Below are 143,435 nucleotides of genomic sequence, written 5' to 3' on the forward strand. Positions count from 1 at the left end.
TGAGGCAGACACAGATGGATCTCTGTGAGTTTGAAGCCAGCCTGATCTATGTAGTGAATTCCAACCCAGTCAGGGTTACATAATGTAGAAGGAGAGCCGCTCGATGGTTGCTGGTCGCTCAGCCCCGAAATAATCACACAGAAACTGTATTAATTAAAGTCACTGCTTGGCCCATTAACTATAACTTCTTATTGGTTAACTCTTACATCTTAATTTAACCCATCTCCATTAATCTGCACAGTGCCTGTGGCTGTGGCTTACCAGGTAAAGTTCCCAGCATCTGTCTCCAGCTGGGGGTGGGGTGGGCTATATGACTTCTCTCTGACTCCACCCTTCTTTCTCCCAGCATTCAGTTTAGTTTTCCCCGCCTAGCTAAGTTCTGCCCTGCTATAGGTCCAAAGCAGTTTCTTTATTCATTAATGGTAATCACAGCATACAGAGGGAAATCCCACATCACCATAGTGAGAACCCTGGCTTGATTAACAGACTAATTAAAAGAAAGAAAGAAAGAAAGAAAGAAAGAAAGAAAGAAAGAAAGAAAGAAAGAAAGAAAGAAAAGGTTTTAGGAGACATAACTAAGGCACAGAAGTGCCCTAAAGCTTCCAGGGTTCTTCTCAGACTCAGGAGCAAACTGCTCCCTGGCCAAAACTGGGAAGGGGAGACTCCAGGGCCCAGCATACTCTCCAGACCCAATCCCAGGCCAGATGTGATCTCATCAGAAACTTGGAGAAAAGTGCAGCCCATGTTTCCTAGATGGAGAAGGGTAACACTGGCCAGTGCCCACCCTAAAGCAAACAAAAGTCACAGAAACACAGAGACCCATGGGACAGGCCCGCAGACTGTTAACAAATGGCTCTGCAAGTGTGTGAGGACTGAGATGAAGACCCAAATCGGAACCAGAGAATACTCAAGGTGCTTAACGCGTGTAGGACGGCAAGTAGCCTGTGGGCCTGCCGGTGGCCATGGAGCGCTTTTAGAAAACAAATGAGGGACAGGATTGTAGCATAATAGGACACCTTGTCTAGCATGTAAGGGGCCGTGGTGCCATCCCCAGTACCACAGAAAAAGGAAAGACATGTAAATCAGTGTGATTTGTGAGGGTGGGGAGAGTTCTCAAGTGGAACTGATGTATTTTGGGGGGGAGTATGTGTGCCATGGTTCACAGGTGGAACTTGTGAGGAGGACAACTTGTGGGAGTTAGTTCTCTCCTTCTCTTATGAGAATCCGGGGTACCCCACTCTGGTTGCCAGTCAGCCTTAGTGGAAAGTGTCCTTACCTGCTGAACCATCCCACTGGCCAGTGGCTGTGGATTCTTTTCCCTGTCGATATAGCTCAAGCGAAAGGACCCTAACCCCTAGTGCTGGTGTGAGGACAGAACAGGAGGCAGCACAGGACTCCGGGGCATTGAGACCTTTCCTCCTGAGGCTCTTGTGAGTCCAGCAACAGAGCTGAGCAGACGTGGGCTGTTGGGGTTCCGTGAGCAATGGTGCTATGCTGTGTGAACTGTGAAGGATGGCAGTGTGGCTTCACAAAGGTCATGCAAGGGTGGCCGTGACCCAAGCTCTGCCTCCATCCGTAGCATCACCTACTCTGCACACGCAGGACAGAGTCAAGTCCATCGGAAAGCAGGGGCTACCCTCTTTATGCCAGGAGAATAACACATAGTATGCAGCCTGGTTCTGACCAGAACTTTTTCATCTCTAGGACGTCCCCTGAGTGCTGAGTCCCCACCTGGCCCACATAGACCTACAGAACGAAACTACATTTCAACAAGCAACGGTAGAGAACACAACCTGGGGAGACTGAGGCACAGAGAGGCAGAAGCTCATAAAGAGCTGGCCCCACGCAGGTACTCTAGTGTTCAGTTAGCATGTCTCTGCTGCACGGAGTCATTTCCCACCAAGAAAGGGGGATGCTTGGTAAGCAAAGCTTAGCAGACAAAAGGGGCAGAAGAAAGGCCTCACAGGGGAAGAAGGGAAGGGGTTCTTGACCTTAGCCAAGCAGGGCAGGTGGAGGAAAGTAACACCCCTCTGTTAGGTGGAGGCTCAACTAGTGATGTACCACTGTTGGTGGGAACACTAGTGACCTCAGATGACAGTCAGGAAAGCACAAGCCTTCCTCTGCAGCCTAGAGCCTTGCTCACATTGAGAGTAAACTGAAGGACTAGAAACTGGGTGACCCCACCACCTGGGGTGTAGAGGTGACCAACTGTGTGCTCGGTATGCATTGACACACCTAGTCCTCCCAGCAGCAATGAGGGGATTCCTTTCTATCTCTTCCGCTCTTGAAATACATGTGTGCTGATACGAGCTGAGAGCATCTCTTCAATGGTCGGCCACGCATGTGGCTCTGACTGGTGGGAGTTCGTAGACTCTTGGCTTGTGTTGCCATCATGAGAACATTCTGATACATTTCTCAGAATCTATTCCATCATTAATCAATGTATATTTTATTTGTTTTTTGAGACAGGGTCCCTCTGTGTAGTCCTGGCTGTCCTAGAACTCACTCTGTAGATCAGACTGGTCTTGAACTCACAGACATTCATCTGCCTCTGCCTCCTGGGTGCTGGGATTAAAGGTATGCACTGCCACCGCCCAGCCCACAACGCATGTTTTAGTAAGATACAATGGCATAAAAATTTACCATTCTGACCATGTTTTACACTTATGTATGTATGTATGTATGTTATGTATGTATGTATGTATGTATGTGTAAGTATATGTATATATAAATGTGGAGACACAAGCCATGGCACACACGTGTGCACATGTGTGCATGCATGTGATCGTGTGCATGTGTGTAAGTCAGAGGACAACCTCATGTGTCAGTTCTTACCTTCCACCTTGTTTGAGGCAGGGTCTCTTGTTTATTGTTCAGTACACCCGGCAAGCTGGCCTATGAGCTTCTGAGAATTCTGCTTTTAACTCCCATCTTGGCATAGAAGCAGTGGAAGTAAGATGTGTGTTACCATGTCCAGCTTGACATAGCTTCCGGAGAACCAAATTCTCCAAGTCCTCGGGCTTACCCCACAAGTGCCTTGCTAACTGAGCCATCTCCACAGCCTCCATTTTAACCACTTTTAGGTTTGCTGCATCATGCAGCCACACATCCGTGCAGCCCCTGCCACCATCCATCCAGAGAACGCTCATCTTCCCATACAGACCCAACCCTACTAGCCAACCGAGACTGTGATGCCAACTTCCTGCCACCTGTCTCTATGGATCAGAGGACTCTGGAGACGTCATTTTGGTGAAGTCCCATAGAACATGTCCTTCCATGACTGCTTCACTTCCCAGCATTTTCGGGGTCTGTCCCTGTGGTGGCAGGTGGCAGACTTCCTGACTAGTCAGCCCTCGACATCGGTGGACAATGGGCCTTTCTTTGCTGTTGGAATGATGCCTTGAGTTCATGCTACAACAGCTCTTCAGGCCCACACCCTTGCTGCTCCTTGGGGACTCCGACTCACCAAAGCTCCTTCTTCCTAGGTTATCTGACTGAAGCCCAGCAAGAACTCCAGCCTCCTCCAGCATGGAGGCATTGGGAGGTCATAAGGAGTCAAGCTATCTGACTCAGATCTGCCAATTCCAAGAAAGGGCCTGCTGAGTGCCTTAATGCGCTGCTAGGTGTCCCAGACTCAACTAGTGATGTACTGGCTCTCATCACCGTCTACTCCCATGTCCTCTCCATCCCTAAGAACAGGGCACATAGCTTACTCTTTCCCTCCTCAGTGAAAGATTGGAGAAGTTCCCTTGTTAGGGTGCGTGTGGCCTGTCCATGATTGACTGAGTGGCAAGGGGAGGCATGGGTGGCTCAACAGAGGTGTGCTCTAGAGAAAGATGCCAACTCCAGAGCAGAAGCCCCAGTTCCCAAGCCAACTACATAGAAAGGCCTATATGGAGTCTGAATCCCCTAGCACCTCCTAGTCCCACATCAGACTCCCAGGCTCTGGAGTTCCTTTGTGGAAGTCACAGAGGAAGCCTTGGCCTGTAAGGAGATGACTGACCATCAGAAACAGGAACCCTACCTTCCAAGAGCTGCAGAGTGCTAGCCGCCACCCAGGTGGCCGAAGTTAAGCTCTCAGTGGAAGTCCCTGTGACTGCCCTTAGGGTCCTAATGCCCTCTATTTACATCCCATGGTGAGGCCAGGCTGCTGCCGCCTCCTCAGTGAGTATAAACCAGAAGCCAGGATGGCCTGTGTGTTTGCCAAGGGCTACCAGGGCTTCTGCCAAGAGGGACAGATCCTGCCCCATCAAAAGGAGACAAGATAGTCAAAGTGCTAAGGGAAAAAAAATAGTTGATTGCCCTAAATAGGACATTTATATCATCATCCCTAAATAGGACATCTATATCATCCCCCAACCCCCTACCCTGCAAGGCCCAGGGAACCGAAATGTTGAGTAAGGGGTGGAGAATTGTGGAATGCTGTCGTCTGGGCATGGCATGGCTGTGGTACCCTCTGCTAACTCACAGCAACTGTGTGGATGGAGGGAAGGCCCAAAATCCCTGAAGAGTGTTCTCCCACACACACCCTTGTGTGTGTGCAAGTGTGCACATGTAATGTGCTGTACACAAACATGGACATAAGGCCTGTCAACAGTCTGCCATAGAGAGCAATACACTTTCTGTACCTTGATAGTAGGCTTCTCCGCTGGTAGTTAGCCAGATCAAGCCACATTGAAAGAGTAAAAGAACAGGTTTGGGATGAGAGATGGCTCAGAGGTTAAGAGCACTGGCTGTTCTTCCAGAGGTCCTGAGTTCAACTCCCAGCAACCACGTGGTGGCTCACAACCATCTGTAATGAGATCTGGTGCTTTCTTCTGGTGTGCAAGCATAGATGTAGGCAGAACATTATATACATAATAAATAAATCTAAAAGAGGTTAAAAAAAGAACAAGTTTGCTTTGAGCAAAGCAACTCCAGGTGAGTTCTCCAGCTCCAGGGATTAAGGTAGAAAAGGCAGAGGAAGTCACACATGAGAAGTAAAGCAGGGAGCCTAAACACCCTGTAGGTAAGGGGTGATGACGTGTCTTCCAGAAGGTGGTGTGTGCCCAACTATGGTGGCCTTCAGGCCAGAACTTGGGCTGCTGGCAACTTGAGGGGAGGAGCTGCTGCAGCTGCCAAGAATGCGAACTGGGCTCTTTGGCGTCTCTTTCTTTTTTGGAGATTTCCAGAGAGGGTGGGGTTTGGATAGAGAGGAATGGGACTTTCTGGATCCAGCAGAAGTGAGCTGGAGATTCCAGCCAGAGAGAAGGTTTCACAAGGCCCCACCTCTCCCTGAGGAGCTCCAGGTAGTTAATGGATGCTAGGGGAAAGAGACATTATCTTCAGTGGTGGAGCCACCATTAAGTTACCTATGCTCTTGTAAATAGCCCTTCACCCATGTCTCCATTGTTTTATCTTCTAACCTTTCTTTCTATTTTGCAGGTATGCATGTATGTCTGTGTACCACATGTATGCAGTGCATGCAGCGGCCAGAAGAGGGCAATGGATCCTCTGGAAACTGAATAGATGTGAGCTGCCAGGAATCAAACCCAGGTCCTCTGGCAAAGCAGCCAGTCCTCTTTTTTTTTTTTTTAATTTATTTTTATTATGTATACAATATTCTGTCTGCATGTATGCCTGAAGGCCAGAAGAGGGCACCAGACCTCATTACAGATGGTTGTGAGCCACCATGTGGTTGCTGGGAATTGAACTCAGGACCTTTGGAAGAGCAGGCAGTGCTCTTAACTCCTGAGCCATCTCTCCAGCCCCGCAGCCAGTCCTCTTAACCATTTCTCCTGCCTGCTCACTTACACCTCTGTAAGCAACCATAATGAAACTCAGCAGGTCTCACACACACACACACACACACACACACACACACACACACACGAGACATAGAGTGGAAGGGGACTAGATGGAAAAAGGAAGGGCATCTGTGGGAGTATGAAGAGAAGAGAAGGTGATGGGTGAATCAGAATACATCGTGTGCATGTAGGAAAAATATCATGGAACTCATTATTATATGTAATTCATACAATCTAATAAAAAAGACCAGAGGGCCATAGCTGGCTGCTTTCGGGGGTGACATTGTATTCTTGGGGTGACATATTTTTTAATTACATTTCTTTTTTTCTTTTTGTAAAGATTTATTTATTTATTATGTATACAGTGTTCTGTCTGTATGTATGCTTGCTGGCCAGAAGAGGGCACCAGATCTCATTACAGATGGTTGTGAGCCACCATGTGGTTGCTGGGAATTGAACTCAGGACCTCTGGAAGAGCAGTCAATGCTCTTAACCTCTGAGTCATCTCTCCAGCCCCTTAATTACATTTCTTGAAAGAGAGAGAGGGAATAGCATAGAGGGGGGGGAGGGCGGTCAGAGGATAACCCGCAGGAGTCAGCTGTGTGGAGTCCAGGGATTGAATTTAGAGCATCGGACTTGGCACCAGCACCTTTACCTCTGGAGATGATTTCTGTTCCTGAGGCATCCCAGGATAGAACCACACACCCACTAGAGTAACCCCACATAGAAATCCCATCTCCTGTTCCTCACCCTGTTCTGTCCCAACACTGCCCAGACAACTGCCCTGGTCCCTGGGGAGGCAGTCTGCTTTGCTAGAATTCTGTCTTCATTGTCTGTCTATCACTAAGGATCCAGGAAGACTGGTACCAGCTTCTTGACTCAGGGATGCTGGAGTTTAAGGGTGGGAAGGGGGTCTGCCTCAGTGACCCTGCTGGCTCTGACTGAACCCCCCCCAACCTCCAAGTCACCCAGTCACCGAACCCCTCCAACCCAGCAAGGGGCCTGCTGTAGATCCTTCTGGGTCTGGTCTCTTTGGTCACTTCCTAGCTCTACCCGACTCCCCAAGGGCAATGTGGTAGTATTACACTTCTGTAGGGGCAGAGACAGCTTCTTCAGGCTTCCCTGCTGCCAGCTCTAGGTCCCTAGATCCACCCCTCAGCCCTTCTACAGAAGCCTGCGGGGATCCAGGAGATCTTTGGGGTTGGAAGCTGTATCCTTAGAGCAGAGAGGACAAGGCAGGCCTGCCCCTCCTACTGCTGTAGAGCTCCGCCCTGGCTCTGAAGCTCCCATGTCCTAACTGCATAAAAGGGGGTCCTGGCTTTAAGCTGCTGTGCCGTCCTTGCTGCCTTCCTCACCTTTGTGTGGGTCCCTTAATAAGTGGCCCATGGTCTTCCACAGGCAGAGTGGTGATAGCCAAAACAGAAAACTCCCACTTTGGTGGGGCCAGCTCTGTACAAAGTCACATTCAGGCCCCTCTTAGACTGGCAAAGGGAGGGGGCTGGTCCACCTATGAGCAATGCAGGAGGAGTATGTGGCTTGAACAAGTCTATCATGTACCCCCATGCACACCCTCTGCAGGGCCAGCAGCAGTTTCCCACTAGATCATAAAAGCTGGACAAAGCCAGGGGCCTGCTGATGCAGCATCTTCCTCCTTACCACAGGACAAAGGGATGAAGGGGCTGTGCTCAAACGCAAGATGCTGACACAAATTTTCTGAGCATAGCTAGATTTTGTCAGAGGCTCCAAGACCACAGGGTCATGGCAAGGGCAGGCTGGAGGATGTATCACTGGTGGCGACTTCACAGCTTTCTCTGAAAACCAGGATGACTCTGGCACTTGGCATGTGCTGAGTGGCCAAATCCAGAGTTCCTGATAAGACAGAACCTGTCTTACACCAATACTCCCTGACACCCATGAGGTCATCTGGCACTATTTATCCTGGTTGCTGGGGGCCTTGGCATCACTTCTGGGTGAGGGTCTTGGGTCCTTCTGGGTATGCAGCCACAGTGCATGGCTAAGAATCCACCAGCCCAAGTGGATGGTTAGGTGGTGGTAGTAACAGTAAGGGTGGGGATTTTAGAGTCGGAGGGGAAAGTGTCTCTAACGGCCCCCTCCTAGAAGCAGGCATGCACCCACTGACTCCAGTCCAAGCTGGGCCTGGTGGTGGGATGTGAAAGGGATTCTGGCTCAGTGCTCACTTCTCACACCTGTGACCTTGTCCCTTGGGCATTTTGATGGGGATAGGGTGTGATGCTGTGGCTCCTACAGAGAAGATGGCTCTGGATGACCCTCCCTCAGACCCTCTGGACTACTGTCCATCTTTTTTATGGGGGGGGCGCTTGAGACAGGGTTTCTCTGTGTACTAGAACTGGCTGTTCTGGAACTCATTTGTAGAACAGGCTGACCTTGAACAGAGAGATCTGCCTGCTTCTGCCTCCCAAACTGAGATTAAAGGCATGGGCCACTACACCTGGCTCTAACGTCCATCCTTTCTAAGAAGAGGGTGATCGTACTGTGTTGGACAGGGGTCTAGGACCTTCTTCTTTTGGGGACATACACATGGGGACATACTCATCAGCTCCTGATGAGACAAAAAACAGGTGCACTAGAGAATCTACCCCAAACTCCACAAAGCAGGTGGTATTGAAGCATATAAAGAGGGAGCCAGATACTGGGATGGGCTCCTGTCAGGTGACCAGAAGTGGTCCTGGGGAAACATGAACAGGCTGCAAAAGCATGAAGCCTGCCATGCAGGCCTGGGTTTTGCCATGTAGGCCAGGGATGCACGTAGCCAGGGTTCAAGGTAAGACCTCAGATGCTGCTTCCAGGATCCTCTTCAGAGGTCATATTAAAGCCGGATAGATGCCTCCACACCCCCCTCAGAGCCCGAAAAGATAAGGCAGTGAGGAACAGAACAGCTGCCAGACCCAAACCCCAGAACCCCCGGCTCAACATGTAGTTGCCCCTCTGCCCACTTGAGGGCAGGCCTGGCCAAGGGGAGGGGACAGAGGGAGCCACACATCCAGAAGAGGACAGGTGGGCCAGGTGAAGAGGAAGAGCCACTTTGTTGACAATAAATTAAATATAACCGTGACTCAGGCTGGGCAGTGGCCCACTCCTGTAATCTCTCAAATGGGGACTTTTAGGCCAGGTAACCCATGTTCTTCCACAGCCAAACCTCTTCCCAAATTCTCCCCAGTACCCTCACAAGCCCACTGGATAAACAATGTCCCAGAAAGCTGGATTTGAATTGACTTTATTATTCTGTAAATGTGAATTTTACAAAGCGCTTTACAATTAATGATGACATCCTTTTGTTTGTCATGAACTTCCACCTCTGAAACAGCTCTGAGCACAGGCTCAGAGCCCTCGGCTTTCCCTGGTCAGCTTGCCCACAATTGCCGTGGTTTTAGTTATTGATACAATGTTGTCAGCCATGGCTACAAAGTAACAGTCTTGTCGCTACAGGGTCACAGCACAGAAAGAGAGAGAGGAGGATGCTGGAAGGACAAAATAAAGGCCTCCTCCTCCCCCGAACAAAAGAAAGCCAAGATGTGGCATCTGCTCTAGCTCCGTGGTTCTGTGAAGCCCTCCTAAGAGGTAGGGGAGCAACTGATTTTATTAACTTATTTTCTAACAGTCATGAGTTATGATTCTACTTCAACCCCTAGACAGTGCCTTCAAAACAACCCTCTCTCTTGGGCCCTTTTCTCCAAACATCCCACCGAAGGGACGAATGTTTTCCTTGCACCCAGAACGTTCAAGTAAAAAATATTTATACATTTTATACTTTCTCTTTTTGTCTGCTAAAAATAGTATTGCAAGTTTTGGCTTCTTTTGACATAAAAATCACAATTGTGTGCAAAACGCTTGCAATGAGGTGACTGATGGGACGCAAGCAGAGGCTACTCAATCAGAATGCTTTCGATCCTGCATCTTTTTCCTTTTCTGGGACAACAAAAACAAAAGCAAACACCTTTGCCATTTCTGAAACACTGTATCAAGCCCTTCTTCCAGCAGCACAGGCCGGGCCGGCTGACATTATGCAGAACCACACAGCAGCACCATTCGAAGCAGTGGTTAAAGCTGAGATGTCACATGCTCACCATTCCAATTCGGGATCCACAGCAAGCAGATCCTAACAGGCTCTCTCGAATTTTCAGCTGGTTGGTGAGCCATCTGCCCTTCCCACTTCACCTTTGGGGAACCCAAGCAGGGCACAATGGGGCGAGGCGGGGCAGCACTGGGCTTAGGAGGTTCCTGCTGTTGAACCAGGCACCCCAGAGTCCCCAAGGGGACAGGCCCTGCCAGCTTGCCAGTCCCTTACAGGCCCTTCCTTCCACCTTCCTCTTGGTTCTAAATAAATGCCACACAGCTAGTTTTCCTGGAGGCCCAGACCTGCAGCCACACCATGCAGGACCCTCGGGGGCTCCTCTCGATTGCCTTTCACACACCGCTGCATCCACATTCAAGGGCAAAGTAAGACACCAAATCAGACGCTAGCTGAAGCAACTGGTATAAAAAACAAGACAGAATTCAAGTACTGAGTTGGCCAGGCAGGCAGGTAGCCCCTCCAAGCTCACAGTATCAGCCCTGTCTCTGGTCCCTTGCCCTGGACCCGCTATAGTCGCGTCCCGGCTGCCTCAGGGATGGTAGTTTGCTCTGGGAGGGCAGAGGAGTGGTGGCTGGATTCAGCCCCACCCCAGCAGCTCCAACACAATCCAGTCCCAACTGTCCTCATGGCAAAGATGCTGATGTAGCAACAGTTTCTACAATAGACTCTACATAGTATATGCATATTGCTAGTGGTCAAGCTGGGGACAGAGGTGCAGACATCTGACGAATACTGAGAGGATCTCATCTATAGGGTCTGGACAAGTCAGGGACACGTGGCAGGACAAGGCAGGCCCGATTCTGGAATTAGTCATCTTGTAAACAAAGGAGGGGGGGAAATCTGGTTTTTTAAAATTGGTTTTCCTTGGAAAAAAAAAATAAAAGATGCTAAGGCACTCTGGAAGGCCCCTCGGAGCCCAGGCCTGCCACCCGCCTGCCTTGCAGTACATTCAGGATGCAGAGGGAGTGCCCCCCCAGCAGGTACAGTCATTGGCCATGCATGTCTGCAAACGCTCCCCACCACGTCCACGACGGGACACATTAGTGCAAAACACTCTGCCTGGCCCACCCGGGGCACAGGGAGAGCTCAGAATCCATTCACATTTAATTAATATTATTGAAGTTTTACCTATAGTTCTTGCCTTCCTTACCCAGAACAAAACAGATGGCAATTATAAACATTAAAGGACAGAGATTGAGGACATTGTGCTAGCCCGAGCAGCGGTCAGGCATTCTGTGCGGCCACCGTCTCCTCCAATAGCCAGCGGCACCCTCCCCATGCTGGCCCAGGGAGGGGACCATGCCCATATTGGAGTGGAGGGATGAGAGAGAGCCCTTCTGCCACCAGCCAAAACAGGTGGGTCTATCTCCCAAAGGTCCCCAGGGATGGTCAAATTAAAGTGCAAATTTGGGTGGGGAAAGCAGATAAAGGAATATTACAGAGGTGAAGGGCACAGCCCCCCACCCCCAATCCTGCCATACCCTCCACAGTTCTATGGTCTTCTCCCAGCACCAGGAGGGTTTGGTCCAAGTCACTAAACGGCTGGCTGGGGCTGCAAGCTACCTAGGACTAAGATGGGAATGGGAGAGGTGAGATCCACCTCCGGGTGGCTAGTTCCAGAGCTGGATACTAGCTAGCCCCCATACTCACCCCAGGAATGCAGGTCTCTCTCAAGGAGCAGGGAGAGGGGCTCAGGTCAGTTCCCACAGTGCCTTCCCTGATGCCCCTTTCCCAAACCACAGATCTTTCAGAAGATGGGGAAGACATGTACTTATAGTCAGCACAGTGCGTGGGCTACCACTTGGGAGGCCACTCCAAGGCAGGGAAGCGCCAGCAAAAATAATAAAGAGGACACAGAAGGACTAAACTGCACCTCAGGCTCTCCTAACCACGACCCTCCAGATGAGGAGAGGCTACCCAGTCTGTGGGCATCCGGGGGGAGGGGGTGTCATAGTGCAGCAAATTCAAGATGTATAGAGGGATGGGAACACTAGACCTTTCTTTCAGGTTTGGAATCGTGGGTGTCCTTAGGCACTTCAGGGGCTGCTAGCCTTTGTGGGTGAGCAGGCAGTCCCTGGACACAAGTCCAAAAAGAGATACTTGGGTAAGCAGCCTCAGGAGCATACCCTACACTTAGAAAGGAGTAGACACTAGCTACTCCTCAAAGCCCCTCCCTCAGGCACCACCCTCAGGATTTTCTAACTTTCTGGTCCCCAATGAGATCCACACCTGCCTACTACCCCAGCCCAGGCCTATACCTGCCACCAACAACACAGGCACCCACAGTGAGCCATAAGCCCACACCGGACAGCAGAATCCTGCTAGGTAGGCCCACAGATGCTGAGCCTGACTTATACACGGCTAGCTGTTCTTTCCTGGGCTCCCTCTGCCTCCACTGGGAGGCCAAGATGGAGGTCCATGGGTATGTATTCACCCAAATCTGTGGTAGGCTGGGGATAGACAGACATTAGTCCCTCAGTTTTTTTTTTTTTTTTTTTTTTTGCTCTGTTGGGTCTGAAAGTTTCCAAACCACAAACAAAATAGATCTGAACTCAACAAAAACAGCAAACAAGCAAAATCCCAGAGTGGCTAGGGAGGCAGAGGGTGGTGAGGGCAGCCATGACCAGGGGCATGGAGACCCTGGGGGGTCAGCAGGCCAGCCGCTGGGGGTCTAGATGGAGCTCAGTGAGGACATGGGTAGGGGAAAGAACACCATCCTTCCCCCACTCCCAGGTGACCAGCCACAGCCACTGCTGCAGGGTGCAGGGCCATCACTGGTTTCTGTGCACAGGCGTGCATACACACACACACACACACACACACTTTCTCTCTCACACACACATATACACAAAACACACACAAACTCACTCACACACACACACAGGTGGCTTCTTGGGAGGAAGGAAAACAAGAGAAATCTAGCCTCGGGAGGCCCAGCACTGCCCCACTGGGGGTCCTTATGGGCAGGAAATGGAGTGTCATGTCTGCCCCTCCACCCACAGGCCACTGCTACCCCAGTTTCCGCTTTCAGAGCAGGAGGAATAGGAAGGGTAGATGAGGCAGGGTCAGGGCCGGACATCAGGGAGCTGGTGGCCTCTTCTACCTCCCCAAGAAAGGGGAAGGGAGCACTACCATGGGAGACTGAGCTGAGGAATATCAAAAAGTTGCCCTGGGACCTTCCTCCCAGAGCGCGGCCAGTGGCCTAAATGTTTACAGTATAATGAGTGTGTTTGTTTCCTTCATCCATTTTAAATACAGGCAGAATAAAAATCACATTTTTGTCAGGCAGCAGTAGCAGTTCAGTAGGTAAGTGGCTTGATCACATTTGTTTGTATTAGTAACGCATGCAAGCAGCTTTAGTACTCGGTCCCTTGTGAGTCGGCCTTGCCGGCCCCTTACAAGGTCCCTGCATAGGTGCCCTCTGGCCTTCTCGTTGCTGTGGCCACCGGTGTCTGAGGCCTGCTGGAGCTGGTGTTGCCCTGCTCAAAGGCCTGTGGGGGGCTCTGGCCATCAGCAGGCAGTGGCTCAGGGGCAGCCACCTCCTGGATAACCGAGCCTGCCCCATCCGCCTCCTCACTAGCCTCGAAGGCAGGGGGGGGCTGAGGCGCTCAGATCCACATTCACAGCATCAGTTCTCAGAGCCACGATGGCGGCGGCGTCACTTCGACGCTCGGCATAGATGCGCTGCTCGAACACCTGCGAAGCAGCCGGCGGGAACTCTGGGTCCAGGGGCAGGCTGGCGGCTGAGGCGCCCATGACGGTGCGGTACATTTCCACACCCTCGGGCAGCATGGACTTGATCTTCGGCAGCCAGCGCTTGCGCACACGGCGAGCATTGGTACACATGTCTGCCGCAATCACGTTCATCTCGCTCTCCTTGAAGCTGGGGGCGAAGTTCTGACAGTACACTGCAGGGAGAGGCGGAAGGACGTGTGAGAGTGGCCTCTCCCCTCACTGCTCGGCCCACTGCTGCCCAAGTGTCCACAGAAGTGAGGTGCCCAGGGCTGGCCTGTCTGCACTCTAGGTTCCCACTGAGACCCCTCGATTTGAGCTTTGGAATGATGTCTATGACTAAGGTTAGTCAGCTTGGGTGCCCATCAGGTTTGGAGCTGTGTCTAACTTCTCTGGTCTTCCTACTTTCACCTGCAAACCGGGACAAGTAGAAAGACGGTCCTCCCTACATGAGGAGCTGGTTTGCCAACGCCCTGGTTTCAGACACAGCAAACAAAAAGGAAGGTGGGTGTCATCTTCAATTAAACAAAACAAAAGCCCTCCTCTGTTTCCTACCAGGAGCTGGAGATCAAGGTCAGGCCCAGGTCCCCACAGAGCAGGAACAGGTCCCTAAGAGCCCAGCATCTTTGGGTCCTATTGTCACCTCCATTCCTCAAGACTGCAATTACCCACTGCTAAGACCCTTTTTCTAGAAAACAGAATTAGTATCACAAAGGGATTTTTTAAGCAAGACAATAAGACGTTTCTTCCACAGGCGGCTGTGCTCTGGGCCAGTCTGTGTGTGTGTGTTGGGTAGCACGGCTTCTTCTGAGGGTACGGGGCTGGGCGGTGGCTTGCCACAGAGATGGACTGGGCTCCGCCCCACCACGCAGGAGCGGGAGGCAGAAGCCGGCCGAACAGATGGCAAAGGCTCAAAATAACCTCAACATGTAAATAAGGGGTTTTGTTCAAAAAGGAAAATTAGATCTATTTCACATATTAAAATAGTTTCGCAGCTGAATTCATCACACTTGGAAACCTACCAAGGACGTTAACACCTCGAGACGAGTTTTGCTTGCTGCTCTTTTCTCCCTCCTGGTCCCAGTCCCAGTGCTACAGGCCAAAGCAAGCATTCGAGACAGGAGCCCATGGCCCAGAATAACCCTGGGGCCCAACTTGGCCTGCCTCGGGTGGGGTCTCAATCCTAGATGGGATCCTGCAGGTTCCCAGACCTCACAGTGACCTGGCCCCATCCACTCACATTTCACAGCGTTCAGGACTCGGCTGTCCAGCGGCTTTCGGCTCGGGTCACTGGTGGACGAGCGTATACCAGTGCCACAGCTATTGGCCAGTGTGTTCCTGGAGGAGGGACAAGAAAAGGAGGCAGGGTTGGTCCAGAAGTGACCATGTGAAAAAGCCAAAATCACCACACCGCCCCTGTGTCTCCCTTGAACAAGTATGCGTATCTTCTGAGTCAAGGCCAATGTGGGGAGAAGGCCCAGCCTTTCTGTAAGGGAGAGTGGGCAACCTAAGCGACTAGCTCTGGCACTGGCCATGGGGCACCCAGCGCCTCCTGAGAGCGCTGCTTTTCCTTGGGGAAGGGACTCTGTGGCCTCACGCACACGGTAGTACACATGAGGCTTCTCACTTTCTTTGGGGAGGGGGACACAGCCGGTCTTTCTCTAGGCTGAGCCCCGGCATAAGAGGATGTGCTGTCTTTCTGGAGCTTTTTCCAGGGCATTTCCAGGCCAAATGTCCACATTAGTGTTAGGAATGAATGTAACGTTGTGAAAGCTCAAAGCTTTGATGACCAGAAGCTCACAGCTAGGGGAACCTCTAGAATCTTCTGCTGCCCCCTACATACCTACCTGTCAAAGAAGGTGGCCAGGAGCCTCCTCAGCAGGACCTTGTGCTTCACCCCTGCACACAGGTGGCAGTTCATGAGCTGACCACGTGTGATGTAGACCCCGGAGCCTAAACCAGCAAACATCAATGTATGAGGTCTTTAGCATTATAAACGAAACATGGCCTCAAGCCCTCTAAGGGGATGCTAGGGTCACAAAATACTGCAGGGGAGCCTAAGGAGGGGCAAAAGGTGAAAAGGAGCCTCCAGAAAGAAATGTCAGTTCTGCCCTGCTGGAGGACACTAGGGTTGGAGGATGCTAAGGCCAAGCTCTTCCCAACTTATATCATCAACTGAAATCTAGCAGGTTGGGAACGCTGTGACAAAGCCCATAGCTTCAATGTCTCCTAAACTCCCACCTTCTCTTTTTCTCATTTGTTTTTTTGCCTTTTGTTCTTGTTTTTTATTTTCTCAAAACAGGGTTTCTCTTGTAACAGCTCTGGAGACCAGGCTGGCCTCAAACTCACAGAGATCTGCCTGTCTCTGCCTCCCAGTGCTGGGATTAAAGGCGTGTGCCACCATGCCTGGCTCATCTTTCTTTTTTGCTTTGCTCCCTTTCTGAGACAGGGTTTCTCTGTGCTGGCTGCTCTGGAACTCACTTGGTAGACCAGGCTGATCTCAAACTCAAGAGATCTACCTGCCTCTGCCTCCAGCATGCTGGGACAAAAGGCGTGCACCACCACGTCTGGCTGCTCATCTTATTTCTGATGAAGCATGCATGAGCTAAACCTTTTTGTTTCAAGTGAAACTCTTACTGTATAGTTTAGGCTTGCCTCCAATTCTCAATTCCCCTGCTTCAGCCTCCCAAGTACTTGGGTTACAGGCGTGCATACCGCACCTAGTTCCCAGATCTTCCCATTGGCTCTGTCTATTAGGTCTTGGCAGAAAGAAGAGCCTAGGTCGCTGGGCGGTGGTGGTGCAGGTCTTTAATCACAGCACTCGGGAGGCAGAGGCAGGTGGATCTCTGTGAGTTCGAGGCCAGCCTGGTCTACAAGAGCTAGTTCCAGAACAGGCTCCAAAGCTACAGAGAAACCCTGTCTGGGGTGGGGGGGGGGGGGGGGGAGAGAGAGAATAGCCTAGGTGAGGAAAGAAACCTGCTGTCACATAAGAAACAATTCTACCCTCTTAAATGACTTCACAGCAGTCTGAGAGACTGTCTCTAGCTCCCAGAGAATTTATCGTATTCCAGGACTTGGTTGGAGCAGTCCCACATTGCCTACCGGAGAACTGGTAATAAAGTCTCTAAGGCAGTGGTTTCCAGGAGAGGGGACAACTGGACGGAATCTGGAGTTCCTGTACTACTGAAAGTGGACCTCAAGATGCTGCCCAGGATGTGGCAGTATGGGGTGGCAGGCAGAAACAGGAGAGGGTGGCTCAGGCAGCGCTGAGGAATCTGTCCAACTTGCTAGGGGCTTCCCAAGCAATCAAAAAGAGCAATTAAAGACCAGATATGGTGGCTCACACCTTTAATCCCATCACTCAGGAGACAGAAGCAAGAGGATCTCTTATGAGTCGAAGCCAGCCTCAAGGCAATTACAGCAAACAGCGTGAGGACAACGGGGTGCCACCCACTTGGATCTTGTTGGATACTGCCTTACAACATGTGAGGACCCCAACACTAAAAGGGTGATGTTTCTGAAAAGGTGCTTTCCTTGAGGGCTTCTGGATTCCACTCTGGACTGTGAGATACCATTCAGACAGACTGGAAAGTGGGGTAGGAAGGACACTGGTAAACATGACATCATGTATATAGCCCCTGCCAATCAGGAGCCTGGCCAGCTCAGGGGACTCAATTAAAATGCTAAATTAATTCAATTGAATAACTCCTCTTAATGACACATTCTTCTAAAAAGAAATTAGAAGAAATTTAAGATGTTCTTTTTTTCTTTCTTTTTGACTGATTGGTAATGAGTGCATCGTTCATAGCTCTGAAAAATAATGGATAGGACATTTGCATACAGTGACGATGACGGGCGGGGCCGCCTCACCTGCTACAAGCTCCAGTTTCTCTCCAGGGTCACCCTCCGAGTAGAGCTTTGGGTGGCAGCGGTACCCAATCTGGCTGATGAGGCTGGCGGGCAGCGCCACCAGGTCGCGACGGATGAGGACACAGGAACGACTTTCCAGGGGCACGGGCTCTGGTTTCTCTTGTACTAAGGCAAAGAACTAATCCAATTAGGTGGGAGTCTACAGGTGAACCTGGGTTGCTCTGCACCTGCCTACCACACTCCCCAAGGCCCAGGTTAGAAACATTCCGCATCAGTCTGGGGCTAACCTAAACCCAGGGTGGCCAACCCTCCACACTAAACACGCAGTGTGTCCACCTGCAATCCAGCCCTGGCCCGCAACGATGCCTGACAGCATGAATGGGAAGACAGCCTGCCTAGGCCTGGCAACAGGCTGCAGAGGGTGAGAGGTGGTTCCCAGAGTTGGCTACTGGTTAGGTGGGAAGGAGGGCTGGTACATGCATAGGGCATGTTCTGGAAGCAGGATACAGACAACCTGACCAGAAGAGACCTTGAAGCTGCAGGCGGAGTTTGAACTCAGCAGCCTGCACCCTTCAGAGAGTAAGTCTGCCAGCTCCGCTGCCAGGAAAACCCATGGAAGACACAGGCAGGGAGGGAAACAGAACAGGGCCCCAGGCTCTCTTCAGAGTGACTTCATGCAAGAGGTAAACAGACACGACTAGTTCTACTTGGCAGGTGAGGGGATGAGTATCTTATCGCATTCGGAGACGCGGCCTCTTGGACTATTTTGGCCTGGCACAAGGAAGTGCTCCTAAACAGTTGTCAAAAGCAAAGACAGCAGTCCGGCATCCCTGTTGTCTGGGAATGTTCTGGCAAACCATGTCTGGGACAGGCAGCTGGGCCCAAGAGCTCCTCTGAACCTGCAGCTGAGGCTGCACCCATGAGGCAGGTCCACAGGTGAGTGCAGGACACCGGTTAGCCAGCATCAGCACCCAACAGGCAGGAAGAACAGTCTCTTACAAGTCACAGAGGGCTTGGGCAAGGACTACTTACTGAGCACGCTATGTGCTACAAGACATAGGAGGCCCTACGGTCTAACCCCTATCCTGCAGTCTTGTCTCAGTTCCTCCATTTCCCCACTGCCTGTCCAGCCCCCTTTCCCAGGAGGCCCTGCACTTCGGCTAGCCTTTTGGCTAATCCTTGGACCATGTTCATATAGGCCACAGAGACTAGCAGTAACACATACTCCACCTTGCTCAGAGAGAGGCCACAGCACACAGGTTAGGTCCTTAGAGGGCCACCTGTTCCCGGCCAGCTGTTCTCTGTGTGCGTTTCTATATTTGTTTGTGTATGTGTGCGTCTGTGTGCATTTATGCATGTGTGCTTGTGTGATTGAGTGTCTGTATCTATGAATGTATAAGTCTGTATGTGTTCATGTCTGTTATCTGTGTCTGTGTGGTGCAGACAGGACTTGGCCCTAAGATAGCTAGAGTCTGTTGGCCCCACAGGCTCAGAGCCTGGCAGGCTCAATGAAGATGGCTCAGACTTAGACCTTGCCCCAAGACAGCTCCAAGATCAGACACAGGTACACCTGGTTGCTCCAGATGGGCTAGCTTCCTGTCCCTCCTCACAATGACCACACAGTAGGGACACTCAGCACTTCTCAGCAGGGGGCCACTGTGCAGGGGCCCCATGAGGGCAGATGACAGGGGAGGGTCCTGCACAGGAAGGATGTGCAAGGATTCTGACACACTGTTCCTGAGGGAGATGTTGGGACATCAATCCCTAAGGGCCAACATCTGAGTTCTGAAATGACCACCCACACCCTAAGGAACTGTCAATCACTATGCAGGAGGGGCTTGAGAACAGAAGACAGGGTGGGAAGCCTATGTGAGGCTCAACCCTGTCCCCAGAATCTGGAGCTGCAGAGCAGAGTCTCCAGGATGCCTCAGGCCCACTGCTGCAGCTCCGGATAGCATCTCCACCTGTGTCTGAGGAAGTCTCAGAGCCGACAGACAGTCAGTGAGGACAAAAGCCAGAAAACTGGAAGTTGCTGAGAGGCAGACCCCTGCCTGGTACCAACTGCTGGTCAGGCTGGCCAGGTGGCATTTCCCAACCAGCGGAGAATCGTTACAGCCCGGAATTACCCGGAGACTGAGGGAACACATCAAACAATCCGGATGGTATTTTAAAACATAATTATCCGCCCCCCGCCCCCCGCGCCCCGCCTGCTGTGATTACACATGCAAACGAGCAGCGCCAACGCTGTGCGCGGTGCGTGGCATTTACATAAAGAGTGTTCACCAACAGAAATAATTCTCCGTCCTCAGCCAGCGCTCTCTCGAGATGTTTTTCTCAACAGCAGAAGTTGTTTGCGCTCCACATGCACGCCCTCCCCAGCCTGGCTCCCCAAGAGCCAGAGACTGTCAGCCCAGAGCCCCAAAAAACCTCTTCTATTTCTGCCCTGCCAAGTGCTGGATGCTGTCGTCTCTAAAAATACACTAAACCAAGCCTTAGCTCATTGCGAAGGTACTCTGAACTCCTTCGGGTGCCTCCGCCCCGCCCCAGGTCCCCACGGGGTGGCTTTGGTCACTACTCAGGCTATAGCGTTAAGAGGCAGCTAGGTGTTAAGGGAAACTCCAGAGACTCACTCCCAGAGGAGACTGGACCTTCATTCCCAGGAGACCTCAATGGGCACTGAGTCCAGGCTGGTACTTGTTCTAGGTGTGCTGGGAGTCCGACATCCCTGTTCGCCCCACTCCCTACCCTCACATGACACACCAAGGATTGTGAGCTGAGGAAAGAGCCTGTGATTACATGAAGTTCCCTGCATCCTGGTCTCAGGTACCGGGAGACTGAAGTCTCTTATCATGCGGGACTGGTCCCAGTGGTATCAATGTCACTTTCCCATTCCCCAGACCAGGTGACAAGGCTCTGGTTTCTAGGGCTGAGCATCCTAGGGAGAGCATGCTGAGAAGAGCTGACTAAACACCGAAGGGTAGCCTTCCTGGTCACAGCAGGGAGACCTGTTAGGGGGTGCCTCCTTTCCCTAGGACCATTAACCCACCCCCTTTAGGTCACACCACGGAAGCAAACTGGATACTAGTGGTCACATGATATGTGGGCTACATTTCGGGGCTCTTAACATGGTCACCCAGGAGGCCGGCTAAGTCTCTGAGGCCCAGAGGCACCAAATCTGGGTGATAAGACACGCAGGGTCCTAATTGTCCAAGAAGGGCTCAGTTCTGAGTAAGATGAGCTGAGCACAGAAGGTCAAACATGTAGGATTTCACTTTTGTGAGGTTCCCAGGTGTCAAGCCATATGGAACCAAGAGGCAAAATATTTTGAGTGGGGAATCCACGTTAGTTAGGAAGATGTCAGGAAGTTCTATGGACAGAACTTTAGTGATGGCTGAACAATGTGCATGTTAATGTCACTGAACAGCACACTGAAAATGACTGAAAAATACTACTTTATATTATAGGAATAAGCACATTTAAAAGAGGAAAGAGGCTGGGCATTGTGGCTCAGGCCTAGAATCCTAGCACTTGGCAGACAGGAAGATCAGAGTTCAAGGTCATCCTCAGCTACATAGCAAATTTAAGGTCAGCCTCATAAGACCCTGTCTTAGAAATAAAACAAAACAACAACAAAAACAAAGAAAATAAGCACTTTGGGTGTAGCTTAGTATCGACCATGTTTAGCTGGGGTGAGGCCCTGTGAAGGGAGAGAGCAGGAGAGGGGGAGCGCAGATCCCACGGTCTGTTTCCCTCCCAGGGATCTGCCCCAAGGAGACTGCCCAGCAGTAGCTCCCCTACTCTGTTCAGATACCCTTGGGGTGAAGCATGCCAACAACCCCATTTCTGAGAACCCCATCGAGAAGTCCCAAGCCCACTGCAGTCAGAGCTGCAGAGGCCTGGGGATTCCCACCTACTTCACAGACTAGCTGTACACACCACCCTCTCAAAATACAGAATCAGAAAACAAACCCTAGTTCTTAATTGTGAGTAAAAAAAATAATCCCATGATGAGAGAAAAATGCCAAATCACACTGGAAGACTCCTGGTAATGCTGCAGTCATCGAGACCGCATGGTACAGACAGACAGACAGACAGACACACACACAGGCACGCTCATCCCAGAGCTGCCACAGATGATCTGCACAAGCGCACTCTGCTGGCTTACACTGGTGTGAGCTAGTCAGCAGAGCCGTCTGACTTTCAGGCCCTTTACAGTCACCCCACACCAAAACCAGGGCCACTCTCATTCAGACCCTCATTCCTCCATTGCAGAAGTGATTCTGGAGACTTCTGGAAGCACACAGCAAGAAAAACCTGTTCTTGGGATTTGGGTAAGAGTTCTGACATGATCCCGACAGCACAAACCCTTCAATAACCAGAAATGTCAGTTCTTCAAAATGGAAAAAAAAACAAACAGAAACAAGCAAACACTTACGTGAAAGAGTAACAAAATGAGTTGGCTATGGGTGGGAAGGACAAAGAAAACCCTCTCAAAACCCAACTTTTAAAAACAACAGCAGCAGCAAAACGAGGGCTAGAGAGATGATTCAGTGTTAAGAGCACTGACTGGCTTCTCTTTTATAGAGTTCCCGAGTTCAATTCCCAGCACTCATGGAGGCTCACAACTGTAGCCCCATGAGTTCCAAGGCCCCTGTCTGGTGTGCAGATGTACATACAGACGAAAGTGCCCATATGCATAAATAAATAAATCTTTTAAGAACAAACCAACTGAGCATCTGTTTAAAACACGGGTAGACAAGGAGATTTATAGATGAGAATGTGCACTGGTAAAGTGCTTGCTCAACATTCAGCCAAGAAACGAAACTGAAGCCAGGTAATGGTGGCGCACGCCTTTAAACCCAGCACTGGGGAGGCAGAGACAGGTGGATCTGTGAGTTCGAGGCCAGCCTGGTCTACAAGAGCTAGTTCCAGGACAGACTCCAAGGCTACGGAGAAACCCTGTCTCGAAAAACTATTAAACAAAAAAAGAAATGAAGCTGAAACCACAATAGACTATCATCCTGTTCTTTGGAGTCAGGACCTAGAACCAGTTACAAGGCGGAACATGGTGCCCATGTGTTGTCAGTGAGAGCACAAATGAGAACTACCTTGAAAAGCAGTCCCGTGGATTATCAGAGTAGAAAACCAGGAGAAGCCATCATCTACCCTGCACGCCCCAGCTTAGCAATAACCAGAGTCTGGTAGTGAAGGGGTCACACTCCTGACATCCACCTGAACACAGTGACCTTGTGTCTTAGGGACAGGTTTAGAGGGATGAAGAGCAGGAAGTCCGGAGGAGGTGAGCAGACACTAGACCTCGGTGATTGATGGCTGGAAATCAGGGTGTGGGAGGTACTACCTGTGCAACTAGACAAAAGGAACCCCACACATGCCCTGTGGGAACCCCACACATGCCCTGATCTTACACAGAGGATTGTGTCCCACCCCCACCAAACACACACTTCCTGCCTAACACCACCCAGGCCTGGCTCAGGAGCTTCCTGATGGCCAGGGCCTGGGCCAGCTGAATGTTAGTCTGTAAGGTCACTGACGTCCAGTGTGGTTCTCCTTCCTCTAGGTGCTGAGGGTGGGCTCTATGACTCCACTGGCTCTCTGCTGGCTGGCCAGGCCAGCTGCATACTCAGCACCACTGACTAGTGGGTGGCCTGTCATCCTGTAAGGGTCCCATGCATTTGGGCTTTTCCTGAAGCAGTTTCCCTTGCACAGCTTCCGGGGCCTTGCAAAAGGGGAGCAAATAAACTCTAATTGCCAGGAGGGGCTCTCTGTGACAACGGTCAGACATACCACCAACATTACCTGGACATACCCATTTCATAGATGCCAAAATGTGGGCCAAATCCATTCCAGATCCAAGGTAATACGGCAAGAACACAAGCTGGGTAGGGAAACCCGGAGAGGAGAGCGGGTGTGGGACCAGGGGATGTACTCATATTCATGGTTGATGTGGGCTTCTAGGGGTTGGACAGAGAGGCCTGTGGTCTCTGGACTCACTGTGTTCCGCGGCCAGAGAGACTTAAGCAGTGAGGGTACACAGTGAGGGTACACACTCAATAGCACCCACAAGGGGTGTCATGTCAGACCCAGGGACCAGGCTTCTGGATCTAAATAGACTCCTGGGCTCTGTTTTGAAGAACGCTGTGGCTCCCATGAGTGACCTGGTCCCCCCATGTTTATTGGCTGGTGTGGCCTTCATACCCATGGTCCTGGCCAATGTTACTCCTGAAAGCCAAGCTTGTCCATTCCTTCTTGCTATCCTGCTATGGATTTTTCCACTTCACCCAGCGACACCTCAGAGACACACAATACCACCCTCACACAGGATAGGATGTGGCTCTCCTTGACAAGTGGCACAGAGAGAACAGGCCATGGTCACACAAAGGGCACAGAGCAATGTAAAGATTTCTCTGTGTGCCGGGCGGTGGTGGCGCACGCCTTTAATCCCAGCACTCGGGAGGCAGAGGCAGGCGGATCTCTGTGAGTTCGAGACCAGCCTGGTCTACAAGAGCTAGTTCCAGGACAGGCTCCAAAGCCACAGAGAAACCCTGTCTCGAAAAACCAAAAAAAAAAAAAAAAAAAGATTTCTCTGTGTGGCGGCAACCCCAGGACACTTAATGAGTTAAAGTCGGGCACAGGGCTTAGCTAATACCTCACACTTACATACATATACACCTTGGGCTTGGAAAAACACCTAGAATGGGGTACCTATGGGTGCCCCAGGGAAGAGATCAGGAAGCAAGTAATTCACCCGGAGACCTTGCTTCTGCTACAGAGTCACCAAGGCAAGAAAGAACTTCTTTGTGGAGGGCAACTGTATGATCTGTGCTTTTAAAAAAAGGCGCGTGTGTGGTGGTGGTGGTGGTGGTGGTGGTGGTGGTGGTGGTGGTTTGGTTCTTCAGTGGCCAGGATCGCGGGGAGGGGTGTAGAGGGGGATTGGTGGTCGTGGTGGTGGTGGTTGGTTCTTCAGTGGCCAGGATCAGCAGGATTAGGACTGGGACTCCAGAGAGAAGGACAGAGCATGGTGGGGCATGAGGAACAGGGTAGGGAGACCTGGGGAGGCACAGGACTCGGGGGTGGAATTCTGAGCACCATGCTACACTATCCTTGGGTGCCTCTCTGTAGAATACTAAACAGCATGTATGCAGGACAAGACTCGGAAAAACAACAGCCAAGACGCAGCTTGGTGGTTTCTGTCCTGGGAGGCAGACTAGATCTCAGAGCCCTGCCAAGGCAGTTCCAGCTTCCAGCTGCAACCCAGAACAACAGCTATGGTTGAGCCTGGGGCTCAGAACACAGCCTGTGCTGGGCCCACCCAGGGCCTCTCACCACAGCCTGGGAGGACCAGTGCCCAGGCCCTCCTTGGAACAGCTGTTCAGGCTTCTAAAATGTTTTTAAGTAATGCCCAGCTATCAAGGAAACAATACTAGGAAGACCAGAAAACAGCAACAAAACTATTAGACGCAGACCAAATGAGGAAAAAAAAAAATCGATTTACAAAAAGACATTAGATCTGACAATTAGCAGATGCAGACTTTAAGATCTCTGCTGTGAATGTGGGAGGGAGTGGGGAATAAAACTGGAAGCCTCAAAGAAAACCAGAATCAATAAGGAAATAAAAGACGGCAGTAACTAAAATCCTGAATCCAGAAGGGTGATTTGGGGGAAGAATTACACAGAGCAGATAAGATTCATGGACTAGAAAATAATTCAATGCGTAACACTCAGATATAGGAAGGAAACAAAAATGGCAGAGAACAGCAGCTGAAGAGGTCCGTGGTCAAGAGCACTGACTACTCACACAGGACACTGCTTCAATTTCCGCACCCACATGGCAGCCCACAACCCTCTGTAACTCCAGTTCCGGGGGCACCCTCTTCTGGCCTCCATGGGCACTGCATACACGTGGTGCACAGACATTCATGCGGGCAAAACACTCATACGCATAAAATAAACAATTTTTAATCTTAAAAAAAAAAAAAGAAACTAGAATAGGAGACACATGGAGAGCCTGGGCCTCAGGAGCAGGCGGCACTGGTAGCAATCACACTCCAGAGGGAAGAAGGAACTAGTGCCAGAGACCTAACAGTGGTTGGAACACAAGCCCCTTGGGCAGGTCTGTCTCTGCCCCCTGCGTGCGGGGATTAAAGGCGAGCACAACAACAAACTGCTCACAGGATTAAGACACACCAGCGCAGCGTCAGAGCAACAGGTGTGGGAGGCTCCTGGGCAGAAATGCTTTGTGATGCAAGTCAGGTGGTAAAGCCCCAAAGTTTGTAAAACACTAAAGCAAAGTCGCTGAAATCATTTGTCCGTAGAAGGACACCACAAAAACACACAGGTCTCATTCACAGAAAACAGGATACTCGATTAATGCAAAAAAGTAGGAAGGCACAGGGGGGGTCAGGGTCGGTATGAACTAAGCCCTAACAAGCAGGTTGTTTACAGGAAATGCGAATGGGCCATGTACTCCAACAACTCAAACCCAGGAGCTGGGGTACTGACTGACCCTGTGGGTTCTGGCCACCCAGGTGATGGAGGGGAAAGGATGGCCGGCCCCTGGGCACCCCAGGAATGCCAGTGTTAACACAGTGAGACCCTGCTTGTCATGAGATCAAAGGCAGCTTGAAAACAAGAGGCAGGTACAGGTGCACAGCACATAGAAGAGAGCTGGGTGCTCTGCAAACGTCAGACCAGAAGGCATCGATGAAAAGAAACACGGCCAGTCTTACAGGAAAACAAGCCTGGGGTTAACATGCACCCAGTACAGCCAGCAAGACGGCGGCAGGAACTCAAGAGTCACACACTGCCTCTGTGCCCGCCCAAGACCAGGCCGACCTGGAAGAACTCCCAGCTCTGCCTTGAGCCTGGGTGCAGCTTATAAGGCAGGCCATGCAACCGCCTCTCAGCACATTTGGAACTAAGTAGGGCAGCAGGCAAGGCTCCACAGACTCCAGAGAGAGGAGGAGGGCAGAGTGCACTCCAGGACCACACAGGACTCAGAAGGCTAAGATGAGTCTAATTCTGAACGCGCCTGAAAAAAATCAAGCAAGGTCATAAACCCAAGGGCCATGGAGGCAGGGGTCACGTATCCGAAAAGATATGTGTGGGGATGACAATAGAGACAACAGCGCTTATATGCTGTGGTAAGGACCTGGCACCATGCGGAGGAGTCCCACCTGGCATTCAGGATAGTGTGGGAGCACCAGGCTCCATCCCAAAGCAGGATGGCTCGCTCACAGGCCTAACAGTATGGAGATGATTTTTTTTATTATTTATTTTGGGGTTTAAAATTGTTTAATTGTCTTATATGTGTTTTGCCAATATCTACGCCAGTGCATCATACATATGACTGGACCCCTGGAGCTGGAATTATTGGTGATTGTGAGCTACCATGCGGATTTTGGGAATTGAACCTGGGTCCTCTAGAAGGATACCCATGCGCTTAACCATTGAGAGATCTCTCTAGCCCCTAATTTTTTGGCTTTGTAAACTGATACTAAAATATACATAATGTAACAAGCCAGACATAGAAATGCATGCCTTTAAATAGTGAGTTCCAGATAAGTTAAAACTAAACAGTGAGATCCATCCTATCTTAAAAACAAAGTGGTGGCACATGCCTTTAATCCCAGCACTGGGGGGTGGGAGGCAGAGGCAGGGGGATTTCTGTGAGTTCATGGCCAGCCTGGTCTATAAGCTAGTTCTACAGCCAGCACTACACAAGGAAACCCTGTCTCAAAAAACCAAAAAAAAAAAAATAAAAATAAAAATAAAACGCAACTTACCAAAACTGATATAGGAAGTAGAAACTGAGTTGTCCTGTTGCAAAGACAATTCATCTGGATACCCACCTCCCTGTGAAGGGTGCAGTGGCTCTACACACCTCTTCTGGATGTTTAATCAAAAGCATTAGAGAAAAAAGCAATCCTGGATTTTCTCTGTGACAGATACCAAACCTTGACAGCAAACCCAGAGTGGAGCTTTATGGGAAAGCAAGGGGCAATCTCACTCCTGAAAAAAAGTCTCAAAGGTCTCTGAAATATTGGCAACAGGGATAATGACTCCCACTTGTAATTTCAGCGCTCAACAGACTGAGGCCTTTCTCTGTTTCCTGTCTGCCATGATGTCAAATGTCCTTCCACGATGGACTGATCCCGTGAACCCGTGAGCTAAGTGGATTCCTCCCTTTAAAAGCCACACAAGTTGTCACAACCTAAATGTAACTCATAGAGAGATTTGTGTGGGCAAAGTGCCACCTTCCTATTGCTAACACTCTTTGTTGTTGTTACAGTTTTTGTTTTTTTTGAGACAAAGTCTCACTATTTAGCCCTAGTTGGCCTGAATTTACTATGCAGACCAGGCTGGCCTTGAATTCAGAGATCCACCTGCTTCTTCCTTCCAGGTGATGAAATTAAAGACGTGTGCTTCCATACCTGTCTTTTTTTTAATAGTGTAGGGATTTTTATTATATTAAAAAATTTTATGCGTATGTGTTTGCCTGTATGTCTATATGCGCACTATGTACACACCTGGGGGCAGAGGGTGTGGGGTCCCCTGGAACTGTAGTCACAGATGAACCACCATGTGTGGACTTGAAACCCAACCTGGTTCCTCTAGAAGGGCAGCAAGGTTACCGATTGCAGAGTCGTCTTTCCACCCTCTTGTTTTTGTGAGCAAGTCTCTGCAGCTCAGGTTGGTCTTGAATTTGAGTGAGACCCCACAGCTAGGGTGATTTCATCCCAGGAGTACAAAATTAACAGTACAAGGCAAGCCATGGCATTGCACATCTTTAATCTCTTCCTGGGGGAGGAGGCAGGCAGGTCCCTGTGAGGTTGAGGCCAGCTTAGTTTACACAGCAAGTTCTGGGACAGCTAGGAGCTATTTAGTGAAACCCTGCCTCAAAAACAACAAGTAAATAAATTAACAAAACACAGTAGGAAACTCACACACAGCTGTGTTCTTTGTAAAGATGCGTCATCCACAGAAGCTGCGTACAGGACAGTGGTCCCTTAAAGATAGCACTACTCGGTGCGGCAGTCTGACCTTCATTCTGCAATCTGCCTTCTAGGATGCTCAGGATCTAAGGTTGCCCGGTGCAGCCCAGCATTAAGCAGTGTGATGGTCTGAATGACAATGTTTCCAAGGCTCAAGTATTTGAACACGTCAGTCTCCAGTTGGTGGCCTTGCTGGAAGTCCATCACAGGGGCAGGCTTTAAGGGTCTGTAGCTTTGCCACACTTCCAGCTTGCTCTTTCAGCTTCTACGAGCTGGTGGTTGAAGATGTGAACTCTTCATTTCCTGTTCCCATGGCTACCTGCTGCCTGCCATGCTCACCCCCAGCCCTGCTATAATAGGGTCTACTGGAACTGTAAGTCCCACCTCAGCTACCATGGCGTCTATCGCAACAACAGAAAACTAAGACAATGGCGAGAGGCTACGGTCAAGGAAAACAACAAAAAGCTTTCGTCAATCTCTAACTTATTTTTTTGGGGGGGAAAAAAAGCCTTAAGTCAAGGGGAAAGAAGAGAAATAGCCTTAATTTCATAAAAAAACAAAACAGCAAAACCACAGCAAGCCTAGAACGGCACCGCACAATGGGTCTGATGTATCAAAAGCTTTTCCTGAGTTGGGGAACGAGAAGGAACGAGAAATCCCAGCTAATGTCAAGAGGCAAGAAAAGGAACACAAAGGTTATCACTAGAAATAAAAATCATTAGCTGGGCAGTGGTGGTGAACGTCTTTAATCCCAGCACTTGGGAGGCAGAGGCAGGTGGATCTCTGTGAGTGCGAGGCCAGCCTGGTCTACAAGAGCTAGTTCTGGAACAGACCCCAAACCTACAGAGAAACCCTGTCTTGAAAAAGAAGAAGGAAGAAGGAAGAAGGGAGGAGGAGGAGGAGAAGAAGAAGAAGAAGAAGAAGAAGAAGAAGAAGAAGAAGAAGAAGAAGAAGAAGAAGAAGAAGAAGAAGAAGAAGAAGAAGAAGAAGAAAATCATGGGCTGAAGCTGGGGCTCAGATAGCATAGGGCTTGCTTATCACGCACAAAGCCCTGAGCTCGGTCTCTATCACCACATAAATCAGGTGTGATGGAGCGTACCTGAAATGCCAACACTTAGGTGAAGGAGAATCACAAGTTCAAGGTCAACCCCTGCTTCACTGTGAGTTCAAGGTTACACTGTTAAAAAGGGGTTAAAAAGGAGGAAAAAGAAACGATAAGGAAAAGAGCAAGCTAAATGTGGTACCATATATCTGTAATTACCAGAGTTGGGAGGTTGGGGCAGAAGGATCAAAAGTTCAAGGCTAGCCTGGGATACATACTAAATACTTGTCTTTAAAAAGATTAAAAGAAAGTAAATAAATACGTAAACAAGTAAATTTGTGTGTGGCTTACTGGTGGAGTTCTTGCCTACAATCCTGAGGCCCTGGATTGGAGGGAGAGGAAGGAAAGGGGGGCAGGCAGGAATGAGTCAGGCTTAGCAGAGGACATGATTATATACAGACAACCCAAAAGACACTGCAGGTAAACCAACAGAGTAAATCAGAAAATGTGTCATCCAATTTGTTTCTATATATTATCAAGAACAACACACAACTACAGAGAAGCTTAAACATCATGTAATCAAAACAAGAAATGGATTTCCAGGAATAAATGTAATGGAGGATTGCGCAGCACTCTGAGGAAAACTGGGACAGCGGATGGCCACAGCTGGATGGAAGGAGTCCATGCGATCTAGAGTCCAGGCTGCCCTTGTGAGAGGCAGCTGGCACCTTGATATAACAGTACTTGAAAATGAGGCCAAGGTCAGGCCAAGGTCAAGAGTGAAGGGAACAAGAAGCCTGAACTGAGTCCCTACAGTTCACAGACCTTACCAGGCACTAGCGAGGGGACAATGGCATGGGGCGGTGTGTAAAATGTCCCTCTCAATAGTAAGTGACAGGGAAAGTATGAACCCAGAACCCAGGGCCAGGCCACACGCAAACAGGAATGCACCTTTAAGAGGTAACTTAGCGGCCAGGCTTAGTGGCCTTTAAATCCCAGCACTCAAGAGGTCGAGGCAGGAGGATTTCTGTACGTTTGAGGACAGCCTGGTCTACATAGTGAGTTCTAGGAGAGAGGAAACCCCGTCATTAGGAGGATGTGACAGACAGAAGGCTTTGGAAACAGCTCCAATTCATGAGTTCGTTGTTCATCTCCCACCCCTGCCCTAGGGTCTCACCATATTCCCAGGCTGGTCTGAGTGCTAAAAGGGGAGACAGACGGACGGACGGACGGACGGACAGACAAACAAACAAAACACTATTATTGAGCAAGCTCAACAGTAATGAACAAACCCAGCCCCAAGATCTTCATCTTCATTTCTAGATATCCCTTGAGCATGGCTCAGCAGGCACACTACTTAAGAGTTACGAGAAGTGGGGGGGAGGGGGGGCGCACGCCTTTAATCCCAGCACTCAGGAGGTAGAGGCAGGCAGATCTCTGTGAGTTTGAGGCCAGCCTGGTCTACAGAGTGAGTTCCAGGACAGGCTCCAAAGCTACAGAGAAACCCTGTCTCGAAAAACCAAAGAGTTATAAGAAGAAAAGAGGGGAGGAAAAGGAGAGGGAATGGAGAGAGAGGAAAAGAACAGAGAAACAGAGAAGACGGGAGGAAGAAAGGGAAACTGGTCCCCACTGAACGCTAAAAACAAGTAATTCTGAGATAACTATCAGGAGGGGTAAAATGAACCTGGAATATTCTTGCTGAATAAAGTAGTAAGAAAATGCTTTTAAAAAGTATGGTAAGCAGCCAAGCATGGTAGTTCCTGCCTTTAGTCCTATCACTGATTCTGAAGGCTGAGACAAGCTGATCTGCCAGGCCAGCCTGCTCTACGGAGAGTTCCAGCCAGGACTACACAGGGAAACCCTGTCTCGAACCACCCCCCACACACAATAGAAATGTATATTATGAATCATAGCAACAGATGAAGGAAGAGAATAATCAGCAGGCAATGTCAGTGGGAAGGAAACTCTACCATGTAGGCTGCTGGCTATAAATTTAGGCGTTGTGGTGTTAGCAGTCACTCCTGCAACAATGAAAAGCAACCCGTGCCCAGAACCACCACAAAAAGGGAGGCTGTCTAGATATGGGAGACCTGTTGTGTCCTCAAGCAGGGACACTGGCTTCACCTGGCATAGCCCTTCTCAAAACTACCCTAGGCAGTGTCAAAAGGTCAATAGTTAAACTGGTGTTCGAACCCCCTACTCACCAGGACAGATGTGAAGGCTGAACAGCAAGACTCTGTGGAACTGCAGAGTCCCAGCCCACCCTGGAGGATGGTGCCTGGTAGACAGACTGTGAAGCCAGCCCGGACTGACGTGATAACCTGGTGATGCTGATGCCTTGGGGGGGGGGGGGGGGGGGGGGGGCCGCCCCTGCAGATCCTAGACCAGACCACAGAGCGGAGGACAGAAAGCTCGACGGGTGTGCTCACGCAGAATGCTTTGGAAAAACTACACGTGTAGTGAGAAGAACGAAGGGACACACATGACAAACGGGGGCTGCAACCATGCAAAGGGCATAAGGATGCAGCTCTGACCTCATCTTACAACTTTTAGGCAAGTTTAAAATAACTTCAAATTAAGAGGGTATCATATTAAGGTGGAAAGGTTCTTCAAACAGTACATAAAAGCTGCGGTTGATTTTGAAATTTTAACTAACTTTATATCAAAATTACATTTTGAGGGTGCAGCTCAATGGGAAAGTGCTTGCTTATTAGCATGTGTGAGACCCTGAGTTCCCAATACTAGAAACAAAGAAGACAAAAGAGGGAGAAAGGGGAAAGGAAGGCAAGGAGAGAGGGGGGGGAATTGAAGAGCACATGTCTGAAAGGCTGGGAATGGTAGCACATGCCTGAAATCCCAAGCGCTTAGGGGGTAAAGGCAGGAGGATCGGGAGTTCAAGGGCATCCTTGCCTGTATAGGAAGTTTGAGGCCAACCTGAGCTACAAGAGACCCCATCAGAAACCAACCAACCAACCAATCAATGAACATATGCACAAGAAATGTCTGACAAAAGATGCTAGGTTAGCAAAACATGGTGGTGCATGCCTTCCATGCCAGTAGAAGCAAGCAGGTCTCTGTGAATTAGAGGCTAGCCTGGTCTACATAGCAAATTCCAGGACAGTCAGAGCTACATGGTGAGACCCATCTAGAGAGAGAGAGAGAGAGAGAGAGAGAGAGAGAGAGCGCAAGCAGACTCAGGTTTCTCTCCACAGGGGGAGAAAGAAAACAAAGGGACAAGTTGGGCACAGTGGCTCATGCCTGTTATGTAGCATTCGAAAGGCTGGAACAGGAAGACTGGCCTCAAGCTCACTATTTTATAGCCTGAGCTACATAGTGAGTTCTAGGCCAACCTGGAGTGAACGTCTATCTCAACAATAACAACAAAAAAATGGGACAAAATATTTAATATCCACTTCCCCGACTATGCTTGACTGCTGGAGATGTGACACCACTGAAGAGACTCAGCATGTCACAGACGCCCTACAAAGTCTAGCATCCACTTAAAATTGCAAAGTTGTAGCCAGTGGTAGTGGTGCACGCCTTTAATCCCAGCCCTTGGGAGGCAGAAGCAGGTGAATCTCTGAGTTCAGGCCAACCTGTTTTACAGAGTAAGTTCAAGGACAGTCAGAGCTACACAGTGAAACCCTGTCTCAAAAACAAAACAAAAACAACAAAAAATGATGTGGAGAACCACAGAAAGGAGAGAAATCCACCAATGAGAGCTAAGCCAGGAGTGGCAAGATGCTGACATTTGCAGACGTGGGTTGAACTACTTAGGCTAAGCATGACCAGTGCACTAGAAACAAGAGGGAGGTATTCCAGAGGATAAGATGGAGCTGTAGAAAGGAAGACTCATGGGCATGAGTAACTAATCTTACCTAAAGGCTAGAGAAGGAAAAAAAATCTAAATAGTTAATAAATGAGCACACAGGGCTTGCGGGACCATCACAGCTGTATCTGGAGGGCAGGGGAGATGCAGAATGTAGCCTGGAAAGACAAGCAGAGCAGAATGGCTAAGAGCGACCACACTTCTGTACAAGACAAGAAAACCAAAACCAGGTCTGGCCAACCTTGGCTATCACCGCCAGCAAAAACAGCCTTCGAAAACCAAGGCACTGACAAACTACACAGAAAACACTTTTAAAGACTGTATACAAATCAGACCTCAGTGAGGTACAATTTTCATTATTTGCTTATTTTGAGACAGGTCTCTCTACCTAGCCCTGGCTATTCTGGAACTCACTAAATAGGTCAGACTGGCCTTGAACTCAGATATCCTCCTACCAAGGACTACAAGTATGTTGGCACCATACAGGTAATCTAAAGATAATTTCAAAATTTTCAGAACTCATCACTGGCTAAAAAGAACAAAAGATCAATCCTCCAGCAGAAAGAAGGTAACAACAGACAGAAACGCTAATCTTTCCCAAGGATGAGGACAGGACAGGAGGGAACACCGGGCAAACACAAAGCTGTGTCCACTCACCCATTCCGGTTACCACAAAATCCTAATGCCATTTAAGGAGCGGCAGACACACGAACTGAGGACTCACTGTGACGAAAGGAGACTTGCTTAGGCATAAAAAGAGCAAACCTTCAACAGACACATGTGATCAGACCTCAAACAGGTATGGTTCTAAGGGCACACGCTGAACCACTAACACACGCCACTTAACTGAACCTCAACTGTGTGATGCTCTAAAGGTACGGGTTGCTTAGGGTTACCATTTATATGACCCACAACAGGCTTGTGGTTGCCAAGAGATGAAAGGAAAGAGCTGTCTTTGAGGGGCCAAGAGAGCTGGACCAGAAAGGATATCGGCCTGATCTCCACTGTGAGACTCCACTGCAGACGGGCTCCCAGGACTCCTGGTATCTACCTGCTTGGCCTCAGAGAGTAGCTTTATTCATACGAATGCCAAAAGTTACTAAACAGGGGAAGGATAAATCATAACCAGCCACTTAAGGTAAAAATAACCTATTTCAAGACTCATTGCTCAGAGAACGGAAAGGCTGTGTGACCACAGTGGTGGCACTAACGGGACGATGTGGGGAGAAGACGGGGAGGTGAGCAGTGCAAGAGGTGGGGGGGGGCGGCGGAGCACAAGGCAAGACACAAATGCCAGCTCAGAGCTGCAGAAGCAGCTGGAGCCAAGAGCGGACAGGAAAGGGATGCCAGGGAATGTTCAGGGAGGAGAAACGAGAGCAAACAGCAGCAGCATGATGGCGGGCTGAACCCAACACTTCCGACTGCGCAAGGCAGGGTGTCAGACAGGATTAAACTAAAAATGTACACCCAGCCATCCACCATCCATGAGAAGTGTGCTTCCACTGGATGAGTTAAAAGAGGGAGATGAGCCAACAGTATGCTATTAATTAAGACAACTGGAGCACAGGTGTGTAAGCCCAGTGGCGGAGCACACGCTTAATATGAGTGAGGCCTTGGGTGCCCAAAGGGAAGAGGGAGGAGGGAGAAGAAATGAGGGAGGGGAAGGCTGGAGTGGATCTATTAACACCAAATTAGACTTTAGAGATGGATAAATTCCATGAAATACACAAATTAGCATGACAGGAACAAGATGAAAGGGGAAATTTGAATGATTCTATATCTAAAGTAATATTGGTAATTAAAGGAAATTGTAATTGGTAATACACTGGCAATTAAAATAAATTGGGAATTTAAAGCCTTCCCACAATTAAGAGCAACAAACACCAGGCTCAAGCGGGCTCACCAGTGACACAATCCTACCCACACTTTGAGCAGAAAGTGTCAAACTTATATGCACTCGCGCTCTCTCTCTCTCTCTCTCTCTCTCTCAAAAAAAATAGTAATAATAACAGCAGTTGAGGAGTGCTTATTTGTGGGGCTGGAGAGATAGCTCAGTGGTTAAGAGCACTAACAGTTCTTCCAAAGGACCTAGGTTCGAGTCCTAGCATCCACACTGCAGCTCACAACTGTTTATAACTCCAAGATCTGACATCCTCACACAAACATACATGCAGCAAAATACACTAATAAAATAAAAATAAATAACTATATTAAAAAAGAAAGAGTGCCTCTTGTTCCTTTAGAATATCCGAGTCTAGTTCCCAGCATCCACATCACTTATAGGACCACAGCTACCTGTAACTCCAGGAGATAAAACACCTCTGACCTCCAAAGGCCCTCTACACTCAAGTACACACACACACACACACACACACACACACACACACACACACACACAGCTAAAAATAAATTGCCGGGTGGTGGTGGTGGCACACATTTTAATCCTAGCATTTGGGAGGCATAGACAGGTAGATCTCTGTGAGTTCAAGGCTGTTCTGGTCTACAAAGACAGTTCCAGGACAGCCAGGGCTTTTACGTAGAGAAACCCTGTCTCAAAAAAGAAATAAAAATATAAAAAATAAAGTAAATCTTAGAAAAAAAGTAGCTGGGTAAAGTGTGATCCATGCCCTTAATTCCAGCACTTGGGAAGCAGGGGCAGGAGAGCTTTGTGATTTCAAGGCCAACCTGGTCTAGATAGGGAGGATCCAGGACAGTCAGAATACAAAATGGGATCCTGTCTCAAAAAATAAAAATAATTAAAGAAACAAATTTTAAAATGGCAGTGGAGAAAAGCATAAAACCAGCATTTCCCAGCTTCTGAATGAGGCCAGGTGACACAGGACTTAAACTAGCACTTCGTGAGTACGAGGCCAGCTTGGATCAGGCAGGGCCATGAGGCCCCCGCCTCAGACAATCAAATAGACAAATAGACAAAAACACAAAAGAGAACACAGGTCAGCAGCTTTCATGGACACATATGAACTTTCTCTAGAAAAGCTAGCCAACCGAGCCTAGGACTGTGTGGTTGTATCATGTTACAATAAGGCAGTTAGTTCCAAGAAGGCAAGGATGGGTCAGCATGAGGACAGCTTGGGAAGACTCCCCACCACAGGAAGGAGGCAAGGCTACTTTGTGTACCCTCAGCTAGTCCCGCTGGGGCAAAGGGGAAGGTTTTGTCCCTGAGACCTATACTCTCACCACCCAATCTAGGGTGGAGACACAAGTGAAAAGATCGTTAAGGTTGGAAAAGAGGCAGCGAAATGCTGTCCCAAAAGAGCAAGCAGGGGGATGTGACATTCCAGGGAACCTCTGGACTGCCTGGGACTTGGAGCGCAAGGTGGTAGGTGCAAGACCAACATACAAGACTGGCTTTGTTTCTACAAAGACGGGCAGGGTAACTCACAAAACAGCGAATTAAACCCTCCTTAGGTTGGTAGCCAACCACAGGAGAACACCAGCAAGTCTTGCTCAAAGCTTCTGTGAACTAACAATAAACATCCACAAATTCATTATCAACCTTCAGGGAAAGCATGGTACATCGTTAGGGTGGAATCTTACTTTGCAAGAGAGAAAAAAAAGAAGTAGCTATCTGTCCTTTTGTACTAATAGCTCTTGATATCAAACGCGGGAAGCTGGTCAGTAAAGTCTTGACACTAGAATGCTGTGGGTCTGAGGCCCAGACCAACATCAATACATTGACTGGCGGAGTGTGGGGAAGTAAGATGATTGTTACAGGGTTTCTCTGTAGCTTTGGGGCCTGTCCTGGAACTAGCTCTAGTAGTCCAGTCTCACAGAACTCACAGAGATCCGCCTGCCTCTGCCTCCCGAGTGCTGGGACTAAAGGTGTGCTCCACCACTGCCCAGCTGGTATGGAGTTTTCTAAAGAGATCCACGTTCTAAAATTGACTGCGGTGACGGCTGCACGATTGGGAATGACCCAAAACCACTGAGCTGCAATAATTTCAGGAGTGATGGCCACGGCCCACAGGCTCTACCTCAGTAAAACTGCTATGTGTATGAATGGCTGGTGACCAGAAGCCACAGTGGGAGGCACGACGGGGTGCAGGAGGCTTGGAGATCAGAAGTGCCATATTGCACAGAGGTTGTCCTGCCCACTCTGCTCTACAGACACCGATAAAGACTAGGATAGCAAAATAGTTTTGAATAGAAAACACAAAGGGCTTTGCTTCACACCCAACGTGGGGAACTTATTTAAAGCTAAGGTTACTCAGCCAGCGGGGAATTTGGCAGAAACAGAACTCCAGAACAGGCCTTCTCGAAGGTGTGAATTCAGTACAATTCCAACATCCATATGGAAAAACAAGTTCTCCACTTACCTCACATCTCACACAAAAGGGACCCAGGGATGGGAACGGGGAGAGCACATGCATACCGATCTGGCTTAGGCAGACAAAGTCTTAGTAAGCCAGACTCAGGCTTGCAATTCTGAACCAAGACTGCAGCAAAGTCAAGGCCAACCTTGGATACACTGAAGACCATCCCAAAAAACAAAAATAAAATAAAATTGTTAGTTGGCCATAAAAATATGAATAAACTGGTCTTGTCGGACATAATAGCTCACACTTTTTTTTTCTTTTGGTTTTTCGAGAGAGGGTTTCTCCACGTAGCTCTGACTGTCCTGGAATTTGTTCTGTAGATCAGGCTGGCCTCAAACTCACAAACATCTGCCTGCCTGTGCCTCCCAAGTGCTGGGATTAAAGGTGTGTGCTGCCACTGCCCGGCTAGAAAATCTTTTTATACATATATTTGACAAAGAACTTGTTTGCAAATTAGAGCAGGAACTCTTACACACCCTTTAAAGAAAACTGGATAAAGGGCTTGAGAATTGGCTCCTGTGGTTAAGAGCACTGGCTGCTCTTGCTGAAGATCTAGATTCAACTCCCAGCACCCACACGGTGGCTCACAACCATCCTTAACTCCACTTCCAGGGCATCCAATGCTGTCTTCTGACTTCTTTGGGTACCAGGCATGCACCGGTAGACACGCAGACACACAAGTACAACATTCATACACACAAAAGAAATCTAAAAATAAAAAGGAGGCAGAAAGAGCGACAGGGACACAGGACAAAAACCGACACCATACTGATGAGGGCCAAGCACAGCGCAGACCACCCACATGTAGGACAACAACTTACCAAGAAAGTCAAGAGGACACCCAGGGACACCAGGGACACCTGCAGAGGGGCAGATATTCCAGAGGAGACATAGTGCCAGCACCGAATTCAAATGCATGTGTTACTATAGGGAAGCCACGCCTCAAAACTGGCTTAACTGGCTGGAGAGATGCTCAAAGGTTAAGGGTGCACATGCTCTTGCAGAGAACTCAAATTCAGACCAAAACCCATCTGAGGTCATTCACTACAGCCTGTAACTGTAGCTCCATGGTGATTGGATGCCTCTGGCTTTTCATGCTAATGTGCACATAACCACACAGATACACATAATTTTAAAAAAATAAATCAGGAAGAAAATAATAAAAATTGGCTTAAGGTGATGTGGAAGTTTATAGTTATAATCCCAATACTTGGGAGGCTGAGGCAGGAGACAAAGGCCAGCCAGGGCTACATAGTAAGACCCTATCTCAACAAAATGGAATAACTGCCTAAAGTGGAAATCTCAGGATTCAAGGATTCAAGAAAGGAGGCTATGGGGAAGAACCCCGCTACAGCCAAGGTTAGACCAACCGAGGAGGCACAATAGGTGTCCAAAGAACCTCAGGGGAGCCATCTTGCTGGGACAGTCATTTGGGCCAGCACTGCCTTTACTTAGCCCCAACTGCAAGGTATTGTTCTTTAAATGGGAAGCAGATCCTCCTGCAGCAGCCAGCAGCACCCCTCCCTACCTATGCTAACTTTCCTTCTTGGGCCCCATCCTGTCAAACCAGTGATAAAAGCACCCCTGTTGGGTCCCTCTACGGGCCAAACTGGGCTCAGACTACATGTCCCTGTCCAGGCCACGAGTGATCAGTGGGGCATCTGCAGACAGCACCCTAATGCAGCGCCCCTCTTTTCTTGGGTGGAACACTCTCTAAGAGGCACCATGCCCCTGAGCCATTCAGGAGAGTCTTTCAGTAAACTGTATATCATGCTAGGAAAATGGGGCTGTGGTAAGCAAGACAGGCGCCCTCCTCAGCACACTGGCTCTGTGCAGGCCTGTGTGGTCCAGCCAGTTCTATGATAGCAATCTGCCATCGCTCCCCTTTCAAACCCCAAGTGTGGGTTTCTCTTGGTAAGCAGAGTCAGGGTAATCATGTCACTATGTGCTGGGCAAGTCCCAACAGTGGCCATCCATGCCAAGCAGCGCGGATAGTGGAGACAGCGGGTGAGCAGCCACAACTCCCCCTAACTTTACGCAGCCCTCATATGGTGACCCACAGACATGTACACCAACGCTTCTGCCTCAAAGAACAGTCAGGAGAATGGGCAGAAGCCAGTAGTAGGTGCCCTCGGCAGGAAGATGGCATGAACGCATCTGTAGGGCTTTGTCTCAGACTTCTAGAGAGCAGCAGCTGGCAGCAACATCTGAGATTTTCCAGAGTACAGAGGAGTTGGCCTTGCCATCAGTGCCTACTAAAGGGTTGAGGGAAGGCACAGCATGGGGAGCTCGGTGGCCTGGGTCAGGCTTTCCCATGGGGCAGGACAAGGAGGCCTGCTGGTGTTGGCCACTGCCGTGCTCTCTTGGTCTAACTACCCTAACCTTCATCCTGCCCTATCACAGGAACCTCCTTAAGTCGGTATGACCTTGACCTGAGTCACAGCTCAGTAACTACTATGGTTCCCAGAAAGTGAAGCAGTAGCATGCCTGTTTCTATACCGCTATGGGGTAGGGGGATGCAGCACAGATTTACCCCAGAAGATGAACAGAAGGCCCTGTGAGTAAAACCTGAGCACAGCCAGGTCCCTTTGGTCTCCCCAGACCAGATCCCACACTGCCCCGCTGGGTCTGCGGCTGTGACTAAGGCAGCCTCTCACTCTTGGGCTCAGTGTCTGCATGTAGACAACACAACCCAGCCCAGAGCCCTGAGAGCTCAGATAAGCTTCTTGTGCCGGGGAAGGAAGAAGGGGGGGGTAGGGAGAGAGGCTTGGGCTATATGCTCTGTCTGTATCCTTGGCTATGTGGGATCCAGGACTAGAGCATCAGTCTCCTGCTCTTGAAGCGCTGGCTACTGCCGCACTAGAGGCAGACACCTGACAATCTCTCTAGCTTGGGGAGTATGGCTCCAAGAGTGTACAACTGTGTGTGCTTTACTCCTGGAGAGGAATTACCCACAGCCCAAAGGGAGTGACATTGGACATCTTCTGCCTGTCCTCTCGTTCTCTCTCTGTGACTACGTGTCTATCCCAAGTGCCCATTGCCAGCACAGCAGGGCCGGGAGCAAGTTCCTCTGTCCGCTGACCTGCTATGAAAGTCTAGGGCACCAGAAGGGCTACCCTCTGTAGGCTGAGATAAGTGGGGGTGGGCAGGAAGCAGAGACGGGTATCCTGCTGTGTAAACTGAGACAGTCATGCCTGGGAGGGTGGAGCTCTGTCCTGCCAGAGCTTCTCAGTGGCCTTGCTTCTAACAGCAATGCCAGACAACTAAGATCAGAACAGGAGTCAGAGGGAGGGGACAAAAGTGGCTCAAGGCACAGTGGGGCTGAGTTACGAGGGTGCCGCATTATTTAGGGAGGCGGTTAAGACAGGGCCTAATGTAGTCCAGGCTGGCCTCAAACTCCCTATGTAGCCAATAACCTTGACGTTCTGAACCTCCTCCCTCCACCTCCTAGTGCTAGAATTACGGGGTGGATCATCATGCTTGGTTTTAGAGGTGCTGTTTTGAGTTGTACAGCAAGGCACAGTGAGAACGGTTCCTAAAGAAAAGGGTGGCAAGGGGGGTCCTAGCAGTCATTACACACAGGACACACAGTGGACAGCAGACTGTGGGTCCCTGCGTAGCACTGGCCAGCCCCTCCCTTGGGAAACTGAAGCCAAAAAGACTCTTCGTAGGAGCACAGTAGCTCAGACTTCTGCGTCTTGCCTGAGCAAGGAGCACCGGGCGACCAGCCCCCAGGTGGTGGGCACAAGTCTATCCCCAGACAAGGCCAGACCCAGGGAGCCTGCAGCTCCATGGTCAGTCAGGGCGAGGTCTTCCCTACCTGCTCATCCCATGGCTCGCTTCCCAAGCACGCCCAGGGTAGCAACGTCACCACCAATAACCTAGATTTTAACCAAGAAATCGCACACCCCCTTCTCTGCCCCACTTACGGGCCTGCTGAGGAGAAAGACACAAGGAAACCTAGACTGTGCACAGGGGCCAACAGAGCAGGGCCGGCCCCAAAGCCTGTTTTCCCGTACACCCCATCACCACAAAATGGGTCAGGCAGGATTCCCTCCTGATACCCAAGCCTCACAGAACAGCCTTGGTGAGATCTCTGCCCCATAGCCCCTAAAACTGAGAACTGCCTGTGAACCAAGAGAGCTGTGTTCCACTCTGCAGAACCTTCCAAGGCCACACTGTTCAGCTGGCTCCTCAGAAAACCTGTTGAAGCAACTGTCCCTGTGCAGGCAAGGTTAAGGAGTCTGACTAGTCAAGCATCAAACAGCAAGTTCAACACATGGGATACTGGATATATTTTGCTCTGTTCCCACTCTCCCAAAACTCCACAGCCAAAGTTACCCCAGGAGGCAGGGGCTGTACAAGAATGGTCCTGAGGGACAAGTGAAATCGGACCCTTTCCTCGCTCCATGGAATCCCAGTGAGCAGACCCCCTGCAGAGTTGTGTTCAGCCATCAGTGTGGTGTGGAAAAAAGACTATAGTAACAACTCCTACACTACAGAAACCGCCAAGCCTTGGGGTCCAGGAACCAAAGGTCTTTTGGTCCTTCCCTGGCCTCCTAACCAGTGGTCAGCAGGGGTGGAAGACCCCACACACTGGTGGATTCCCTGGAGTGGGCCTGCCCACTCTGACTAGTGGCTAGCATGTATCTTGCTATCAGGAGAAAACCAGCTACAGTCCTCACCATGAAAAAGGAAACAGAAGTTATCTATGCAGATCCAGGAAGGCCAAAGCCCAGTTCTGAAGCACTTATACAAAAATGCAAGACTCATTAAACCCCAAGGGGACTCCTGGGCCAGAGACCTTCAGTTCCTTCACTTGTTCGATGCCAGGCAGAAACTCTCTGCACACTCACTATGCTACAACTCTGGCAGACTAGTGTCCATCACATCACCTCCTGCCTAACTCTCCCACCCACACCCCTTGCCTACAGCACAGCGATTCTACACCCAGCTGCCAGCATCATACAGGCCCGCTACGTAACATGCCCTCTGTAGGCTGTCTGCCAGGCCCTGCCATGCGTTACCTGCATAGTTTCCTGTAGCCTTAATGTACATCTGGCCGTACTGCTCCTCCACCATGGTATCATAGGCCTCATCATCCTCCTCATCCTCCTCGTTGTGGTAGGAGGTGGGGCTGTCAGTGGTGGGTAGGCTGCTGGCCCCAGGACTGGTCCGCTCCCCCTGGGGATAGGGTACCTGCTGGATGTTGGGGATGAGAGTGGCCAGGCTTGGCACACCATAGTAGGAGACTCGAGGCAGCTTTAGAGGGGCTGTGCCAGGAGTCCCTGCAGCACCTGTAGCTACTGCCACACCATCTCGAGGGCCCGTCTCCAGTGGGCGCTTAGAAGCCAGGCCCGGGCCAGTGGCAGGCGGCATCTCCATGGCTTCATGCTTCACACGGGTCAGAAGTGGGATGGGCACGGAAGGGGATGTGACATAGGCAGCAGTGGCCGGTTGCAGCTGGTTGCAGGGACTCTGGGGCTCTGAGCTGGCATCCTCGATCATGGCGGTCTGCGAGTCACAGTGGGGTGAGCTCACCTTGAACATGAGGTCTGTGCCCCGCTCTACGATGTGCTGGATCTGTAGGAAGCCTGCTGTGTACATGACCACGAGCTGCTCACTGGCCGCCATGGTGAGCTTGCCCGTGTAGCAGAAGGACAGAATCTGCTGGAAGCAAGCAGGCGGCACAGTGCCTGGCAGCTCAAAAGCACTCTTGCTATTACCACTGAAGAGGTCTCGGAAATAGAGGCTGCTGGCGGCCAGGACGGCACGGTGGGCCTTGAAGGACTGGCCCTTGACCACGATGGACACATCACAGTAGAGGCCCAGTAGGCGCTGCTCATTCAGACAGCCAAGCACTGTGTTCCCGAAGTTGGGGATCTCGATGTGCAGCATCTGAGACATGGCGGGTGCCGGGGTTGGGTGGGCTTCAGACTCGGCGTGGGGCAGACTGGGTGAGGCACATCTGTGGGGTGAGGGGACACTGTGGTCAATGAACTGCCAGAAGCCCCCATCCCATCTAGTAACCAGCTCCCAGCCTCTGACAAGGCAGAGGACAGTGCCCTGCTCAGGCACTCTCCCTAGCTAGAGCCCTCACACACACACCAAGGGCTTGGGGGCGAGCTGCTCAGAATCCAGATCCTGGCTTGGAAGCAGGACAGAGATCCTGAGTCCCTACACAGGCACCTCTGTCTCTACCCCATCCTCAGCACCCATGGACTGCTCCCAACAACTCTGAGGGAAGGGCTTCGTTCGCCCGTCTCTGCAGAGGATATGGGACAGAGGCCTGAAGCCTCCAGAGAACAAGACAGGCATGAACTAGACAGACAAGTCACCTACTGGTTGTGATGGGAGGGGTAAGAACAGGATGAAGCCCAAGACTGATCTCAGGGACTCCTCTCTAGAGGGAAAAAGTTCCCTCTGAGCCAAGAAGCCCCTCACTGCACAGCCTTCCTTGGGAAGAATGTCCCAGAGCAGAGAGGGCTTTAGTTTCAGGTTTGTTTTCTCTCTTTGCCGGCTGAGCAGCCTGCGGAGGGCACTCTGAGGAACTGCAGAGCAGCTGCCCTCCTCCCACATCCCTTGCTCAGCTTCAAGCTTCCTCTGACGGACAAGGAGAGACGAGGAGCATTAGGAAGGTAGACTAAGGCTGGGAGAACTCTGTGGGCTTTCTCCACTCTTCCCTTGGGGACAGACCTCTTATCTGCCGGGTGGAAGGGCTATGGTGCACTCTGTGCTTCCTGGTGGCTCTCCGGCTCCCCAAACCCGGACCCAGGTCCTGAGCGCCCTCAGGGATGCAAAAGGAGTTGGCGCTTGTCGCAGAGCAGCCTCGCGCCTGTGCGCCCTCCCTCCGCCCCACTTCCAAAACTGGCCAATCCCTGCTGGCTTGGTCCCAGCCCAGGTAACTAGAAGGGTCTCAGGACTAAACCCGCCAGGGGGAAGGGGTGGGGGCAGGCTGCCACTGTTTTTCAGCACAGGACACTGCCGATGGCGGGTGGGGGTGGCCGGAGAAGGCGCAGGCCCTGGCCCAACTCTGCAGAGCCGCACAAAGGGCCGCTGTGTCCCGCGGAGGAAAGTGCGGGCGGCCGCAGAGGCGCTGGGTGGCTGGAGAGGAGGGCGGAGCCACCCTGCGCCAGGAGTTGGGCAGGTGGGCGCAGCGCCGGGGCGTCCCGCAGTGCCCCCGCTGCAGAGAAGTTGCTGAGCTGGCCCGCAGGCATCAGCCGGAGAGGAAAGACCTACCTTTAGCGGCTGTGGCCGGCAGCAGACACTGCCCGCTCAGCCTGGCAGCAGGCTCCCGCACGCCGGCCCGCCAGCTGCTCGGGGAATGCAGCAAGGAACCCTGAGGTGGGGAGGGTGTGAGGAGCCCTGCAGGAGGGGTGGGGGTGGCAGAGAGCTGGGCGCTGGGCTCGGCGGCCGCAGCTCAGCTGCACCCAGGCCGGCTCTCCCGGGCAGCGCACAGCATCTCAATGAAGCAGCCGGATGCAGACGAACATCCAGGCAGCTCTCGGGAATGAATAGCCGCCTTTGATTTGGGAGCTGAAGTAAATGCCAGCTCCCAGCCCCAGCTTTAAAAACAGTGGCGCGTTGGTGCCAGAGGAATGCACGGCTCCGGGTGTTGGTGCAAGACAGACTTTTGATGACTCACTGCAATGCAAACAAAGATGGCAGAAATACTGTACTGTACGTGGAGAAATGCTTCGTGGTGCCACGGCAACTGAGACAGCTTGGAAATTTATAGTGCAGTTTTGCATATGAATTACCCAGTAAACTGCCTCTCTGCCATCCTGTACAGACCCAGTGTCAAAGCATTTAAACTATTCCAAACAGTCTGCAGAGCTGGCAGAGAGCATCTAGCTTAACTCTTCCTGGGTAGCAAGAAGCTGGGCAGGAGGCAGGGCAGGGGGGCTAGGGAGTGAGGAAGGATGGATGGCAGAACCAATGTGGGGAAGGGGTTCAAGCTCAGCCATGAAAGGGAGAAGCAGGAAAGAGGATGCCAGAGGGGTCTCCTAAAGAGGCACAGACTGGGAAGGGGCAGGACCCTGAAGCTATCTCCCCCACTTCTCCTCAGGGCCTCAGAGCCATGTACCCGGGTACCCTGATGGGCCACAGTAGGCCCTGTGGGTCCAGAACTTTGCCCCCTGCCCACCCCCATCTTCTTATCCCTGAGTGATTCTTTAAGAAAGGAACAACTCCGTGGACAGGCAGACCCCTGCAGAGCTGAAGCCTGCCTGCTCTCTGGTCTCCCTGAAACACATCTTGGAGATGAAGACTAGCTATGCAGCCTGTCTAAGGTGTCTCTCTGCCCTTTATGAGGTCTTTTTCTAGGAAGGCGCAGCCACGCTCTGCTTGTGCAAAGGGTAGGCATCTCCTAGAGGCTTACACCATTTGCTTCACTGCAAGGGCCTTGGGGAGAGCTACAGACATAGCCTACATCAATTTCCCTCACCTGTCACTAATGTGCTTCCAGAAGAAAAAAAAATATTGCACCTGCAAAGCTGAACAGGGTCAAAGTAGCAATGGTGATGTCTACTTAGCAGTGCTATCAAGGTGACACAGGCTAGAAGGAGGTGGCAGCATTGATGGTCCCTCATTCCCAGTGTACCCTCCAAAGCACCAAGAGAACAAAAAAAGAGCCATCTGGCACCTCCCTATATACACACTGTGGGCTCCAGACAAAAAGCCGTTGAACAGAGATGGGAGGAAATCCAGGTGTGGAAGCTGCTAGCAGCTCAGCCTGCAAAGCCCTCCAAGCCTTTCTCCAAATCTTCTTTGCCTCCTAAAGGAAGTAGGACCCTCGGGATGGCCGTGAGGCTCACTGGGACTTGGAAGCTATTAACTAGTGTTCAGGCCGGCTGAAGGGCTGTTTCAAGGCCAGGAGATCTAGGGTTTTACAGGGTCACCTCTGGGCCATACCCTACCCAGAACAGACCCTCCATTTTCCTACTTAGGAAACCTAACAAGTAGGCTTATAAGTCTGTCTCGGGCAGGACTAGGTGTGCTCAGGGCTGTATGGGCCACTGGCTGGCTGCTGGGCCTGACTGACTAGAGAGGGATTGTGCTACTCAGGGACATAGCACAGAAGACAAAAGGGCTTCAGCACCCACCACAGGCAACCCCAACCAACCAGAGGCTCTCCTGAATCCTTGCCAGGGGGACAGAAGCCAGCAAAGCTACATATTACCTAGCTCCAGTAGGGTCCCAATACCCAGGGCTAAGCTGATCAGTAACCAGGTACAAAGAATCAGAGGACACAGTAAAGCTCCTGGGATCAGCCCCTTCCAAAAGAATGGGCCCTGCCTGGCTTGTGGGCCAAGCTGAAATTCTATGTCCTGCCAGCATCAGCCATTTCCTATGACCTGCAGTCTCAGGTGTCAGCTGTGTACTGGGGGTCAGGGTGGACTCTGGGGAAGTTACTGAGCACGGTATGAGAGAAAGCCCGCAGCGTGGGCCCGCTACTGTGTAGACTGACGATGTCTACAATTCACTTTGACCTGAGCAGGTGAGGCATTTCTGTCCATACCTCAGGGGCTGGTGCCCAGGACCTGGGCCAGTCCGGCTCACACAGAAAGGGGGTCATTATTCTCCCAGAAGGTGATGAGGCCAACCTGGTCCCCAGGGACTGAGGACAACTGGCTCATTTGCTACCTTGTCCTCAGGTCACCTGTGCTGGCAAGGCTGATGCCTGCACCCAGCCTGCGAGAACCAGACCGGGGCTGGTTTTAGGTTGCTTTCTTAGAAGCCTTGGCTGGGGCGAAAACAAAGCTGAACTTTAGGAGAAAAGAATCAAATAAAGGCTTGGCTTACGCTCCAGAACCGTGAAAAGTAAGACTCGCCAGGGCTGACCCCAGGCTGCACCTAGAGGACGAGGGAGCTTTGCCCCTAAGTGGGCCAAAGGGCGGCTTGGTGGGAAGGCCAGAGCCTGACTCCAGCAACAAGGCCTCCTCCCTCTACACTCACCCTATGTAGTGGCATCCAGCTGTGCTCTGTAACCTCTGGACTCTTCTGGAACTCAGTTTCCCTGTTTCCCTCCTTGACCAGCGGGGCTTTCTATGGTGAGCTCTGCTATATCCATTTGCTTATGGAAATTTCTAGCGTCAAGCAGTAAATTGGCAGTCTTTTCTTTTGCTCACTCCATCAGTGTCTTAGAAGTGATCTCTACATAACCACCGTCAGGGCGGACCCCACTTTGGGAGACCCATGAAAACATCCCAAAGCCAAATACAACACTACTGCTAGTCTCACCTTTGGTACCTTGCCCCACAGAGCAGAGGCTCTTGGGAGTTCCCAGAAATCTCCAGAATAGGAGATGGGTGAGGTCTTTGTAGATAATTCCCCAAGGGAGACTAGGGTCCTTGAAAGCACCAAAACCAACAGGTAGATGTGGAAAGCAAACTGATGAGGGGGGTATTAGGGGCAGAGGTGAAGGTTCTAGAACTACATCCAGATACACTCACACACAGGGGCCAGGCAGTGTATCACCAGAGTTCAGTTCCCAAGCAGAGGAGATTCATTCACGTCCAAGGAGAACACAGATTTCATCAACGCAGCACTCCAGGTATACCCAGATCTCAGAACCACGCCTCTGGGAAGCAAAGGCACAAAACATCTGGCAGGCACAAAAACCACTCCAAGGATCTCTCCAGGGACAGGACAAGCTCACCAATAAGCACAGGCCAACCTTCAGTGTCAGCTCCAGGGCCTGGAGGTCCTGGCTAGAATCCAGCAGAAACCCCTCCATCCCACCAAGGACTCTAGGAACTTGCTAGACAGTGGCACAGCACTGGGAAAGATGGAGCTTGGTGTGTCTGCATGATGACTACCAGCAAGGGAAGGAAGGAGAGAGAAATTAAATTATTTTGCAGGATTTAATTTTGTCAATTTAATAAGAAGTTCTAGACCTCAACAAACACACAGGTACCACCACACAGTTGCCAAGGAAGGAAGAAGGTATCGCAAGGAAACCCCACCCCAGGCAGTCTCGCCATCCCAGTCAGGTCAGAAGCACCAGAAGGTTTGTGCAAGGCTGATATCAACCCCAGGAGGGACTGCAGATGGAGGCTACCAGAGGACATAGGCAGGAGCATGTGGGGCTCCAGGAACACAGCCTGGCATGAGCTCAGTGAAGACAGCAAAGAACCCCTTTCTGCTACGGAAGGGAGTCTGCTTCCTTCCCAACAGCTGACTAGGCATACCATCACCAGGGAATAGTGAGGGGGGGGGCACCAGAGCTCTGGGCTAACCCTCCCAGGGTCCTGGCTGCTGGGAGTGTTCAGGTCTCCAAGAGCCGGGTGAGGCACCAGGTTGGCCCTGAGGTTTGCATTAAACTTTTAAAATGCCATCAGGCAGAGCTGGGCTGCCCCAGGCCTTGCTGCTAATGGAATCTTCAGCATCTCACACCGGGCAAGTAGAAGCAAGGGCTGCAGAACGCGGTCTTGGCTGCCAACGCCCCTTCCCATGATACTCATGCTAACTGCATATGCTGCTTGCTTGCCCATCTGAACCCCTCTAGATGTTCCAAGGGAGAAGACTGGGATTACAGACCAGGGAACCCCAGGTCCAGAGCCTGAGTCCTGGACATCTGATTATCAAAGTCCCTGGCTTCCTACTTTTGATATCCAGGGTCATAGGAGTCGTGGGTTAAATGACAAGAGCAAGGAGGTGAGGTCTGGTCCTGCTCAACTGACTGGATTCTGGGTACCAGAGCTACCACTGCATAAGGGCCCCAGAGTTCTGTCACTAGAGGAGAATATATCTCAGCCTCCATCCTTGGGGAAAGGGAAGAGGCACAGGGATCTCCCCAGCTCTGGGTCACAGAAGAGGAGGCAGTTCCCCAACATATGATAGCTCCCCTTGGAGAAACAGGGAGGAGCCACATAAACCCCTTTAGTGAGCCTCTTTCCTTCAACAAGTCATGAGCAGCCTCCACCCCAGACCACAGGCCTAGGCCATAAAAGCCTGTTTAAACTGCACAACCCAATGTTTGCCTGGAAGCTTTTTTCTTCCCTTTCTCTTCTTCTCCCTCCCTTCCTCCTTCCCCCCCCCCCCCCCCCCCCAAGAAGGAAAAGGGAGGCAAGCCAATCTTTTCCCCCTTGCTGCTCTTTTGCAGTCCTTAGCAAGGACAAAACCAACGTGTGTGTATGTGTGTGTGGGGGGGGGGGGGGAATTTGAGCTGCAACCACCTACACCCAAGGATCACAATGACAGACTTGCTACTCCTAACGATGGTCAGTCTTGCATCTGACAGCACTGGGCCTTATGGGCAGTATGGCACAGTAGAACCTTACATGCGCAGGAACAGCACAAGCAGATAGCACCTTCTAATGTCCACAGCTAGTCTAAGGCATATTCACCTGCCCCATCAGTCTGTGTCCTCCTAAGTCAGCGGTTCTCAACCTGTAGGTTGCAACCAAGGAGTTGCATATCAGATATCCCGCATATCAGATATTTACGTCACGATTTATAACAGTAGCAGAATTATAGATATGAATTAGCAATGTGATCATTTGACGGTTAGGAGTCACCATGACACGAGTGGTGGCTTGTGTATTAAAGGGCCGTGGCATTAGGAAGGTAGAGAGCACTGATCTAAGCACTGGGGCTTTGACTTGATAGCGGGTGGAGTAAGAGAAATAATGCATGTCTTGCAGAATAGGTAAATCACTAGGAGATGGGGGTGCGGTGCACCAGGAATGCCCCCACACAAGCCCAACACCCTTCCCATTGTATCTGACCCCTGGCTTCCCAGCCCTGCAGGTCGACTGCAAAATTCTCCTGAGCCACAGGCTGGTTCCAGAAGGTTTCCAAAGAATTAAGCAGTGTTTTGAGAAGAGCCGACAATCTTCCCTACTCGTATTTGTAATTTAAATAATGTAAGCTTGAAGAGTGTCTCCCTCGGGCACAGTTTAATAACTTAAAAAGCCAGTGCCAGCTCAGCATGCACCTGCCCCCTTGGCCCTCCCTGAGAAGCAGACTCCCTGTTCCTGGCCCACCAGGGGTATTCCACAGCCGACAGCAGGGGCAGCTGTCTCTGCCCACCCCTTTCACTAGTGGGCGTGCCAGAGGTCCCATAGCAGCCTGTGACCTTGACCCTCCCCACCAAGGCATTAGGGGAGGGTCACCTGGATCAGGGGGTGGCACAGACGCCTGCTGGGCTGTGGGTCACCCAATCAGTACAGACAGCCACTTCCCAGCACACCCCATTTTTAATATTCATAGATCTCCTCATCTGCATATCATGCCATAAATAGTCAGAGGCGAGGTAAGACACAAAGATCCCCTGCATTTCTAATTATGCTTAAAAAGCTAATGTAAATCAGAGACACACAGAACACTAAATCAGCTGGGAGGACACAAACCAGAAGCCCCCAGCTCCACGCCCAAGGTAGCTGCTAGTGACAGAGGCCCAAAGGACCCAAGAATGACCTTGGGGGGAGTCAGTCACACCTGGGTGTGTCCCCAAAATAGGACCACGGGCATCCTTCCATTTCCTCACCTACCTGGCCCAGTACAGTCTCTAACCACAACAGATACCCAGACCCCACTTTCATTGAGAACAGCAGACACCAGACAGAAGGAAAGCTCTTGGGGCTGCCATGGGCCCTGAACACCACACACCTGGCTGCACACACCTGCCAGAGCTTCCGACAGCCTTGTCTGGGAGTTGATCTTGAAAGAATCAGATGCTTCCCTTCTTGGGGCCATTCCTGACCTAAGGGCCAGGAAACTTGACGGTAATACTAAATAAGCCAATGAAGAGTCCCCACCCCAAATGACAGCACGGTCCCTTGAAAGTTCCAGCCCTGCACAGGCAGATAAGGTACAACTCCCCCACCTTTAGGGAGAAGAACATGGAGACCCACAGGATAAAAAGTTCTGGGCCAGAGGTGGGGGCAGAAGCCAGTAAGTGAGGGCCAACCTGGGAACCCATACTACCGCATATGGCACTAGCCTGAGGGTGGCATTTAAACAGATCCTAGAATCTCAGGGCAGTGGTATTGCTGGAACCCCATCAAGGGTACCCCAAGGGACCCTGGACCAATACATCAGAAAAGGGACCGTTCGTAGTACTTTGCTCTTCCCAGGATGATCAGGTGGGACCAAGGGCCCAGACAAGGGCCAACTCCCTGTGCTGAGAACAGAAGACATGCTGAGGGCACGTCTGGCCACCAGCTAGGGAACACAAGGCCAAAAGCGCCAAGTGAGAGGCCAGGGGCTGGATGAGGGCAACAGCCGCTCTTTTTAGTCCTAGACACCAGTCCCGGCAGGCAGTCTCAAGAAGGACATGCCACGTCTGTGCCAGAGGACTAGGGAACAGGGCCCTGTACGAAAGCTTAGTATCTCAGCAAAACTAAGAGTAGAGAGTGGCCTACAGGTATCAGGCTTGGTAGCCAGACCCAAGCACACAGTTCAAGTGCTCCCTGACCTTATTTGTCATTTGGGTGTAGCTTAGAGACATTAGTGTAGAGGTTTGCGGGAACCTGGTAGACAACGAATAAGAAACATCTGTCTTTCAGCAAAACACCAGGGGTCAGCAGTCCCAGCCACCAACACAATCAAATGGAAGTGGTTCTCAGCCAGGAAGGTAGGCCTCTGTGCAGGGGGTCCAGGGTGTGCGTGCATGCCTGCGTGCGTGCGTGCGTGCATGCCTGCGTGCGTGCGTGCGTGCGTGTGTGTTTCACACTTCCCCAGCTTGACTTAGGGTCCTCAGTCAAGACTCAACCTGACTTACTACCCAGGACTGGGACGCTGACCCTCCTCTCCCTCTAGGCCTGTACTGGGAAGGCCAACTTGGAGGACCTGTGGGAGGCACAGGCCCAAAGACACAAGAGTTACCCTGCTCACTGTTGGTGAGGCGACTGCCGCCCGCATCTGCCCTGGCAGTAGGCCCAGAACTATTTTTAAGCCCATTTACTAGAAATCCCACAAATTAAAGGAAATATGGATAATGCAGCAGGAATCCTGGGGGGCAAATTAAGGCTGCACAGAGCCTGCTCATGTTCCACAGCGGAGTCTTAACTGGGAAACTCGCCTGCTGAACTTGTGCGTAGCACCCACTGAGTTCCGTAAGGAGGGCTGGGGACTAGAAAACATCCAGTGCCCAGACTCTTATACATCAGGCCATAAAAGGTAATTGCTGATATGAAAAACCTAAGCGCCCAGCTCACAGGAGTCCTCAGACGGGGGATTCCAAAGGCTAGCAGCAGCAGCAGCTGCAGCCACTCTTTCCAGAAAGTGAGGTGTCTCTCTTGGCCCCAAGACTCACCACCTGTCCACCCCTGCTAATGAGGTTCAGGAAACACCCCCCTCCCAGCCACATCCTACTCTAGTAAACAACCAAAGCCCTGGGGAAAGGCTGTGATGAGGCCCTCACTGGCCAATTCATGCGGCTCTCGCAGGATCGAGCTGACACCTCCAGATTGTACAGAAACTGGGGTACAGAGCCTGAGTGAGTGTGAGCTGACACCAGGAACAGCACAGGCTACTGGGACAAGCATCTGATGGGTTGTGAATAGACCTGGGCTGTGTGGTCCCAAGCTGGGTGTGGTGCTGTGTGCCTTTAATCCCAGCACTCAGGGAACAGAAACCCGTGGATCTTTGTGAGTTTGAGGCCAGCCTGGTCTACACAGTGAGTTCCAGGACAGCTTGGGTTAAGTGCCAAAAACAAAAAGCAAGAATTAGGTTCAAGTCTGACGGCCTCCACACACAGGGAACTCCTTCCTTCACCACGATGGATGCCTGCCAAGGACCCCGTTCTGTCACCAAATGTCCAGCCCTACCAGGTCTAAAAGTTCAAATTAGGGCAAGACAGAACAACATTGGTATTATACCCTTTACCATGGTTATAAGAGGTAAGGCTAGACAGCCCTTCTCACTGTGGCCATAAGGGGTACACTCTGGCTGGAGGCAGAGTCAAACACACATTCTCCTCGACAGGAAAAGGGGAGGAAGGGACAGGTCTGGGAGTTGACCACGGCAGTCACACCACACCTGTACCCCTGGGTCCAGGCAGTCTCCTCTGATGATAAAATGGGTCTGCTGGGCTTAGGACAAGCAAAAATGCAACAACGGAACCAGAACCATGTAACATCAATCCCAGGTGCTAACAAACTAAAAAAAAAAAAAAGGCTATCTAAAACATTGGGGCAGACCAGGCCCCACAAACCCATAACCTCAGGTCACCAGCAGAGACAAGGAAAATTTCCCTGGTCCAGGGAAAGTCTCTCTGGCTTGCTGCTTACCTGTCTTCCTTGGGGAGACATAACCACCTACTCCCCTCATAAAGCCCCAAGCTCCATTGCTGAACCTGCAGCTATCCCAGACCCTAACTTCCTGACTTTCTCCTTCTATCTCACTCAGGCAGCTGCCAACATTAAACCTTGCCTGCCTCTGTTGTTTTTCTCTCAAATAAAGTCTTCCCTTAGTCCATTTTAATACTTTGTGTGGGGTGTGTGTGTGTGTGTGTGTGTGTATGTGTGTGTAGACAGGGTTTCTCTCTGGAGCCCTGGCTGTCCCGGAACTCACTCCGTAGCCCAGGCTGGCATCAAATTCAGAGATCCGCCTGCCTCTGTCACCCACATTCCAGGATTAAAGTTGCGTGCCCTCTGTGCTCAGCTTTTGAAATTTAAAATTATTTTATTACCAAGACTAAGAACTTCAAAAGGGAACAAGGTGTGGTGCTGCACACCTCTAATCCCAGCACAAGGGAGGCAGAGGCGGGTGGGTCAGAATTCAAGGTCATCTTGAGTTACCAAAGGCAGGTGTGGACTGCAGGAGACGGCCTCAAAGCAAGACAGGGCTGGGCCCTCTCAGGCTCACAGACCGGGTAAACTGTTTTTAAAATCTACTATCTTATGCCTGGGCGTGGTAGTACACGCCTTTAACCCCAGCACTAGGGAAGCAGAGGTAGGTGAGTCTGGAGGTCAGCCTGGGCTACACAGTGAGTTCCAGGACAGCCAGAGCTGTTGATACTCTATCTCAAAACAAACAACACATTCTGCTACTCTAAACTGTGGTAGTTTAGGCTGTGCGATACTGATAAAAAGCAGGTGTAGATTAATGGACTAAAAGAGTCTTTAAATGACTTCATGTGCGCACGGCCAGCTGATTTAATAAAGATGCTAAGACCTTTCAAAGGAGAAAAGAACTTTCCAAACTGCAGCTCTGGAACACGGGATGAGCACACATGTGAGGATGAGGGCAGACCGCTATCTCACACCACAGACAAGCATCAACTCAAAGCATCAAATATCTAAGCAAGGGCCGGGGAAGATGGCTAAAGTGCTTTTTGTATAGGCATGAGGACCTGTGTGGATCATAAAAAGTTAGGTCACTGTACCATGTGCCTGTAACCTAGCACTTGGAGGCATGGAGACAGGTGGATCCCAGGGGCTTTCTGGCCAGCCGGTATAGCCAAATCAGATCCCTAGGGTCAATGAGAGACACTGTCTCAAAAAAATGATAGAGTGTGCCTGAGGGGAGACACGAGATATAGAACCTGTAGCCAGCACATACACATACCTGTATACACGTATGTGGACACACTAACTTACCTCCCACCACCAACACACAAGTAAGGAGAATCTATTAAGGAATACCTGCTAATAATATTTATGATGTGGCTTATACTAGAATATATATAAAATATACAAAGCATCTAAGAGACTTTCGCCAAAGAATAGGCACACATGTCCCAATACAATAAACACAGTATCATTAGCCGGTCAAGGACACTGAAGGGAAAACCACAGTGAGGAGCTGCAGAGGTAGATGGGTAGGGCGGCAGAAACATGGGTTTAACCTGCACCAGCTTCCTCCATTCCCAGCACCAAAAACAAAGAGAAAGACACCGGGGATAGCCAGTGGTGGGGACAACGGTGGGATGTGAACCGCTGCCACCGCTTTGGAAAATAAGCTGCAAACTCTTCCAAAAGTTAATCTGTATTTCTGCATGACCTAGAAATTCCACTTCTAGGAGTGTTTGCAAGAGAATGCACATTATCTACACAAAAGTCTACAAAGCAGACTCCTAGAAGCATTGGTTACAACAGTCAATGGGGCTGGAGAGATGGGCTCAGCGGCTAAGAGCATTGCCTGCTCTTCCAAGGGTCTGAGTTCAATTCCCCGCAACCACATGGTGGCTCACAGTCATCTGTAATGGGGTCTGCTGCCCTCTTCTGGCTTGCAGGCATACGCACAGACAGAATACTGTATACACAATAGATAGATAGATAGATAGATAGATAGATAGATAGATAGATAGATAAGTAAGTAAATATTTTAAAAAAAAACAACAGTCAAGAGGTGGAAATAGCCCAAGTATCTATCAACCAAAGAAAGATAAATAATATTTGGAAAATCAGATGGTAGAAATATGATTCAACACAAAGACAACAAAGATAAGGCATCTATAAATGCCATAGAGGACTCTTAAATGTCAGTAGAAGCCGTGGCGGTGGTGGCGCACGCCTTTAATCCCAGCACTGGGAGGTAGAGGGCAGGCGGGTCTCTGTGAGTTTAAGGCCAGCCTGGTCTGCAAGAGAAACCCTATCCTCAAAAAAAAAAGTCAGTGAAAAAAAGCCAGTAACTCAAGGCCACACTGTCGCATCTAGAAGAGGTAACTGATAGACAGGAGAGAGTTAGAGGTTGCCAGGGGCTGGGGGCTGGGGCGTACATACTAAAGAGTTTGGTTGTTTCGTTTTTTCCAGGCAGGGTTTCTCTGTGTAACAGCTCTAGCTGTCCTGGAACTTGCTCTGTAGATCAGGCTGGCCTCGAACTCACAGAGACTCCCCTGCTTCTGACTCCTAAGTAGCGTTCGCCACCACGCTCCACTCTACCTGGTTGTTTGTTTTTGAGTAATAAAAAATGTTCTGAATTGATATCCAGGAAGGTTACACAACTCTGATCATACTGTTACCTGGATCATAAATTATGACCATATGGGCATACTTTGCAGTACATAAATAAAGATGTTTCAAAAAGGAAAAACGCTGAGGGTGGTGGTGCACGCCTGTAGTCCGGTGCCTGGGAGCAGAGGCAAGCAGATCGATGAATCTGAGTCTGGCCTGCTCTCTTAAGCAAGTTCCAGACCAGCCAGGACTACACAGTGAAACTCTGGGGGAGTGGGGAGGGGAAAGAAAAGAAGATACTGAGAAGTTGAGCTGTGAAGATCACCAGTTCAAGGCAAGCCTCAGCCACACTGTGGTGAGCTCAAGGCTAACTTGGCTGCGAAGCAAGCTCCCAGGCTGATAAGATTGCTAAGTGGGTAAAGGTGTTTTCCATCAAGCCTGGTGACCTGCGTTTCATCCCTGAGACCCAAAGGGTAAAAGAAGAAACCGGCTCACACAAGTTGTCCTTTAACCTCCGTAAGAGTACCGTGGCATGTGCACCCTCAACCCCCACAAACACACAAATAAGTAAATGCAACTAATATATATATATGACTCAGATCTACACCACGTATGAAAAATCCTCAAATATGGTGCTACAGAGATGGCCCAGCAGTTAAGAGCATGTATTCTCTTGCAGAGGCTTGAGTCGGGTTCCTAGTACCACATGGAGTAGCTCAGTCGCGTGTAACTTCGGCTTCATGGGATGGATGCCCCTGGTCTCCATGGCACCTCACACACACAGGCACATACCCACCCCACAGGCATTCACATACATAATTAAATTTTTCTTAAATCATCAAATATAATAATATAGGCAGGCTAAGAAGAAATGGACAGGAAAAAATAAATCATACAAACACAATCAACAAACACAATCAAAAGAAGGCAGTGGCTACTTCATAATTAAAACAAAGCAAATAAGATACATTGGAGAAGGATGGGGGTCTGCCTACAAAGAACATTCAGCTACACTCTAACAGAAAGTGGCAGAGCCAGAGGCCCCCAGGAATCCTCTCCAGTCCTCTGACAACTGATGTAACGACTGAACAGAAAATCAACAACACTGTCAACTATCAGAATCTAACCAATATTTTTTGGACCACCCTGCCGAGCAGCAGTCTGGGAACTTAACTGTCCCAGAGCCTTTGGAGTACTCCACAGGATAGAGAGCATCTCAACCCCCACACATCCCACCCCCCCAAAAGACAAGAACCTTAAGACTTGAACTTAAGATTGGGCTGTGGTGTAGTGGCAGAGCCTTACTTACAGTGTTACAAGACCCTGGGATCAAAGGAAACATAGTGGCTTACCCGTGGAATTCCAGCACTTGGGTAGTGGGTAGCAGGTAGTAGCAGGAATGTCAGGAGCTCAAGGCCAATTCAGGACTTGTAGCAAGTTTGAAACCAGCCTGGTTACTTAAACTGTCTCAAGAAGGGTGGTGCACACCTTTAATCCCAGCACTCGTGAAGAGGCGGGATGATCTCTGTGACTTCCAAGGCCACCCTGGTCTACAAACCAAGTCTCAGGACAACCAGTATTGTACAAAGAGAAACCCTATCTCAAAAAACAAAATAAGTAAATAAATAATAGAACACTCACACACATTAAAAAAAAAAAAAACCATCAATATGACAGGCATGGCAGCCCACGCTTGTAATCCCAACACTTAGGAGGCTGAAGCAGAAGGATGCAATCAGGAGTCTGATGCCAGCCTGGGCAACACAGTGAGTTCTAGACTCAATCTAGGCTACAGAGTAATAAAATTCATTCTTATCTCGAATGAATGAATGAATGAATGAATGAATGATAAATACCCTGAGACCCATACTTAGCACAGGAACAGGGGAAGGAAAGGGAAGGGAGGGAAGAAGAGAAATTACAGTAATACTACTGCCACAAACAAATCGAGTTGGAACTCAAAGAAAGCAACAAAAAATTCTCCCAACACTTAGAAAAAAGCAGCTGATTTCTGAGAAATTGATTCACGTGCCAAACTAAAGGGAAAAGAAGCCAGGCGGTGGTCTGGTGCCTTTAATCTCAGCGCTTGGGACAGAGAAACCCTGTCTCGGGGGGAAAAAAAAAGTAAGTCCCTTCAAGGCCGGCAGAGCCATGAAGAAACCATGCATCTATGACAGTAAGCAGAAAAAGTATGGGGGCGGGCGGGCAGAAATCAGTGAAACAAAAAGCACTCTTTCTGTTGTTGTTAGGTTTTTTTTTGGGGGGGGGGGGTTGTTTGTTTGTTTTTGAGACAGGGTTTCGCTGAAGTTTTAGAGCCTGTCCTGGAACTAGCTCTTGTAGACCAGGCTGGTCTCGAACTCACAAAGATCCAGCTGCCTCTGCCTCTGGAGTGCTAGGATTAAAGACCTGCACCACCACAGCAGGGCCCTTGGTTTTTGTTTTTGCTTTTTCTTTTGTCTTTTTAAAATCAGTAAAACTGAAAGTGCTCTAGAAGGACTAACAAGGAAAAAGAGACTGGCGAGATGCAGCTGAGCCTGAGGACCTGAGCTTGATTGATCCCTGGGGAAGGAGAGACCCTCCTCCTCCAAGTTGTTCTTGGACCTCCACACAGGTGCTGGGACAAACATAACTCCAACTCCCTCCGCCACATACATACCCTAAACAAACAAACAAATATATAAATAAGTAAATCCAAGAAACACCTTAAAAAGAGAATGTATAAATTGACTACCAGTCTCAGAAACAAAACAAAATCCCTGACTACAGACCTTTGCAACCAGAGGCTAATGTGAAGATAACACACAGAACACCACCCACATTGACAACCTGTGTTCAAGTAAGTCAGCTCTTCAACAAAAAACACTACTATGTATGATCCACCCAACGTTAAAGAGCAGGTTCAAACAAAAACAAGAAAACTGGAAATTCTCAGAAACCTCAAAGTTCGAGGGAAAGGCTTCCCTGGAGAGCCCTATGAGATGCCTAAGAACTGGCAGTCAAGCCTGCACACCATCCCTTGTAGATCACAGGGTGTTTCCCAGTTTGCTATGTTCTTCATGGTATTGAGGATGTAATCCAGGGACTTGATCACTCCAGGAACACACTCTACTACTGAGCTACACATCAGCCCCTAACCTATTTTATAAAATTAATATCATCCTGGTGAAAAACTGGTATTAAAAATGAAAATTAGTGCCAGCAAGATGGCTTAGTGGATAAACTGAGTTCCACCCCAGGAACTCACATGGAGGCAGAAGGTGAGACCTAACTACACAAAGTGGTCCTCTGAAAGAAAAAAAAAAAAAAAAAAACCAAAGCCAGGCGGTGGTGGCGCACGCCTTTAATCCCAGCACTCGGGAGGCAGAGGCAGGCGGATCTCTGTGAGTTCGAGACCAGCCTGGTCTACAAGAGCTAGTTCCAGGACAGGCTCTAGAAACTACAGGGAAACCCTGTATGGAAAAAACAAAACAAAAACAACAACAACAAAAAAGAAAACAAAGTGGTCCTCTGACCTCCACGTCTTGTGTACCGTTAAACACATACACACACAATGATAGATATTTTTAAATTACAGATAAAATTTTAAATTTTTAAATAGTAAAAAGTAGAATCCCTCCTGAAACAGACACCAAAAAAGCCTTTCACAAATATTAGCAAGTAGAAGCCAGGAACATTTGCACGCTCACACACAAACACACTATCACTCACTTCAACTATTTTTCTTTCTTTCTTTCTTTCTTTTTTTTTTTGTTTTGTTTTGTTTTGTTTTTGTTTTTCGAGACAGGGTTTCCCTGTAGTTTCTAGAGCCTGTCCTGGAACTAGCTCTTATAGATCAGGCTGGCCTCGAACTCAGAGATCCGCCTGCCTCTGCCTCCCGAGTGCTGGGATTAAAAGGCCTGTCCCGTCCCCGCCCCGCCCCCCCCCCCCCCCCCCCCCCCCCCCCCCCCCCCCCCGCCCAACTATTTTTCTTGAGACACAGTCTTACTATGTAACTCTCTCTGACCTGGTACTTGCTAATATAGACCAATATGACCCCAAACTCACACAAATCTGTCTTCTCCTCTTGAGTGCTGGGATTATAGACTTGTACACCACACCTGGCCTCATACTTTTTTATTCTAATATTAGAATTGAACCCAGAATCTCATCCTGGTTGGTTCCCATCTCTAGCAACACAAAAAAAGGTGGTGGTGGAAGGTGGGTGCCAGACATCCACTGGGGCACTTGCCCCCACGGCCCAGAAGCAGCCCCGTCTTTGCCCAGCCCTGTCACCCTACATTCCTGAGACCCCAGAATTCTATCCAAACCCAGCAGCCAGAGCCTGTGAAGGGAACAGCACGTGAGGGCAGAGCCTGAAGGCCACTACTCCATCCAGGTGATGGAAAGGCTGAAGCACCTTAACAACTTAGAAATGCATAAGAAGGGGGGGGGGATATGGCTCAGTGGTAGAGCACTTGACTGTAGAAATGCACAAGAGATGCAGTATCCCCTCTCTTTGAGGGGAAACCGAGGCTGGACCATGCTCGGCCCCAGATAGGACTCCAAGGTAAAGAGCTGCTGGATGAAGTTGCCAGGGTGCAAAACATGCAAGACTCATGAGAAAGGGGGGGTAGGTGAGACCTTAGTTACTTTTCAATTGCTACACTAAGATACCATGACCAAGACAACTTGTAACACTGTTTAATTTGAGGGCTGATGGTTCCAGAGGGTGAGTTCACTACCATCATGTAAGGAAGCATGGTAGCTGTCAGGCAGGCCCAGCGCTGGAGCAATACTTGAGGGCTTCCACGCTCTGTAAGGAGGAGTCAGAGAGGGCTAGGCGGGAATAGCATGGGCTTTTCGAAACCTCAAAGTGACAGACCTCCCCCAACAAGGCCACACCTCCCAGTCCTTCCTAAACAGCTCTCCCAACTGGGGACCCACCATTCACATATATGAGCGTATAAGGGCCATTCTCATTCAAACCACCACACTGAGCCTGCCCCTACTGGGGCAGACATACACAACAAGGCCAAGGCTTGCACAGGCTAAGCCAAGTGGCCCTCAGAAGGCACTAGCAGAGTGGGTCAGTGGGCAGGGACCAGCAGTCTCAGCAATCACCTCACAGCCCCAGCCAGGACCACGTGTACACAGGAGACTAGTCTCTCAGCTCATCCAGTGAACCCTACAAGCAGTCAGGAAGCCATGGAGAAGCACAGGCACCTGTCCCCTGAGAGCTGACATGCGCGTCACCGTCACAAGTGCGATGCAGCCGCCGCACCTCTCAGATTCTCTAACGGTTCCCACGGGAGCACTGAAGGTAAATATGTTAATTTGACTTCAATCATGACTTTAAAAAAAAAAAAAAAACAGCACACACTAGTTAAGGCACAGATCCTAAAAACTACTCAAACATATGTGTGCATTGCACGTACTCAGCAAAGTGGAAGTCTGTGTTCCTTTTTCGGGCCCAGAAGGCAGGATGCTCCCCTAAAGTGGACAATGAGGCCTCTTGGGTGGATGAGGAGGACAGGGAAAAGTGGGGTGTCTACCCAGAGTGCTATAGTATGGCAAGATAAGACAGGATTCTTACGTGGTCTGGCTGGCACACAACCATCCATGCTGGCCAAAGCAGTGGGTGCCATCCTTTGGATTCTAAGCACGGGACACTTTCTCTAAGCACAAGGCTTCAACCACTGAACCTACTTGAGCTAGCTCTGGGAGCCATCCAGGCCAAGCTAATAATCCAGAGTTCCTGGAAGTCCTCTGCAGGGACTGAGGGGCAGTCAGACACCCAGCTCTCAACTAGATAATAGGGACACTGTCACAGTATAGTCTAAAGGGCAGGACTGGTGGCCAGCCCTCCTTATGTTCAGGTGAGGGGACCCTATGGCCCAGTAGAAAGGACATGGAGGGGCAGACCCACTCAAAAGGGAGTAAAAAAGCCACCTAGCCCTCAGGGTAGGAAGGTGGGGCCAGGCCTGAAGGCACCTGGAGCTGGGGACCCTTTATCTCGTTCCTCTGGTCTCAGGAGCCCTAATCCCAACCTATGCTAATGTCCACGTGTTCACCAAAGAGGAGTGAGCCTGAGACCTCCCCCAACTGCCTATTCTGTGCCTCAGAACAGGAAGTTTCTAAACCTGGAAGCTTATGAACTCCAGGGAGGCCTCTAAAGCTCATCAAAATCCCTGAGACTCACACTGTGGCTTGAACAGCCAGCCCCATATGCCCCCATTGTTCTGGGAATGACCAGCAAGCTACTCAGTGTAGTTAGCTGTGCAGACGGGAGCCCTGTCAGACAGCTGCAAGCAACCATTCCTTGCTACAGGGGCTGCCAAGCTGGGGAGACCCTCAGATCTGAGCTGATTCTGTAACACTGGCTCAAGATCTGCCACATCCACCTCGACACAGAACCGCGTACCATCCAAGAATACCATACTGTATTCTGTAGAGACCCAGTAACTGAACCACGAGCCCCACTCTTTCCCCCTGCCCAGCGCAGCCTCTCTACACCACTCTTCTCTGAGCCGGGGCCTCTCGCTGCTCCACCTGGGTGCCCTCCTCTAGAGGCATCCAGAATCCAGTCTAGGTCCTATGAAACACAAGGGACGTGTACTGCCAAGTAGAGTCATAGGAACTTATCTGCATCCCAGAGCATCAATGCCTAGCCCTGCAGACAGAAGACTTTGGCTCACAGAGGGCACTTGTTGAATTCTCCAATTTGGGAGTAGTGCTTTGTGGGCCAGGTAGGGGCCCGAGTCTCAACAGAGGCACCACAGAAAAGGCAGAGTCTAAAAGAAACAGAACCACCTCAGAGCTGGCCAACTGTACCTGGCAAAACCACTCATCAGCAGGAGGTGATGAGGACACAGTCCTCTGATGCTCCAAGACAGTAGCCCCTCCTGTACCCTCTACCTCAAGGGCAAAGGAAACTTTCCCATGAACACCTGGACTTCTGACCAAGGAAGGAGGTAAACAGCCTTGGGGGAAGAAACAGGGTGTTTCCATATCAGAGAACCAAAGAAGACACAGGAAACAATCTAGAGGAGAGATCCCTGGCCAAATGGGGCCCTTGAGGCCGGTTCAGCACTCTCAGGATGCTGGAAACCCAAGCAAACACTGGCTCTCTCTGGGAGGCAATGGTGTTGGGGCTGCTTGCAGGCACATGGTTGGCAGAGCTAATGGAGCAACTTACACTCTCCACTCCCCAAGCAGAGCTAGGGCAGATGCAGGGACATGCCACTGGCTGTGTTTCCGTTACTCTGCACACCTGGGGGCTCCTCAGCCTCAGTCAGGATCACAAGTGAGGGACACCTGAATCCTTAGGGAAACCCTGGACCCAGAAAAGGGTGAGGGCTGCAATAAGCCAGCCACTGCTGCCCATTCAAGCCAGGACAGAGCTCTGCCCTGCCTTATTTACCCTTCCTGGATCACCTGACCACATCAACGACACCTGGCTCAGGTAACACGCATCAGCAGAGCTCAAAGGTTCGGAAGAATCCAGAGGTGGTCAGCAGTCACACTGATGCTCCGATGTCTTTATGCCACCTGATCCAGCTGGGGTCCACAGCAACTAGACTCCAAGACATCTGCAGGACTCTAAGAGAATGTCAGGACACAGCCATTGCTGGACCCAGCTCCTCTGTGACAGCCCTCCTGTCTGACCACACAGGGTCACTCCACCTCTTATGTCCTCCTCTATGAGATAGAAACAGGGGTAGCAGATCCTTCCCAAAGGTACTCCATCCAAAAGTACCAGCACCTCATCCCGAAAGCAGAACCATACGACCCAGAACCCAACAGTGTGCGGATGAAACTCATCAGTCCTTCTGCCCAAGTGCAAACAGGATGGAGGACCTTGGACTCCCAAGCCCAAGTGGTAGCTTTGACATCTGCTTGGTTCCTTGGGCCAGTGACTTGGCCTCTGGAAGTTCAGGGTTACCTCTGTCCTCCCTGCAAGGGAGGGGCAAGTGTATGTACTGGGCAGGCCAACTGGTGAGCCATGGCACTGGGCCAGCTGAATCCTACCAAACACAAGGGTGTGCCCACATGTCAGACCCCCTGCCTCCACTGCACCCCCCCCCACAGCTGACCAGCATCTCTCCCCAAATCACACCAGTGGCCCGCCCCTGGATCCCTGTTGGGGCATTATTCAGATATTTGAGCACCAGGAACACCTCCCCCAAAGCACCATCAAAAAGCACTGCACAAACAGCACAACTCCTGGGGTTCACTCTCTTCTCCCCTCAGGAAAAATCAGGCACTGTCTTCTGTAAGCAACTCATTTCCCATCACACACAGCCTACCTCAGACCAAGATTACCAGGTCCTGTCCTTCTCAGGCCCATGTAATTATAGAGTTTAAGGGAACACACAGGTGTCGCAGGGCTGTTCCTCCAGAGCAGACCTGGGCTTAGGACACAATGTGTCAATTTTCTACTGGTAAGACTGAGAAGTTTGTAGAGAGCTCTTCTGACCCTGTGCCCGTCGTCCTCAGCTTCAGAAACATCATTTCCTCTGGACTGAAGGTCAAAATGTCCTCCCGGGAGGGGCATGGGGCATACAGAGCTGGAGGGGGCAGGGACGACTGGGAACTGTTCTTAGAGGGTTGGGATTGGGTTTCTGTTCTGTTATTGATGATTTTTGTTTTGGAAAGCAGGGTCTCATTCTGCAGCCCCAGCTGACCTGGACTCACTCTGCATCCCAGGTTGGCCTGAAACTTTTGGCAAACTTCCTGTCTTAGTCTCTCAAATGCTAGGCCTATGAGCATGAGCCACCATGTCCCATTTCATCTGTTTATGATTTTTGAGATGAAGTCTCATTATATTATTCTGGCTGATCTCACATTCCTAGACCCAAGCAATCCCATGCCTCAGTCTCCCAAGCAGCTGGCACCACAGGTACACAACACCGAACCTGTTTGGTAAAAAAATTCAGGGTCAACTGGGCATGGCGGCACATGCTTTTGGATCCAGTACACAGGAGGCAGAGGCAGGTGCTCTGAGTTTGAGGCCAGCCTGGTCTACAGAGCAAGTTCCAGGACAGCTAGGGTTACATAGAGAAACCCTGTCTCAAAAAAAAAAAAAAAAAAAAAAAAAAAAAAGAACCACAAAAACAAATTAGATCCAGGAAAATTCCTAATCCAAAGGGCAGCGCAGTGAGGTGGGACCCTGGGGAAGGAGCTTGAGTCACAGGGCAGAGCTTCAAGAATGGATTTCCCATGGCTGGACAAACGGCTCAGCAGTTAAGAACACTCACCGGTTTTGAAAAGGACCAAATGGCAGTTCACAATTTTATGTATGTATTGTATGTAGTGCACATACATAAGTGGACACACACTCCAACACACAAAATAAAAATGAATTAACCTTTTTTTTTTTTTTAAAAAGTGTGGGTTGCCATCTCTAACCTGGGTCAGGTTAGCTATGAGGGGTCACAGAGCAACCTTCCGTGTGAGCTGGGGTTAGCACGAGCCCCTGCCCTGTCAAGAATCTATGAGGAGCAGGTATCAGTGACGTGCTCTTGGACTGAATTCAGCCCTGTGAACCCAAATGATCCTCTAGTCTCCGTAATCACCCAGTCTCGGGTGTCCTGTCACAACAGAAAGCAGACTGAGACAAAGACTGAGTAACGCTGGGGGCCAAAACTGAACGGATGAGAACCTGAGTCAAAGGCGACCAGGGGCTGCTGGTATTCCTGCAGGCTGGCCAGGACAAGAGAAACTCTTCCCCCACAGTCTGATCAGGAGGAGTGCAGCTTTGTAAAACCTTAACTACACATTCTGACCTTTGGAAGTGTTAACTTTCCAGCGCCAAGTCCTTCATCGTATACTATAGTCTGTCCTGACCACGCTGTCTGCCACAACTCTAAAGGGACCCTGCTAGTGTCAATCAAGAAGACCCAAGCACTCCGGGGTCCGGAGAGAAACAGGACTTGCAGCTTTGCCTCCATCAAACCTTTTTCTCCCCCTGCAGCGTCACAAACTAAGGAAGAACAGGGGACACAGACCATAAGCAGCACCACCCAGCACCAGCTTCGAGCTTCTCTACACGGACACCCACCCACCCTTAGGTTCCAGGGACAGGCTGTTCACAGGATGAACCATGCCTCTCAGTAGAGCTCTGTGAGTTCAAGGCCAGGCTGTTCTACATGTGGAGTTAGTTCCAGGTTTGACAGAGCTACACAGACTGCATCTCCAAAAAGAAGTAAGGGGAGCGGGAGAGACCTGGCGCTCCAGAAACAGTTACTGGTCGGGAACATACCCCGAACATTCCTCACCTCTCTTAGTTCTGCAGCTTCTGGCTTCTACTGAAGACTCAAGTCCTCTGCACACACTCAAGATCGTGTGCCTGACCCTTCCTCCACTGTGCCCACACGTTCCTCTACCAACGCCAGCCTTAGAGACTCTGGCAATAAATCAAGTGTGGCAATTCATGCCTATAAATCCTAGAACAACGGGAAGCTGAAGCAGGAGGATTGTGGTGACTTCAAGGGCAGTGTGGGCTACATGGTGAGTTTTAGGACATTTTGGGTTATAGTGAGAGACTGTCTCAAAACAAGAGAGAGAAAACTCAAACAACAGGTAAACATGTCCCCCAAGTGACTCGGAGCATGCCACCATCTCCAGCTCTAGAGGTGACACCAGAGGACACAGGGCTGCATGTGGGATGCTTCTGCCCAAGACATGAAAGCATGAGTCAGGGACACCACAAGTAGACCCAAATGGAAGGCATTCTCCCAACTGACCTGGACATTCCAGGTTCTCTGAAGCAAACCCTTGCTAACTCCATTCACAGCGGCACCTGGCCCACCAGGGTCCTCCAGCCGCCAGAGGGATGTCCATACGATCAGCTGTAACTCCGCACTTACCGGCACCTGCGACGAGGCAGATGAAGCTGGAAGGCATTAGTCAGCCATCAAGAGAACAACAATCCAGGCCGGGATCCCCTCATTTGAAAACTCAAACCAGGCCAGGATCCCCTCATTTGAAAACTCAAAGCTTCCTGACCACCACCTCACAGCTATGTAGACCCACATTTCTACAGGGTACAGAGACCAGAATCTCAAGCCAGTTTGCACCTGCCTCACAGTCGGTGGTCACCTCCCTAACAAAGGGTCAAGATGTTGTTCTGCTCCTTCTTTGTAATTTGGAGGATGTCTGAAAAGATATGTTAATTCGGCCGGCCTCCTAGACAGAGCTGGCACACAGAGCAGGAAGATAGGAAGCCCAAACAGAGACTGCATAGAAAGGTGTGGTCAAAGGTGTGTATGTGACCAGAGACATTCACCTGGTTACCTAGGAAACAGGATGCTAATGAATTACCCCCTCAGTTTATGTTTTGTTACAAAAGGCTGTTTGGAGCAGAAACGAGGAACTTTCAGGATGTGAACTCAGGATTTCAAGAGGGATCACTGAGAATCTCCCGATAAAGCCATGTGAGTTGTGTCTTTAATCTCACGCCTCCCCTCTGGTCAGGAGAAATAATTAATTTATTTCAGCTGGCACGAAACCCCAACACAGCTGAACCAGGACATGGGTCAAAGAAGTCATTCCACTGGGGAAGCCAGCTTGGGAGAACACACCTGTAACCCTAGGGAGGGAGAAGCTGAAGCAGGAGAATCAAGAGTTGGAAGCCAGCCTCCAACTGGATTACACAGTAGGGGCTGTTCTTAAGAAAACAGAAACAAACCAAGCCCTCCAATACAAATAGGGCTACTGAGATAGCTCACTGGGGTAAAGGAGTTTGTCACCAAGCCTGATCACCTAAGTATGTGATGCCTGGAAGTCACATGGTGGGAGGAAGGAACAAACTCATCCATTCTGTTATGCTGTGTGTGTGCACGCACACACACAGCAAGCAGGGCAGTGATGGTGTGTGCCTTTAGTACTAGCACTCAAGAAATGATCCAGTGATACTCTGTGTAAAAATTCACTAACGATAAATGTTATTAAAATGTCCGTGGAACAGCATTTCTCTGATCATTTTACATAAAAATAGGGGCTGGAGAGATGGCTCAATGGTAAAGAGTATTGCCTGCTCTTCCAAAGGTCCTGAGTTCAATTCCCAGCAACCACATGGTGGCTCACAACCATCTGCAATGAGGTCTGGTGCCCTCTTCTGGCCTTCAGGCATACACACAGACAGAATATTGTATACATAATAAATAAATATTTAATAAATAAATAAATAAATAAATAAATAAATAAAGTGACATCTACTTTCATGTATTACTATAAAATCCAAGGCAATAAAAGCTTCGTACCAGGTGGTGGTGGTGCACGCCTTTAATCCCAGCACTAGGGAGACAGAAACAGGTGGATCTCTGTGAGTTCAAGGCCCGTCTGGTCTACAAGAGCTAGTTCTAGGACAGGCTCCAAAGCAACACTGAGAAACCCTGTCTCAAAAAAACAAAACAAAACAAACAAAAAAAAAACAAAACAAAAAAAGAAAACAAACAAAAAAGTTTTTGTGATTTGAATCATTACTTTCTTATTAGTAGTTTTTTTAAACTACCACTTACTGAATACCCTTTATGTGTTATGTATATGTTGACTTTAATTTACAATAATTAATTTTTTGTTAATTTCTGTTACTGATTTTTACATGGGCTGGAGAGATGCCTCAACTGTTAAAGGCTAGGCTCATGTACAAACGTACAAAAATAATTATATAACACTCCTGTCCTCCCCCTTTGCCTTCTTGTTGGTTTACTTACTATGCAGTAAATGAAATGTAGCATTATTTATTTTATGTAATTGTTCTTAATGAACACTCTTAAGTATAGCACGATTAACAAAAACCCAGAGACAGAAACTGTTCAACCTGAAGGTCAGAAAAGCAAAACAGCCAGCCACTGGTTCTTACCTCTACCTCAGTCGGAAACAGCGATCCTGCCTCCAGGAATCTATCTCAGAATGAGACTGAGAGAGCTGCGTCCTCCCATTTTATATTCCCCTCTAGGGCTGGGATTAAAGGCGTGCCTCACTACCGCCCTGTTTCTATGGCAAACTAGCGTGGCTACTGGGATTAGAGGTGCAGTGTCACCACTGCCTGGTCCATAAGGCTGAGCAGTGCGGCGGTTTTACTCTCTGAACTTCAGGCAAGCTTTATTTATTAAAATACAAATGGAATATCACTACATCTAACTGTTGCTGCTGTCCTAGTTTCTGTTTGTTGTATTAAAGGCACCACAACCAGCTGGGCAGCAGTGGCCCACGCCTTCCATCCCAGCACCTGAGAGGCAGAGGCAGGCGGACCTCTGAGTTTGAGGACAGCCTGGTCTACAGAATGAGTTCCAGGACAGCCAGGGTTACAGAGACAGCCTGTATCAAACAAAACAAACAAAAAAATCAAACAAAATATAGGAAGCAGAATTCCAGTTACTTCCTAGTCACTGCTACTACTATTGCAGTGTAGTCAATAATAAACTATTCTTCAAAATAAATAAGTAAATGTCTCAGATTCACTGAAAATATCAAATTACCTTCAAGCCACACAAAAGTTTTTTTTTTTGTTTGTTTTTTGTTCTTAAAAAGATAGTAGCTGGGCAGCTGCGCGGAGACTCGTGGAACACGTGTCACCAGGGCGGCGGGTGAACAGGCAGTGCAGCGGCGGGTTAACGGCACAGACACAGAAAATAGACATAAAGCTTTATTAAAGGAGAGAGGAAGAGGGAGAGGGAGAGGGAGAGGGAGAGAGAGAGAGAGACAGAGAGAGAGAGAGAGAGAGAGAGAGAGAGAGAGAGAGAGAGAGAGAGAGAGAAACAGAGAGAGAGAGAAACAGAGAGAGAAACAGAGAGAGAGAAACAGAGAGAGAAACAGAGAAGGGGGAGAGACAGAGGCACATGTGCACACGCAAAAGGGGACAGTGAGAAAAGAGAGAGGGAAAAGATTCAGGATGACTCCGAGAGACGAGAGGTCGCTGGGAGTGGGCGTGGAAAGGGGCGGGGACCAAAAGAATAACACACCCCACTGACACCAACGTCAGACTGGCAGGGCTGCTGCTGGTCCAGACACCAGCTTGGCACTAGGTCCCAGGAGCAAACAGAGGGAAGAGGCTGTGCAAGGAGGCAACAGCATCGGTGCAGGCAAGGTCAAGTGTGCCAAGAACTGTGCCACCATCCTTCCCTGCAGTACACGCTGGTGTGCACCCCAAGGAGATCTCATCCCTTCAACCTCCCTAAGGCCGCACTGTCTGTCCCTGTACCAGCCATGTCACCCCAGGACTTCACTGTGACCCACGCGCTTCAGTTTCCAGGCCACTTCATGTGACACAGACTCACCGCTAAACTGGGTTACAATAATTAACACAACGCCTGCCTGCCTCTCCTATCCCAAAGCTTATGTAAGCCTCGGCCCCATTTCCCTCCTTTGGCCCCCTCTGCTTTGCTCTTCCAAACATCTCTAGCTGGACTGCTACTCACACATCCTCGGCAAAGCTTTGAGACGCAGCGGACGCTGTGCTGAGAGGCCCATCCGGCTGGCAAGTACTGCAAGAGCCACCAAGCACAAAGGTTTTCTGTGCTGGACCAAAACTTCATATCCCCACTCCCCAAAAAGCTTCAACAGGGCCTTATTCACAAACAGGGCTGGTTAAGGAGCTGAACTGTGCTCATCCAGAGTTAAAGGGAAGAATGGTGCGGACAAGGTGAAACGTGTCTACAACTGTAGAGCCAGAAGAAGGTGAGAGGGGCCTGGATGTCTGCTAATGTTTTCAGGATTCATTTAGGGAAAGGGCAGGAGAGATTGCTTAGTAGCTAAAAGCACTTGCTGCTCTTCCAGAGGACCCAGGCTCCATTCCCAGCACCCACACGGCAGCTCAGAACTATCTGCAATTCCTATTTAAGAGATCCAACACCCTCCTGGCCTTCATAGACACCAGGTACACATAAGGTGCACGGACATACATTCATGCAAAACACCCATACACAAATATTTTTTTAATTAAAAAAAAATTAGCTGAAGCCGGGCGGTGGTGGCGCACGCCTTTAATCCCAGCACTCGGGAGGCAGAGGCAGGCGGATCTCTGAGTTCGAGGCCAGCCTGGTCTACAAGAGTTAGTTCCAGGACAGGCTCTTAAAAAAAAAGCTGCAGAGAAACCCTGTCTCGAAAAACCAAAAAAAAAAAAAAAAAAAAAAAAAAAATTAGCTGATGGGAATGCAAGCTGGTACAACCCCTTTAGATGTCAGTGTGGCGATTTCTCAGAAAATTAGGAAACAAACTTCCTCAAGACCCAATAATACCACTTTTAGGTATATATCCAAAGGATGCTCAATTGTGCCATAAGTACATGTGCTCAACTATGTTCATAGCAACATTCTTTATCATAGCCAGAACCTGGAAACAATGTAAATGCCCCTCAATCGAAGAATCGATTTAAAAAAATGTGGTACATTTACACAATGGAGTACTACACAGCAGAAAAAAATAACGACAGCTTGAATTCTGCAGGAAAATGGAACTAGAAAACATCATTTTGAGTGAGGTAACCCAGACCCAGAAAGACAATTATCACATGTACTCACTCATAGGTGGTTTTTAAACATAAAGCAAAAAAAGCCAGCCTACAAACCACAATCCCAGAGAACTTAGACAACAATGAGGACACTAAGAGAGACTTACATAAATCTAATCCACACGGGAAGTAGAAAGTATAAAAAGAAAAGATCTCCTGAGTAAATTGGGAGCATGGGGACCTTGGGAGAGGATTGAAGGGGAGAGGGGAGAGGCAGGGAGGGGAGCAGAGAAAAATGTAGAGCTCAATAAATATCAAATAAAAAATTTTAAAGATGTTTTATGTGTATGAGTGTTTTGCTTTATTTATGTATAGGCATGTGAACCACCTGGGACTGGAGATATAGATGGTTGGAGCCACCCTGTAGGTGCTGGGAACCAAACCCAGGCCTCTGAAAGAGCAGAGGTTAAGTGCTCTTAACTGCTGAGCCATCTCTCTGGTTTTGTTTACACTTATCTGCTTTTAGTGCCTTTTAGGTCAGCCTAAGGCTATCATCCTTTAAAACAATGCCCCTCCTGCAGACCACACACAGTCTAGGCGGCAGTCCTACAGCAGCCATCATAAGCTGAGGGGTAGGGAGCAGCATGAAAGAGGTAGCTGGCTATGTAATTAGGAAGACAACTCTTTGGACACCCTAGGATATGACACAAGGTGGCCTCCCTAGAGCTGACCATGGATCAACCCTGGCCAGCGACCCTGATGACTAAAATGGGGTGCTGTATGCTATTCAGAGCTCATGATCAGCTTCCCTCATTTCATGCACAGAGAAACTGAGGCCCTGGATCAGGACCCAAGTGCAGTGGTGGGCAGGGCCCACACCTCAAGAGGATTCTGGGTATGAAAATCTAGCACTGTGGGCAAAAGCCACGAGGAATAAGCATCAATATGATCCTTGAGAATGTCCCATACCTTTTTACCAGATGCCAGATTCTGCACCACCCCAAATCACGCTTGCAGCCCCCACCCCACGTGCACGCTCTCACCCTTTGCCCTGGAAAAACTAAGCCCCCCCCCCAGGAAGGTTCCTACTTTCCAGACCTTGGTTATGCATCAGACTTGGGGTACAGGAAGGAGATTTGGTGACACCCAGTGGGCTTCAGCTTCACCGCACTAGAGAGGGGCATCTCTGGTGAACCAACTACTGGGCTTTCACTGGTACCAGGTAGACACTGTTTCTAGGAACACACACACACACACACACACAACAGGCCTTGACTCTGTTACAGTGAACAGTGTAGCCAGACCGCACCACATCCATCAGGATGAACTTGGAGGGTACACAGGGGAGAACACTACCTCCTTGTAAGGCTGTAGCTGCCACCAGATCCCCAAGACCAGCACAGCAGGACATACCCTGCCAGAGCACACCCTCTCCCAGGTGCTGCCCCTGTGCCCAAAACCAGCGGGGCAAGTGCTCCCCCCCCATGGCCATTCCTGGAGGCAGCTGAGCTGCAGAAGCTGAGTGTCCATGTCAAGAACCAGCCACAGTCACATCACAGCACTGTCACCCCAGAGAGAGGCAATGCCACACCACAGCAAGCCTGCCCATCACTGTAGCAAAGGTGAGCAAAGGATGTGGGTGGGGCTCCACAGACCCAAGGTGCTGGGCTGCTGCTAAACCTAAGAACCAGGAAGGCCAAGGCCTGGGTACACAGGGTAAGGGGAAAGGAAGAAAAAGCCTCAGGCCCAAGGACAAGGGCCGGGAAGCCAGACTGCCGCCCCCCCCCCCCCCCGCAAGGATTCCCCAGCCGCGGGCAATTTGCATAATATTCTTTGCAAGTTAATATCAGACTGATAATGATCTCGCTCACAGCAGAGCGGCTGAGGCGCTGTTACAACACTAAGTAATCATATTTTAAATTATGTTTCCCTTTATAGAAAGGTGTTGCAGAAACACAGCCATGAAATCTGTCTGTTGCAGCCCACTGCCAACCACCTGACCAGCTCCAGCACTGCCAGGTGCCCACAGAGCTATCCCGGGGAGCTGGTCCAAGGGACAGAGAGGGGCTGCTGGCCATGGGTCACATGAGCACACGAGCTCACATATGTAAACATGGATATGTGCACCTGTGCAAACACATCTGACCTGCCTGCCCAGAAGCCACACACTGCTGCCCTGAGAAGACCTGGGGATTCCCTGCTTCCCATTGCCCAAAACCCTAACCAGAAACATCAGTGTCCCCTTAAACAGTCACAGGCCAAGGAGAGTGAAGGGATAGAGGGAGAAGAGACTCTCATCACCCACTCCCAGCACCTCTGGGGTCTCCCAATGCAAAGCCACACCCCAAATGCACATCTTACTGCCAAGCAGGGATGGATGGGCCCTGCGCCTGCCCCCAGTGAGGGAGCCAAGCTTTCCCATTTTCTACTCTCTTCATTTCGGAACCAGAACTGGCCACTCAACCTCTATTTTCTTAAAAGCTTTCCCCCCCTTTTTTTTAATTTAAAAAAAAATCCAATTATAGCACAAATCTCTCAGCAGGGGTCAGTGTGGAATAAGAATAGCCAAAGTTAATGGCCATGACACAGGCAAGATAAATGCCTGAAGGGTTTCAAAAGTTGTATGATGCAGATTTCATTAACATTTTAATTGTAATGTATCTTTTTAATCTTCTCTCACCCTAATGGCTTTCTATCAAAAAAAAAAAAAAAAACTGCTGACAACAAGGAAAAGTATCAATATACAAAATTTAACAAAGGCGCTTAGTAGCGCAATAGTAACTAGATAAAATGAGCAAAAACTGTGTTAACATTGTGATTTTTTTAAGAGCAGAGTCAAGAGTGGAGAGGGCAGAGGAGAGGAGGGAGGCCAAGGACGAAGCCCCAGGGCTCCAGGAGGGAAGGGGATGGCCCAGTACTGGGGTGCCACAGAAGGCAGCAACAGGACAGGACAGCAGGTCCTCCCAACCCCCGCCGCACCCCAGCAATACAAGAGATGAAGGGCTGGGGATGAGAAGGGACACTCAGCTGCTCCCATCAAGAGGTCGCCAGCATTTCACACTGGAAAGGCTGCCTCACCAGCAGGCACCAGAGCCCACTATGCAGTCAAGGGCCTCAGCCCACTCCTGACTACGGACACACTTATTACCTCTGACTTCTAAAAATGATGGTTTTCAAAGTATTCCTGGCTCTGACTACAGAGGAATGGGGGCATTTTTATTTTCAATAATCAACAGGCATTCCGTGGAGGCTGGCTTTGCTGGACCCAATGTACTCGACCCGACCCCAGATCCTCCTGCCTTTCAGACTGCCATCTCTCTCCACTGGAATGCCAGGGGGCACTGACCACCCCAGGGCCAGACAGCTCAAAGGCGTGACTCCCTGCTCACCCCCAGTGACTATATAAGGGCACTTTCAGGCCCCATTGATCCCGCCCCATGCCCCGCCCCACCCCACCCCTGCCTGCTTCCCAGACACCAGTGAGGGGCGGGCCTAGAGCTGGAGGCCCATCTGTGGCCGGATACCCTCCTGGATGCCAGGCTTGATGCAAGGAGGAGGGGCAAGATTCCTAAGAGCCCCAGCCAGCTCTTCCCCGGGGACCTGGAAACAACTCCAGAGAAAAAGCCTCCTTCTTCCTGGGACTGCACCAGCCTCCCCTTAAAGGGCCAGCAATATTCCCACCAAGGGTCTCACCATCCCAATGGCACAAGCCAGGCAGAGCCAGCCAGCCAGCTGGGAGACCTGGAGTGGAACCCAAACAGGGAGGGCCGCACAGCCTGAGGAGGGGGCAAAAGCTCCAGTAATCTGATCTTAGGTTCCCAATCAAGCAGCTTCGAGAACCCAGGCCCGGTACTGCAGACACCAGGGCAGGCAGGGCCCTGGGTCAGAGTCCATTCTCCACTCTGCTCAGAGGACTCCTGGACTCCCGTCTGGGCAAGGGACAGGACTCCAAACAGAGGACTCAGAGACACCACTATGTTCATGGGCCTGTAGTATGGAGACCCAGCCACAAGGGTCTCTGCTTTTAAAACCTGAACTTGCAAGCTCAAAGACAAGCCTGGCTCTAGGAAAGTGAGGACTGCGGGTGTTGCCAACAAAGGCAGGCCTGGGAAGAGTGAGAATTTGCTAAACCAGCAAAAGAGGTTGCCAGGATCCTTGCATTGGAGAGCGAGCAGGCCAGAGTAGTCACCTCAGGCCAGATCACAGGCTGCTTCTCCAGTGGTGGGGGCCCGGCCAGGGGTGGCAGAAGGATGAAAGGAAAAGAAACCCAGGAGGCAGTAGCAGGGGAGGCTGTGGGCAGGGCTACCCATATCTGAGAAACCAGGTAGAGACTACGCTAGCTAAAATTCCCCCACCACCTCGTGATAACGCGGGACCAGACTCCTCACACTGCCTTAGAGAAGTATAAGGTAGAGGTAATCCGGGAATAGTCCAGAAACTCCAGTTTTGGGGTGAGGGGAGCAGCAAGCCAGCTCTAAACAGGTTTCTGAACCCCTCCATCACCCAGGCAGGGCAGACTCCACAAGCTCCCTCATGGGGCCAGGTGCAGGCAGCCTATACCTGCCAGGAGCAGCTAATGCCAGTGTCCCAGGGGCTGGTGGTACCTGTCTCCTGCATCACCACAGGGCTCTGCTCCCTTCTCCAAGGCCTGGAGCAGTGTGTTAGAACACACACCTGTTATTTCAGGTTTTAGGTGGCTGGAGGATCAGGGCTTCAAGGTCATCCTCAGCTACATATTGAGTTCAAGGCCAGCCTGAACTACCTAAGACTCAGTCTCAAAAATAATCAAAGCAAAAACAGGTCTTAAAGTCCACAGTTTCCTCAGCCCAGGGTGACCCCCTAGAGACATAGCCATGGGTACCAGCATCCATCCCCCATTCCAACCAGCCAAAACTCCTCAGAGCTGGAAGGCAGCTTTTGTCATCCTGCGAAGCCAGGCCCAGTTTGAGGCCAGCATGAGCCAGGCATAGCACATAAGCAGCTATCAAGGCAAGGTTGGGTACCAACAGTGAAAGCAGCATACCCGGGGTGTGGGGGGGGGCATCAAAGTCACTTTCTCAAATATGCTCCTTAGGCTGGGGCTTTGTGGCAGATGAAAACAGGGACTGAGGCCTGACAGTGGTTCATGATCACTCAGCAACCCACCCCTACACCCAAGCTGCCTTCAAACACCGCCCCCCCCACCCCCGGTGTAAGCTCTCCAGAGGACTCCCTGGAAGCCACCAGGCTAGAGAAGCAGAGCCCACAAGCCAGGGGATAGGGTGATTTCATGGGCTAAGGCGTACAGAAAACAGGTCTAGGGAAGGGAGTGGAGGAAACACGGACAGCCAGAGCTGGCAGCCACCGGGTGCCATGTGCACTCTAGGATCAAGGATGTCAGAGGCAGGGACTCAATTCTTGTTGGGGCAACCACAGCTCTCGGTTTCTGCCCCATTAGTGCTGGATCCCTACGCCAGGATCAGACAAGACCCTAGCGATCACATCGACACCCCCACACACATGCAAATCAGGCAGGAAGGACCTCTGTGGCAAACAGGGCCTCTGTGCACCAACCAGTTCACTGTTCTGAGAGGACAAATGCAGGCTCAAGAACTAGTCTGAAAAAAGGGCTTGGTGAGGCTGTCAAAGTCATGTATGAGCCTCTCTCCCAGGAAGAGGCACTCTGGACGCCCCACACATAATGCCAGCAGTCCATAATTCAGACTGATGGTGGATGCAGAGCCCAGGAGCAGCTTGGTGCTCAGCTCTTGCAGCACAAGCGTTTCTCTCTGACAGTGTTTCCCAGCACTCTAAATGGCTGCGAGCTCCGGGAATCAGCGGGGTTCAGATGCCAGGGTGCGCAGGCAGCCTTCACCCAGCACCATCCTGCCATGTGCATGACCACCGAGAAAAGATCTCTGGTCACTGAGAACTGACAAGTGATACCTCCTTCTACTTGTGCTAATTCCAACCAGCTGGCCCAAAGAACAAGGGACAGCTGCGCCTGGGTCTCACCTCTTTCCTTCATCTGGGCTCCAGCAGAGGTGCCACCCTATAAGGAAGTGCCACAGAGCATCCTTGAAGGAATGAAGAGTGAAGAACACTGGTGGATGGAGTGGGTGGCTCCACATGCCTGGATAAGATTGTTGGAGGTTGGGACTAGACAGAATGCCGGCTGTCCATCCCCTAGCTGAGCAAGCCTTGTCCCCTCAGCTGTGAAATGAAAAGTCACAGCCAACTCTCCCAGGACATCATGAGGATTAAAGACCACACAGACTGCAGAGCCCCACGGGACATCCTACCCTGATCTTTGGTCAAAATGGAAAAAAGGGAATAGCAGTCAAGAACTTGTAGGAGGAAGAGGACAGAAAAGGGAACCAGAGGCAGGGAGTAGGGTTAGAGAGCTGCACCTGGGAGGACCGGGACATGAACCTGCACATCAATTGCCCAGAGGGCTTTACTGGATCATGACCCAGCCCTCTCCACCCCTTTATTGGCTCGGCGGCAACACTTCGCAGAGCTACACCTGGCTCCATCGGGAAGCTCCAGTAAGAGGGAGCAGGGGACAGTGAAAGTTGCCGGTGAAGTAAGCTCCAGGGAGCAGAACAGGGGAGCCCACATACCCTAGGGCTCAAAAAGCACCAGGAGGAAGATATCAGCAGTTAGCAGGGCTGAACAGATCTGCCCGGGGAAACGAACCCGGAAAAGGGCTAAAGCGACCCCGCTGACTCCCGCAACAAAAGCACAAAAGGAGCAGGTACCGAGTCCTAGCCTAGGGTAAGAAGTCTTTGAGACGCCCAATCTCACCTCCCCCAGCCCCAAACACCCCTAAGTTTTCTTGGAGAAGAGTCCGGAGACCTTAACAACTTTGCAGAGATGCAGAAACAGGGACAAGCCAAAAGCCCCCTCCCACCGCAGAGACCCCCAGTGTCTTCCAAGGTTGGAGTTATCACCAGATAGAAAGGGAGGCAGTGACGACCCCTGACCACAAACTGGCCCACCTAGCTAGAGAGGGCGGGCACGGGCCGAGTCTGATGCGCAGACGCGCTGCCTCTGACCTGGCCGGCCAGGAGGGGTGTGTCCCCTGTGCCTTGGCCAGGGGCCAGTGTCATCAGGGCTTTCCCTCCCGTCCCGGGCAGACCCGGGGTCTCCCGTGGCCAAAGGACCCCGGCGGGAAAGGAAGACGCTAGCGCTCCGGGAGCTCCAGCTCTGGAAGGGCCGGGGCCGGGCTCTGGGCCGGGACAGCTCGGCGAGCCGGCCCTCTCAGCCCCGCGGCCCGCGCGCAGCTCCAGCGCGGCCCGCACCCCACTCGGCCGCGCCCCGGGCGCGCGGCGGGCACTGCGGCAGTCAGCGGGTGCGCAAGTTGGGCGGCCGCGCCGCGGAGTTTGCGGGAAGTGCGGGCGGGACGACTGGCCCGCGGCGGAAACGGCGCGACGCGCGCCAAGTTGGCCGTACCTGCGGGCACCCGGCCCGGTCCGGCCTGGGCAGCTGCGGCGCCGCCCGCGGCAGGAAGTGCTCCGGCGTCCCCGAGCTCCGGCGCCCGCGGACTTTCTTCGACCTCGCCCAGCACCGGCGGCCGCACCGCGGCGGGGGCGGGGCGCGGGGGAGGCGCCCGCGGGCTGTTTAAAGGGACAGAGCGCCGACCGCGCGCGCGCGCGCGTACTCGTCGCCAGGTGGACGCGGGAGAGGGAAGCCCAAGGGGGTCTGGTGGGAGATCCCGACACCGAGAGTTGCTGCGCCAGTCCTCCCGAGCGCTTAGCGTCCGAGACTGCGCGAGGCACCGGAGGGGCTGGGGTCAGCGGCCGGACAGGGGAACAACCTGGGGCGCCCGGCCCCAACCTCTTAATTCCCCGCGGCCGCGCTTACAAACCCACCAGCCTTAGATAGGAAATCGCGTGACCAAGCAACCTTGGAGCAAGTACCTCCGGGCGCGAGTACCTCCTGCCCACAGACTTAACAGCCAGCAGTCTGGAGGAGATTCGAGTATTGCAGCCGGATGGGATCCAGGAGTGTAACAGCCCCTAGTCACCGGGCTCTCTGTTCGCCCAAAGCCCTACTCTAGTGACACATCTGGTTTTAAGTCAAATGTCTAGAAATTAAACCGGCCACACTCCTGAAAGTACCCAGGAGTCCCCTGTTTACCCCTCCCAACCTAAGTCCCTTTGTGCTCAGGCACCAGTGCCATTTGAGGGTCACAGCCATCCTTGACCCTATACCCACACGGGTGGCGCCAGGAAAGAGGTCATGAGCAAGGTCACTGGGAAGGGCATTAAGTGAACAAAGTTGACCCATCCCTTCCCAAGACCTTGGCTGCTGGCTAAGGTCATTGACAGGCATTAGCTTGCGGGAGCATCCTGGACCCTGGCCTCAAGCTTAGTCCTTTCTTTGGTCAGAACTGACCCTTGACCTGAACTTGGCTTCAGTTCTGCTTCCAGAAAACACCTCCATCCGCAACCCCACCCTGACATCACACTAGCTCATTCCCCTGTCTGCCCACCCAGAAGATGGCTATGGAACCTCAATCCTGGGCTTTCCCCAGAACCCCACTTAGATCTATCTAAATTTGGCCCCAGGTCCAAAGCCCAGCCCCACATTGCCAGCCTCTTTAGGGCAGTCTGATTTATTCAAGGAAGCTGGGGAGAGGGGCAAGAGTCTGCAGGCTGGAGACCGCTCAACCACACGTGACTGAGCTGGAGGTAACGTGGGCATGTGAACCTGGCCGTGAATGAGCACAGGCACTTACGCATTACTGCCACCTGCTCCACACAGGAGTGAGTGGAAGAAGGGCTGGGCTCCCAGAGAGGGTACACGCCTGAGGCCCAGGCAGGAAATGGCAGCCATGGAGGATTCCTTCAGGCTCCTAACCTTAAAAATCCTCTCCAGTGCCTTTAATTTCAGCACTTAGGAGGCAGCAGAGGCAGGAGGATCTCTGTGAGTTCGAGGCTAGCCTGGTCTACACAGAGAGCTCCAGGACGGCCAGAGCTACATAGAGAGACTGTCTCAAAAAAAATAAAAAAATAAAAAAAACCTCAGCTGCAGTACACCAGAGGCGATTCACTAGGCACCGAAGTCCTCCCGTCACCAGGGCTGGGTCACTGTACAGAAAGGACCCCTAGGTGGAGAAGGTGCCAGGCACCCCTTACATTCTCCAAGTGAAGGCCATTCAGGCTAGCACCTCACAGTGGGCATGTTTGCTTTATTCTTTTTTTAAAAAATATTTATTTATTTATTATGTATACAATATTCTGTCTATGTGTATGCTGCAGGCCAGAAGAGGGCACCAGACTGCATTACAGATGGTTGTGAGCCACCATGTGGTTGCTGGGAATTGAACTCAGGACATTTGGAAGAGCAGGCAATGCTCTTAACTGCTGAGCCATCTCTCCAGCCCCCTGCTTTATTCTTTTAATTTGTAAATGTTATTATTAACATTAATATTTGGCAAAGCTGGAGATGAAGTCTAAAACCCAGGGCTTCCTAGTGTACTGGATAGGAGCACTACTCCCAGCCCCAACACATTTTCTTTATTTTTTATGTGCATTGGTGTTTTGCCTGCATGTACGCCTATGTAAGGATGTCGGACCCTGGAACTGGAGTCACCAACAGCTATGCGTTGCCACGTGGCTGCTGGGAATTGAACCCAGGACCTTTGGAAGAGTAGCTGGTGCCATCTCTCCAGCCCCCAAAGCCTTTTCTTTAATGATATATTAGGAGAACACCAGGAGATGGCTTAGTCAATAAAGCACGTGCTATCACACACGAGGAGCTTGGTTATGGTACCCGAGACTCACAATAAAAGCCAATCAGGCATGACTGGTGAAAACGCTACCTCAGTAAATAAAGTGGAGAGCAATCCAGAAAGATACCTAACATCATCCTCCATATGTATGTGCACACGTGTGCAGATGCCACCTGCACACATGTGTGCCTACACATACGCAAGCACACAGATATGTGAAGAAAAAGACGACAGGTAGCAGTCATTTCTCGTGCATGCACGAGCCTTTGCTTGCCTCCTTGCACACTTTTAACGCAAGCATGAAGTATTTACAGATCCTAGCCTGGCCTGGCCTGTGCCTATACTCAGAACACGAGCACATTGCCTAATTCAATGTTGACAACAAACCTATGAGGTCAGCTCTCTTAATTCCTGTTTTATACATGAGAAGAATTCCGTTTAGGAGGAAGATGCAGGCCAGCTCAGGGCTCACTTAGTTCATGTTCTGCAGTAGACTCTGCAGAATGAGGACTTGGCAGAGTGTGGCTTCTGCAGTGCATCTCCTGCTCTTGAGCAGGTAGAGTAAGACCCCCAGCAGGAGGCATTGGGTGGGGGTGGAGGGGGTACAGCTTGCATGCAAAATGCTCAGCCTGTCCAGCAGGAGGCTTTTACAGCCTGTCTGCCTCACAAAGAACCACTACTAGGAAGTGCAGGGTCACCTCTAGCTGAGCCCTCAGGGTCTTCCTCCTTTTATTTGGAAAACAACAGACCGGGATAAATCATAAATAGCCTAGTGGGGTGTGGTGGTGCACGCCTTAATCCCAGCACTCCGGAAGCAGAGGCAGGTGGATTTCTAAATTCAAAGGCAACCTGGTCTACAAAGTGAATTTCGGAACAGCCAGGACTGCTATCCAGAGAAACCCTGTCTCAAAAAATGACAAATGCCAACAATAAAAATCTCCAAACAAACCCTGCAGCCACAGAGATGGGGCCCTAATCAGCCACACACCGAAACCATATCCCAGGAAACTCTTTGTTTCCCTGGGAATCCTGATAGTTTAGGAGCTCCTACCCCCAGGACTGAAGTCCCCAGAGGCCTGTGGGAGAACTCCAAAATTATAAGCAGAGCAAGGTGTGGGTCTAAATGCCCAGGCCTAGGGTAAGAACTCCTTCCTTCCATCCAAGACTTGTGTTATGACTGCTTCCTCCACCCATGATGTTATGCGATGGACTCCATGTTCCCCTCAGAAGGGCTCTTCCCACCTTCTGCACTATAGCCAGTATTGGCTTCACCTGCTGAACTTCTGGCCAACCTCAAAATCCAGGAGCAAGCAGCCCACCCGGGCGCTTGTGCCATGAATACATCTTACAGCCTTCCACCTCCACCTTTGAGCCCAGGATAGCGCACTCTCCTCCAGACAAGAGCAGGCCTTCGACCCTCCCAGACCATCTCAAAATCCCATCTCACAAGGTCCTGTTGTTGTGACCAAGTAGGTGACAAGACCATCTTAGGCAGCTGAGCATAGTGGTGTGCACCTGTAATGCCAGCACTGGGAGGCAGAGGCAGGCAGATCTCTGTGAGTTCGAGGCCAGCCTGGTCTACAGAGTGAGTTCCAGGACAGCCAGGTCTGTTTCACAGAGAAATCCTGTCTCAAACCCCCTCCCAACACACACATACATACACACACACACACACACACACACACACACAAAATCCCAGGGGAAAAGGATTTATTTTCACTTACAGTTCAGGGATATTGTCCATCACGGCAGGGAGGGAAGGTGTAGCGGCAGGAGGCCACTGGCTCACATCTCTGTGGGTCAGGAAGCAGACCTGGGGAATGTTCCCTCCCCTCCACACAGAGCACATTCTAACCCTAGGCTAGCACCACCCATGCAGCAGCACCGCCCACCTTGGAAGTCCTAGTCACACTGGGTTTTCTGAGGAATGTCTTTCACAGTGCTGAGCCTACCCTTGTGCCCCAGTGCTTCTGTTCCTGCTGTCATAAGAATTAGCTGTGCCTAGCTACCCATTGCTGGGCACGATGGCAAACATGCTTATAATCATGTAGAATCGGGAGAATCAGAAATTCAAGGTCATCTTCAGCTACAGAGTAAATTCAAGGCAAACCTGGGGTACATTGGTGTATGCCTTTAATCCCAGAACAGGGACTAAAGAGGAGAGGCAGAGGCAGATGGATCTCTGTGAGTTCCAGCCAGCCAGGGCAATATAGTGAGGTCCTATCTCAAAACACACACACACATACACACACACACACACACACACACACCAAGCAACACAAGAAAAACAAAGGAAACTTATTCAATATGTCTACATTAGAAAGAGAGGCCAAGGGCTGGAGAGATGGCTCAGTGGTTAAGAGCATTGCCTGCTCTTCCAAAGGTCCTGAGTTCAATTCCCAGCAACCACATGGTGGCTCACTACCATCTGTAATGAGGTCTGGTACATGCAGACAGAATATTGTGTACATAATAAATAAATATTTTTTAAAAAGAGGCCAAAAGAGGGAGACAGTGAGTCCTAAGACTATCCTCAGGGTGCTGACAGGTTCAGGACTAAGCAGGGGGCTAGAGGTATGCAGACTTCAGTATTCCTGGCCTTGTGCTTCTTCACTGGCCCATTCTAGCTCTGCTCTGGTCCATCTTACAAGCTGGTCTGCTAAGTTGTTAGTGTGTTCATTGTCTTTTGAACCTAGGGTTTTGCATGTGCTGGTGGTAAATGCTTTACCACTGAATTGTGTTCCCGGCCCTAGTTTTTTTTTTTATTGACTTTATTTAAAAATACATAACTTATTTTTATTTTATTTGCATTGGTGTTTTGCTACACGTATGTCGGTGTAAAGATGTCAGATATTGGGATTACAGACAGTTGTGAGCTGCCATGTATGTTCTGCCATGTATGGACTTGAACCCAGGTCCTACTAGGGAGAACAGTCAGTGCTCTTAACCACTGAGCTACCTCTCCAGCCTCTCCCAGGCCTAATTTGTTCATTGTCATTAGGGGAGGGCCGTAATCGGTTCTGTGGGGCTTTGGAAGTCAAAGGAATCCACAGGGAAAGATCAAGGACAATAGGAAAACAATTTATATCTTCAGCCAAATGAAAGAGACAGGCTTCATCAAGTGAAGACAGACAGACCAGGACTTCATTTTGCTTTTGGTTATCTTGTGGGCCCACGTGAAGTATCAATGCTTTTTAGCAGAAAGTTCAACTCCTCCTCTTCTTTTCCTTTTCTTTGGGGAGGGGGGGTGGAAGTGGGGGTGGAAGAGTTCTCTGTGTAACCCTGGCTGTCCTGGAGCTCACTTTGTAGACCAGGCTAGCCTCGAACCCATGGAGATCCGCTTGCCTCTGGCCTCCCGAATGCTGGGATTAAAGGTGTGCAACACCACACCAGGATCATTTTGGTGAATTACAATCAGGTGTGCCCCACCACACCAGGGTTATTTTGGTGAATTACAGGTCAGGTGTGCCCCGTCATACAAGGATTATTTTGGTGGTGATCAAGCCCAGTCTTTGTACAGGCCAGGCCAGCATGCCACTAACTGAGCCATATCCTTAGCCCCAAAGCAGCTTATAAACGCCTGTTTCCCCCTGTGTGAAAGAGTCACAAGGGCTGTGTGGCACTCCGTGTCCCTGTTTGACCTACATACACAGGTACAGGTCCCCATTTGTCCACTGTTTCATTGCTGACTGCAGCAGCCCAGGGAGTCTGCAACATGAGAGCCTGAGGCTGCCTGTCTCCTTGTCCTGGGAACTGCCTGGGGAAATTGGGGGGGGGGGTGTTCGCCAGCTGATGAGGAATAGATCCCTTTGTCCCTGTCTGAGTTCTGGCACCTCTAACCACACTAGGTGCCCAGGATGTCTTGTCAATATGGCTAGACCCCCTTCCACAGGCCTTTGCCTGAGCTGCTTGGCCACCCGAGAAGGCTATACTCCCCAACAGTAAGCCCACCAGAGTTCCCTCAAACTGGCTGGCTTGTAACACCCAGGAATGCAAGTGGGCAAAAGCTGATCCAGAACACGAGGAGGGGCCTCACTCCACCACTTTGCTGGGGACCCAGGCGGCAGCCTTGCCAGAGCACAATCCTGCTGGTCACCTTTGGACACCAGCCCATGTTTGTCTTCACTATGAGCCCAGAGCCTGGGTATCCAGCTCAACTGGCAGGCTACACAGACTAAACCAAAGGAAGATGCCCTGAGGTGTGGGTGGAGCCTCTCCTAGGGAGCCGCCCACAAAGGCTCTTGCCCTTCCCTTGCCTTGAATCTTGAATCTAGTCTCTTGGCAGTTACCAGTTAATGGGTACGGACTCTGGTTGGGGCTACAGGCCATGTTTCTGGCCCCTGCCCAGGTTCTGCTTCAAATGTGAAGTCACCCTGAGCCTCAGGGTGCCTCTACTGACTGAGCTCCTGGGGCCTCCAGTACCTTTGAATGTCACTTCTGGGATCAATGCTGAGTCCAACAAGTTAGCCTTGGCTCTGAGACCAGACACGGATCACTTCTAGGAGGCTCATGTCCACACCAGGCACTCATCCCTGTGGCAAACAGGAATGGGCTGACTCAGGAGGCTGGAAGCCGGGACAGGCCCCCGAGTTCCAGCCCCAGTACTCAAGGGCCTCATGAATCAGGAAGATCTGTTGGACCCATGTGGGAAGGGCTTTAGGTGCCTATGTTTCTGTCTGTCCTGCAGACAGACGCAGGTGCTGGGGAAGAGGGTGGCATGTGACTCCTGAGGTGTGTGTGTGTTCCTACTCTGTCCCTCCTGTACCTAGTGTCTATCTGGCTTCCACCTTCTACGTAGCCTGCCACCTGCTAACCACATTGTCCTTAGCAGCCACAGGACCTTTGTACCTGTGATTCCTCTCAGATGGAACATGTTTTCTTCCTACTCTGACAGCTAAATTTCAGTCATCTTTCAGGCCTGGGTGACAGATTGTTATGTGACAGTTTCCCCTTGAGGGCAAATTCCTTAAGCCAAACAGTAAACAGTTCAAAACAGCTTGAGGAAGTCCCTGAAACCGATCAGATTCATTAGGCCCCCTTCCTCACATGAGTAATCAATAAACACCTGAAGAGTTACTCTCAAAGCAGCAAAAAGAAGACTCAGACAGACCAGCTGCCTGGAAAAGCAGCAACCAGCCAAACTGCCAGAAGAGGTTTAGAACAACCAAGTTTTTGAAAGGGACATTCTCCTACTTGCAGGCAGTGCAGTATGCTCCAGGTTCCCAGCTTCTGTGAGCTGTCTGTCACCTATGCTGGGGTGGGCTTTGGTGATGCAGCTGTCTTTGAGTCCTGTCTGCTCCTGTAAGTACCCCATCTCCCACATTCCTGTAAATAAACCCAATAAAACTCATTGGTTGCCGGGTGGTGGTGGTGCAGCCGGGCGGTGGTGGCGCACGCCTTTAATCCCAGCACTCGGGAGGCAGAGGCAGGTGGATCTCTGAGTTCGAGGCCAGCCTTGTCTACAAGAACTAGTTCCAGGACAGGCTCTAGAAACTACAGGGAAACCCTGTCTTGAAAAACAAAAAACAAAAAACAAACAAACAAACAAACAAAAAAAAAAAACTCATTGGTTCACTATGTTGAACTTTGGTGGTGTCTGTCATGGTCTCTTTTTTTTTTTAAAGATTTATTTATTCTGTGTACAGCATTCTGCCTGCAGGCCAGAAGAGGGTGGCAGATCTCATTACATATGGTTGTGAGCCATCATGTGGTTGCCAGGAATTGAACTCAGGACCTTTAGAAGAGCAAGCAGTACTCTTTGCCATTGAGTCATCTCTCCAGCCCCTGTCATGGTCTTCTTATCTGAGGTGAGAAGATGCGTGTGTTGTGTCTCCCCAGGAAAAATCTTGTCACACAACACAGGTCCTCAGGGAAAGTGTCCTCAGTACCCCAGCCAGTGCTCGGCAGCAGCAGCAGCCACAGCCACAGCTACTACATTCACACCTGCCACAGCCACACCTGCCACAGCAGCCCCCTTCCTGAGACTGAAGGATCAGGAGCTGCCACTTACTGAAGGCACAGAATCTACTCAAGTTCTTCGACTGTGTGACTTAGATTCTGAGTCCAGAATAAAGATAGCGGCCGGGCGGTGGTGGCGCACGCCTTTAATCCCAGCACTCGGGAGGCAGAGGCAGAGGCAGGCGGATCTCTGAGTTCGAGTCCAGCCTGGTCTACAAGAGCTAGCTCCAGGACAGGCTCTAGAAACTACAGGGAAACCCTGTCTCGAAAAACCAAAAAAAAAAAAAGATGGCCTGTGGACTTCCGTCCCAGGAGAGAATTCAGACCTATGAATAGAGTGTACCGGGGGTTGGGGATACAGTGTGCAGGTTGGTACAGTGCTTGCCAACATACACAAACCCCCAAATTCTATCCTCAGCCCTGTGTAAACGGGGTATGGCACACACTGCAACACCGCCATTTGAGAGGTGGAAACACTAGGACCAGGAATTCATGTCATCCTCAACTTTAGAGTGAGTTCAAGGCCAGTCTGGGCCACAGGAGACAGGTGTCATGCTGCACACATGGTGAGACCCCACATACTCTCATTGCTGCAGCTAAAATGGAAAAAAAAGGAAACAACTGAGCAGTCAGGACTGATAGGATGTGGAAAATTCAGAATCCTGAGGCTGGGGACATGTGGCCTGGCACAGCTTGAGAAATCACGTGGCAGGGCTGGAGAGGTGGCTCAATGGTTAAGAACATTTGCCATTCTTTTTTTTTTTTTTTTTTTTTTTTCTGAGACAGGTTTCTTTGTAGCTTTGGAGCCTCTCCTGGAACTAGCTCTTGTAGACCAGGTCAGCCTCAAACTCACAAAGATCTGCCTGCCTCTGCCTCTCGAGTGCTGGGATTAAAGGCGTGCACTACCGCCACCCAGCAAACATTTGCCATTCTGGCAGAGGACTAGGTTTAGTTCCCAGTACCCACGTGGCGACTCACAACCATCCTTAACCGCAGCTGCAGTCCTGTGTGCACCGTGTGCACTCACATACATGCCAGCAAAACACTAATACACATGAAACAAAATCAATAGTCATGTTTGAAAAAAAAGAAAAGCTGGGCAGTGGTGGCACATGCCTTTAATCCAAGCATGCTGGAGGCAGAGGCAGGCGATCTGTGAGTTCAAGGCCAGCCTGGTCTACAGAGCTAGTTCCAGGGCAGGCTCCAAAGCCACAGAGAAACCCTGTCTCAAAAAGCCAAAATAAATAAATAAAAATAAAAACCAAAAAGAAGGGAAGAAAGGAAGGAAGGAAACAATCCCCTGGCAACGAGGTGGTGGTGCACACCTTTAATCCCAGCTCTTGGGTGGCAGAGGCAGGTGGATCTCTGTGAGTTCAAAGCCAGCCTGGTCTAGACAGTGAGTTCCAGACAGGCTCCAAAACTAAAGAGAAACCCTGTCTCAAAACTCCACCTCCCAAAAATGAAATTCCCTGACAGACTCTCCCCATCAACACACAAAGGGTGACACTATAACCCAGCAGCCTTTCCTCTGAGTGAGCACCCAAGACAGGGGGAAGTAAGGAGTTGGGACAGATAGCAGTGACAGACAGCTTATTTAATATTTATTTATTATGTATACAATATTCTGTCTGTGTGTATGCCTTCAGGCCAGAAGAGGGCACCAGACCCCATTACAGATGGTTGTGAGCCACCATGTGGTTGCTGGGAATTGAACTCAGGACCTTTGGAAGAGCAGGCAATGCTCTTAACCTCTGAGCCATCTCTCCAGCCCCCAGACAGACAGCTTATATACCTTGTGTAAGGCCCTGGAGTCTACAGCAGTGACAGAGAGCTTATATACCTTGTGTAAGGCCCTGGAGTCTATCTCCAGCACCACAAATACAATTAGATAAAATAATTTAAAATAAATAAATAAAAGCAGGTGTCGGTGGGATTACTTGCACACGTGTGTATATATCAGCATATCAAACAATGGTGGGAGAAGCAGCAGGCAATGAGGGCCAGTGGATAAGCGTCAAGGGGTCCATCCACACAACACAGCCACCTCAGCCTCAGCAGGGAGGAGGTCTGCCACTTGCCACCCCAGGGATTGACTCCGAGGATTACACGCTGAGAAGTGAGCCAGTCACAAAAGGTTATATCCTGTGAGCCTCCACTCCTGTGAGGTCCCCAGAGTCCTCAGATCCATGGAGACCAAAGGAAGAGAGGGTGGGGTGAGGGGATGGTGTGGGCAGCCAGGGTTTGAACGGAGGCAGTATCCACAGGAATGGGGTCTGGTGACAGCTGCCAAGCAGTGTGACTTAGCTCAACACATTGGGCACTCAGGAACCACTGAGATGGTGCAGTCTGTGTTGGGTTTCACCATCACCCAAAAAGTGCCCCGCAGACACCAAGAGGAAGGGCAGGAGTGGGGCACTTCTGGTTCCCACTGCGGAGGTAGACATGGAAGAGAGCAAGCCCTTCCTGAAATATATGGGCAAGGTGTTGGAGACCGCTGCTCAAGGCAACTGTCCCCTGTCCCCAGGGCAGAAATTTCTCCTTGCATCTCTATTAATTTATTTGACTTCTAATTTTTGTTTTTTGACAAAGTTTCTGTATGTAGCTCCAGCTATTTTGGAACTTGCATGTAATTTAAGCTGCCTCAAACACACAGAGATCCACCTATCTCTGCCTCCCAAGTGCTCTACTAAAGATGTGTTCCATGTCTAGTTTGTTATCTCTTGATTATAGGGTGACAGACAGGCAGGCAGCAGGCAACCTACCCTAAAAACCATGCACACCCAGCTTTTCTGGACACACACACTCCTTTCATCCTCTTGATTCACCTCTCAGACCAGGACACAGTGTCCTTGACCTCAGTTCCTGCTACATTGGCTTAGGTCTGGAAATTTGCCTTGAAGAACCAGAGGTCTTAGAGTCCCTGAGAAGGTAATGTCAGAGTCAGCTGGCCTGCAGTTCACTCCAACCCTGCCTGGACTCCGCTTCATTCCATTCACCTGGCATCATTCCACCCACCCCTCAGTCCCACTGGAGGCTAAGCCAGGGTAAGCATGGCAGGCCTGGTCCCCCAGTACTCACAAGCCTGGTGGCCTCAATGGCCCTGTCTGCCTGTGAGCTGGCAGCTTGGTAAAGCAGGTGAACAGCGGAGTCTGCCCACTGCTCACACTCTTCCTGATAAAAAGAACCCCAACCACTTCACCAGTGAAATTCTGAGAGCAGAACCAGGTCCGTCTAAGCCTCAGCCATTCCCTCCACCTCTCCTTCTGCAGGAAAGCTGTGTAAGGCCTTTTTTTAGTAGTCGGATGTAGCCAGAGGTTGGAATAAAAATGTGAGCTTATTCACCTGGCCGGGCTCCTAAGAAGCCCTTACATGGGTAGCTTCTGTGAACCCTTTGACTACCACTAAGATACTCCTGACTGTAGGAGACTGAGTCACAGCATGTCCCAGCCAGAGAAGTTGAATTGTGCCCTGTTCCCCTCTATTTGGTCCAGGCACAAGCAATGTGGACTGTGATAAAAGCTGGAGACATTCATCATAGTCTCAGACAGGCTGACACTGGGACTGGGCATCTGCCAAATGCTGGAGTCCTGCTCTGTGGTGGTTTGAATGACCCCCACAGGCTCATATATTTGAGTGTTTAGTCATCAGGGAGTGGCACTACTTAGAAGGATTAGGAGGTATGGCCTTGTTGGGATAGATGTAGCCGCGTTGGAGGAAGTGTATCACTGGGGAAATGTTTTGAGGTGTCAGAAGCTCAAGCCAGGCCCAGTGGCTGTCTTCCTGCTGCCTGCCTATCCAGATGTAGAACTCTCAGCTAATTCTCCAGAAGCATGTCTGCCTCCGTGCCACCATGCCCCCTGCTATGATGACGATGGAACAAACCTCTGAAACTATAAGCCAGCCTCAATTAAATGCTTCCTTTTATCAGAGTTCTGTGTTCATGGTGTCTCTTCACAGCACTAGAACACTAAGACAGGCTCCGTCCATATACCACACGTGTGCTTGGCCCCACCATTGGGCCTGCCATGGAGATGCTCGCAGAGTCCCCGTTGAACCCACAACCTGGCAGGTTCTAAAAGGGTGTGACCAGGAAGACACAGGTGGGCTTTCATCATCATCATCCTCAGGGTGTGGATCTCTCTTTGGGGCAGGGACATGTGTGGGCTCCTAGCCAAGAGAGCTTGGATCCCTTCTGCAGGAGAAAACTGGGTGAGTATTTTGGTTTCTTGTCATTGCTGCAGAGCCCGTGACTCCCTCTACTCAGGAATTAGGGCAGGACGGTTTTGGTTTCTGAATGCTTCCCCTCCATTTAAATTGGATGCTCTAATCTCCTTCCTCTTTTGTCCTAAATTTCCCTCCATTGCTCAGTGCAGCTGCTTCACAGCTGTTGCCTCAGGCTTTGGAGGAGGCTGAGGGTCGAGCTGGTTGCAAGCAGTCATCTTCCAGGAGGGACAACAGAGCCCCAGATAAATCCTGCCCAGAGGGTATGGCACTTTAGGTGTTAACTGTACCCTTTGCTGGCCATGTGGGGGAAGAGCTGAACATACTGTTTGCAGAAAGAAGTCCGGACGGGGTCAGCAGCTAGGTCTGACACCGTCATTCAGAAAGTGAGCACAGAAGGTCTGTCTCGTGCCAGGCCTGGGGACGGGAGAGACAACAATCCATTCATTTGCTTGCTCACTCATTCATTCAACAATTGGCCACTGAGTTCAAGGCCAGTGCTCAGAGAGCAGGTCTGGCACTCTCTGCAGGGTTACTCCTTGAGACTCTGGCCCACAGGATGCAGCCTAAGGGTAAGGAAGACTCAGGAATGTGTTTGTGCCGCTCAGTTCCTCTGATCCTCCTAGCCTCGTAAGGTACCCTGAGGACTACCAAAAAAAGTGGGGCCAGCAGGGTGGATCTGAAATCCCATCCAGGCCTCCACAGAATGGGGCTGTTCACTGTGAGATAGCCTTTGGCTCACTTAGGATGCTCCCTACACTGTTTCTCTACAGCCTGCAGCCTTGGTCTTGCCTCCTGCTTTGTCCCCTTATTTCATAGGTCCTGGAGCAGACAGTGGTTAAGTGTGGGAAGGCGTGGAAAGAACACCTGTCTGCCCTCTATTTACCTTAGACCTTGTCTCTGGCAGGACTGCCATCTGGGCTTCTTCTAGCCATCAAAACATCTAGAAGCAGTAGAGAACCGCCAAACCGAAATGAGAAACAGCACCGTGGAGATGCGCCTGCACGCCCAGCACTCACACTGACACACCTCTGCACCGACAAACACATGACAGGCACGCATCTGCTGGCAGGGATGGGCGTGGGGTTGAGGTATCAGCCTGCAGCTGCTGTGGCCGGTGCCACCAGAGATGGTGGTGTTCAGGGGATGCCTTGTGTATTACAGAGCCAGGAAAACAGACAGGGTTATCACAGCACAATTTGAAAAACACACAAATAATTCATGTTATTATGACGTCATAGAGCTGTAAATAATGAATTTTCACTAATGCTGGGCTTCCTTATTCCCCAGGCAGGCGGCGGGGGCAGAGCAAAGCCTGAAACAGCTAGGACTGGAGGAGACACATATGGAGCTCCCAGACTAGCCTCATCTAAGTAACAATCACGTTCCCCACAGAGGCAAGGAGGGAGAGGCCATGCTGGCTGTGCCTACTGGATAGACTAGAAAGCCCAGCAGGCTGGCCCAACACACAGCCTAAAGTTACTGGGACTGTCTGGAGAACTAGCTTAAGCTGCCTAGTACTTCAGTCTGTACCTTGCTCAGGAACTCTGATGCCCGTCTTCCGGGGGTCCATCCTTGGCTGCACACAAAGATCACCACTCAACTATAGCATCCACCTGAGCAGACTGCTTCAGCCTGGTCCTCAGCCTGAGGGTGGCCACAGGGCAGGATGCTACCTGCTTGTCCAGAGGTTAAGGGACCTGCAGGAGTGGCAGGGTGCACAGCCACGCCCCTGATGGTGCCCTCTCCATACATCATTAGCTACCTGGTGGGTCCCATCTCTGGTGCCACCACGGGTGCCACCATCCAAAGTCTGGACTTGATTGATCTCTGCATGAATATTCATGCAGCAGCCGGCAGGGCTGTCATTAATATTCCAAGAAAGGGGAAAGAATACCTGTCCTCATTTAATGAGTGAGGAGTGAGGTCAGTCTGAGGCTTATGACTGCTGTGTCCACCTCTGGGCTTCTAAGCTTGACAGGGTGTCCATCTTGCCCCCACTCCCACCCCCACCCCACACTCCCACAGGTGGCTCAACCCGTCACAGTTCCTGCCTGCCTTACTGGCCATGCCCCCCTGACCAATCCAGCTCTCTCTTTCAGCCTCTGGCCAGCCTCACCTGACCCTTCAAAGCCCTGGCTCTTTCCCACCCTGCCTGTAATGCTCACCTGCACCCGTAGCCCCATGGCAACAGGATACCAAGTGCGGTGTATCAGCTCATCAAGCTTGATTCCAGGTCCCCTTTCTCAAGTGGCTGGCACAGCTGTGCCCCTAGACCTGATCAGGGATCCCCACAGACTTCCCTGTCCTGTTCAGGGTCCACAGTTAAGACACAACTCCGGGCTGCAGCAAGACCAGCTACAAACTAGACTTCCAGAGAAGAGGGTACCTGCTTTAATCCCTCCCTGCTCTGTTCCTGATCATATAGGAGCCCCTGGGGCCCCAGCGTCTGTCTTGTGCTGGCTAGTCTGTATGTAGCTAAGAATAGGATGTCCCCGCCCCTACCTGGGAGATGGCCATAGTTGGCCCCACCAGAGATGGACAAGAACTCTACCCCAGACCTTGACCTCTGAGAGACTGGTTGTGTTGGGGGTGTGCTTGGGAAGTAGGGGCTGTTTATTTGGAACGGGATGAGAGTTTCCACAATACCGGAGGTCCCAAAGCACAGCTCAGCGGCACCACACCCACGCCTCCCCTCACGGGGCCCGTGGCACCCTCCTATGGCTGCTCTTCAGCAGGAGACTGGAAAGGCACTGCGGAGGAGGGGGAGCTGGACAGGAAGGGAGGGGTCACCTGGCAGTCTGTGCCCTTCAGTCTGCCACCCATCCCCAGACGCAGTGCGGGCCACACAACTCTGCCCGAGGCCCCATGTGACACAGCTGCCAACAGGCCCGGGCAAGCTGCCTGGCAGGGCGGGGGAGGGGCGCTGGGCTCCGGATCGCTGAATCAGCTGCGCTGGACCATCCAAGCCTAGGCAAGGCTGCTGCTTGGGGGCAGCTGCCTCTTTTGGGAACTGTTGGGGAGGCAGGCCAGAATGCTGGGATTTCCGGAAAATGGGCCCTGCTTGCTTCAGTCTGGGATTGTTGCTTCTAGGGGAGGGAAGTCTTCTTAGTAGAGCCAGGCAGATGGGGACCCTTCTTCCCGAACAAGACCAAAAACGGAGAAGAGAAAGGCACCCTGGCTGCTGTGGATCTAGCACGTTTCCGTCCCCACAAAACGCTGACTCAGCATGCGAAGGCGCCGCTGGCTCCCTCCCCCTCACTCGCTGGCAGGGACAGGGCCTTCCCAAGGTCAGGGGACGTCAATAACTGTGCAGCTGAGACTGGTAGCACAGGGTTGTGCTCTGGGTTGCCCCTGCCATCCTTGCTGAGTAGGGACCATCTGGCTCCCTTCCTCGCACCACCCTGGGAAGGTCACAGGTCCTGTGTTGGTTTGGGTCTCCACCCGGGACAGCAGGAACAGCAGTGCTACTTGGCACAGGAGCAGCGAATGGGAGCCTCTAGTCCATCCCAAGTCTTGGGGCCCTGCAGCACCTGGCTTCTTATTTCTAGAAATTCCCCAGCCACAAGGCACCCTTCTTGGCTCTGATCCCATTTGTTACTGAGGGAGACTATTTTATATTTATATATATCCTCTTCCCAGGATTGTACGTGACACACAGTGACCCCTTCCCTGTACCTCACATGGGCTAGAAAAAACCCGAGTCATGGGGAGACAGCATTGACTTCAGCCTTTCCTTCTGTATCCCTCACTCCTGGCTGAGCTTTCCTACTGCAGCCTACTCACCTCCACTCCTCCTTCCTTGGCCCTGGCTCCCAACCATCCTGCCCAGGGACCAGCCCCCAGGTCTTCATGGGCACAGTCCCCTCTACCTTGGATGCCCCTTTTTTGTTGGTGTGGGCCAATCATGTATTGCCACCCTCCAAGAAGACCCAGAACCCAGTTCTTGTCTCTCAAATTAACATCTGGCCACCTGAGACTGATGTCCAAGTGTTCTCACTGGGTCCCCTGAGCCAGCTTTAGGCTGGGCAGCCCTGCCAACCTCAGAACAGTCCTAGCAGGTGGCTGAACTCCTGGCCTTCGTGCCTCTCCTTTCCCACCACCCAGCGGGCAGCCAGAACTCCTTGCCCACCCTTCTTCACAAGGCCAGGTCACAAGGTCAGCCTGAAAGCTGTCCCTGTTGTCCTTTTTACCTCATATGCAGCATGGGCTCAGGGTGGCAGCAGCTGACCAGATGGGTAGCTTTGTCAGTGCTGATCCAGCCACTGAGGACTTCTGTGGGCAGGTACATTGTATCTGTGCCCGAGGCTGGCCCATCAATCATCACTTCCCCTGTCCTCAGCTCCCCCTGCCCTACAGCAGCTGGGTCATTCTCTCTCTCTCTCTCTCTCCCTCTCTGGTAGCTTTGGAGCCTATCCTCGAACTAGCTCTTGTAGCCCAGGCTGGCCTCGAACTCACAGAGATCTCCCTGCCTCTGCCTCCTGAGTAATGGTATTAACAGCATGTGCCACCCCTGCCCGGTCATTCCCATTTTTATACTCTGATGTGGTGCCTTCATAAAGAAACTAATCTGCTCGAAACAAGACATTTAGAAGAATTTCAGGCCTGGGGAGTAGTCCTAAAGTGTCTCTCCACCCTGCAGAGGCAGGGTTACTACTGGAGTTTCTTGGTTTATGCCCAACAGATGGTTTCAAAATGCTGCCTTATCCAGGACCTGGCTTATGTGTCTGTTGCTAAGTGCAATTACCAACCTTCCTCAGACAGGTTGCAGCCCCAGATACAGCTCAAAACGTCATTTAGGGCCTCAAGGCCAACACACTCAAAAACAGTGCTAATGTCCAGGTAATATGAGCCACAGGTCCATCCTGCTGAGCAGGGAAGCCAGGAGTTACTTACTTCATAACTCTCAAGTGCCAGGAGGGCTCTTGGCTATCAAGAGGGACTAGCTCAACCAGGCTCTTTCAAGGCCTGTGGGTGCACTAGGAAGCCATGGCTTCCAGATCCTGGAGCAGGTTAATACCTCTATTGTACCAACCACTGGCCCTCGGCTACCTGTGATCTGAGCAGCTCGTTCTTAGTAGTCACGTTCCCCGTGCTCAGTGGCCCAGTGGCCCGACAGGGAAGCGATGACGGTGTCCACTCAAACAAGGCGTTTCAACTTGATTTCTTGTTCTTCCCAGAAAAGGGACAACGGGGAACACTCCAGGGCTTTGGGTGAGACTAAGTGAAAGCCACTTGTCTATTACAAGTTCAGCTCTGGGTTCCGTCCCCAGCACTGTAAAACCAACCAACCACTCCGGACCCACAGAAAACAAAGCAGGCCCAGGAAGTTCCTGGAAAGTATGTGTGTCTCCTAGGGTTCAGTGAGTGGCTTAGGGGGCTACTGTCATTGCATAGCTACCCTCACCATGCCTATCTGCTATGGAGCCCGGCTTTGGATTCTTGGATAAGTGTGCCCGGGCAGCCATCCCAGGACTATCTCCCAGGACTTTACCTGGGCCAGAAACCCCATCCATACCAAGCTCCAGCCCCGGTCTATGAAGCCAAGCTCCCCCTCCTCAGGTCCTGAGCTGTCTTAGACAAAGGAATTGCAATTTACTTTTGTTTAAAAACTACGACTTGCTAGGTGTGGTGGTACATGCCCTTAATCCCAGCACTTGAGAGGCAGAGGCAGAGGCAGAGGCAGGTGGATCTCTGATTTTTGAGATCTAGCCTGGTTTACACAACCCCAGCACATAGTGAGGCAACTGGCCCTGCAACTGAAACACCTTTGCCCCCTCGTTTTTCGGTTTTTTGTTTTTTGAGACAGGGTTTCTCTGTGTAGCCCCTGGCTGCCCTGGAACTCACTCTGTAGACCAGGCTGGCCTTGAACTCAGCTTGGACATCTGCCTGCCTCTGCCTCTTGTGTGCTAGGATCAAAGGTGTTTGCTTCCCTTGCTTGGCTGAGACCCTATCTCAAAAAACAAAACAAAACAAATCGCCCAAACAAGATTCAAGGCTGGAGAGATGGCCCATTAATAAGAGTACTAACTGTTCTTCCAGAGGTGCTGGATTTCTTCCCAGCACCACACAGGGGCTCACAACCAACCAATTCCAGAGTGATCTGTTGCCCTCTTCTGGCCTCTGCAGATACCAGGTCACACATGATATACATACATGCATGCAGGAAAAACACTTATAGACATAGAACAAAAAATCTTTTTAACACACACACACACTGCTGGGTGGTGGTGGCACACACCTTTAATCCCAGCGCTCGGGAGGCAGAGGCAGGTGGATCTCTGTGAGTTTGAGGCCAGCCTGGGCTATAAGAGCTAGTTCCAGGACATGCTCCAAAGTTACAGAGAAACCCTGTCTAGAAAAACTAAAACACACACACACACACACACACACACACACACACACACACACACAAAACAAGCCCCAAGCTGGACATGGTGACTCATGCTGATAATCACAGAATTGAGATAATCACAGCATTGGGAGCTCAAGGCCAACCTATACAAGTTAGTGAGACCCTACTCCCTACCTCAAAATTCCTAGAACGGCTAGATGGGTGCTTCAGCAGTTAAGAGCACGGGCCACTCTTCCAGAGGACCCCATTTTTGATCTCCAGAACTTATATGATGGCTCACAACTGTCTAATCCCAGTCCGATGGACTCCATGGGTACCAGACATGCAAGTGCTACACAGACATACATGCAGTCTATACAACATACATGTGGAATTAAAAAAAATCCCCAGTAACATCCCACAAACACAGCTAAAAGAGAAAACTTGGTTTCCTGCTCCTCCCAGCATCTAGACATTACATCTCCAAGTGAGCAAGGCACCCACAGGCTTTCCCATCCTCTCTGGAAAGCAACAGAAATCCAGCCCTCACTTTTATTGAACAACTCAACTCTAAGCTCTTGGCAGGCCAGCTGACACGGTAGAATTACTGTTTTGAGGATTCTACACTTAACATTAAACTCACTTTCAGAACTCAGTCCTGCAGGGAATGGTTTCTGACATCCTAGACTACATTCTTTGAGAAGGAAGAGATTTCGGGTTTCACTGTTTCAGAGCACTTGCCCAGCATAGCAAAACACAAGCAATCACGCCATCAACACATAAAAAAATAGGTTTAATGCAGGTGATTCATCTCATAAAGAATTTAACAGGCACTCAGGACACTGGGCAGCTGGGTGTGCAATGGGTGACAAGGTCCTGTCATCTTTCCCACCACCAGCCCTCTGACACACCACCGTCACCCAGCAAATGGGGCTTCAGGCTGCTCTGAGGAACATGAGCTAATTAACGAAGAACAAAGCTGCTTTGGGGGAAGTGTTATTTAGTGCAAACAATTCTCTGCAGCAAGCAAGCAGCGGGGGTCCACTGGGAAGGTACCTCACCTGCTGTCCGGGGAGGCAGCAGGACTTCCTCCTTGAGTCCTCCCGCTAGAACAATGGGCACAGTTGGCTACAAGTTAAAGAGCTGGGTGGACAGTCTTGCATCTTTGCTTTCCCTGCTTGGGTTTCTTCAAGTTTCTCTTCAACCGAACAAAGCTGGTTTTCCTGGCAAGGTCGCATCAAAGGGGCCGTCCCCAAGCCCAGGGTGTGGGGTGACAATTTGGGGTGAAGCATGTGTGGGCAGGATATGCTCAGGGTCCTGCTCCCGCAGTTACTACTCAAAGCACTTCACTTGCCACCCAGGCCCCTGTCACCAGTGAGAGCCACAACCCACTCCTGACAGAGGCCAAAGGTAGTCAGGCGCTCCCTTCCTTTTTTACCTCACAAACCAGGCCTGACAGCCATGTGGGGAAGGTCCAGGCTGCCGGCTGGGCTGGTAAATGCCACCGAGGAGGCACAATCTGTTTGCTCCTCCTGTTTTCCACAGGTAATTTACCCAAGCCTTTGGGAAGCTGCTGGAGGCTTCCATCCTGCAGAGACAGTCACAGCTCCTCCCAGTGCTAAGGGGAAGTGGCCTCCCTAGGTTCCTTAAGTGTGGGGTGCTCCAGCATGGCCTGACACAGGCCTGCCCAGAGTACCAACCAGTCCCTGGTCTGGAGTCCAAACCTTGGTGTCTGTGCTCTCTTGTATCAGGGATGGGTCAACACCATATATGGGGTCCTGCTGGACAGCACCTCTATGCAAACCAAGGTGACCCTGAGACCTGCCTTGGGGTTCAAGATGGACACAGTCACCTGGTGACAGCAAAGAGTGCTCCATGGGCTTAGGATCAAGCAGCTCAGAAGGGGGCACAACTAGGGGCAGTAGCAGGTCTGCCTGGATAGCCAGACTGGGTCCCTGAGGCTAGCGCCAGGAACAGGGCACGTAAAGGGGCTGTGCAGCCCAGAGGCACCCTTGTGTGTCCCACTGGTTGAGCTGAATAGAGAGGATGTCACACAGAAGGTCTCAAGGTGCAGAGAGGACAGAAGGGCCACCCACTAGACAACCTGAAAACGTACAGGCAACCAGAGGCAAAAAGCTAAGAGGGATGTCACGTTTGGGAAAATGCATAGGAAGGGTAGCGCAGAAGCCACCAGGGAGATGTGGTGTCCCCATCACAGAGTAGTCTCAGCCCTTTTCGCTCCTCAGTGGGAGTGTGTGCTTCAGGCCTTACCTTTGGGATGGGGCAAAAAGAGGCCCCTACCAGCCCCACCCTTCAAGGAAAGAAATGTGGTACAGCACAATCAAGAGCCCCATGGAGGCTGGGTCCTCACATGTCCACAAAGACCATGAAGCACCAGCCCAGACCCCCAACTAGCAGCATGGTCACATGGATGCCGTAGATGAGCAGCTCGTTCATGAGGCGGAAGTCCATACGCCTCCGCCCCAGCAGCAGTAGCAGCACCGACAGCTTGAGCTGGAAGCGCAGCAGCACGCGGACTCCCAGGTACTGCAGGCAGAAGAGCGCAGCCAGAGCGCCCCAGAGGGCCGCTGTGAAGAGGCTGCAACTGAAGTAGAGCAGGAAGCGGATAAAGCCGTAGAGCCAGCGGGTCTTGACGTACACATCGAAGTTGTTGTACTTGGTGCGGGCCAGGTGAGAGGTCCTCACTGGTCCGCAGGCTGCATGCAGGCAGGTGGTGTGCGGGCCGTGGAAGGAGCGCACCCGCCGCGGGATGGGCATGACCGGCATTGGGCCCGGGCGGCAGGGCTCGTTTGCAGTGGGAGCGCAGCGTCCAGATGGCTGGCATAGGTGTCATCAGCATCTAGGAGCCCTCAACCGAGCCTTGGGGGAGGTGTCGGCCTGCAGGGAGAGGTACAAGGAGATTGCCAGATCAGACTTCAGCATGGGTGTCTCTGCAAACCAGTTGCACCCTAAGCTTGTCTCCTTAATCTCTTCACAGACCCTCACTTGTGCAAAACAAAAATAGTGCTCTATCTCACAGTCCTGGGGAAAGGAAGCGACAGTAATTATGTCCCTCTCTTAGCAGCTGCCACGGGATGGCCCCCTCTAAGGGCCATCAGTGATAGGGGACAGGAGTCTAGCTAAGTCCACTCCTTACAGTTCCTTGAAGACCCCATGCACTACTCTGCTGATTGCATTCCATGGCCCACTACTCTCCAGGACTTCCGTGGTGACTTATCTAGCAACAAGCTCCTTCAAGCACACCCCCCCCCATGCAAAAACACAATGGGACTGGAATGAAGACAGGGTGTTCATATTGCCAGACCCCAAGGTAACCTGCTGGATCTGAACCCTAATAGTATTTTGGCAGGCTACCTCACCTCCCACTGCTCTGCTCTGTAAACGGAGGCAACAAGACCTCTTTCCCGGGTGGGGTGAGGGGGCTGCCTGTACACGGAAGCATTGCTGGCTTCTCTAGGCTGGGCATAGGGCCAGAGCACTCCAAACTGGGCCACAAAGAGAGGGGAAATGGCACGTGGTTCCATGTTTCACCGAGTAAATGTCATCTGCAGCTGCCTATATTAATTTGTGGATGGGAAAGAAGATAAAGTTCAGACTATGCGGTATTAGAGAGTAAAAGTTGGTAACAGGACAAGGAGACATCGCCAACAGGCTTTTGCGAGTTCGACTCCAGACCAGCTTCCTCCGCCGCCGCCAGTCCTGAGCAAATGGCCGCCAGTGCAGCTGTGGCCGAGGCTCAGTGGGAAGAAACCTGTCACGAGCCCGGGGGCTTTAGCTATGTTTTACCCAGCTAGACGGGAAAATGGCCCTCATTCGGATGTGTCACTGGACACTGCGTAGTAAGGGTTTGCATTCTGCAGCAGGTGTACTCGGGTGGAGGTGCGTGCACTCCAGCGCCTCCCAGCCCGCCCTGGGGCGGCCCGGCATCATGGCACGCGTCTCCGCGCACGGGACCCCAGAGCAAGGCTCCGTTCTCTAGGGCCCGACAACCCAGCGCTGGAGACGCGGCCCTCACAAGCCAGAAGGCTACGCGCGACCCCGGCCCTCTGCCCGCGTCCTCTGCAGGCGCCACTTCCGGTGTCGGGCGCCGTTGCCGTGGAGACGGCCTTTGGGTCCACGGCCGGTCCCCGCCCGTCCTCGGCCGCTCACCCGGTGCCCTCTCCGCGGCGGTGCCGGTTTCCGGAACCATGCGGCAGGCCGACGGCGCTGGGGCCCGGGCCCGCGGGCGAGCCTGTGCCCCGGGATTACGATGCCGGGGCGGGCTCATGCCGCCTAAGATGGGGTCGCTTCGCGCGGCCCTTCAATTGCCCCCGGCTGGTGCCGGGCCGGAGGGGTGGGCGCGCCCGGGCCGGGCCGGAGGCATTTGTCCCAGCGTGGGAGCCGTAGCGTCGTCCCTCGGCGGCCACCGTAGCGCGATCCTCACGCCCCCTCCGCCTGCGCCGACACCGTGGAGCCTCGCAGCGCCCGCCTCGGGCCCGCGCGGAGCGTCCGGGAACTCGACGTTGTCCGAGGGCGCGCGCCCAGAGCCGTCTCTGACGTCATGGCCTGCGGCCGCAGCCGGAGGCATGACTTATACTGCGCAGGCGCAGATGGGGCTCTAAGGGCACTCCGGCTGGGTCGACTCCGTGTTGGTGCGCGTGCGCAATAGTGGGCGTGGCGTCCCCGCTCGGGTGTTAGCAGGCAGCCTTATTTCGTGTGATACTCTCAGGAGCTCAGTGCTCCCGTGTGTCAACGGGCGCTGATAGGCACGCAGAGAGCGGAGACGGTTGCAGATGACGCAAGCGATCGCGGGTTTTAGGAGTACCCTCTGTGGAGCAGAGGGGTTCTGAAAGCTCCAGCAAAAACAGTGAGGCCGCTGTTCCACCGGTCTAAATGGCCTTGCCTGGTTCCTACCAGTAGGTGTCAAGAGTTTGAACTAAAAGTTGATGTGGTGTGCTCTTGGTGTTAGGGTGTGAAAGGAAGCATGGGTCAAGCCATCATCCCACGGAGGACCAAAAAGTGGCTGGCCCTTCACGGTCGTTCCACATTGACCCTCCTGCTTACCAGATGCAGGCTCCCCAGGAAAGGAAAACAACCCAAGCCAGGCGGTTCTTGGGCTGGGCGCAGCGCATGCCCTTTGCAGGAAGGAGAAGGTCAGCTAAGAATCGACTTGGAGTTGACTACACATCTGCACTGCACAGGGGGTGCTTGGAGGTCCCAGCCCACTCGGGACCAAGAGCTGCTGCAACCTGTGGCATGTGCACATCCCGCCTCCACCACCCACAAATAAATAAATAGATGTAAAAAAAATAAGTAAATGTACCATGCGTCATAACATGCACATTTAATCCCAGCATTTAGGAGGCAGAGGCTGCAGAATTCTACGACAGCCAGGCTTACGTAGCGAGAACATATCAAACAAGCATCTTGGTTCAGTGAAATGGTTTAGTGGATAAATGCACTTGCCACCAAACTGACAATCTTAGTATCATCCTTAGTACCCACATAATGAAGGAGAAGATGGGTTCTCTCAGGTTGCCCTCTGACTTTCTTTTTCTTTTCTTTTTTTGTTTTTGTTTCTCTCTCTCTTTTAATGGTTTTTCGAGACAGGGTTTCTTTGTGGCTTTGGAGCCTATCCTGGACCTAGTTCTTTCTTTCTTTCTTTCTTTCTTTCTTTCTTTCTTTCTTTCTTTATTTATTTATTTATTTTGGTTTTTCGAGACAAGGTTTGGACCTAGTTCTTATAGACCAGGCTGGCCTCGAATTCACAGAGACCCGCCTGCCTCTGCCTCCTAAATTCTGGGATTAAAGGTGTGTGCCAACACTGCCCTGCTGCCCTGTGACTTTCATACTTTCACACACACCCCCCCACATGCATACTTTTTTTGTCTTTTGGGGACTGGATAGATGGCTCAGTTAAGAGCACTTGATGCTTTTACAGAGGACCTGGGTTCAGTTTCCAGCACCCACAGGGTGGCTCTCATTCTGTAGCTCCAGTTTCAGAGAATCCTGCACTCTCTCCTAGCCTCCACAGGCACCAGGCACCCATGTGGCACATATACATACATGCAAGCACACACACATACATACATGCAAGCACACACACACACAAAAGAATTAAGTATTTTATAAAGGTTGTGTCTTACTGGGTATGTGGTGGCTCATGCCTTTAATCCCAACACTAGGGAGGCAGAGACAGGAGGCTCTTTCTAAGTTTAAGGTCAACCTGGTCTACATATCAAGTTCTAGGACAGCCAGGACTACATAGACAGACCCTGTCTCAGAATAAAAGGTGTATCTTTAGGAAAAAAAAAAAAAGGGACAACCATAGAGAAAGACACCTGATGTTGATCTCTAGCCCCCATATGTGTGTGCATGTGCATGTGTCCATGCGAGCACACACAGAGGTAATGTTTATAATACACCGTCTGTAGCTGGATAGAGTGGCCCTCTTCTGAGATTTCATTTGGAGGCAGGAGGGTCAGTATCAGCCTCTGTTACATTGTGAGCTGGAGCCCCTGGATTATGTGAGACTTTCTCAAAACAAAAGGAAGCCTTCGTGTATCCCTCCCCACTAGCCTTGGTATCTGTCACCGTGGGATGATGCTTTTCTGTTTTCCTCGTCCTCTGTCCTCTCTGCTTAGACTCCCTCCTTGGTCCTATGGCTCATTCCAGGGCAAGCCTTGTTCCTTTATTCCTCTTCTGTCATTCTGCTCCCCTTCCCTGTGCTCACCCCCATCCCTCCTGTAAGACCCCACTGAATGCTCAACACCTCAGAGAAGCCGCCTCACCGACTCTGAGGGTCACTCTCCCTCTGGCTCAGAGGCCTCTCACCTCAGGTCGCTATACACTGAAAGAACTCAGGAAGTCTCACTAAAGGATGCTTCCTATTACCTCCACTCCATCGCATCTTGGAAGGGTTGGGTACAACCACTGAACTGATTGTAGAACCCTCTCGGGACCTGAAGCCTGACCACAGCAGGGTCATCCCCAAGGAAAGAAGAGAGTTTCACCTGTCCTCTTTGCTCCTGGCTTGTCCTGCTAAAGAAGATCTATCTGGAGCCTACATCAGCTTCTGCTCTGCCATCCACTCTGGGCTTCCCTGTGGGCAAGTGGTGGATAGTGGCCTGGCGCCACCTGCTGGGACTATTAAGGGCCTAAAGAGACTAGAGAAAGCCTAAAGTTAAGAGTCTAGGCCCAGGTATGGGGCCCAGAGGCCCAGAGCCAGCTCATTCTTGTCTATGGTTGCTTTGGTGCCGTCATGACAGAGCAGTCAGAGAACGGTAGCTGTGTCAGACCCAGTGGCCCTCTTGCTGTCCTCACTGTCCAAGAATGGACGCAGCCCTCGCTTGAAGTAAGTGTTTCCTCACTTTGAGGGTCTCTCTTCTGTGATTTGAGTGAGGAAACAGGCCACATAAATCCTAAAAAAGCACTCCAAGGACAAACAGCTTAGCCTTCATTTTACCGACAGGGAGAGAGATGTTTTTGTTCAAGTCAGGCTTGAAAATACAGGATCAACCCACCACATTTGGATGTTTGCTATGTGGCTTGTGTGCCCATCCACATCCTCCACACCTTAGATGGCATCATCAGTTGGTACAGCATGCTGTAGTGGGTATCACTCATCAATTTTGCATACCAAAGCTCAGTGTTTATTAGTGGCCCATTCCTCTGGTCCTTGGTGACAGAATTTCAACCCCTTGAGATAGCAGTAGTTCTTGATAAAAGGCCCAAGACTCTTACATCCCCACCACAATTGCTCCTTTACCCTAAGAGTCCAGGAAGGGTGCCCATCTTCTCAGGCCATAGTCATGGTAGAAATGACAGATGGTTGTCAGGCGATGGTGATACACGCCTTTAATCCCAGCACTAGGGAGGCAGAGATAGGTGGATTTCTGAGTTCAAGGCCAGCCTGGTCTGCAGAGTGTGTTCCAGGACAGCCAGGGCTACACAGAGAAACCCTGTCTTAAAAATTAAAGAAAGGAAAAGGGAAATACAAGAACTGATGGCTGAGCAAAGGAATCAGTGTCCCTGACCTGGCCTGACTTCCATGACCACTTCTAGCCATGGGTGAAGTCTCAGCCTCTCCAGGCTTCAGTTTCCCTGTCTGTAAAGTGAGGAAGCAATACACAAGTTCTCACAGGAAGTTGTGGAATGAGGTTCACCGGCCCAGTAAAGCTGGCAGAAGATGGCCTGGCCAGTGGCAAGGCTCAACGTTTGCTGCTGTTCCAGAGCCAGACTTCAGGTAGCATCCTATAGTCCTCTCCATGAGGAACACTCTTCCTCACTGCCCAGAGTTGACCAAGTCACTTAGAAGGCCAGGCCACAGAGCTCACTGTAGATCTGCCCTCGCAGATCTCTCCCAGGGACCGAAGGGATGGCATAACAGCTGACAGTTGCCACCTTGAGGCAGAGCAATCAACCCTGGGGAGGAACTGAAGGCCTCTGGCCAACAGCCAATGTTCACTGTCGGTACTGAGCTGACCCAGAAATACTGCCAACCTGGAAACACTGTAAATCTTTTCTCCAGCAGACAAGTCAAACATACCTTCTGCACTTTAAGAGAGACTCCAGGACAGACTTCAGACACACCTTGCCCCAGTTCCTGGCTTATGGACCTGGGAGGGCATAGAGGATCCCGAGAGACTGAATTACATCCCCCAAATCTGTACGTTGAATCCCTAATGCTTATGCCCTCAGCATGTCACCATTTGGAGACTAGGCCTTCAAAGAGATCAATAATGTAAAGTAGAGTGTCTACGATGATAGGCCCTAATCCAGGGTGACTGGAGATCATGGTATGGACACTCATGCAGAGGGACACACAACTGGATGACCAGATGAAGACGGGGATAGGAGACAACATATATAACACAAGGTGAATGTCCTCAGATGAGCCAAATCCGCCGTACCTTGGTCTGGGCTTCATCACCCTGGGCTGTGCGGAATGGATGCCTGTTCTGTAAATTCCCTAGGCTTTGTTACATCAGGAGGTGTAGACTAGGTCCTTCCAATCCCTACCCTTCCATTTTTTGTTGTTTTTTGGTAGTGATGGTGGCGCTAAGGATTCAACCAGAGTTCAGCATATTAAGCCAGCCATGCTGTATTTCAGTGAAGGCCACCACACTCTGTATGATAAGTCACTGATGTGTCATTGACCTCAGGCAAGGAGCATCCTGAGCTTATAGGCCATGCAGGCCCATACAGTCTAAAGGGCATCCTCTTCCTAGGGAGACCCTAGCACACCCCCCCCCCCCGTTCTCCCAAGTCAAGGGGTATGGCCTCAACACCTTCCATTCATCCTACAGTGCTCTTTCCTCTCAAGTCCCTCATCATTCGAAGTCCTTGCTCAGGGTCAGAGCCATTGCCTTGCACCTTGGTCACCCTGTAGTTATTCTCCCAGCTAAATTGTTTTTGTCTGCCCACAGTCTCAAGGCTGCCTTTGCTTCCTGTTCTGCTCTGGTATGAACATGCATGGAATAAGCTCATTCTTGTCTGTGGCTGCTTTGGTACCCTTGTAACAGCAGTCAGAGATGAGTAACTGTGTTAGAGACCCAGACTCTTGCTGTCTGTATGTCAGAATGGATGTGACCCTCACTTGAAATGAGTGGTTTTCTTACTTTGAGCTTTTCTCTTCTGTGATTTGAGTGAGGAAACAGGCCACACGAATCCTTATAAAGAACCACAAGGACAACAGCTTAGCCTCCATTTTACTGACAAGGAAAGAGATTTTTGCTCAAGTCAGGTTTGACTCCAACACGCAGGATGAGCCCACTGTTAAAAATAATCCTTAAGAAGAGCCTCTCTGCTGATGCAAAATAACTCCAATTAGACCAGATTAGATCAGATCAAAGATGCCCACGTTTAATGAATGCAGCACTCTCGGGTGGCCGAGAGCATGGCAGGGGTAGGGGTAAAGAGGGAGTGCACAAGCAAAACCCAAAAGCATGAGTTCCTTTTTCTAGCACAAGCCTAAACAGTCTGTGGGAGTGGTCCTGACCCTCCCTGGAGAGGGGTCAGCATTTGGCAGGCTTTCCTGGAGGTGGAGTCCAGACCCAGGGGGAGGGGCTGCCCATTCCAAAGATGGGTACCAGGGGCTGGAATGAGGCCCCTGACTTAACATTACACCCACCACTTGTGGATGTTTGCTGTGCTCCAGGTGTGCCCTTCCACATGCTTGCCTTGTGATGAACATTCAAGACAGAGGCTGGAGGGCAATAGGCCTCAGGTGTGCAAGGCCCAGGGGCCTCGAGACCCATTAGCTCACCCTGTTCTAGCCACACAGGAGGACAGAGGCTGCCCCTGGACCATGGGGAAACACCCACATGTGCTACTGAAAGCTTTGTGAGTGGCATGAGGAACCACTGGATCAGCTGGACCATACTTTACCAAGCCACACTGGTCTGAAATACCTCTCCCCTCACCTCCACCCCAGGCAGATATAACACTTTACTTTCCTGAGTCTGAGTTAGCAGTCCCTTGCAGTGTCCCTTAATGACCTAATGATGGAGAAACCCTTAGTCAAGGCCTAAGGCAGAAATAAGTTCTCAGTAAACACAGCCACCAGAGAAGAAGGAAATGCTCCCTTGTCTGTAGAGGTAGAAGATCCCGGTACAGAAAGACAGCAGCACCATGGTTTCCTCAAGACCAGAGGCCCTTGGCTGGTGTTGGGTGTTGAACCACCTAGCCTTCAAAGGGGTCAAAGAGGCCAGGTTCAAAGTTAGTCTTCCCTGGGTTTCATTCTTGTGCTAATTTCGCTGGAGACTCAACTGGACTACTGTTGAAGGAATCATTTCTTGTCAAGGGTAAGGATTTGTGACTGAGCTTGTCTTTGCTCCAGAGCATGGACGATCTGCTTGGCTCCCAGGGAATGGCACTGGGATATATTTTATAACATGCAGAAGACAAACACAGTCATTTATATGTCACGTGTTGCAATATAAATACTAACTTGTACTTTTTTCAAAACTTTTAATGACTTGTATCCAGTCCGGAAGATTTATGGGGCAAAGGGGATGGTTCGAAATGTCACTTTAAACATATTTGTCACTTTGGCAACAGCACCAAAAAAAATCTGGAAGATACCGCACTCAGAAATAAATCATAAATGGATGCATCTTAAAAGAGGTTTATTTTGGTCGTTAATGGTTGATAGGCCCCCCAGTGCAGGATTTAAAGTTAAATTATGCAAAATCAAAAACAAACCTTATAATACTTAATCAAACATGCATAAAACTGTCAGGCCCAAATAAATTCTCTCAATTAACTTGCTTCAGATTGTGATTGCATTCGCTAATTTAATCAGCCCCAGAGTGATGTGGAGGCTAGGAAGAGATGAATTCCTGAGAACACACCCTAAAGGGGAGGGGCGTGCAGGACCCTAAAGCAGGGCAGTAGCCCTGTGGCCATGGGGACCATGGACAACAGCATGGCCATCCCCAGTATGGCACGGAACCCAGGACCTTGTGTGTGGCAAGCAAGCTCTCTACTGCTGACCTGCATCCCATTTTACTCTTTTACTTCCTACCTTTTAGGTCCCTCTTATGAAGAAGATAAACTCTGGCCTGAAGAGTGGCCCCACCTCCACTGCCTGGGGTTGGGAAGTGAAGGGCAGATTCCTCCATTGTGACAGCGTCCTCTTCAGAGCCACGATGCTTTGCTCTCTCCTGTAAGGACCCACTGCAAACTCCCACACATCCCTCACGTGAGGACTGAAGTGTGCGTGGAGGGGTTCCGTTTTCCCAGTGGGGCTTATGACCTCTGTGGGGTAGGCAGTTTAGGTATTCACTCCAGAGGTGTACACTGCGACCCGCCACCGGGCCTGAGGTGGGAGGATTTGGCATGTACATTGTGGGAACAGAGTCCACACAAAGGCATGCCTTGAGCACATCTGAACCTCAGCCATCCAATGCCACAGACTATGGCCATGTCCAAGGGATCTTTGAAGCCAAGCAGACCACAGCTACTCCCCAAGACCTGGACATTGTGTGCATCCTACAAACATGGCCCGTGTTGTGCAGACATTTTTTTTTTTTTTTTTTTTTTGCTTTTTGTAAAAGGTAATGAACTGATTTCATCAGAAGCAAGTGTGCTGGTGAGGGAGGGATAGAGACAGAGACACGGAGAGAAAGAAAGGGAGAGACACGGGGAAGGGGGAGGGCTTGTTCCCACCTGCTGCCTGCGCCTGGGGGTCCCACCTTGTCCCCTCTGCAAGTTCTCTCTTGCCTCCACATTTTAGTAGGAGGTGTTTGGTCCATCAGCAGGGAGCCATTGCACCTGTTTCTCCAGTCACCCTGGGGCCCTGGAGTGGATGAAGTCTAAGCCTAGGCCTGGGTGCTGATGCTTTGGGTTTTGTTTTTTGTTTTTTGTTTTTTTTTTTTAATTAGCAGAATAGGGAAGATGGCGAGGACCCGGGTCCTCATCCTGCTGTGTTTCTTGCCTGACTATATATAATGAACGTTTATTGTGTCTGTGAACCCCTTCATAAATCTACCGTTAACAGCTACGTCATATTCAGCATGCGGCACCCTCTCAGTCCCCCATCATTCTTCCGCCGCGGGACATGCGAGTGGGTGCCAACTTTTCGTAATTATAAATAATGCCTCGATGAACATGCTTGTAATAAATCTGTGGGCATTCAGGCATCCAACAAGTCCCTCGGGATGGATTGACCAACTGGCCTTGGCTAACTTTTCAAGGGTCTGGGCACCAGACAGGAAAACTCCCTGCTTCATTAGCGGCATGTAATGATCTCTGCCTGCTTTCCAGCGTGGGACTCCAAGCACGGGGTCCTGGTTGATAGCCCTGCTTACCCTGGGAACAGACTTCTTTTCTGGTAGATCAGCCAGCAGCCAACTTCACAGCAAAGGCTAACGCTGTGTGAGGAGCTGGGGCTACCACCTCCTCTCCAGGTGGACGGCTTCAGAGCACCCCAGTGAGGTTCTCGGTACTGGTCACCCTAGGGCTCGAGAGTCTCTGTAATGGAGCCCGAGGTTGCCTGGAAGCTGCTGAACATAATTGGGGTGGGGTGGAGTAGGAGTCAGGAGGACTCTGTGGTTGAGCTAAAGGCTGGTGCTGAGCAGGCGCAGGAACGGGAGGTCCCAGCAAGAACTGTTGGCACCAGACACTTCAGACTCCCAGAATGTCTGGGCAAATTTGTTGGAAATGAATTGGAATGAACAGCGGGATGCAGAATAGGTTTTCAAATGAGATTCCCAAGCCCTGCGGGAAGTGGAGATAGAGGGGGAGCGTGAACCCCCTGGCGGCCTGCTCTCTAGATCCGAAGCTGGAAACTCTGATCAGGCTTAGCGTAAGCACCAGGTGGCGCTGCTGAGCTGACAGTGGGAGCCCAGGCCCAGCACTGAGACACTTTGTCTTTCAGAAGTCCAGCTGATGGCGGTGCTCAATGCCTAGTGCCCTGTCATCGGTCCGTGCTCCTTCCAGAGGGTTCTTTTTTTTTTTTTTTTGGTTTTTCGAGACAGAGTTTCTCTGCAGCTTTAGAGCCTGTCCTGGAACTAGCTCTTGTAGACCAGGCTGGTCTCGAACTCACAGAGATCCTCCTGCCTCTGCCTCCTGAGTGCTGGGCGTGATTGAGCTCTCAGGTGAAAGTACAGTGTGACCTTCCTCATACTTTCCTTCTGAGAGAAGGCAGCAGTCACCACACCTGATCTCAGAGATGACTTGAAAGTGGTCACATAGCTGCTCTGATCAAAACGAGGACTGTCCTGCTTGGAGGGTGACATTCTATAACAACATCCACCCTCAGATTCCTCTCATTTTCCCAGCAAGACACTCTTGCCCTGTGAGTGACAGTGCCTACCTCTGTAGGTCTTTGTCTGCCTCAGGCCCCTCCTCTGTGTAGTCCTAGAGAACCAGCCTTAGTGGCTGACCCATGCACACCCCCAGGTGCCTGAATCCCTGTGTGCCTTCTGCAGCTGCACACAGACATTCTTACCAATCTGTGAAACTGTGTAGTACAGCCTTCCCTGGTGGCCAGGCAGGTAGGTCTGTTGTCTCTGCCGAGGGCACATTGTCAAGTCTGGATCCCAAATTATATAGATGTCATGTGACCTGGTCTGTCCGGCAAACACATGCTGTGTTTCATGCCAGTCCAACTGTGATATGACATGCCTCCCCTGCTGTTGATTCCTGAAGGTCCTCAAGCTTCTCTCTCTGATGGGAACACAGCTTCTTCTTCCTCCTCCTCCTCTTCCTCTTCTTCTTCCTCCTCTTCTTCTTCCTCCTCCTCTTCTTCCTCCTCTTCCTCTTCCTCCTCCTCTTCTTCCTCCTCCTCCTTCTCCTCTTCCTCCTCCTCCTCTTCCTCCTCCTCCTCTTCCTCCTCCTCCTCTTTCTCCTTTTCTTCTTCCTCCTCCTCCTCCTCCTCCTCCTCTTTCCCTTTCTCTTCTTCTTCTGGTTTCTCTGTGTAGCTTTAGAGCCTGTCCTGGTACTCGCTCTGTAGACAGGCTGGCCTAGAACTCACAGAGATTCTCCCGCCTCTGCTGCCTCCCTAGCATGTGCTACCATTGCCCACTTGGCTAGGAGGACAGTTTATTACAGACAAACCCTACCCACAGGTGGAGCCCCAGCTCTTCCCTCCACCACAGGAGCTGTTTGGCCTGCCACTTAGGGAAACCAAGCTGCCTATGATTACAATTTAAGCCCTGTTTCTGGATGTCTCTCTTGCCCATGATTTTTTCTCCTTCTGGCTACTTTCTTGGCTCCCTTTTACCTCTCCAAATGTCTCCTTTCTGAACCATTTGTGGTTCATCTCAAGCCTCCTCCTCCAGTATACTGGCTAATTTTCTGTCAATTTGATACAAGCTAGGGTCATTTGGGAAGAAAGAGTTTCAATTGAGACAATGCTTCTATAGGATTGTTCTTTAGGACATTTTTTGGATTGATGATTGATGTAGGAGGGCCCAGCCCACTGTGGATGGGTCCATCCCTGGGCTGGTGGCTCTGGATGGCCTAAGAAAATCTGATGAGGGTGCTGGAGAGATGGCTCAGAGGTTAAGATCACTGACTGCTCTTCCTAAGGTCCTGAGTTCAATTCCCAGCAACCACATGGTGGCTCACAACCATCTGTAATGAAATTTGATGCCCTCTTCTGGCCTGCAGGTGTACATGCAGGCAGAATACTGCATACATAATAAATAAAGAAAACATTAAAAGGAAAGGAAGGAAGGAAGAAAATCTGCTGAGTAAGCCTCGAAGAGCCAGTTAGTCAGCAGCCCCCTCCCTGGCCTCTGCATCAGTTTTTGCCTGGAGTTTCCTGCATGACTTCCCTGGATGATGAGCTACAGACTGTCAGATGAAATAAACTATTTGCTCCCCAAGTCGCTTTGGCCATGGTGTTTTATCACAGTAATAGAAACTCTAAGTGAGGCATCCAGAAAGCCCTCTTGATCCCTGGGCCAGATCCGCCCAGAACTCTCAAGGGATTGTGTGTCCGCGCACCTGCTGTCTGCTGAGTTTGGGGCTCCTTCTGGACAGCGCTAGGTCGCTGATAGGGTAACAGACACGGAGGTACTAAGGGAGACTGTTATCACGTGACCTGCTTTGCACCTGCCCTGAGGAAGTCAGGTGTCAGCTAATAACAGCTCTCCTTGGTGATCCGTTGCCGGTTCCATTACAGAGGCTCCCCCGAAGGAGGTCCAGGGTGGGAGGCTGTTACCCTAAGGCAGCCCTACCAACCCGTTCATGGAGTTCATCTGCCTTGATGTCAGGGGGACTCTAGCCCTGCCCATCGGCCTTCACACGAGAGCCCAGCCATTCCCTGTTGCCGTCTAGCAAGGCTCTGAGTTGTGTGGTAAGAAGAGCCTGCAGCCTATACGGGAGCCTGCAGCCAGTAGGGAGCTGACCTGCCCAGAGATCCACGCCTATGGGTGCACTCGGGGAATTCGCCCCCACGTCTGACCAGAGATACAGGCTCAGCCACCAGGGGGCACACCTGGCCCCAGCCGGCACTTGGTCTGAGCTGGGGTTAGCCCTAGGCTGCGATTGGTTCTCTCCTGGGTCGGAGCTGGTGGAGGTCTGAGCTCTGGCCATAGCTGTCTCCAGACTGTGTTGTGAGGCCAGCTCATATACCTTGGGCCACTTCATCTCACCTTGGGTCTCTCTGCTCGCCCCAGAATATTATATACCTCATGTCACCTCAGCACACGGTTCATCTCGGTTTACTGCAGCTCATACCAACCACAGCAGTTCTCCTGGCTCACCGCTGAGTGCCTCAGTACACTCTGGTCACCCTTTGTGTTTCGGTTTGCCCCCAACCTAGTGAAGTAGTCTACGGGGCCTTCAGTAAGGGGCAACCATGCTGGGCCCTGACTCGGGGCCCACAGCAAGATGGTGGGCTCTGACTACAGAAGCCCAGGCTTTCTTGGGGCACTCAGGGGATGCTTTTATGGGTGATGATGAAGACAAAGCCTACCGGGCTCACACTCCCATCACAGGAGATGAGGGTGGAGCTGATTGGTGGGCACAGGTGTGGAAGTGTTGGATGACACCACGCTGCTCTTGAATTGTCGATGGTTCTATCTCAGGTCTTCACAGCCCCAGAGTCCTCTGACCCAGTGGGCTAGGTTCCCATCTGACTCTAGAGGGCCCGCTCGCTGGAGGACCCTGTGTGTGTAGGGAGGTGGGAGTGTCTCCCTCCCCATTGGCTCAGGTGGATGGAGACTGGTGTTTTTGGAGGAGCCAGTGGAGACTGGAGTAGTTTTCTGCTTCTGACACTAGGGGGCAGTCTTGTGCTTTCTTTCCACGCCTCATCCCGTCCACAGAGATGCAGTCGGAGCAATGGTGGTGAGAGTTATCAGGGTGGTAGAAGTGACAGCACCCCCAGTTGTGCAGGGGAGCATCTGCCGATGATTCATTCTGAAAGGAGGAGAGCCTGTGGGTGGCTCCAGGCTTTCTTGAACACTTGCAAGGACCACCCCCAGGACACAGAGAACACAAGCATTAGACTGTTCAGTGAGGCGAGTGTGGCTTGCTCACGTGGTCCCCCGGGCTCAGCTGCCCGAGGCAGCTGTTAGCGAAACTGGTGAAGCCTGTTGTGGTAGATAAGAGAGCCGCTGCATTTTGAGTGTGCCCAGCACTTGTGCAAGACTTCTGGCTGCTGGTCACTATCCATGCAGTTGTCCTGCGTAGATGTGAAAAAGAAATCCCACAGCCTGGTGACTAACTCAGCTTGTTTTCATCTGGAGGGGCTGCCTACGGCTTGGACCCAGGCAGCCATACCCTTGCTCACTTCTGTCTGTCATCAGCCACGCATCTCAGCAAACATCTTCAAGGCAGAGAGGCCCTGGCAAGACTCAGGTGTTCTGGGATTGCAGATAGGTCCTTTAAGTTTGAGCAATCTGAGTAAGCTCTTACAAGGAGATGACGGGCCAATGAAAGAGCTGAAATGGGGCTGAGGGTATAGCTCGGTGGGCAGAGAGGTTGCTCAGCAGGCATGAAACCACAAGATCAGTCCCCAGCCTTGCAGAAGCTAGATGTGGTGGAGCATGTCTATAATCCCGGTGCTCTGGAGACTGAGGCCAGAGAAGCAGGCGTTCAAGGGCAGCCTCAGCTACGTATTGAGTTCAAAGCTACAAGGACCCTGTGTCAAAAAAAAAAAAAAGCGTAACAATGAAAAATGAATTAATGATTTGTATCCTTAAAATACATAGGGGAGCTTTGCTTGGTGGGGAGGTTTCAGGACTACTTTTTTTTTTGGGGGGGGGACTACTCTTGACCACGTATCCCTTCCCAAAGTCCACAGTTCCCTTCTTCATGTTGTATAGTATGTGGGTTTGACAGGGGTGTGTGGTTTTTGTCCATCACAGAGCTCGACAGGGCCTGCCACAGCCGTACGTCCCTGTGACCACTTTTCGCCTCTTGTGGCATTTGTCCCAGGTGTCCCTCTTTTAAGTTGTACTCCTATTTTATTTTATTTTATTTTATTTTACTTTATTTTGAGACAGGGTTTCTCTGTAGCTTTGGAGCCTGTCTTGGAACTTGCTCTTGTAGACCAGGCTGGTCTCGAACTCACAGAGATCCGCCTGACTCTACCTCCCAAGTGCTGGTATAAAAGGCATTCGCCACCAGCGCCCGACTGAGTCATCTGCCTCTTTAAGTTGTATTCTTTCTGGCCAGGTAGGGAAGGGCCCCACACTGTCCATACAAGGAGACACAAAACAGGAAGCAAAGGACTCACACCTGTGAGTCCCAACAAGTCAAGGGCAGACTGCCTTGTGGCTCAGCCATGTTCTGTCTGCAGCCTGATGTGGTGTGTGTGTGTGTGTGTGTGTGTGTGTGTGTGTGTGTGGAGATGGGGCGGGGATGGTCTTAGTCAATGACTCTGGCTTCTTGGCGGAAGTTATTTTGCTCTTGCCCAGTGGCAGATCCCAGAGGTCACAGGTATGGTATGGTGTCTTGGGGAATCAGGGAGTGACTCCATGTCAAGTGGACAGGTCCCAGGTAACTCAGTGCATCTCGCCGTCAGCAAGTGTGACAGGATGCCTGCTCTGCACGGGGTGGCGGCTACCTCAGACGTCCCTCTGCAGCAGTCCTTGCTGACCCTCTACGTATGCAGTGACTGGGAGATGCGAGCCAGGTGAATAATGTCACCTGAATGAACAGATGCTTTCTCTGGGGAATCATCTTGTTTTCACGAAGGCGGGACAGGGGGCTGAGCACCTTGGTGTCTGAGCAGCGGGGCAGTAGGAGAGCTGGAAGAAGGCGTCCCGCTTTCACCCACCCTTCCTGTCCTCAGTGGTCATTGTCTTTAGATCTCATCCCTACCGGGGACAGCAGCTGAGCAAAATCTCCTGTGTGGCAGCTTCAGAGGACTGGTCCATCACATGCTAGGCTTCAGGAAGCCTTCGTTCTGAAATGACACTTGTGGCTTGACACAAGCTGGTGACCTGTCCCCAGAGGTGGGTGCACAGAGGCTGGGGTGAGGGACTAGCCTTGCGGCAGGGTCCCTCGATTGTTGATATCAGCACTTCGGCATTATTTATGAATTCATCTATTCGCCAGGACAAGCCTCTGTGCATTCTGTTGCCATGGCAACCTTAAATCCGGTATCTTATTAATTCTACATGTTATGAAATAAATATAGATCAGACAATCGCAGTGAAGGTTCTATTTTTTTTATTATGCATTTGGTTCCCGCGCCTGGGTGGGATGCTCCTGGCACACGGCTTCCCTCGACAGACATCCATCAGGGAGGAGAGCCTAGGCTGACTGGGAAGCTGCACCTGCTCACACTCTCCAAGGCTGAGAGCCGGTGGGGGAAGGGCATACTGCAGCTGCACGTCCAGGGTGAGGCTGGCAGACCCCAGAGTCATTGTGGAGTCCTTACAAGGCAAGGAACAGGCTTGTGTCCCAGGTGCTTCAGGAAGGATCACAGGTCACCGTGGACCGGAATGTGGGACCAAGCCTGTGAGCCTGAAGTGTCAGACTTGGGGGGGCACTGCTCTGCTGCCCTTGGTGCTGCCTGGGCCCTGGAGCTCCTCCTGGCACCCAAAGACTGCTCACTTTCCCAGCAAAAAGGGATGTCTCATCAGAAAGGGCATCATTGCTGCTGTCCCTGGCTTTTCAGTCCGGTCCAGAGAGGCCAGGGCAGGAGTTGGGGGTGTGGTTCAGTGGATAGAGCACTTGCCTAGTGCTGGGTTCCATCTCAGCATTGTATAAACCAGTCATGAGGCAGAATCTTGAACCCTAGCACTTGGGAGTCGGAGGCAGAAAGATCAGAAGTTCAAGGTCATTTTTGGTAATGTAGTGAGTTCGCGGCAGCCAGGCTACAGGAGATTGAGTCTTAGAGAGAAAGATGAGAGCAGCATACAAAAGCCAGGGAGTAGAGGGGCACCTGATGGGTTCTCTGAGTCAGCCTGCATTTTGGGGTAACTGTGAGTGCTATCTGGGCAGTAAGAAGGCTCTGGATGTCTTTGGATCCGGAAGTGGGGGGGCTGTTTCCACCTCCACTTCAGAGAGATGTGAAGTCCTGAGCACAGTTTCCTGCTAACTGGGACTCCAACCCAGGCCTGTTCATAGGTGGCCCCCATGTGGGCCCTGTCCAGACTCTGAGGCAGTGGTTCCACACACACACACACACACACAAACACACATACACACACATACACACATATACACACACATACACACACACATACACACACACACACACACACACACACACGAACCTCTCAGGACAGTCCCCACTCACCCACTGCAGACTGGGCAGAGATTGCCTGTCAGCGAGCGATGCCCCTGGGCTTGGGCAACAAGTGCTCCGGGGTCTTCAGGGTCTAGCAGAGGCCATAACAGTGTTGTCTACCCAGTGATTGTCAGGAAAGCCAGCTTCCCCAGGGCTTCCAGCTTCCTGTGCAACCTTAATGTGTCACCAGTGTCTATAGAGGTCCCCTTGTATCAGGTGGCTGGGGTCTGCTGTAGGGTCTGCTCCTCTATGATCATGGGTTCTCTCAGAGTCCATGGCGGCAGGCTGGGATCCCTGGCTGCCCATCACCCTGCCATGCTTCCTGTCATAAAGCCAGCTCCCATGAGCACATAACCCATCGATCCTCCCGGCAAGCTGCCAGCAACCAGCCTGGACCACTCAGCTGCTCCCAGCCCCCAGGGCCCGATCAGGACATCGACAGAGCTGCGCAGTGGCCATTTAATTAAGCTTAGTTTAATTAAAAACCCGGAGTTCTTGATTAGACTGGGTAATTGATTTAATTTTCTGTGGGATTCGAGTGCCAAATACCTCTATGGTGTGAACCCCTGAATCCTGGGGGATGAACACCTCTATGGTACTAAATCCCAAATCCTGAAGATGTCGATGATGAACCGGAAGGAACATAGTCTCAGGTGTGTGAGGTTGACTCTCACTATTCATCTATGCTCCTCAGCTTTCCCCAGGGGGAAGAACCTGGCCTGAGCCCTACTTTAAAATGGACTTCTAGACACCCTCTATGTGGGTCCCCACAGGGTCCAGGTCTCAGTTTCTTCTGAGCTGAGGAGAGAGGCATATTCCCACAGTGGCCCTAGATAGCAGCAACCATGTCTTGACTGTGTGGTTTCTGGTAGGGGAGAGGAATCTAGTAAGTCATCTTTATGTGTGACCAACCAGACTGTCCTGAGGTGAGGGAAGCTGCTCACCTAATAGCGGGGTCAGGGACAAGGCCCTTCAAATGTCCCCTTGCAAAGGGTCTCCAGTCTACAACTCAGCTCACATGGCTGCATTGTAGTCCAGTGGCTCCAGGATGCAGCAGGCCCATGAAATCATCCTGTGTCTGTAGGAAGACACGGCAACCCTGATGTGTGGGTAGGAACCCCCAGTCCCAGGTCCCCATTGTCTCCTGTAAGACAGAAATGCCCAGAGCACCAGGATGGCCATGTGGGCAGTAGGAGGTCACTGTTCTTATTTTTTTTAAGATTTATATTTCATTTTTATTTCTGTGTATGTCTTTGCGTCTACATGTATGTATGCACAGGTGCATGTGGGTAGCTGAGGAGGTCAGAAGAAGGCATTTGAATCCCTGGATCTGTAGTTATAAGCAATAAATGTATTTGCTGGCAACCAAACTCCAGTCCTCTGCAAGAGCAACAAGCATTGCCCACCACTGCCCCATCCGCCTGCCTCTGCCTCCCAAGGGCTGGGATTAAAGCGTGTGCTGCCCACCACCACCCTCCTTGAGCTTCCACTCTTTTTTTTTTTTAAATAGTTATTTATTATGTATACAATATTCTCTCTGCATGTATGCCTAAAGGCCAGAAGAGGGCACCAGACCCCATTACAGATGGTTGTGAGCCACCATGTGGTTGCTGGGAATTGAACTCAAGACCTTTGGAAGAGCAGTCAATGCTCTTAACCGCTGAGCCATCTCTCCAGCCCCAGCTTCCACTCTTAAAGGCTGGGGTGAAACATCATCTGTGACCTTTGTGTGCTCAGGAAGGATGCTGTAGAAAAGCAAATTCACCTTCTTTGATAGAGATTGAGCACTTGAGTAGTTTAGTTTGTGTTGGGATCTCCTGTAGCCTAAATGAGCCTCCACCTGGTTGTGTCCTTGAGAAAGACCTTGAACTCTTGGTCCCCCTGTTGCTGGTGTGTGAGGAACACGCCAAATAAATAACCACAGCTTCAGGTCATTATATAAAAAGTGCATTATATTCCGAGTGCACCAGCTTAAAGGGGCTATGTAATAGAGATTGAGTTTGGGAACCAGTGTGCTGGTCCTTCAAGCACAGTGGTCACGTGGATACAGATCCCACGGAAGAACCACAGAGAGCTTTCCAGAAAGGTTTGTAACAGCAGTCTCACAGTGCCCAACTGTGGAGGGAATCTGGGAAAACTCAGAAAGACAGGAAGCCAGCCAGGGTTTCTTCCTCCTTTTCTCTTCTCCCTCCCTCCCTTTGAAGGATGTAAAAACCAATAAAATTATTAAAAACTTGCCATTTGGAGGCTGGAGATGTAGCTGAGTAAGTGGAGCACAATGCGGGCTGGGTCTGCTCCCCAGCTGGTCATCACTGGCTGCTTGAGGAGCTTTGTTTTCTCTCTCTCTCTCTCTCTCTCTCTCTCTCTCTCTCTCTCTCTCTCTCTCTCTTTCTTTTTTATGTATACAATATTCTGTCTGTGTGTATGCCTGCAGGCCAGAAGAGGGCACCAGACCACATTACAGATGGTTGTGAGCCACCATGTGGTTGCTGGGAATTGAACTCAGGACCTTTGGAAGAGCAGGCAATGCTCTTAACCTCTGAGCCATCTCTCCAGCCCCTTGAGGAGCTTTGTTATCCCAAACTCCGAAGGCAGAGGCAAGCGATCAGAAGTTCGAGGTCATCCTCAGCTACACATTGAATTTTTTTGTTGGGTTTTGCTTTTGTTTTCCAGACAGGGTTTCTCAGTAGCTTTGGTGCCTGTCCTGGAACTAGCTCTTGTAGACCAAGCTGGTCTCGAACTCACAGAGATCCACCTGCCTCTGCCTCTGCCTCTCAAGTGCTGGGATTAAAGGCATGTGCCACCACCGCCCAGCCAGCCTAGATTTTTTTTTTATTGGACTCTTGTCTCAAGAGTCAAAAAGAAAAAAAAAAGACAAAATTACCATTCCTATCAGTCAGGTTTCTCCAACGAAGCAGAACAATGAGATCAGAACATGAGCTCATAGAAGATTCTAGACCTTACGTCTAAAATGACAGCAGGGGGGCTTGAGAGATGGCTCAGAGGTTAAGAGCATTGCCTGCTCTTCCAGAGGTCCTGAGTCCAATTCCCAGCAACCACATGGTGGCTCACAACCATCTGTAATGGGGTCTGGTGCCCTCTTCTGGCCTGAAGGCATATACACAGACAGAATATTGTGTACATAATAAATAAATAAATATTTAAAAAAAATAAAATAAAATGACAGCAGGGCTGGAGAGATGCAGTGGCACTCAGCCTTCTGAATGCCGAGACCTTTAACACAGTTCCTCATGGTGTGGTGACCCCCAACCATACAATTGTTTTTGTTGTTATTTCATAACTGTAATTTTGCTACTGTTATGAATCATAATGTAAATGTCTGTTTTCTGATGGTCTTAGGAGACCCCTGTGAAAGGGTCGTTGGACCACAGGTTGAGAACCAATGGCTTAGTGATTAAAAGCACCTTTGCCTCTGGGAAAGAAATGGGGTTCAATACCCAGCACCCATATCAGGCTGCTCACAACCATCTTTAACTTCAGTTCCATGGGATCCAACCCCTCCTGGCCTCTGAGGAACCTGTATATAGGTTCTGCACATAAACTCATTCAGGCAAACACACAGAAAATTAAAAAATATATATCTTTAAAGTCACAATAGATTGCTGGGTGTAATGGTTCATATTTTTAGTCCCAGCACTCTGAAAGCAGAGGCAGGTGGATCTCTGTGAGTTCAAGGCCAGCTTGATCTACAGAGTAAATTTCAGGCCAGCCAGGGCTACATAGTGAGACTCTGTGTGTGTGTGTGTGTGTGTGTGTGTGTGTATACCTTTGTCTACAGATGGAGAGATACTTATCTCCAGAGAATGGCCTGTGTGATTCTAGAAGCTGAAAGACCCTCCATCATCTGTCCATCATCTGTCCATCATCCATCCATCATCTGCCTATCATCTGTCCATCATCCATCCATCATCTGTCCATCATCCGTCCATCATCCATCCATCATCTGTCCATCATCCGTCCATCATCTGTCCATCATCCATCCATCATCTGTCCATCATCCATCCATCATCAGTCCATCATCTGTCCATCATCACTCCATCATCTGCCTATCATCTGTCCATCATCTGCCCATCATTGGTCCATCACCTGTCCATCATCCATCTGCAAGCTGGAGGCCCAGGGGATCCAATAGTGTGAAGGCCACACTGAAAAATTAAGAACCAGGAACCTGGATGACATGAGATATCAGATGGCTGGGAAAAACGATAAAGCCCTGATTCCTCCTGAAACTTGGGTGGACTTTGAAACCCTCGTGATCACGGAAGTAACACAGGCACAAAAGTGCAGGCACCTCGGGAAGTCATGTCCACATCAGATCCAGAGTGTGAGAGAGTCAGGGAGAAAGAGTTCAACTGAGCCAGAGAGCCCCACACTTGAAGGGCCTTTGTTCTGTGGGTGTACACATCCATGCAGATCCTGACACCTGACATATCCACTTCCATGGAATGAATGCTATGTGTTCTTTCATGATGCTAGAGGATCAGACACCCAGAGTCTCGCACGCACTAGGCAAGCACCCTGCCATGATGCAACATCCCAGCCTGTGAACTCTATATATTATTTTTTCTTCAGTTTTTGAGACCAGGCTAGCCTGGAGTTCACTCTGTGTAGACCAGGCTGATCTTGAACTCACCGAGATCCTCTTACCTCTGCCTCCCAATTAAAGGTGTATGCTACCACACCTGGCTCTGTGAATTATGTCTTAATCAAGCTGTTACACAAAACCTCAAAGGTTTGGGCCAGGTCTCTTCCTGTCTTCCTATTCCCTGTTCCCTGGCAGTGAGGTATAGGTTTTCCCCAGGCCCTGTTGACTGAGTCACACGCAGGGTCCTTGTCCCCCTGCCTCCTGCCCCCTGCCCTGGGACAGACACTTTAGGAAACTCCCAGTGCTGAGAATAAAGTCAGCTAGCTGTGTATCCACATGTGCTGCCTTGGAAGACCCTTCAGCAGCCACTTTACAGGACTCTCTCACCACAGCGATGCAGCTGCCTTGGAATTGTCCATGCTCCTAAGGAACCCCAGTAGAGTCACTGGTTCTGCTAGACTTGGGTAGAATTGCTTCTTTGATCCACTGTCAGTGCCCTATCTGAGATGAAAAGATGATTCTGACTCCCAGGACAAGGCACACCGGAAGGGGCAAGAGTAGCATCTCTCAGATGATAATGCTGGAGATGGCCAGCAGATAATGCCAGAGGGAGCTGGCCAGGCCTACTCTAATCAAGGCCGCCTCCCTTCCACCCCAACTTAGGACCCTCACTCTGTGAGGGAGGTGGGCAGATGAGAGCTTACATGGTTGGCACGCTCCCAGAGCTGCCCATGCGTCTTGGGGAACCCTGAGATCTCGATAAGGTCTTCAGAGTGTAGCCAGGCCCTCTGTGCAAGGTGCCCACCGCTGCTCCTGCTCCCCCCCACAAGATATCCGCAGCTATCCCAGGTGCTTGTTGGCTGCCCTTCCCCAGGGTGAACTCTTGCCCAGACCTGCTGTCTGTTTTACATGGTAATACAACTGGCTTTGTCTATTGATTTTGCTCTATTTTTCTGGTTTTAACTTAATGACTAGAAATCCCAAACAAATAAAATTTCCTTTAAAAACTCAGAGAGATCAATGAGTGAGGGCCAGAATCACGATTCTATGAGCGGGAGGGACAGTCCCCAGAGCCACCGGGTGTCACTTCTTATGGCCAGATGATGCTTGGGGGCTCTGGGAAGATCTCTGGGCAGGATGGGGGCAGGCATGGCTGCGTGCCTAAGCCCCATTCATTCCCCTCATAAACTGACACCCCTACCTCTCTGACTGCTGAGACCATCTAAAAGCCTGTCTCCAGGTTGTAAAACTGGAAAAATTTAAAAGTATTATTCTTCTGCTTCTATGCATGCTGCATGACCTCTGGGAATGACAGGGCTCTGAGATCAGAGGTGTCAGGCCTGGCTGCAGACACTTGGGAGGGGCTAATTTGCAAGGCCCTTAATCCACCATCCAGTCACCATAGTGGGGAGAGGTGCTCTTTGGGGGAGAAAAGAGTTTGGCATCTGACACTTAAGGTGAATGCTTAAGGTAAGATCTGACCCAGCAGCCTTTGGCCTGGGGCTAAGGTGTGGGACATACACAGTACTAGGACCCTAGGCCATCCATGGTGTTCCCACTGTCTACAACCTGTCACCCAAAGAGCTCCTTCTGTTCACCTACCTGGCCTGAAGAACACACTCTTGCCTGGAGGCTTCCTACAGGCCTTGTTATTTTTGTGAGCCTCCAGTTTTCCAGAAGTTCTAAGGTGGCTGGACCATTTTATGCAGGAGAAACTGAGGTAGAGCCCTAGATGGGGATTCGGGCTTTCCTTCTTTCATCGAGAGCCATAGGCTTGTAACTGTGAAGCCAGAGACACCTCAGACTTTGCTCCTCTACCAGCCTTCATGTCCACTGGACCCCAGCTGGGCAAGAGCAGAAGGGGTCAGGACTAGGGTAAAAGCTAGACAGCCTTGCCTTCCCTCTACAGCCTAATCCTGCTCCAGGCTGGAGGGTATGAGGAACTGGCTATACTCTCTCTGCGCCAAGGTCCTTAGCAGAATGCCGGGGGTTGTAGGCCTTCTTCCCACTCCTTCCCAGAGCCCATCTGGGCTTCAGATCCAAGCCATATTAGCCCAAAGGGTAGTAGGAGGCTCCTATCATGGAGCTTCCGTCCACCTATTTGATCCTCACTAGACCCAGCCAGACCGCTCACAGGGCAACCAGAGTCTTAGCTGAGCCACCCAGATGCGAGTGGATTCCTCGGGGAAGTCCTAGCGGTGGGGAACGGGCAGCTGTGCTTCTGCTCCTTCTCTGGACAAGTAAGGAGAGATGGAGGCGTGTTCAGTGTCCACAAGGAACAGGAACTGTGTTGTTCCTTTCCTTTTTCCCTTTCCGTCCCCACTCCCCTTTCCTTCTTGGTCTGAACTCGCTGTGTAGTGGAGGATAAGCCAACTGCTCTCCCGCCATGATAGACTCAGTCCGCTGGAACTGTGCGGTGTTTTGTCTTAAGCTGGGAGCATAGCCCCAGCCCTCAGGCCTGAGAGCTGGTCGGGGCCACCCAAGAGTGCAGGACTCCCATTAAACCTGGATATTTCTTAATTCGGCTTGTTTTGATTTGGCTTGATTGGGAATTTGCGTCGGCAGAGAGCCCACGTTAGGAAAAATTTCTAACATTTTGAGTGCTAAACCTCCTCCATCCCTCTGGTATTTGAAAGCTTGGCTTTCAGTTGGTGCCCCTGTTTAGGGAGGTTTGGGAGGTGTAACTTTACTGGAGTTATATCACTGAGGTGGTTTTAAAAGCTTAAAGATTTACACCATCTGGGCGGTGGTGGCGCACGCCTTTAATCCCAGCACTTGGGAGGCAGAGGCAGATGGATCTATGTGAGTTCGAGTCCAGCCTGGTCTACAAGAGCTAGTTCCAGGACAGGCTCCAAAGCTACAGAGAAACCCTGTCTAGAAAAACAAACAAACAAACAAAAAACCCAAAAAACAAAATAAAAAAAAAGACTTATACAATTTTGAGTTTGCTGTTTTCTGCTTGTGGTTTGAGATGTGAGTTCACATATGTTCTGGTCACTATGCCTGGTGCCTGCTGCCACATCAGGGATATTGGGCTCTTATCCCTCTGGAACTTCAAGGCCCAAATAAGCCCTTCCTTCTATAAGTTAGCTTGGTCACGGTGTTTTATCACAAAGATAAAAAAGTAACCAATACATGGACCTGTATCCAAACAAACATTTCACACATGTGGTCCCGTGTCACTGGGACTTGCGTGGGTGCTAGCCCTGTCTTTCTCTTGCAATGTGCCCTTCTCAAAAGTCGCTTTATATCCCTACCCCTGTCCCCAAGTCAATGGTTTTTCTCATGTGAGCTGATGGCTCACATCTAGCAGGAAGCAGACAGAGAGAACTGGAAATGACACCAGGCTTTTGAAGCCTCAAAGCCTGCCCCCAGCGACACGTTTCCTCCAGCAAAGCTCTTTCTCCCAGACCTCTATAAACAGTGCCACCGACTAGGAACCAAGTGTTCAAAGGCCAGATCCTACGCTAGACAGCCTCATTCAATCCATCACAGCTGGCAGCAGACAAGGGTGCCATAGCAGCCACACTGCCCCGTGAGCAAGTCCGGTTCATGTTCCTGCCTTCCCCTGCACTACCCAGGGCCCTGGGCTAGAGTGCACGCCTAGCAATGCCTGTCCTCATAGCTCATGCTGTCTGTGGCAGTGTGTGTGTGTGTGTGTGTGTGTGTGTGTTGCACATGGCGGGGAGGGGAGGAGGCTGCTCCCTTTTGTCCCTGATGTCATGACTTCTAGAATTAGTCACTGAGGCTTCCCGAGCCCAAATTGCTTCTCCTTAACTCACTCAGCTGGTGAGACGCGGACACAAATGGGTAGGACTATTTTGAGGGCAGTGGGGAAGGCAGGAGGGCCCTGCAGAGCCAGTTGCCAGGCCCCCGTTATCGCCACATGGGTGAGCAGAGACCTGAGGCTGTGGGTGGGCAGAGGAGGGTGTGTCAGGTCAGATATGGACAGCAGGGTGTGCACAACCAGATGTGGGACGATGTGGGTCTGCGGAGCTGAGAGTGGCCGCTGACCACTAACTGAGCAGCACTGGGCAGGTTCTTGCTTATTTGGACCTCAGTCTCCTCAGCTATAAAATAAGATAGCGGGGCTGTGTTCTGAGGAGAGAGTGGAGGAAGTAAGGAAGGGCACAGCTTGTTTTGTTCCCCTCAACGACCAGGGGTGAAGGGACTCCCTGTGTAGTCTCAGGGATGTCAGAACTCTCAAGCAGGCAAGGGCAGTCTTGGATGAAAGCCCCTCTAGGAGGATCTGTTCATGTTTTTCCAGGCCCTAGGGTCTGTCCATCTCCTCTGCCCTTTGCTACTGTGACCTACAGGTGTCATTCCATTGTTACTAGGCCCCTGGAATAGAAAAAAGAGGCTGCTTCAACAACTCAGTGCTGGATCCAGGTGGGTGCTATGTGCCCTCTTCTTTCCCAGCCCCCGCCTCAGAGGTCAGAGTTAGATAAAGCTTTCCCATCATAAAGGAGAGAGAGTCCTAAGGTCCCTGAGGCCTAGAGGATTGGGGTGCATGCACGTACGATATGTGTACATGTGTAGTGTGTATAAGTGTGAGGCATGCATATATGTGTGGTGCATACGTGCCTGGTGCATTCATGTGTGATGTGCACACACTAATATTGTAGTTTATGTGTGTGACGTGTGCCAATAGAACGATTTGCACACATTTACAGTACAGCCTGCTGTGTGTAAACCTGTGTATGCACATGTGCACACTTCTGTGGACACTTCTGATGTCTTTGCACAAGTATTTTGCACTCAGCAGACATACTTGCGACATGCATGCTTGTGTGCATATGGTGTGCTCCACTGTGTCTATTGTGTTGCAAGCACAAACAAGTGTGTATGTGAGTTCCTGTGCAGCACTGGGGAAGACAGCTTTGCAGAGGTTCCCCTTGTTGTTAGGTCTCTGCTTGGGCAAATCCCCAGAGTGTGAGATGCAACCCCACTTCCTACCTTCTGCTCCCGCCCTCTGCACAGTTGGCTTAATCTAATTCCTGCGGGGGTGAGAAGCTCTCCACCTGCCAGATGTTTCCCAGGTCCGACTGTAGATCTAGTCCATCAATTATTTAAGGGGTGGCATCCCTCTTTTCTTTAAAAAAAAAAAAAGCTGTGGGGCAGGTGGCTAGGAGTGGCTCTGGTTACCTGCTCTAAAAGCTCCCGTGCAGGCACAGGCACAGGCAGCTAAGAAGCGTTGGGAGCGGCCCAGCTCCATTGTCTGAGGGTCAGTGGTCTCCAGCAGCTGTTCAAGTCCATGACAGGCTCCTGGGCTGGAAGCTCTTCTGGCACCCCACTAGGGAGCTCCTTGACCCCGTACAGAGGGATGTTGTCCACCCCACCCCCAGGCTTTTCCTTTACTCAAGTGGGCAGCGCTTGAAGTCAGTTAATGACTCTGGGTCACTGAGGTTGGGTCCTTGCTGGGTACGGTCAGGCTTAGGACCTGTTGGACCATCAGGAGCTCAGTGTCCTTGGAGCTCAGCGTTTACCTGCTTCCTCCATGCGGAGGGGAGGCACCCCTGCTCCGACTCCCTGGAGAACCACAGGACACAACCATGAGGGCTACAGTTGGTGGCCTCCCTAGGTCACGACGTCCACAGGGCAGTGTGAGTTTCAGGTATCACAGACCAAGGACGAAGCTTATCGCAGACTCAGATGTAAGGCTGGTCCTGCCTCTCTGGTGTCCTGGAGCAGAGGGTACAGCCAGGGCTAGAACAGGACTGAGGATCCCTTCCAGATGAACTCCAGCTGGGAACTGACCATTGTGATCCTGAGTCTCCAGAGGTCACTCACTGGTCAGGCCACACCAGCCCCATGTGCTGCCCTTTAACAGAGAAGGAAACTGAGGCCTGGGGGTCTCAGGGTGCAGTGAACTCAGCATCATGGCCGCATAACAAATAAGTTAAAGACCTGGGCCCAAGCCCACCACGACCCCTCCAGCTGCTGTTGGCTAATGACACCCCAGAGCCCTCAGTCCGTGTAAGAGACCTCCCATGTAGTTTTCCACCCAGCCTGTCACCACACTGAAGAGGGGGCAAAAGGACACGTGTCCTGGACAGCCAGTGTCCAGTGTCATGACATCCGATCAGGCCATTCCAGCTGTCAGGGCCTCGCCGGGGCCGGTCTAAGGTGTCTGAATTATGCACGAGGTCCAGCCACCAGGGCGGCAGATGGCAGCGCACACAGTAACTGGAGCCCTGTCAGCAGGCACCTCCCCTTCTCCTGCTCCTCTCCCAGGGGGCAAGGGTGCACATAGGGAGCCCCTCCCATCCAGGGATTCCACTGCAAGGGACAAAGAGCCCGCATAATTGGGGTCCCAGGAACGGCCCCCTGAGTTGCATGTGTCCCTCTGTGTGTCCCAGATGGCCGAATGTCACAGCTCCTCCACTCCTCCCAATCACAAGAGCTGGGCTCTGCAGAGGCAATCGCTGAGAGGACAGGAAGATGGTGTGTGAGCCAAAGGGCCGGGATATGCCTAGCTGGGGAGGGCTAGACAGGGTGGGGTGGGGCAGAGGGGTTTGTAGCAGAGGGGACATAGGCCTGTGGATGGCCCCAGTTGGCCATGTCTGTTTCAGCTGGCTGGGTCTCTGGCTACACCTTTCTTTATAACACCAAGACTCGCCAATCCCTCTGCCAGTCTCATTGGTACATGAAATTATGCCTGGATTGCTAAAGTTAGGCTGTCGCTGGAGATGGGTGGCTTTCACTGGACAGACCAAGATGGTAAGGGCTGAGAGGAAAAAGCAGAGCAGCCTTCAGGGACCTTGGAAGGCAATAGTGAGCACTCTGCATGTGGGGTTGGTTCCAAAGCTCCCCAGGACTGACCCTCATAAGATTGCCTTTCAGGCGCCCAGTGCTCTATAAACCTCCAAAGCCACAGGACGTGGCTCAGGTGTCCACCAGCGCACAAGGCAGCCCAAATTCCAGCTTGTGTCTTGGCTTCTTCCCTCTAGCCTAGTGGTCCATGCTCCCTCTGTCTATTGGAGGACTGGGCAGAGAACCCCATCATCCCTGCTCAGGCTAGGGATGCCAGACCCTACCCTACAGGCTTCTGGTCCTTGGGGCAGGGTAGGTCTAGATGTGCATCAATCTAAACAGTGATTTATTTCATAATTAAATGTATTACATCTAGAACTTTCCAGGGCTGTTCTGCCAACTTGCGCCAGAGATCTGCCTAATTAAATACATTATGCAGCGTAGTCTCAGTTATTGGGAAGGAACCAGTTTAATTACAAGAGAATCCACATCACAATTAACATTCTCATTTTAAATCAAAGATGAGGACAGGAGCTTCCTGCTATCCACCCTGGCACCGGAGAAACAGGATCCCAAAAGGAGAAAGCACCGAGGCCACCCACATGATAGCAAGGAGGTGCTGAAGCCCCCAGCCTTACCAAGGGAGCTGGCAAGTCTCACCCAAGTACAGGCAGTGTTGGAGCCAGCCAGAGGCTGTGGAGAGTTCAGTAGATTCCCACAGGAATATGGGACAGAATTCCCTCAGGAAGTGCAAAGCCCATTACATGGATCCACACATTCTGCTTTGGTAAAGGCTTGGCCTCCAGGTGTTTGCTTGCTATAGTAAAGACAGCTGTTCTGAAAGGAAGCTGACTACCCCATGGAGCAAACTGTCCAGCGATGAAGCCGACTCTTCCCTATATAACTGAGTGTCCCTCTGTGGAGGTGACTGGCCTCCTGTGACAGTTAATAACCTCGGTTTCCTGAGAAGATAAGCACACACAAAGGCTGGGGAAATGTTAAATGAACGTGAAGTAGCATTTTTACCCAGTGGCCTTTGAGTCGGTTCCTAAGGAACATAAAGTCTGGGAGATAAAAATGGCTGAGTCAAGCCTGGGGTAGGGTAGTTAGCAAAGGCTTGGTCTCTGCACAGGGTCCTAGACCACAGGTTTGTTTGCCATGTGTCCAGCCTTACTGCCCACTAGGCCCATACTCTCACCTCCAGCCTCGAAACCCTATCACAGGGCAGGACCTGTGGCTTGAAATGGGGATGTCAGTACACTAAAATAGGGTAGCGATAAGTTTGTCTCCTTCTTGGAAGTCCTCAGTGACACCCTCCCTGGCCATCCTTGTCTCAGACACATGTCAAAATTCTCATGTTTTTGTTCCTAGGGAGCAGCATCCTCCAGGCTGTGCCCCTATCCTAAAGCCCTTCGGGAACAGCAGGTGTCTATCCTGTCTCTGATACCTGAACATGGGACCTGCTGAGCCACAGGCCACAAGCTTGGCCACCCTCCCCATCTTCCTACTATGCCAGGCCACTCTCAAAGGCCGTGAAGACTCCTTCCATATTCTGCCAGCTCTTTCCTGGAAGCCCAATCTCACGGCACCCGTGGCCAGGGAACGCTGGGAGCCTCTGTCCTGTCTGTGGACAGAGTCAGTCAGTTTGGGGTAAGGTACAGAGTCCAGAGCACTTGGGGGTTTAGGAGCTTGTGTAAAAGGATGAGGGAAAGTCAGGTCCTTATTAACGCCCTGCCTGGTCCACCTCTGCCCGGGACTCTGGGTTCAGATATCTGTTACTCTCAGCCAGTCTGATTTAAGGAGACCAGAGAGGCAGATCTGGGGAGCCCTGGCTGTCTTGTTGAATGACAGCTCAGAGAAGGGGGACATGAAAGACAGAGGTGGAACCACACTAACCCCCAAGGCCACAAATAACCGACTGAGACCAGAAACAGGTGCCTCCACTTCCCATCTTCCCACCATCAGCAAGGCTCACCTGGGTCTTGCTGACGTTCTCAAGGTCGGAATACGTCCCAGCAGGAAGGGGGTCAGGAGCCAGGGCTGCAGCTGTCCTGAGAATGCTCAAGCAGCTGAAGGGCACAGGCCCTTGGGGAGTGCTCCGGGCAGCCCAATAACTGCCCAATTCCGTTTTAATTTTATTCCCTGGATGAAAACAGCAGGATCAATCCCGCTGACCGTTTAGCAAGGTGTCGCCATTTGCATACTTAAAAGCCGCTGCTGCTGGGGGGTGGGGGTGGGGATGGGAGGCCCAGGCTCCCGGTGATTGAAGCCAAGGCTCCTTTCATCTGAGGGAGTTTAATTTCCAGGTGCAAAGGCAGCACAGATTGCTGTGCTGGCGTCCCCACGGCCACGGGCGGGGGGAGTCCCCGCAAAGTGTCTTGGGAGAAGCAGTGCCGTTTGCTGTCACTTCCTCACAGTGTCTGCCCAGCCACTGGCTTTACCCAGAGTTCTTACTGATTTTTAAACATTGGCAGTCTGCAGAAAGGGAAATTGATTCACGTGAAGGTAGGAGGAGAGCATCCCCGTGTTTACAGAATGCCTGGGCTGGAAGGCTCAAGGCACTCCCTCCCTTGGAAGTTCTGAAAGGAAAATGGTGACAGTGTGCAATCGTGGCTGTGTTCTGCACCCCCATCGTCCATACTATAAAGTTTTGGGTGAGGGTCTTCAAGGGGCTGTGCATGGTGCCCCTCACAGACGTCTCAGAATGGGGGTATTGGGCATGGGAGTCTAATCATCAAGGTTCTGAAGGAAGGACTAAGTGGGACCTCACCCTGACCACCCTAGGAAACCTTGAACCTAGAAGAGGTACCTGCCTTCCATCAGTAGGGTGAACTGGTAGTCCACCACTTCGGACAGAAGCCTGCACGGCACCGTGCTCCCTAGGACCTGGCTCCACTTTGGGATGAGCACCGGCTCAGGGCTCAGTGTGGCCAGGGAGCCATGGATGAGCAGAGCAGAGTGGAGGAAGGCTGGAGGGGCTGGGGAAGTTAGGATGAAGAATGGAGTTGTGGAGAAGCTCTGAGTGCTGATCAATCCTTCGACCACATTGAAGTGAGCAGGGAGGAACCCTACTATGTGGGTACTAAGATCAAACCCAGGTCCTCTGCAGGAGTAGTAAGGCTCTTAACCACTGAGCACTTCTGGGTGGCCTTTGGCATTCACTCAGAGTTGGGCCACTCAGCAGGTGGCCAAGTCACTGCCCAGACATGCTACTGAGAAGAGAAGACAATGGTGTTGCCCCTTGATAGCTGCCGGACCCTGGACAGTTTGCTTAATCTTCCTGAGGCAAAGTTTGCTCTGTAAAGTGGGGGTGCCTTCAGCTCTTGTGGGGGTGGGATGGGACTGGGGTGTTGAAAAAGCTTAATCTCAGGATGTCTTCACAAAACGCAAGGTCCCATGAACAAGAAAGAAGTCGGCTGGTCAGACTTTCCCCTCTACACTCTGTGTAGGACCAGGAAGATACAGGTGCCCTTTAGGCCCTGACAGGCATCTGTCTGAGGGGAGCTGGAGGTTCAGAGAGAGGATAGGACGTTTATGGGGCCAGGGCACAGAGAGGGAGGGATGGTGAGTTTGGTTGGTTTGTGTTGCATGTCTGCCTGGTATTCATCATTGTTCCTTGAGCTGGGAGATGTCATGGCCAGATGGCTGGTAAGGCATGCGTGGCACCTCCGGGAGGCTTTGCTCCAATGCTCTGGGCACTGGCACTACTCTGCATGGCTCCAGGAATTCCTAGAAAGATCCTCCAGGCAGACAACAGGCCTGCCGCTACACAGAGCGGCTAATGATGCGTGGGAGAGTTTGTGAACATGAGGCAACCTCTACCTTGATGGTGAAGCCACGGGTAGCAAGGTCAGCTGGGAAACCAAACCTACAGAGGGGGCAGTGTGGCAGCACAGAGCCTGGGTGGCCTCAGCCTCCAGGGCTCATGGAAGGGCAAGCTGTGTTTCTCTGGGGCTTTCTGCACTGTAGAGGCAAGGACTGCTTTCAGCTTTACCATCAGGGAAACAGAACAGACTAGCAAGCCGGCAGACGCTCAGACTGTTCCATCAAATGCAGAGAATTGCAATCCAGAAATGCTCCTGCCAGGGACCAGTCCATGAGTCATGGGAACAGGTCTTCCTGGAGAGGCAGACACTGAGCCCATGTTAGTGACTTGTTGCTGTAAGGGGATCCTGAATAGAAACAAATTAAAGGAGGAGGTTCTTCTCCATCACGGTGGGTGGGGACAGGGTGGCTACAGCAGCTGGGTCAGTGGGGGTGGCAGGAGCCAGAGGAGCAGCTGTTCACACCTTGTCTTAGAATTTCTACTGCTGTAATAAAACACTATCATCAAAATCAACTTGGGGAGGAAAGGGCTTGTTATCTTACACTTCAAGGAAATGGTCCATCACTGAGGGAAGTTGGTCAAGAACTCAAGCAGGGTAGAAACCCGGAGGCAGGAACTAAGGCAGAAGCCGTTGGGGAATGTGGCTTACTAGCTTGCTCAGCTCGCTTTCTTAGAACCCTAGAACCCCAGCTTGAGGGTGGCACTGCCCACATGAGCCAGCGCTCTCTCCCACCTGATCTCAAGGGTGGCACTGCCCACATGAGCCAGAGCTCTCTCCACAACAATCATCCAATAATCAAGAAATTCCCCACAGGCTTGCCTGCCAGCCAATCTGGTGGGGGCATTTTCTCAGCTGAGGTTCCCTCTTCCCACATGACTCTAGCTTCTGTCAGAAAGATATGAAACTAGCCAGCACAAAGGTCAATGGCTCAAGAAACAGAGGCTATGGTCACAAGGCCACTATGATGCTAGCCCCACAGACTTAACCCTTTGCTTTGAGTATGCCTGGGAGGCCCCATCCCTCAAAGGTTCTACAGTCCCTCAAAACACTGCCACTGCTTGGGGACCAGTATTAAACACAGCAGGCTGTGGGAAACATTCCACATTCAGACTGTAACAGGGCCCTAGCAGTGTTATGTCCAATCAAAACTTGGATAGAGACCAGGGGCCTATTGACAGACGAATGGGTTAACAAAGTTATGTCTGGACTGGGCATGGTGGGACATGCCTGTAACCTTAGCATTGGGAGGAGGAAGCAGGAAGATCAACAGTTCAAGGCTATTCTGTCTCAAACAAACAGGAAAAGAGAAACGATCCATCCATACATTGGACCATGGCCCAGCTATGGAGCTATGACACCCAGCGCATCAGGGTGATCCTGGGAACACATGCAACAGAAGAGCCAGGCAAACACAGAAAGTACATAGCACATGCTTTTGTTTATATGAAAGACCTATAGGCCCGTAAATCAGACAGGGTGTGGCCAAGGATGCAGGCAAGGGTGAGGTGACAGCTGAGGGACAGAGGGTTCCTTTCTAAGGCAATGGAAATGTTCATTTGTCTTTCAAACTGGGTTTCCCTATGTAGCCCAAGCTGGCTTAGAACCGGTGATCCTCTTTGATTGCAGGATGGAGATAGGGTGAACCTCAGCCCTGGCCTGCCCACCTCCCCGTTCTGTACAGGTGAATACAGGAGGAGGTGGTCCTGAATGTCATCCCTGGCCTGCCTGCATCCTCACTCTGTGCACAGGTGAGCCCAGAAGGGAGGTGTCCTGAAGGTGACATTGGGCATCTTCCTTGATCACCCTCTCTTTTATTTATTAAGACAGGGACTCTGATTGAACCTGGACTCCACTAATTCCCACTAGTCTATATAGGCAGCTTGCTCCGTATCTCTGCTTTCCAAGCACTGGGATTACTAGCAGTCACCATACCTTCCCAGCTTTTATACAGGCCATGGGGATTTGAACTCAGGTCTTCATGCTTGCCCACCAAGCACTTTATCTACTGAGCTATACTGCTAGTTCTCAAGCTGCTTTTTAAAAGCAGCCACCCAGGCCCACAGAAGATAGGCCCCCTTTGCTCTCTGAGATGAGACCCCCAGGGACAGATGGTACAGCCCTCAGGATATGCCACCCATGTCCCTGTCCCTCCAAGCCCGAGGGTCCCTGGTGGGGGGCGTCGCCATAGCCAGTGACAGTAGAAAAGGCAGATTAAAAGCCCTGGAGGGACATTGTGGATCAAGGTCAATAAATCTCAGGGTGGCCACTCTGTTTAGCAATCTGTCCGACTGCCTCTCGCCAGCCCCACTGCTCCCCATTACCTCAGGGGGAGCCACAAATCAAGCTGACAGACCAATCAACAGGCCGGGGCTTTTACACACATGGCCTCGTGAGGGATGATCCACCCTCAGCAATGCAGCAGAATAAATCTCTTCTGGAACTTTTCCCTTCGTCCACCATCCCAGTCCCAGGAGCCGGTGACCCTGCCCATCCAGCCAGTCTCCCCATGGCTCCCCTCCCCACCTTTGTGGGGAGTATCTACACTGGACACCTCCATTCTGGGTCCCTAATGGACCTTAATTATGTCTAAGGGTTGTGGGATCTCCCACAAAGAAGTCTTCCTGCTTCTCGCCTGCAGTGCGGCCCTTCCCCCACCAAGCACCACAACCCCCCGCAGTCGCGGCCTGATGGTGTCCGGTCCTCCTGGCTGGGCTGGATCACCTCATTTCAGCAGGAAGAAAGAAAGCTTTATAAAATAATTCATAGGAAACTTAAAACACTCAGACACCAAGAAATTGCAAATGGGGAAATATGATGGATTGTGGGTTGAGAGAAGGCGACTTCTACAGGCAAAATTGATCCCTTAGAAAATGTTTTTGTCTGCTATGAAAAATGGGTAATACCTCGCTGGGGCTTTGGAGCTATAATCCCGAAAATAATTTGCTTTTGATTTCCTCTTAGCCTCGGCAGCTCTTTTTACTCCTCTCCCTCCCCATATGAGAGCCAGGGCCCCCCTGCTTGGTATGTGAAGGGGAACAGCCCCCAGGTGGCCCTCGCTGGGGCATCTTTGCCCACACCCCCCTGCCCAGCTGTTAAAAGAGCTGATCTGGGTGAGTCTGGCTCACTGCCTCCCAAGGCCCCTCCAGCCTACGTCAGTATTTCCCAAGTCTCCTTCCTGGTCCTGGGTAGACTAGAACACCTGAACGGTCCAGGACGATGATGTCTGAATAAAAAACCTTGATCCCTCGCTGAGCTTTTAGAAAAGCCTTTTTACTCCTGAGCTCCACAGGGATGTGTTGTTCCTGATAATGATATCGACACACTGGAAAAACAGGGAGCCCTACAAAGTGAGGAAATTGAGGCCAGAGGGGAGGGTGTTGAGAAACAGACAGAAAGGAAGTGTGTATACAGCCAGGGACTCAAACCAGCAGGGACACTATGATGGACAGAGCTGTGACACCCCTCTAACCTCCACCCCCACCCCCAGAGCCAGGGCCATAGCCACTCAGCTACTGGCTCCGGATACAAGGAGCTTGGAAAAACCTAAACCTCGCTTACCAGGCCCAAGGAGTCAGGGACTTGTCTTTCATCTAGGGCACAAACCATTGGTACAGTGACTTCTCTTCAGCCCCCAAGCTACCTTCTCCTCCTCCTCTTCCTTTTCCTCCTCCTCTTCCTCCTCCTCCTCCTTTTTTTTTTTTTTTTTTTTTTTTTTTTTTTTTTTTTTGGTTTTTCGAGACAAGGTTTCTTTATAGCTTTTGAGCCTGTCCTGGAACTCGCTCTTGTAGACCAGGCTGGCCTCAAACTCACAGAGATCCGCCTGCCTCTGCCTCCCGAGAGCTGGGATTAAAGGTGTGTGCCACCACCAGGCATTCAAGCTACCTTCTTATGTAGACTGACATCCAGGTCAAGCCAGGGACACCGCTAGTCCTGCTTTCTGTTCTTCTCTGGGCAGCTGCAGTCTGAGCAAAAGCCAGGCCGACTTCAGTAATAGATGTGTGTCCCTCCCCAGATGATCCTCAGGCAATGCAGCCAGAACTGTGAGCCCAGAGCCTTGAGCTGCCAGTGGTGGCTCTGTCTCTGTGGAAGGCCTTCTGTGGGTGTGAAGGTAAGAGCCTGGGGGCCGGGCTTTGGGGACCAAGCTCCTGGGAGGAGGACCTTGAAGGTGTTTAGATAGGTGCTCAGATGTGTCCTGAGACACATGGCCTCTGTCCACCGGCATTGTGTATTAAGGGGACAAACAGTCCACCTGATTTGTCATAGATGGGGTGTTTCCAAAGGATGAAAAAGCCTACTGCTGGTTCCCGTCCTGATGGCTGCTGCCCACAAGGCTCCCACACCCTGGTAGATGTGGCATATGTGTCTGCTATTGGTCAGTCCCAAGAGGTGGCTGAACCCACTGGCGAGGGTGTGAAGCAGGTGGGGAAGGAAGCAGAACCCAGTAGGGTTCGACATGTTTCCCTTTTTGCTTTTGCTGTCAGGAAGCCGAGCTGTATCCTGCCCTGTCCATTTTGAAGTGCCAGCAAATTGGCTTCCTCAGGCTGTCTATGCGTCATCCCTCATCAGCAGTTCTGCGTGAGCTGAACACCAAAGTATATTCTGGAAAAAGGCCCTTTGAAACAAGGTGACTGAACCTTCCAAATCTCACAGGGCACAAGTGTGCTTAGCCACAAATTCAGGCAAAGCTTGGCATGGATTGAAGTTGCCTCCAATCTTTTCCCAGAACAGTTTAATGTTTAGAGACCCCACCACCACCGTGGACCTGGGCAGAGGGTTCTGACCTTCCTTCTACTCTCTCCCGAGGGTTAAAGATTTGCTGGCCTTCCACTGAAGATAACTGTGAATGGCCCTGGCTGGCTTGTCACGGTGAAATTCACCTCCTCTGATGTCTTCGTGGAGGAAGCTTTCACGCATGGGTGGTGAGATGTGGCCATCTCAGTGAGATCTATTCCCTGTGCCTTCTAGAAGACGCACAAGGCTGGCCTGGGGTTCTTGGTGAGGTTTGTAGCACATGTCCATGGCACAAACCTGTATCCCAAACAATTGATGCATTCAGTAGCCACGCCAGGCTGTAGATCACCTTGGTCATGAGCTCAGTCACTTCCCCTAAAGTCCTGCAGCAATGTGGGAAACTAGAAAAGCACTCTTGAAAAGGCTGACGCGGAACCTCCATGAGACCATTGGCTAGAGTTATTTTTTTATGCAACAGAAGGTGTCGGAGGCAGCTGAGAAATAGAACCACCATTGAGGAAGGGAGGGATGTTACAGGGCTCAAATCTAGGAATCCTTGAGGGGGCTCCTACACTGTGAGGTCCCCTCTGCGTTCTCCAGATGTAGAAGGAGGTAGCTGTCCAGGGCCTTCTGCATCATTCTCTGGGAAGTACATAAAGACTAGGACAACCTGTGGGTAGGGATACCTCAAATGTCAAATCCATTTCAAGGAGGTGGTATGTCTGCTCATCCCAGCTGCCCCATCCCCAGGCAGAGGCCTTAACCCACTGCTCATGGGGAGGGCTTTGAGTATGGAGCTTCAGGGATCGGCTAACCAAAAAGTTAGAACCACAAGGCCTGGAGCTTGGACAATCTGCCTTCTTTATTCTACATGTTCAGGTCAACAGCCCCCTTCTGGAACCCCAGTTCATATAAATTACAGAAAAGAGTTGGGCACGGTGGCTCAAGTCTGCAATCTTATGCCCAGGGAAGCAGAGGCAGGGTGACAGCGAGTTTAAGACTAGCATGGGCTACGTAGTAAGTTCAAGGCAGCACAAGCAGAATGAGGAGTCTGGGGCTGCATGAAGGGGTCTGAGTGAGAAGTGGCTGATTCATTTTGGGTCCAGGGGTTACGCCGGGCAGGGAATAGGCCAGGAAGCATTGTGTGCAGCCTGAGCAAGTGGTGTGAGCAGGGAGCAATATGAAATGTGGCACTGTAGAAACCGACCCAGAGCTGCAGGGTGAGGCTGGGGGATCAGAGCTGGAAGGAGTCATCCTGCCCCCCTCCTGCTGGGCCCTGGACCTGTGACAGGGTTTACCTGTTTGAATCTGCCTGAAAGGGGAATGCCTGTGTACAGTCAAGGAGGGGGCAATCCTACAAGCTCAGAGGACAGCTGCCTGTGCCTCCAGTTCTGCAGAGGGAAGGGAAGGCTCAGTGTCGCCGGGAAGGCCCACTTCTGATTATATTAGACAGGCTGCTATTGATCTGGTTCCTGTTTATCCCTGGAGCCTCATTTCAATAAACAGCAGTTTGGAAGAATTAGCAAGGGACGCTAGCTGACTCCCCACCCCCCTTCTTCCTCCGCCTTGGTTTTCCTGTGGAAGATTTATGAGGACTTCAGTAAGGTTCTAATTTGTTCCTGGGACAGCAGGACCTAGAGTAGAGGTTTGCTTGTTCGTGTGTCCTTCCATGAGGTTATGGCCCTTCCCACCCACCTAGTGGCTAAGGGACCAGGGCAGGGTCTTTGGTGTTCAGGAGCAGCGTGGTCACCAAAGAATCTCAATTGTGAGGGAGCAAGCTGCCCCACAGCTCTGGGGTTGGGTCAACCCCAGAAGTCATTAAGGGGGAACCCGCAGGAAAAGGAAGCCTCCTACTGGTCATGAGTCAGCTCTGAGGCAGATTGTTACATCTCTGAATCTCAGCCCCTCATCTGCAAAGGCAGATGGAGGATGACAGGTGTGCAGGTATGTGTGTGTGGTGTGCATATGGGTTACATGTATGTTCTGTGGGATGATCACATCATACCTGACAAATATGTGGAGACAATGTGTGTGATATGACCTGTTTCTGTGTGTGAGGGTGTGGTACATGGACATGGGTTATGTGAGTGTGTGGTGTGTGCATATGGGTTATGAGTGTGTGAGTGTGGTGTGCACATTGGTTTTATGTGTTTGTGGTTTGTGCACATCGTTTATATGTGTGTGTGGTGTGTGCAGATAGTTTATATGTGTGTGTAGTGTATACATGGGTTATATGTATGTGTGGTGTATGCACATGTGTATGTGGTATATGCACATAGGTTACATGTGCTGTGGTGGGCACATGGGTTATATGTGTGTGCTGTGCTGGGCACATGGGTTATCTATGTGTGCTGTGGAATGGTCACACCATGCCTTAGTTTTCCCTGTTTTGAGCCCAATACAACAGAAATTTCCCTGAGTTACTCAATTGTCTTTCCAGAAATGTGTTTAAATATCTGTAATAAAAGTTCTAGTGAACAGTACCCAGCAGGAGAAACCAAACCAAACCAAGGGAAAAGCCCTCAGAGGATTTGCTGTGGTAAATTGTTCTTAACTGCTCCTGTGTGCTTCAGGCATCTTGGAGAAGCTGTTTCTTTACCACCTCAGCCTGCCTGTCTATCTAATACTGTGGGCTCTCCAGGAACCTCATGTCCACTTGGAGGCCTTTCCTGTTCTGGAACAGTCTTCCTCCTCCCCCTCCCCTCTTTCCCCCTTTCTTCCCCTTCCCTCCCTTGTCCTCCTCCTCCTCTCTTGTCCCCCCCTCACAGTAGCTCCAGTAGGAGCTGGCTGAGTTTTATTGCCAGGGTCAAGGTCAGGATCAGCACATCAATGCTTGCTCTGTGCCCCCTTTGTTCCTCATTGGTGCCAGAAATGACACCAGAGCCTTGTGCATGCTAAGTAGATGTTCTACCCACCCACCCCAGCCCAACTTCAAGATTTAAAAAATAGATTTTGATAACTGTTGTCTTAAAAATGTCAACTCTCCACAGAGAAACCCTGTCTTGAAAAACCAATAAAATAAAAAATAAAAATGTCAACTCTATTTAAATATAATTCTCATATTGTACAATCCATTTATTCATTTATTAAGATACTAATACTTCTCTATGTGTTATTTCTGAATGGTGGAGCTGTGCTGTGCAGGCTGATGTCAAACTCCTGGACTCCAGCTGTGCTCCTACTACCAGTTCCCAAGTAGCTGGAATGACCCACCACATTCTCTGCCCTGCCAAGATCCCACTATTTAAAAACTGTGTGGATTCATGACTTCTACCATATTGTTCATTCTTTTTTAAAAAAAATTACTATGTATACAATATTCTGTCTGTGTGTATGTCTGCAGGCCAGAAGAGGGCACCAGACCTCATTACAGATGGTTGTGAGCCACCATGTGGTTGCCGGGAATTGAACTCAGGACCTTTGGAAGAGCAGGCAATGCTCTTAACCACTGAGCCCTCTCTCCAGCCCCATATTGTTCATTCTTTAAATGGTGATTAAAACATATATAGCTTAATGGGCTGAGGGAATGGTTTGGTCCGTGTCTTAGTCAGTGTTTGTGCTGTGAAGAGATGCCATGACCTCAGCAGCTCTTAGAGAAGAAAGTGTTTAATGGGGGCTGGCTTATAGTTTCAGAGGTTTAGCCCATTGCCATCATGGTGGGAAGCAAGGCAACTGGCAGCAGACGTGGTGCTGGAGAGGTAGCTGAGAGTTCCACATCTGTATCAGCAGGGAGCAGGAAGAGAGAGAGAGACACTGGGCTTACATACATGGTTTGGGCTTTTGAAACCTCAAAGCCCACCTACTCCCAGTGACACACTCCAGCAAAGCCACACCTCCTATTCCCTCTCAAGTAGTGCCACTTTCTGGTGACCAAGCATTCAAATATATGAGCCTATGGGGTCGTTCTTATTCAAACCACCACAGACAGGTGGATCCCTGAGGCTCATTGGCCAGCCATTGGTGAGCATCAGGCCAATGAGAGACCTTGTCTCAAAGCGGGGTGGGGATGGCCTTGTGAGGGTGATAATGAGGTTGTCCTCTGGCCTCTACATGAACACACATGCATGTCCACACACAATGCGTACACCATGTGTTTGCCATTTCCCTTTCGAAGTGTAGGGTTTTCCTTTAAAGCGCTCTCAGGGCTGCGCAGTGTGGCTGGTTTTCTGCAGCTCACTCACCAGCCCAGACTGTACTCTATGACCTCAAACCACCAAAGCCACCCCTCACAGCCTGGCTCTCATTTCATCCCCCTCTTGTGGACAACCCTAGGGACCTTCCTTCATGAATGACCATGCCACGGAGCACGGCATCCTTGAGCTCCCTCCATGCTGCCGCAGTATCCTGCTTTGCTTTCTGTTGCTGTGATACATGCCGTGACAAAAGCCACCGAGGAGGAGAGGGCTATTTCATATACAGGCCACAGTCCATCATGAAGGGAAGTCAGGCAGGAGCCAAAGCAGAGGCCATGGAGGAATGCTTCTAACTGGTTTGCTCTCCATGACTTGCTCTGCATGTTTTTCTCTTTTTCTTTCTTCCTTTCTTTCTTTCTTTCTTTCTTTCTTTCTTTCTTTCTTTCTTTCTCTTTCTTCCTTCCTTCCTTTCTTCCTTCCTTCCTTCCTTCCTTTTTGTCTTTCTCTCTTTCTCTTTTTTTAGCTTTGGAGCCTGTCCTGGAACTAGCTCTTGTAGACCAGGCTGGCTTCGAACTCACAGAGATCCATCTGCCTCTGCCTCCCGAGTGCTGGGATTAAAGGCATGCGCCACCACCGCCCGGCCTGATTGCTTTTTTATACAACCCTGGACCTCCTCCCACAGGTGATACCACCCACAGTGGGTTGGGTTCTATAGCAATCATTAATCAAGAATATGCCACACAGATTTGCCCACGGGCCAATTTGATGGGAGTATTTTCTCAATTGAGGTTTCCTCTTCCTAGATGATTCTATTTTCTGTCATGTTGACAAAAATATAGCCAGCACAGGAGGCCTCAAAATGCTCTTCGTGCTGTGCTGTGGCCATATACCATGACCATGACCTTTGGACTGCATGTCCAGGTGTTACATATAGAAGAGTTATCAGCAGCATAGGGA

General features: G+C 50.9%; 2 protein-coding genes across 3 annotated transcripts; both read right to left on the reverse strand.

The window, feature by feature from the left end:
- Window positions 1-9,026: 9,026 nt before the first annotated feature.
- Window positions 9,027-79,536, reverse strand: Nacc2 (NACC family member 2). The gene is given in 7 exon segments (XM_038336485.2): window positions 9,027-13,496; window positions 13,498-13,808; window positions 14,873-14,970; window positions 15,480-15,585; window positions 17,503-17,667; window positions 42,750-43,690; window positions 79,435-79,536. Coding segments are annotated over 6 exon segments (1,761 nt in total). The 5' UTR covers window positions 43,630-43,690; window positions 79,435-79,536; the 3' UTR covers window positions 9,027-13,295.
- A 19,469-nt stretch (window positions 79,537-99,005) lies between these two features.
- On the reverse strand, window positions 99,006-102,801 carry Tmem250 (transmembrane protein 250). Of its 2 annotated transcripts, none has more exons than XM_038336784.2 (2): window positions 102,402-102,801; window positions 99,006-101,129 (listed from the first exon to the last, which is right to left on the reverse strand). In XM_038336784.2, exon 2 carries the CDS (start codon window positions 101,016-101,018, stop codon window positions 100,599-100,601), a length of 420 nt encoding a protein of 139 aa, XP_038192712.1. In that variant the 5' UTR covers window positions 101,019-101,129; window positions 102,402-102,801; the 3' UTR covers window positions 99,006-100,598. The 2 variants fall into 2 exon arrangements, with proteins under 2 accessions (XP_038192712.1, XP_038192713.1); XM_038336785.2 differs by lacking the exon at window positions 102,402-102,801 and adding an exon at window positions 102,039-102,338.
- Between the last annotated feature and the right edge of the window lie 40,634 nt (window positions 102,802-143,435).

Source organism: Arvicola amphibius, chromosome 7 (assembly GCF_903992535.2).
Source record: "Arvicola amphibius chromosome 7, mArvAmp1.2, whole genome shotgun sequence".
Taxonomy (NCBI): Eukaryota; Metazoa; Chordata; class Mammalia; order Rodentia; family Cricetidae; genus Arvicola; species Arvicola amphibius.

Bases quoted from the DNA above. Each gene is read 5' to 3' on its own strand.
- Tmem250 (XM_038336784.2), bottom strand. From the start codon at position 101,018: ATGCCGGTCATGCCCATCCCGCGGCGGGTGCGCTCCTTCCACGGCCCG.